Genomic DNA, 143,873 nt, shown 5'->3' on the forward strand with positions numbered 1-143,873 from the left:
ACCCCTTAAAATAAATTTCTGGTCTCGGGGAACCCCTGCTAAAAATTAAAAATCTACAACTCATGACACCTTAGTGTGACAGTCAGTGGGAAGAATGTTCCTTACTCTTGTCATCATTAGGAAGAATTACCCCCCTTACAGATAGGCTTGCATTTAACCTAAGGTGACCAGATTTTTAAAATGAATTGGCAAATGGCACAGGACTGCCTAATACACAGTGCCCTGGGCACAGGAATGCCTAATAAACAGATCGCTGGGCACAGGACTGCATAATACACAGAGCGCTGGGTACAGGACTGCATAATACACAGAGCGCTGGGTACAGGACTGCCTAATACACAGTGCCCTGGGCACAGGAATGCCTAATACACAGATCGCTGAGCACAGGACTGCATAATACACAGAGCGCTGGGTACAGGACTGCATAATACACAGAGCGCTGGGTACAGGACTGCATAATACACAGAGCGCTGGGTACAGGACTGCCTAATACATAGAGCACTGGGCACAGGACTGCCTAATACACAGAGCGCTAGGTACAGGACTGCATAATACAAAGAGCAATGGGTACAGGACTGCATAATACACAGAGCGCTGGGTACAGGACTGCATAATACACAGAGCGCTGGGTACAGGACTGCATAATACACAGAGCGCTGGGTACAGGACTGCCTAATACACAGAGCGCTGGGCACAGGACGGCATAATACACAGAGCGCTGGGCACAGGACTACATAATACACAGAGCGCTGGGTACAGGACTGCATAATACACAGAGCGCTGGGCACAGGACTACATAATACACAGAGCGCTGGGCACAGGACTACATAATACACAGAGCGCTGGGTACAGGACTGCATAATACACAGAGCGCTGGGCACAGGACTGCATAATACACAGAGCGCTGGGCACAGGACTGCATAATACACAGAGTGCTGGATACAGGACTGCCTAATACACAGAGCGCTGGGCACAGGACTGCATAATACACAGAGCGCTGGGCACAGTACTACATAATACATAGAGCGCTGGGTACAGGACTGCATAATACACAGAGCGCTGGGCACAGGACTGCATAATACACAGAGCGCTGGGTACAGGACTGCATATTACACAGAGCGCTGGGCACAGGACTACATAATACACAGAGCGCTGGGCACAGGACTGCATAATACACAGAGACGTCGGCATCTGAGCCTTCAGGCTGTTAATCAGCCAGAATGTGATGCCCTGTCTGTTATTCTGGCCCTGAATCTAGGGACAACAGCAGGGACATACTTGATCCAGGGACAGTGTCCTCAATCCAGGGACTGTCCCCTGAAACCGGGGATGTCTGGTCACCCTAATTTAACCCCTTGATCACCCCCAATATTAACCCCTTCCCTGCCACTGTCATTTATACAGTAACAGTGCATAATATTTAGCACTGATTACTGTATTGGTTGTCACTGGTTCCCAAAAAGTGTAAAAAATGTCAGTTAGGGGTCTGATCTGTCCGCCGCATTGTTGCAGTCCCACTAATAATCGCTGATCGCCACCATTACTAAAAAAAAACAAAAAACAAAAAAAAAAGTCTAAAAATCTATCCCGTAGATTGTAAACACTATATGTTTGCACAAACAAATTAAACTACGCATTTTGAGATTTTTTTTTACCTAAAATATGTAGCAGAATACAAATTGGCCTAAACTGATAAAATAAAATTGATTTTTAATGGGAATGTTTTATAGCAGAAAGTAAAAAATATTGTGTTTTTTTTTTTTTTTTTAAATTGTTTTTTTTTTGTTTATATTGCAAAATCTAAAAATCGCACAGGTGATCAAATACCACCAAAAGAAAGCTCGGTTTGTGGGGAAAAAGGACATCAATTGTATTTGGGTACAGCGTCGCACGGCCGCGCAATTGTCAGTTAAAGTAACGCAGTGCCGAATCACAAAAAATGGCCTGGTCATTAAGGGGGTAAAACCTCCTGGAGCTGAAGTGGTTAAAAGCTATAGATGACATTTGCTGACCCGTGGTGTGCTGGTGAATATATGAATTGATCTGTGATGAGCGCAGTCTCCTGTGCTCAGCTGGTAGTTGCTGCAGCACCCGCCGCTACTGATGAGTCCATTTTGTGTGGGATGGGAATATCGACAATACTTTCTGGTTTAGCAGCGCCCCCTGCTGACCTGTGCTGTGATTGGACACGGCATGAATTTGTCAGCAGGTTATGGCTGTACACCTGCTAATTGGATGTGGCCAATCACAGCACAGAGTTCTGTTTACAAACACACAGAACAAGGATCTGGCTGTTTCTTCTCCCTGAAATCAATAAGTTCAGGGAGAAAATGCAGCCAGATCTGTGAGTAAAAGCAGCACACATTACACTTCCTAACCTGTTGGCGCCGAGCGCACGCAAATATGCGGCTTTTCAGTGGCCTGGGGCTTGGCACTGAGCAGATGCATATTTGCTTGCAATAGTGCAACCAGAGCTGTGCTCCCGGCACAGTGACCGGCGGCTCATGGAAAGCTCCCGATCGCAAGAGTTTTCAGATCATGTGACCACTTTGACAGCCAATCACCGCGGTTACATGGTCATAAACCCTGCCCCACCTCCTGGCAATCCAAACCCCTTAAAAGGCCAGTTAACCCCTTGATGTTAACCCCTTCCCAGCCAGTGTCATTAGTACAATGTAGAGCAGTGGTCTTCAAACTGCGGCCCGGGGGCCTGATGTGGCCCTTTGCTTGCTTTTATCTGGCCCTTGGGGCACTATTCCTCCCACTGACACCAATGATGGGGCAGTATTCCTCCTAATTACACCAATGATGGAACACTATTCCTCCCACTGACACCAATGATGGGGCACTATTCCTCCCACTGACACCAATGATGGAACACTATTCCTCCCACTGACACCAATGATGGGGCACTATTCCTCCCACTGACACCAATGATGGGGCACTATTCCTCCCACTGACACCAATGATGGAGCACTATTCCTCCCAATGACACCAATGACGGGGCACTATTCCTCCCACTGACACCAATGATGGAACACTATTCCTCCCAATGACACCAACGATGGGGCACTATTCCTCCCACTGACACCAATGAAGGGACACTATTCCTCCAACTGACACCAATGATGGAACACTATTCCTCCCAATGACACCAACAATGGGGCACTATACCTCTCACTAGAACCAATGATTGGCACTATTCCTCTCACTGACACCAATGATGGAGCATTTTTCCTCCCATTGACACCAATGATGGGGCACTATTCCTCCCACTGACACCAATGATGGGGCACTATTCCTCCCACTGACACCAATGATGGAGCACTATTCCTCCCAATGACACCAATGACGGGGCACTATTCCTCCCACTGACACCAATGATGGAACACTATTCCTCCCAATGACACCAACGATGGGGCACTATTCCTCCCACTGACACCAATGAAGGGACACTATTCCTCCCACTGACACCAATGATGGGGCACTATTCCTCCCAATGACACCAATGATGGGGCACTATTCCTCCCACTGACACCAATGATGGGACACTATTCCTCCCACTGTCACCAATGATGGGGCGCTATTCCTCCCACTGACACCAATGATGGGGCACTATTCCTCCCACTGATACCAACGATGGGGCACTATTCCTCCCTTTGACACCAGCAATGGGGCACTATTCCTCCCACTGACTGAACTAATTAATGACTATATCTGGATCTTGGTTTAATCTGTCTTGTCTGAACTTAGCCCCTCCAAGAAGGGTCTGTAGCTTTCTGCCTCATTAAGTCTAGAGGGAGAAGTGGCATTCAGATGCCAAATCCAGCGCATCTCGTGCTGAAGAAGGGTCTTATTCCAATCTCCTCCCCTCATTGGAATATGTATTCTATCCATTACTGTAAACTGGACTCTAGGCATTTTGTATCTATATGTTTTGGCTATGTGCCTACCTAAAGGTAAGTATAGATTTCCAATTCGCATACTATACATACGCTTCCCAATTCATTTGCCCAGTTCCTGGCGCCTCTTTACTATCCTATATAGAAAGATCCACATTCACATTCTATTAGATAAATTACACCTTTGGTCTTACAGTTAGCAAAGTGTCTAGCTGAAAATTTCTCATTATTTGGAAGAGTAGTAAAATGTTTGTTTTTATTAATTACTGGGCATTGGGTACATTCCCCACATGGAAAAGTGCCCACCTGTTTACACGGATCTTGTCTGTGTTCCCCTTTATACTCACTTTGTACCAGAGACTCCTGAAAGTGGAGTTCCACCTGTTTTTGTGTTTATTATAAACACACACTCACCTGTCCCGCGGTCCAGCGATGCGGCCGGGGGAGCCTCAATTCTCTCCCTCTTCTCCCCGCGGCGCTGGCATCCCTAGTGTGGGCACCTGGCTGTGACAGCTTGCAGGTTCACAGTCGGGTGCGCGCTGCACATGTGCGAGCCGCGCTGCGTGTCCTGAGTGGACGGGCAATCTTCTGGGACCTGGGATGTGTCCCAGAAGAAGAAGAAAGGAGAACTTCCACTCCAGCCGCCTAGGTGGCTCAAGCGGAAGTGGGTACCTGTCAAATCTAGGTACCCACTCCCCCCCCCCCCCAAAAAAAAAATGACATGCCAGGGGGTCAGGAGGCTTTAAAGCAGAAGTTCCACTTTTGGGTGTGCAACGGAAACCGTGACCCACACTGTGTTTGTTGGCTTCCGTCAGTATACGGATTTCTCCAGTCTTGAACATAGATATCAGATATTACAGCCGCCCCCATACAAAACTAGACGGAACTTAGCTTGTAGGGAACTGGAACTTTTATTGAACAACTCACACCGAATATATACAGGATTGCCATCCCCCCTCCTGATCAGATTACCCTACCAGGTCAGGTGCCTGATTATATTATCATATGCAGATGAAATTGTGTACAGAAATATAATTAACCTGAACTAATTATCTAAAGAACAACCAACACAAACAGTATTCTACATTTCCACCAGTAACTATTAGCTGACAATAATTCAATCAACCTGAGCCAATTAACTAGCAGACTGCCGTCCTTAAGCTCCTGAAGTACACTGCACATTATCATAAGTGTAAACACAGAACCCACAGTAGATGACAGGTGAGTAAATCAGCATATTCAACAATATGTGGAAGGCAGGTGGTTGAAATGATGATATTAGCATCTGTTATGAGTCTTACTGTCTTGGGGAGACATGGACTTGAATCCAAAGTAACATTACTCCAAGGGCCCCACATATAGTGTCTGTCTTTCATTCCCAGTGACGGTGAGTACCATCACAGGGTGGAAATCCGCTTTAATTGATCCAGCCTTCCTAAAGGTCATGGCTGGAGTCTGTGTTATAACGTTTCTCAAGATTGGATCCTCCGTTAGTATTGACCAATGTTTTTGTAATATATTTCGAACTTCTAGGTATTCATTTGAAAATCTTGGAATAATTCTAGTAACCTCATCCTTTTTATCTTTCCCTTTCTTGGGTTTGAAAAGAAGATCCTATCTTTTAATTGACGTCACATGATTAAAGTTTTTTTCAAACAAAACTTTGTATAGCTCCTTAACAATATTCTCCTAGTCAGTTTTTCTGCTTCCATCTGGAAGTTTTCATCGGTAGTGCAGTTTCGCCTTATGCATAGGAACTGACTAAAATAATTTTTAGGGGCTGTGGATAGAAACTATCGGCATGTAACAATGTGTTGCCTGTTGTTACTTTTTAATATAGTGTGCTGGTAAGTCGCCCTCCATTCTCATTTTGATTACATATATCCAAGTAATTACCTTTATGAAAATCATAGGTCATGGTGAAAAAAAAATCTGATTTGTTTTGATTCGTTCTGGTTGGACATGCTTTGAGTAGATGTTCTGGTCCATCCCAGACAATTAGGATGTCATCTATGTATCTCTGCCACATACCTATGTGGTACATATACATGGAGCAGTGATCATCCAAAAGGAAGTCTTGCTCCCACACTCCCAGGTACAGATTGGAGAAGGATGGGGCACAACATTTTCCCGTCACTACACTCTGTACCTGGAAGTAGTGGGAGCCCTGAAAAAGAAAAACATTTTGATGCAGGATGAAGTTCAATCTGAGGGGAAGGCTCATTGATGGAGGTGGGGAGGGAAGGCTCATTGATAGAGGTGGGGAGGGAAGGCTCATTGATGGAGGTGGGGAGGGAAGGCTCATTGGTGGAGGTGGGGAGGGAAGGCTCATTGGTGGAGGTGGGGAGGGGAAGGCTCATTGATGGAGGTGGGGAGGGATGGCTCATTGATGGAGGTTGGGAGGGAAGGCTCATTGATGGAGGCGGGGGAGGGAAGGCTCATTGATGGAGGTGGGGGAGCGAAGGCTCATTGATGGAGGTGGGGTAGGGAAGGCTCATTGATGGAGGTGGGGAGGGAATGCTTGTTGATGGAGGTGGGAGAGAAGGCTCGTTGATAGAGGTGATAAGGGATGGCTCATTGATGGAGGTTGGGAGGGAAGGCTCATTGATGGAGGTGGGGAGGGAAGGCTCGTTGATGGAGGTGGGGGGGCTTAATGATGAAGGTGGAGAGGGAAGGCTCATTGATAGAGGTGATAAGGGATGGCTCGTTGATGGAGGTGGGGAGGGAAGGCTCATTGATGGTGGTGGGGAGAGAAGGCTCATTGATGGAGGTGGGAGAGAAGGCTCATTGATGAAGGTGGGAGGGAAGGCTCATTGATGGTGGTGGGGAGGGAAGGCTCATTGATGGAGGTGGGGAGGGAAGGCTCATTGATGAAGGTGGGAGGGAAGGCTCATTGATGGAGGTGGGGAGGGAATGATCATTGATGGAGGTGAGGAGGGAAGGCTCATTGATGGAGGTGGAGAGGGAAGGCTCATTGATGGAGGTGGGGATGGAATGATCATTGATGGAGGTGGGGAGGGAAGGCTCATTGATGGAGGTGGGGAGGGGAGACTCATTGGTGGAGGTGGGAGGGGGGAAGGCTCATTGATGGAGGTGGGGAGGAAAGGCTCATTGATGGAGGTGGGGAGGGAAGGCTCGTTGATGAAGGTGGGGGGGCTCAATGATGAAGGTGGAGAGGGAAGGCTCATTGATAGAGGTGATAAGGGATGGCTCGTTGATGGAGGTGGGGAGGGAAGGCTCGTTGATGGAGGTGGTGGGGCTCAATGATGAAGGTGGGGAGGGAAGGTTCATTGATGGAGGTGGGAGGGAAGGCTCATTTATGAAGGTGGGACGGGGGGAGGCTCATTGATGGAGGTGGGAGGAAAGGCTCATTTATGAAGGTGGGAGGGGGGAGGCTCATTGATGGAGGTGGGGAGGGAAGGCTCATTGATGGAGGTGGAGAGGGAAGGCTCATTGATGGAGGTGGGGTGGGAATGATCATTGATGGAGGTGGGAGAGAAGGCTCATTGATGGAGATGGGGAGGGAAGGCTCATTGATGGAGGTGTGGAGAGAAGGCTCATTGATGGAGGTGGGGAGGGAAGGCTCATTGATGGAGGTGGGGAGGGAAGGCTCATTGATGGAGGTGGGGAGGGAAGGCTCATTGATGAAGGTGGGAGGGAAGGCTCATTGATGGAGGTGGAAGAGAAGGCTCATTGATGGAGGTGGGGAGGGAAGGCTCGTTGATGGAGGTGGGGGGGCTTAATGATGAAGGTGGAGAGGGAAGGCTCATTGATAGAGGTGATAAGGGATGGCTCGTTGATGGAGGTGGGGAGAGAAGGCTCATTGATGGAGGTGAGGAGGGAAGGCTCATTGATAAAGGTGGGGAGGGAAGGCTCATTGATGGAGGTGAAGAGGGAAGGCTCATTGATGGAGGTGGGGAGGGAAGGCTCATTGATGGAGGTGGGAGAGAAGGCTCATTGATGGAGGTGGTGAGGGAAGGCTCATTGATGGAGGTGGGGAGGGAAGGCTCATTGATGGAGTTGGTGAGGGAAGGATCGTTGATAGAGGTGGGGAGGGAAGGCTCATTGATGGAGGTGGAGAGGGAAGGCTCATTGATGGAGGTGGTGAGGGAAGGCTCATTGATGGAGGTGGAGAGGGAAGGCTCATTGATGGAGGTGGTGAGGGAAGGCTCATTGATGGAGGTGGGGAGGGAAGGCTCATTGATGGAGGTGGTGAGGGAAGGCTCATTGATGGAGGTGGGGAGGGAAGGCTCATTGATGGAGGTGGAGAGGGAAGGATCGTTGATAGAGGTGGGGAGGGAAGGCTCATTGATGGATGTGGGGGGAAAGGCTCATTGATGGAGGTGGGGAGGGAAGGCTCATTGATGGAGGTGGAGAGGGAAGGCTCATTGATGGAGGTGGGGGGAAAGGCTCATTGATGGAGGTGGGGAGGGAAGGCTCATTGATGGAGGTGGGGAGGGAAGGCTCATTGATGGAGGTGGGGAGGGAAGGCTCATTGATGGAGGTGGGGAGGGAAGGCTCATTGATGGAGGTGGGAGGGAAGGCTTGTTGATGGAGGTGGGAGGGAAGGCTCGTTGATGGAGGAGGGCGGGGAAAGGCTCATTGATGGAGGTGGGGTGGGAAGGCTCATTGATGGAGGTGGGGAGGGAAAGCTCATTAATGGAGGTTGGGAGGTAAGGCTCATTGATGGAGGTGGGGAGGGAAGGCTCATTGATGGAGGTGGGGAGGGAAGGCTCATTGATGAAGGTGGGAGGGAAGGCTCATTGATGGAGGTGGAAGAGAAGGCTCATTGATGGAGGTGGGGAGGGAAGGCTCGTTGATGGAGGTGGGGGGGCTTAATGATGAAGGTGGAGAGGGAAGGCTCATTGATAGAGGTGATAAGGGATGGCTCGTTGATGGAGGTGGGGAGAGAAGGCTCATTGATGGAGGTGAGGAGGGAAGGCTCATTGATAAAGGTGGGGAGGGAAGGCTCATTGATGGAGGTGAAGAGGGAAGGCTCATTGATGGAGGTGGGGAGGGAAGGCTCATTGATGGAGGTGGGAGAGAAGGCTCATTGATGGAGGTGGTGAGGGAAGGCTCATTGATGGAGGTGGGGAGGGAAGGCTCATTGATGGAGTTGGTGAGGGAAGGATCGTTGATAGAGGTGGGGAGGGAAGGCTCATTGATGGAGGTGGAGAGGGAAGGCTCATTGATGGAGGTGGTGAGGGAAGGCTCATTGATGGAGGTGGAGAGGGAAGGCTCATTGATGGAGGTGGTGAGGGAAGGCTCATTGATGGAGGTGGGGAGGGAAGGCTCATTGATGGAGGTGGTGAGGGAAGGCTCATTGATGGAGGTGGGGAGGGAAGGCTCATTGATGGAGGTGGAGAGGGAAGGATCGTTGATAGAGGTGGGGAGGGAAGGCTCATTGATGGATGTGGGGGGAAAGGCTCATTGATGGAGGTGGGGAGGGAAGGCTCATTGATGGAGGTGGAGAGGGAAGGCTCATTGATGGAGGTGGGGGGAAAGGCTCATTGATGGAGGTGGGGAGGGAAGGCTCATTGATGGAGGTGGGGAGGGAAGGCTCATTGATGGAGGTGGGGAGGGAAGGCTCATTGATGGAGGTGGGGAGGGAAGGCTCATTGATGGAGGTGGGAGGGAAGGCTTGTTGATGGAGGTGGGAGGGAAGGCTCGTTGATGGAGGAGGGCGGGGAAAGGCTCATTGATGGAGGTGGGGTGGGAAGGCTCATTGATGGAGGTGGGGAGGGAAAGCTCATTAATGGAGGTTGGGAGGTAAGGCTCATTGATGGAGGTGGGTTGGGAAGGCTCATTGATGGAGGTGGGGAGGGAAGGCTCATTGATGGAGGTGGGGAGGGAAGGCTCATTGATGGAGGTGGGGAGGGAAGGCTCATTGATGGGGATGGGTGGGAAGGCTCATTGATGGAAGTGGGGAGGGAAGGCTCATTGATGGAGATGGGAGGGAAGGCTCATTGATGGAGATGGGAGGGAAGGCTCATTGATGGAGGTGGGGAGGGAAGGCTCATTGATGGGGATGGGTGGGAAGGCTCATTGATGGAAGTGGGGAGGGAAGGCTCATTGATGGAGGTGGGAGAGAAGGCTCATTGATGGAGGTGGTGAGGGAAGGCTCATTGATGGAGGTGGGGAGGGAAGGCTCATTGATGGAGGTGGGGAGGGAAGGCTCATTGATGGAGGTGGGGAGGGAAGGCTCATTGATGGAAGTGGGGAGGGAAGGCTCATTGATGGAAGTGGGGTGGGAAGGCTCATTGATGGAGATGGGAGGGAAGGCTCATTGATGGAAGTGGGGAGGGAAGGCTCATTGATGGAAGTGGGGAAGGAAGGCTCATTGATGGAGGTGGGGAGGGAAGGCTCATTGATGGAGGTGGGGAGGGAAGGCTCATTGATGGAGGTAGGGAGGGAAGGCTCATTGATGGAAGTGGGGTGGGAAGGCTCATTGATGTAGATGGGAGGGAAGGCTCATTGATGGAAGTGGGGAGGGAAGGCTCATTTATGGAAGTGGGGAGGGAAGGCTCATTGATGGAGGTGGGGAGGAAAGGCTCATTGATGGAGGTGGGGAGGGAAGGCTCATTGATGGAGGTGGTGAGGGAAGGCTCATTGATGGAAGTGGGGAGGGAAGGCTCATTGATGGAAGTGGGGAGGGAAGGCTCATTGATGGAGGTGGAGAGGGAAGGCTCATTGATGGAGGTGGAGAGGGAAGGCTCATTGATGGAGGTGGGAGGGAAGGCTCATTGATGGAGGTGAGGAGAGAAGGCTCATTGATGGAGGTGAGGAGGGAAGGCTCATTGATGGAGGTGGGGAGGGAAGGCTCATTGATGGAGGTGGGGAGGGAAGGCTCATTGATGGAGATGGGAGGGAAGGCTCATTGATGGAGGTGGAGAGGGAAGGATCATTGATGGAGGTGGGGAGGGAAGGCTCATTGATGGAGGTGAGGAGGGAAGGCTCATTGATGGAGGTGAGGAGGGAAGGATCATTGATGGAGGTGGGGAGGGAAGGCTTATTGATGGAGGTGGGGAGGGAAGGCTCATTGATGGAGGTGAGGATGGAAGGATCATTGATGGAGGTGGGGGGAGGCTCATTGATGGAGGTGGGGAGGGAAGGCTCATTGATGGAGGTGGGGAGGGAAGGCTCATTGATGGAGATGGGAGGGAAGGCTCATTGATGGAGGTGGAGAGGGAAGGATCATTGATGGAGGTGGGGAGGGAAGGCTCATTGATGGAGGTGAGGAGGGAAGGCTCATTGAATGAGGTGGAGAGGGAAGGATCATTGATGGAGGTGGGGGGAGGCTCATTGATGGAGGTGAGGAGGGAAGGCTCATTGATGGAGGTGAGGAGGGAAGGCTCATTGAATGAGGTGGAGAGGGAAGGATCATTGATGGAGGTGGGGGAGGCTCATTGATGGAGGTGGGGAGGGAAGGCTCATTGATGGAGGTGGGGAGGGAAGGCTCATTGATGGAGGTGGTGAGGGAAGGCTCATTGATGGAAGTGGGGAGGGAAGGCTCATTGATGGAAGTGGGGAGGGAAGGCTCATTGATGGAGGTGGAGAGGGAAGGCTCATTGATGGAGGTGGAGAGGGAAGGCTCATTGATGGAGGTGGGAGGGAAGGCTCATTGATGGAGGTGAGGAGAGAAGGCTCATTGATGGAGGTGGGGAGGGAAGGCTCATTGATGGAGGTGGGGAGGGAAGGCTCATTGATGGAGGTGGGGAGGGAAGGCTCATTGATGGAGGTGAGGAGGGAAGGCTCATTGATGGAGGTGGAGAGGGAAGGATCATTGATGGAGGTGGGGAGGGAAGGCTCATTGATGGAGGTGAGGAGGGAAGGCTCATTGATGGAGGTGGGGAGGGAAGGCTTATTGATGGAGGTGGGGAGGGAAGGCTCATTGATGGAGGTGAGGATGGAAGGATCATTGATGGAGGTGGGGGGAGGCTCATTGATGGAGGTGGGGAGAGAAGGCTCATTGATGGAGGTGGGGAGGGAAGGCTCATTGGTGAAGATGGGAGGGAAGGCTCATTGATGGAGGTGGAGAGGGAAGGATCATTGATGGAGGTGGGGAGGGAAGGCTCATTGATGGAGGTGAGGAGGGAAGGCTCATTGAATGAGGTGGAGAGGGAAGGATCATTGATGGAGGTGGGGGAGGCTCATTGATGGAGGTGGGGAGGGAAGGCTCATTGATGGAGGTGAGGAGGGAAGGCTCATTGATGGAGGTGGAGAGGGAAGGATCATTGATGGAGGTGGGGAGGGAAGGCTCATTGATGGAGGTGAGGAGGGAAGGCTCATTGATGGAGGTGGGGAGGGAAGGCTTATTGATGGAGGTGGGGAGGGAAGGCTCATTGATGGAGGTGAGGATGGAAGGATCATTGATGGAGGTGGGGGGAGGCTCATTGATGGAGGTGGGGAGAGAAGGCTCATTGATGGAGGTGGGGAGGGAAGGCTCATTGGTGAAGATGGGAGGGAAGGCTCATTGATGGAGGTGGAGAGGGAAGGATCATTGATGGAGGTGGGGAGGGAAGGCTCATTGATGGAGGTGAGGAGGGAAGGCTCATTGAATGAGGTGGAGAGGGAAGGATCATTGATGGAGGTGGGGGAGGCTCATTGATGGAGGTGGGGAGGGAAGGCTCATTGATGGAGGTGGGGAGGGAAGGCTCATTGATGGAGGTGGGGAGGGAAGGCTCATTGATGGAGGTGGTGAGGGAAGGCTCATTGATGGAGGTGGGGAGGGAAGGCTCATTGATGGAGTTGGTGAGGGAAGGATCGTTGATAGAGCTGGGGAGGGAAGGCTCATTGATGGAGGTGGAGAGGGAAGGCTCATTGATGGAGGTGGGGAGGGAAGGCTCATTGATGGAGGTGGGGAGGGAAGGCTCATTGATGGAGGTGGGAGGGAAGGCTCATTGATGGGGATGGGTGGGAAGGCTCATTGATGGAGGTTGGGAGGGAAGGCTCATTGATGGAGTTGGTGAGGGAAGGATCGTTGATAGAGCTGGGGAGGGAAGGCTCATTGATGGAGGTGGAGAGGGAAGGCTCATTGATGGAGGTGGGGAGGGAAGGCTCATTGATGGAGGTGGGGAGGGAAGGCTCATTGATGGAGGTGGGAGGGAAGGCTCATTGATGGGGATGGGTGGGAAGGCTCATTGATGGAGGTTGGGAGGGAAGGCTCATTGATGGAGGTGGGGGGGGGGGGAGACTCATTGATGGAGGTGGGGAGGAAGGCTCATTGACAAGCCCCTCTCTCTGACCAATTATAACAGCGGTTTGTGGAGCCCCGCCCTCTTACCAATCACAAAACTAGCCCTGCGGAGCCCGTTCCCCACCAATCACAGCGCCAGAGCTCGTGAGTCGGGTCTGTAGTTAGTGAACTCTGCAGTGTGATGTCCGGGGACCCGCCCAGAGGAGGGAACACGAAGAACACAGAACCAGGCGGCCCTGACACTGGAGCCGCTCCACTCTTCACCCGCCGCCATTTTTCTACACCCAGCCCGACACACAGAGCCACGCCCATCGCCTTCTAGGGGACGGAGGAGGCGGGACAACCCTGGGGGGTGTGATTGGAGGGGCGTGGTCCCGTTCCCAACTATTTCCTCTTCCGCTCACGCTTTCCTGTCATTGCATCAGAGAGCCGGGTGTGCGGGTGAGAGCTGAGCTCCGGTAGGGTAATACCGGGGGGAGGGGCGGGGCTTCATCACCGGGACACACCCAGAGTTTAAGACACTTTAATATACCCCCCAATGTGTCCCCTATAGACCCCACATGTGTCACCCAACATATGTCACCCCATACAAGGGATTATACCCCTCCCTCACATCTGTGCACCCCCAATTATACCCCAATATGTCCCTCCCACTATGTACCCCAATATGTCCCTACCCCCTCCCACTATTTACCCCCAGCGTGTCCCCTGTACACCCCATAGACCCCAGCGTGTCCCCTGTACACCCCATAGACCCCGACGTGTCCCCTGTACACCCCATAGACCCGACATGTCCCCTGTACACCCCATAGACCCCAATGTGTCCCCTGTACACCCCATAGACCCCGGCGTGTCCCCTGTACACCCCATAGACCCCGGCGTGTCCCCTGTACACCCCATAGACCCCAATGTGTCCCCTGTACACCCCATAGACCCTGACGTGTCCCCTGTACACCCCATAGACCCCGGCGTGTCCCCTGTACACCCCATAGACCCCAATGTGTCCCCTGTACACCCCATAGACCCCGACGTGTCCCCTCTACACCCCATAGACCCCAATGTGTCCCCTGTACACCCCATAGACCCCGGCGTGTCCCCTGTACACCCCATAGACCCCGACGTGTCCCCTCTACACCCCATAGACCCCAATGTGTCCCCTGTACACCCCATAGACCCCGGCGTGTCCCCTGTACACCCCATAGACCCCAATGTGTCCCCTGTACACCCCATAGACCCGACATGTCCCCTCTACACCCCATAGACCCCAATGTGTCCCCTGTACACCCCATAGACCCTGACGTGTCCCCTGTACACCCCATAGACCCCGACGTGTCCCCTGTACACCCCATAGACCCCGGCGTGTCCCCTGTACACCCCATAGACCCTGGCGTGTCCCCTGTACACCCCATAGACCCCGGCGTGTCCCCTGTACACCCCATAGACCCCGACGTGTCCCCTGTACACCCCATAGACCCCGACGTGTCCCCTGTACACCCCATAGACCCCGACGTGTCCCCTGTACACCCCATAGACCCAGACGTGTCCCCTGTACACCCCATAGACCCCGACGTGTCCCCTGTACACCCCATAGACCCCAGCGTGTCCCCTGTACACCCCATAGACCCCGACGTGTCCCCTGTACACCCGATAGACCCCAGCGTGTCCCCTGTACACCCCATAGACCCCGACGTGTCCCCTGTACACCCCATAGACCCCGACGTGTCCCCTGTACAACTTATAGACCCTGACGTGTCCCCTGTACACCCCATAGACCCCGACGTGTCCCCTGTACACCCCATAGACCCCGACGTGTCCCCTGTACACCCCGTAGACCCCGATGAGTCCCCTGTACACCTCGTAGACCCCAACGTGGCCCCTGTACACCCCATAGACCCCGGCGTGTCCCCTGTACACCCCATAGACTCCGGCGTGTCCCCTGTACACCCCATAGACCCCGGCGTGTCCCCTGTACACCCCATAGACCCCAGCGTGTCCCCTGTACACCCCATAGACCCCGGCGTGTCCCCTGTACACCCCATAGACCCGACATGTCCCCTGTACACCCCGTAGACCCCGACATGTCCCCTGTACACCCCAACTTGTCCCCTGTACACCCTATAGACCCCAACATGTCCCCTGTACACCCCATAGACCCCAACTTGTCCCCTATACACCCCAATGTTTCCCATTTACACCTCATAGACCCCACTGTGTTCCCTATAGACCACAGCGAGTCCTCTGTACACCCCATAGACCCCAACATATGCTATACACCTCGTAGAACCCGACTTGTCCCCTGTACACTCCATAAACCCCAGTATGTCTCACTCAACATATGTCACCCCATAAATGGGATTATACCCCTCCCTCACATCTGTGCACCCCAAAAAATTGCTCCCCCAATGTGAGGAATTATACCCCCATTTGTCCCTCCCCTATGTACCCCTATATGTTCCTCCCCCCATATGTCCCAACCCTCTCCTACTACGTGCACCCATATGTCCCAACCCCCTCCAAATATGTACCCCAATATGTCCCAACCCCTTCCCACTGTGTACCCCAATATGTCCCAACCCCCTCTCCTATGAACCCCTATATGTCCAAACCCCCTCCCCGTGTACCCTAATTTGTCTCAACATCCCCCCTATGTACCCTCATATTTCCCCTCCCACTATGTACCCTCATATGTCCCTACCCCCCTTCCCCTATGTACCCTCATATGTCCCTACCCCCCTTCCCCTATTTACCCTCATATGTCTCTCCCCCTATGCACCCTGATATGTCCTGACCCCCTCCCACTATGTACACCCATATGTCCTAACCCCTTCCCCTACATACCCCAATATATGCTACCCCACTATCAGATATTATGCCCACCACTCCTGTATATCCCCATATGCCCCCCCCCCCCACTCTCGTAGTAACACCATATTCCACAACCCCTCCTCCCCTTCCTAGTATGCGTTGTACCCCCATATTTGCCCCCCCCCCTCATTATATATCCCCCACTCCCGAATACCCCTATGTGATGTGTACCCTTAATACAAGGTGCACCCCCCCCCCCCCCCCATTGTGAGGTATTTAATACCATGTAAAAAAAAAACACCAAAAGAAGTGGTGGGAGGGGTATCTCTGTTGGTGCTGATACCCCGTATCGGGGAGGGGGCGCATGGGAAAATACAAACATGAGACAAAAATACCAAAAGTATACTGCACCCCTGCGGGGGGGGGGGGGGGGGGGGGTACCAAAATTAATTAATTAAATTGGACTGAAAATTACAACAATACCGAGCATGTCCCATAGCCCCCCCCCCCCCCCCACTGGGCGGCCCTAGGATCCCCCCTCTCCCACCAAGGAAGCCTCCCCACACAACCCCCCTCGCTGTGAATGTCCCACCCACACCCCACAACCCCCTGACTCCCCCTAAGATGTGATATAGGAGACCCCATCCCTTTATATAGTATGAGAAGTCCGCTGGATGTAAATATAGGGAATATAAAGTCTACGTCAGGCAGTTAGAGGATTGTAGAGGACCTGCGATTTATATTAATAGGTAATTCAGCAAGATGATGTAAAAACCGCACAGTGTCTCTACTGACCAGGGCCGGGACAAGGGGTGGGCATGAGGGGAGTCTGCCCTTGGGCGCAATGGTTTATTGCAGGGATGGGGGCTCCTTGAACCCTAAGGCAGTGGTCCTCAACTCCGATCCTCAGGGCCCACTAACAGGCCAGATTTTAGGTATTACCTTGGGGAGATGCAGACTAGAATACTGCAATCACTGAGCAGCAAATGATATCACCTGGGATGTATTTCAGTTATTTTGCAAACCTGGCCTGTTAGTGGGCCCTGAGGGCCAGGGTTGAGGACCACTGCCCTAAGGGAAGGGAGGGGGCGCAGTTTGGCATCTTTGCCCTGGATGACTTTGTCCCGGCACTGCTCCTGACTACTGACTCTACACCCGGGTCGCAGCCTGCTTGGAGAGCAATGATCTGCAGTGTGTTAGTCTCACCCCTCCTGCCAGCTTGTGTATCTTTTTCTTCTCTGTGATGTATACGGGAGTATGGCTGCATCAGATAGCACTCCGCCGGTGGAGCCGATGGTCAATAAGCTGCTAACAGGCTGGACCTGGCACACACCTACGAGGCGTGGGGTAACCAGGACAGATTGTTTGGTATCGCCCCGCCTTGCTGCTATAGACACCTTTGTTATAATCACCTTGGTATCTGATACAGACACATTCCTGTACATATCGCAGAGGAGATAGCGACACACGGGCCGGGAAAAGCGGTGAGAATGTTACATTGTTGCAAGCATGCAATCTGCCTGATTTAGACTTTATATTCCCTATATTTACATCTAGCAGACTTCTATATGGAGGGTTCAGGTCTCCTATATTACATCATAGGGCCCGTTATTGGGTTTTAGGGATTGGGGGCGTGTGACTGGTTTCGGGAGGAGTAGAGTGGGGCTTTTTTTTGGGGGGGGGGGATGCTAGGGCTGCTTAGTGGGGGGTCTATGGGACATGCACCGTATTGTTGTAATTTTCAGTCCAATTTAAAGCGGAGTTCCACCCTCAAAAGTGACTTTGGCCCATCCGCTTGCTCTGTGCCACCTGAAAAAGAAATGGATAATGCCGATTTTTTTTATTTTTTGTTTACTTACCTTGTTATTGAAGAAATTATACTTACCTTCCTTCCACTTCCTCCCTCTGCGCCCGCGCCGTCACTTCCTGCTTGCATTGACTCCTGGGAGCTGAACGTCATCGCTCCCAGAAGTCAATGCGCCTGCACTGGCCCCGCTCGTCAGTTGCGGTGCAGGCGCGGCATTCCCTGCTAAACCGCTTCTGGGCATGCAGGGATGACGCGCCTGCCCAGGAAGTGACAAGCGGGGCCGGTGCAGGGCATTCTGGGACCGAAGGGAACGCGCTGCCCCCCCCCCCCCCCCAAAGAGGTGCAGTATCCTTTTTGGTGTTTTGCTGTAGCAGGGGCGAAAATGTGCAGTAATAAACTGGTCAGTGAGTGGTGGTCTTGCTGTACCATGGGGGAGGTGATCGGTCTCAGGTGTGACTCCTGTGTTCCTCCTACAGGCTCCACAATGGCAAATATAAACCAAGTCTCACAGGTAGAGCCCTGTAGACGAGAAGACAATATCTAGAAGGTGTATTACAGCACATCCTACAATGCAGTGGATCGACGCGTTTCACCCATGCTTAGGGCTTCCTCAGGATCCAGATGTGTAGCAGGCTTTCTCAGAAAGTATATATACACCCTCAATTTGTATGAATTTTTATATAATATGTGGTGGTTTATATTATGAGTACGATACCAATAAAGTCATCTTATAGCCCACAGTAACCAACCCCCTTTGGGGTATTTGGTGGTCTAATTTTTCTCGAATACTTTGGGATGTAGGTATCATACATAACCTATACTATTTAGCACAATCCTCAAACTAATCACCCTCAATAAAGATACCAAATTATAATTCATCGCCTATAATGGTGTACTCAAAAATATGCGTAGCATATGTGCAGGAAGGAGGAGCTCACAGGCCCCCCCCAAACAAAAGTGAGTGCAAGTGAGTGCAATTCAACCATAGGTGCAAAAACCACAGGGTTCAAAAAACATATAGATACCAAATATCATTCATGGTTCAAAGCTAGATGTCCAATATAAAGAAAATATTCGTGTCATTGTAGGGCGGAATCGCACTGTTCAGCGTCCAGGCTGACAGTAAGCTGGCCAAAAGTGTGATTCCTCCCTACAATGACATGGATATTTTCTTTATATTGGACATCTAGTATTGAACCATAAATGATATTTGGTATCTATATGTTTTTTGAACCCTGTGGTTTTTGCACCTATGTTTGAATTGCACTCACTTTTGTTTGGGGGCCTGTGAGCTCCTTCCTGCATATATGCTCCGCATATTTTTGAGCACACCATTATAGGGGGGTCTGTGGCGTGGTCGATGAATTATAGTTTGGTATCTTTATAGAGGGTGTATATATATTTTTTGAGAAAGCCTGCTACACATCTGGATCCTGAGGAAGCCCTAAGTATGGGTGAAACGCGTCAATCCATTGCATTTATTATCTTGTCATTAATAAAATTTATATTTGTATAATTTTGTATTTTCTCTAACTGTTAGTCTTTGGACACACTAAAATCCCCATTCTCCTCGCCGACAGGGCTCTACCTGTGAGACTCGGTTTACTTTTGGCTTCTAATTTACAGGGGATTGTGCCGGTACTCTTTTTGGATAAATAATTACTCTCCACCCAATTTCCACAGGCTCCACAATGGATCATCAAGTTCCAGAGACGATAAATTTCCCGGCCGAGGAGGAGAAGATTCTGGAACTGTGGAAATCACTGGACTGTTTCCAGGAGTGCCTAAAGCAATCCAAGAATAAACCCAGGTGAGACCATGGCTGCTCCGTCCACACAATAATAAACCCAGGTGAGACCATGGCTGCTCCGCCTACACAATAATAAACCCAGGTGAGACCATGGCTGCTCCTCCCACACAATAATAAACCCAGGTGAGACCATGGCTGCTCCGCCTACACAATAATAAACCCAGGTGAGACCATGGCTGCTCCGCCCACACAATAATAAACCCAGGGGAGACCATGGCTGCTCCGCCTACACAATAATAAACCCAGGTGAGACTATGGCTGCTCCGCCCACACAATAATAAACCCAGGTGAGACCATGGTTGCTCCACTCACACAATAAACCCAGGTGAGACCATGGCTGCTCCACTCACACAATAATAAACCCAGGTGAGACCATGGCTGCTCCGCCCATACAATAATAAACCCAGGTGAGACCATGGCTGCTCCGCCCATACAATAATAAACCCAGGTGAGACCATGGCTGCTCCGCCCACACAATAATAAACCCAGATGAGACCATGGCTGCTCCATCCACACAATAATAAACCCAGGTGAGACCATGGCTGCTCCATCCACACAATAATAAACCCAGGTGAGACCATGGCTGCTCCGTCCACACAATAATAAACCCAGGTGAGACCATGGCTGCTCCGCCTACACAATAATAAACCCAGGTGAGACCATGGCTGCTCCTCCCACACAATAATAAACCCAGGTGAGACCATGGCTGCTCCGTCCACACAATAATAAACCCAGGTGAGACCATGGCTGCTCCGCCTACACAATAATAAACCCAGGTGAGACCATGGCTGCTCCCACACAATAATAAACCCAGGTGAGACCAAGGCTGCTCCGTCCACACAATAATAAACCCAGGTGAGACTATGGCTGCTCCATCCACACAATAATAAACCCAGGTGAGACCATGGCTGCTCCGCCTACACAATAATAAACCCAGGTGAGACCATGGCTGCTCCGCCCACACAATAATAAACCCAGGGGAGACCATGGCTGCTCCGCCTACACAATAATAAACCCAGGTGAGACTATGGCTGCTCCGCCCACACAATAATAAACCCAGGTGAGACCATGGTTGCTCCACTCACACAATAAACCCAGGTGAGACCATGGCTGCTCCACTCACACAATAATAAACCCAGGTGAGACCATGGCTGCTCCGCCCATACAATAATAAACCCAGGTGAGACCATGGCTGCTCCGCCCATACAATAATAAACCCAGGTGGGACCATGGCTGCTCCGCCCACACAATAATAAACCCAGATGAGACCATGGCTGCTCCATCCACACAATAATAAACCCAGGTGAGACCATGGCTGCTCCATCCACACAATAATAAACCCAGGTGAGACCATGGCTGCTCCGCCCATACAATAATAAACCCAGGTGAGACCATGGCTGCTCCGCCCACACAATAATAAACCCAGGTGAGACCATGGCTGCTCCATCCACACAATAATAAACCCAGGTGAGACCATGGCTGCTCCGCCCATACAATAATAAACCCAGGTGAGACCATGGCTGCTCCGCCCACACAATAATAAACCCAGATGAGACCATGGCTGCTCCATCCACACAATAATAAACCCAGGTGAGACCATGGCTGCTCCATCCACACAATAATAAACCCAGGTGAGACCATGGCTGCTCCGCCCATACAATAATAAACCCAGGTGAGACCATGGCTGCTCCGCCCACACAATAATAAACCCAGGTGAGACCATGGCTGCTCCGCCCACACAATAATAAACCCAGGTGAGACCATGGCTGCTCCTCCCACACAATAATAAACCCAGGTGAGACCATGGCTGCTCCACCCACACAATAATAAACTCAGGTGAGACCATGGCTGCTCCATCCACACAATAATAAACCCAGGTGAGACCATGGCTGCTCCGCCCACACAATAATAAACCCAGGTGAGACCATGGTTGCTCCGCCCACACAATAATAAACCCAGGTAAGACCATGGTTGCTCCGCCCACACAATAATAAACCCAGGTGGGACCATGGCTGCTCCACCCACACAATAATAAACCCAGGTGAGACCATGGCTGCTCCGCCCACACAATAATAAACCCAGGTGAGACCATGGCTGCTCCACCCACACAATAATAAACCCAGGTGAGACCATGGCTGCTCCATCCACACAATAATAAACCCAGGTGAGACCATGGCTGCTCCGCCCACACAATAATAAACCCAGGTGAGACCATGGCTGCTCCGCCCACACAATAATAAACCCAGGTGAGACCATGGTTGCTCCGCCCACACAATAATAAACCCAGGTGAGACCATGGCTGCTCCGCCCACACAATAATAAACCCAGGGGAGACCATGTAGTAATGGGCATACTGGGTGCCATGGCACTGGGCACAATGTATAATGCCCTGTGGTTGCTGGATCTGTATGATGTTACTGCACTCCAGCGTATGATGAAGGGCGTACATTAATACTGTGATGTTAGCATGGGGTATGACGTTGCTGTGTTGTCCCCATAGCCCGGTCACAGTGACACTTGCCAGGACAGGAGGGCATGTGGTGGTCACAACCCTTATTGGCTGAGACCTTGTCTGCGGATCTGTTCTCCTCCTATTTGTAGTACTCAGGTCTGTAGAGTCGGGGAGATGTAAATTTTCATTCTCTCACTTACAGATACACCTTCTACGATGGCCCGCCGTTTGCTACCGGACTTCCACACTACGGCCATATTCTGGCCGGCACTATAAAGGACATTGTCACAAGGTTTGCCCACCAGAGTGGATTCTATGTGGAGAGACGCTTCGGCTGGGACTGTCACGGCCTGCCAGTGGTAAGTTGTCCTCCTAGAATGAACATTGTAGTTCTAGTCTCTGCCCACTACTACTACTTGTGTAACATTGTAGCACCGGTCTCTGTCTCCTCTTCACTGTGTAACATTGTAGCTCCAGCCTCTGACACCTCCTCCTTGTGTAACGTAGTTCCAACCTCTGAAGCCTCCTCCTTGTGTAACATTGTAGCTCCAGCCTCTGCTTCCTCCTCCTTATGTAACATTGTAGCTCCAACCTCTGCCTCCTTCTCCTTGTGTAACATTGTAGCTCCAGCCTCTGCCTCCTCCTTCTTGTGTAACATTGTAGTTCCAGCCTCTGGGAGGGAAGAAAAGAGGAAGCCTGAGAATTATGGTGTACAGCTCAGACGAATGAAACAGCAGACTGTAACATTGTAGTTCCAGCCTCTTTGTGTAACAATATAGCACCAGTTTCCTTCTCCTCCTTGTATAACATTGAACCTCCAGTTTCCTCCCCATTGTGTAACATTGTAGCACCAGTTTCTTTCTCCTCATGTATTATTGCAGCTGCAGGGTCCTCTTCCTCCTCCTCCTTGTGTAACATTGTAGCTCCAGTTTCCTCCTCCTTGTTGTGTAACATTGTAGCTCCAGTTTCCTCCTCCTGTAACATTGTAGCTCCAGTTTCCTTCTCCTCCTTGTGTAACATTGTAGCTCCAGTTTCCTCCTCCTCCTGTAAGATTGTAGCACCAGTTTCCTCCTCCTCCTCCTGTAAGATTGTAGCACCAGTTTCCTCCTCCTCCTCCTGTAAGATTGTAGCACCAGTTTCCTCCTCCTCCTCCTGTAACATTGTAGCTCCAGTTTCCTTCTCCTCCTTGTGTAACATTGTAGCTCCAGTTTCCTCCTCCTCCTGTAAGATTGTAGCACCAGTTTCCTCCTCCTCCTCCTGTAAGATTGTAGCACCAGTTTCCTCCTCCTCCTCCTGTAACATTGTAGCTCCAGTTTCCTCCTCCTCCTTGTGTAACGTTGTAGCACCAGTTTCTTTCTCCACCTCCCGTAACATTGTAGCTCCAGGTTCCTCTTCCTCCTCCTTGTGTAACATTGCAGCACCAGTTTCCTCCTCCTCCTCCTGTAACATTGTAGCTCCAGTTTCCTCCTTCTTGTTGTGTAACATTGTAGCTCCAGTTTACTTCTCCTCCTCCTATAACATTGTAGCTCCAGTTTCCTCCTCCTGTAACATTGTAGCTCCAGTTTCCTTCTCCTCCTTGTGTAACATTGTAGCTCCAGTTTCCTCCTCCTCCTGTAAGATTGTAGCACCAGTTTCCTCCTCCTCCTCCTGTAACATTGTAGCTCCAGTTTCCTCCTCCTCCTTGTGTAACGTTGTAGCACCAGTTTCTTTCTCCACCTCCCGTAACATTGTAGCTCCAGGTTCCTCTTCCTCCTCCTTGTGTAACATTGCAGCACCAGTTTCCTCCTCCTCCTCCTCCTTCTGTAACATTGTAGCATCAGCCTCCCCCTCCTCATTGTGTAACATTGTAGCATCAGCCGCCTCCTCCTCCTCATTGTGTAACATTGTAGCATCAGCCGCCTCCCCCTCCTCATTGTGTAACATTGTAGCATCAGCCGCCTCCCCCTCCTCATTGTGTAACATTGTAGCATTAGTTGATTTTTTTTGTTTTATTACATCGTGGTCTTAGGGTGTTAACAATCTGTTTAGCACAGCGACCTCTAAACATTTCTGTAGCAGTCCTGATACATTGATGATTGTAGCTGTGACTTCTCTCTCCTCCATCAGGAATATGAGATAGACAAGACTCTGGGGATCAAAGGACCTGAAGATGTCGCTAAGATGGGCATCGCCGAGTACAACAAGCAGTGCCGCGGGATTGTGATGAGATACTCTCAGGACTGGGAGGTAAGGGGGTGTGGTCACTGGGGACACCAATAAGAAGTCAGAGTGATCTTTTATTCATTGACCTCTTCCCCCCCCCCCCCCCCTCACACAGGTCAGCGTCACCCGGCTGGGCCGATGGATTGACTTTAAGAATGACTACAAGACCTTGTACCCCTGGTTCATGGAGACTGTATGGTAAGGTCTGGCCTCTCTGAATGAATGAATCTGAATTCTTCCTCCTCCAGAGAACATTGATAGGCCTGTTCAATAAGGCGGTGCTAAGTGAGCGTCCAATCGGAAACCAGATTGTAATTTGTAATTGTTCTTGCTTTGGAGAGCCGGCATGTAGTTTGTTATAGGTATGGCTGCCAATACTGGGGTCTCTTCTAATCTCTTCATCCTTCTTATCAATACTTAGTATAGAAGTGTCTCCAATACTGGGCTCTCTTCTCCTTCATCCTCCGTACCAACGATTAGTAAAAGAGTGTCTCCAATATTGGGGTCTCTTCTCCTTCATCCTCCTTATCAATACTTAGGAAAAGAATGTCTACAATACTGGGCTCTCTTCTCCTTCATCCTCCGTACCAACGATTAGTAAAAGAGTGTCTACAATACTGAGGTCTCTTTTCCTTCATCCTCCTTATCAATACTTAGTAAAAGAGCGTCTCCAATATTGGGGTCTCTTCTCCTTCATCCTCTGTACCAACGATTAGCAAAAGAGTGTCTCCAATACTGGGATCTCTTCTCCTTCATCCTCCGTACCAACGATTAGTAAAAGAGTGTCTCCAATACTGGGCTCTCTTCTCCTTCATCCTCCTTATCAACACTTAGGAAAAGAGTGTCTCCAATACTGGGCTCTCTTCTCCTTCATCCTCCGTACCAACGATTAGTAAAAGAGTGTCTACAATACTGAGGTCTCTTCTCCTTCATCCTCCTTATCAATACTTAGTAAAAGAGTGTCTCCAATACTGGGGTCTCTTCTCCTTCATCCTCTGTACCAACGATTAGCAAAAGAGTGTCTCCAATACTGGGGTCTCTTCTCCTTCATCCTCCTTATCAACACTTAGGAAAAGAGTCTCTCCAATAATGGGCTCTCTTCTCCTTCATCCTCCTTATCAATACTTAGGAAAAGAGTGTCTTCAATACTGGGCTCTCTTCTCCTTCATCCTCCATACCAACGATTAGTAAAAGAGTGTCTCCAATACTGAGGTCTCTTCTCCTTCATCCTCCTTATCAACACTTAGGAAAAGAGTCTCTCCAATAATGGGCTCTCTTCTCCTTCATCCTCCTTATCAATACTTAGGAAAAGAGTGTCTTCAATACTGGGCTCTCTTCTCCTTCATCCTCCTTATCAACGATTAGTAAAAGAGTGTCTCCAATACTGGGATCTCTTCCCCTTCATCCTCCTTATCAACGATTAGTAAAAGAGTGTCTCCAATACTGGGCTCTCTTCTCCTTCATCCTCCTTATCAATAGAAGTGTCTCCAATACTGGGCTCTCTTCTCCTTCATCCTCCTTATCAACGATTAGTAAAAGAGTGTCTCCAATACTGGGATCTCTTCTCCTTCACCCTCCTTATCAACACTTAGTAAAAGAGTGTCTCCAATACTGGGATCTCTTCTCCTTCACCCTCCTTATCAATAGAAGTGTCTCCAATACTGGGATCTCTTCTCCCTCACCCTCCTTATCAATAGAAGTGTCTCCAATACTGGGCTCTCTTCTCCTTCATCCTCCTTATCAACAATTAGTAAAAGAGTGTCCCCAATACTGGGATCTCTTCTCCTTCATCCTCCGTACCAACGATTAGTAAAAGAATGTCTACAATACTGAGGTCTCTTCTCCTTCATCCTCCTTATCAATACTTAGTAAAAGAGTGTCTCCAATATTGGGGTCTCTTCTCCTTCATCCTCCTTATCAATACTTAGGAAAAGAGTGTCTCCAATACTGGGCTCTCTTCTCCTTCATCCTCCTTATCAACGATTAGTAAAAGAGTGTCTCCAATACTGGGCTCTCTTCTCCTTCACCCTCCTTATCAACACTTAGTAAAAGAGTGTCTCCAATACTGGGCTCTCTTCTCCTTCATCCTCCTTATCAACGATTAGTAAAAGAGTGTCTCCAATACTGGGATCTCTTCTCCTTCATCCTCCTTATCAACGATTAGTAAAAGAGTGTCTCCAATACTGGGATCTCTTCTCCTTCACCCTCCTTATCAATAGAAGTGTCTCCAATACTGGGATCTCTTCTCCTTCACCCTCCTTATCAATAGAAGTGTCTCCAATACTGGGCTCTCTTCTCCTTCACCCTCCTTATCAATAGAAGTGTCTCCAATACTGGGATCTCTTCTCCTTCACCCTCCTTATCAATAGAAGTGTCTCCAATACTGGGCTCTCTTCTCCTTCATCCTCCTTATCAACACTTAGGAAAAGAGTATCTCCAATAATGGGCTCTCTTCTCCTTCATCCTCCTTATCAATAGAAGTGTCTCCAATACTGGACTCTCTTCTCCTTCATCCTCCTTATCGATTAGTAAAAGAGTGTCTCCAATACTGGGGTCTCTTCTCCTTATCAGCACTTAGTTTAGCCTTCCAGAGATGAAGGTAACGTGCTTGTCTTTATTTTGGATCTCAGGCCTGCACAGCTGCATGTTTCTTTGTTCTGAATATTTCCCCCTCACTTCTGTCCCATAGTCAGTAGTCACTGCTGCAGGAACTGTAGTGAATTCTCATTAATGGGGACACTCATACACCTTTAGTAGAATGGGGAAGGCCCAGAACTTCTGTCAGGTTTTTATTGTTGCCTGCATCTTCTATTGGGAGGTTTGTCCTTGCTTCTTGTCCCACAGCAGTAGTCACAGGGAGAGGAAGTGAGGTGAAATCTGCTCAATGGGGACTGAACAGATGAAACCTGCAAAAACACTATTGTCAAAAGTATTGGGACGCCTGCCTTTACACCCACATGAACTTTAATGGCATCCCAGTCTTAGTCCGTAGGGTTCAATATTGAGTTGGCCCATCCTTTACAGCTTCAACTCTTCTGGGAAGGCTGTCCACAAGGTTTAGGAGTGTCTATGGGAATGTTTCACCATTCTTCCAGAAGAGCATTTGTGAGGTCAGGCATTGATGTTGGATGAGAAGGCCTGGCTCGCAGTCTGCGCTCTAATTCATCTCAAAGGCATTCTATCAGGTTGAGGTCAGGACTCTGTGCAGGCCAGTCAGGTTCTTCCACCCCAAACTTGTTCATCCGTGTCTTTATGGACTTTGCTTTGTGCATTGGTCCAAATCATTTGGTGGAGGAGGAATTATGGAGTGGGGGTGTTTTTAAGGGGTTGGGCTTGGCCCTCTAGTTCCAGTGAAGGGAACTCTTAAGGCGTCAGGAGTGCCAAACTAAAACAGATCAGGAGTCCTCCCTTTACAATAAACTGCACAAATGAGGAATATAGGAGCTATTCATACATACTGTGTGTAGCCAATTTACCTACCAACATGTCTTTGGAGTGTTGGAGGAAACCCACACAGGCACAGAGAGAACATGCAAACTCCATGCAGGTAGTGCTATGGTTGGGATTTGAACCGACAACCCTAGCGCTGGCAGACGGAAGTGCTAACTACTCAGCCACTGTGCTGCTCACAGGCCTCTCTGCTGGTGACGGTAACAGAAGGTCACCTGCATGCAGCAGTGACTCCACCTCGGTGTCATGTAGAGTTAGTCCGGGTGATGAGGCGGATTCTATAGCTGCAGCCAGTTCATTGATGTATTTGTTAGAGAGAGAGTTGGGCTTAGACTGCAGCCCTGTCTATCTCCATGGGCTTTTCCTAGTCACCTTTACACAGAACAGCTCTTCTCAGTATATGAGATCTTGTTTGCCTCCTATTCCACTCCTGTAGTTTGAGGAACAAATCTGGCTGATTTACTGAATTTAATTCCACAAAGCAGCCCAATTTTTTCCTCTGGTTTGTATTGTGGACATGGTTCTTAAAGAGGCTGTGCAGGGTGTGGATGTCTTCTGTCTCTCGCCTCTCTTTGTTGCCACCCTTCCCACTTTTTTGCCTCGCTCGCCCTTGCTAGATTGTTCTTGCCCTCACTCTTTCTCTTGCCCTCGCTAGATTGTGCTCTCACTCACACTCTCTCTCTCCCTGGTCCTTACTTTCCCCCACCTCTCTCCGTCGCCACTGCCCTTGCGCTCTCTCTTGGCCCTTGCGCTCTCTCTTGGCCCTTGCGCTCTCTCTTGGCCCTTGCGCTCTCTCTTGGCCCTTGCGCACTCTCTTGGCCCTTGCGCACTCTCTTGGCCCTTGCGCACTCTCTTGGCCCTTGCGCACTCTCTCTTGGCCCTTGCGCACTCTCTCTTGGCCCTTGCGCACTCTCTCTTGGCCCTTGCGCACTCTCTCTTGGCCCTTGCGCACTCTCTCTTGGCCCTTGCGCTCTCTCTTGCCCTTGCGCGCTCTCTCTCTCCTCGCCCCCCCCCCCCCAATCTTCACTTGCTCCCTCTTTCTCGCTATCTCTTTCTTTCTCTCCCTCTCTCTCTCCTTTTCTCGCACTTTTTCTTTCTGTCTCCCCCCCCCCCCCCCTCTCGCTTTCTCTCTCGCTCGCCTTCTCTCTCTCGCTTTCTCTCCCTCTTTCCCGCTTTCTCTTTCCCGCTTTCTCTTTCACACTTTCTTTCTCTCTCTTGCACTTTCTCTTTCTCTCTCTCTTGCGCTTTCTCTTTCCCTTGCTTGTGCTTTCTCTTTCTCTCGCTTGTGCTTTCTCTTTTTCTCTCTTACGCTTTCTCTTTCTCTCTCTTGCGCTTTCTCTTTCTCTCTCTTGCACTTTCTCTTTCTCTCTCTTGCGCTTTCTCTTTCTCTCTCTCGCGCTTTCTCTCTTGCAATTTCTCTCTCTTGCGCTTTCAATTTCTCTCTCTTGCGCTTTCAATTTCTCTCTCTTGCGCTTTCTCTTTCTCTCTCTCTTGCGCTTTCTCTTTCTCTCTCTTGCGCTTTCTCTTTCTCTCTCTTGCGCTTTCTCTTTCTCTCTCTTGCGCTTTCTCTTTCTCTCTCTTGCGCTTTCTCTTTCTCTCTCTTGCGCTTTCTCTTTCTCTCTCTTGCGCTTTCTCTTTCTCTCTCTTGCGCTTTCTCTTTCTCTCTCTTGCGCTTTCTCTTTCTCTCTCTTGCGCTTTCTCTTTCTCTCTCTTGCGCTTTCTCTTTCTCTCTCTTGCGCTTTCTCTTTCTCTCTCTTGCTCTTTCTCTCTTGCGCTTTCTCTTTCTCTCTCTTGCGCTTTCTCTTTCTCTCTCTTGCACTTTCTCTTTCTCACTCTTGCGCTTTCTCTCTCGCGCTTTCTCTCTTGCAATTTCTCTCTCTCGCGCTTTCAATTTCTCTCTCTTGCGCTTTCTCTTTCTCTCTCTTGCGCTTTCTCTTTCTCTCTTGCGCTTTCTCTTTCTCTCTTGCGCTTTCTCTTTCTCTCTCTTGCGCTTTCTCTTTCTCTCTCTTGCGCTTTCTCTTTCTCTCTCTTGCGCTTTCTCTTTCTCTCTCTTGCGCTTTCTCTTTTTCTCTTGCGCTTTCTCTTTCTCTCTTGCTCTTTCTCTTTCTCTCTTGCGCTTTCTCTTTCTCTCTCTTGCGCTTTCTCTTTCTCTCTCTTGCGCTTTCTCTTTCTCTCTCTTGCGCTTTCTCTTTCTCTCTCTTGCGCTTTCTCTTTCTCTCTCTTGCGCTTTCTCTTTCTCTCTCTTGCGCTTTCTCTTTCTCTCTCTTGCGCTTTCGCTTTCTCTCGCTTTCGCTTTCTCTTTCACGCTTTCTCTTTCTCTCTTGCGCTTTCTCATTCTCTCTCTCTCCTTCGCTTTTTTCCCACTCCAGTTTTGGGAATTTAGGAAATATGTTGTGCGGTTTGGGTAATCTTCCCAGCAGACATACTGCTAGGGCTAGACAGTACTTAGCTGATGCCTGACTCAGACACCTTTGCTCTGTGGGTATGGGGTGGAAGTGGGGGGGGGGGGGGATGCATGGTTATATTGGTTTTGTTTTATCAGAACTGTGTATAAACTCTAAATAAAATGTTGATTAAAGGAATTTTAGGAACTTGTTTCCACCGACAATGAAACTTTCACCATAAAATTTTGTACAAACTGCATCCAACCTGCAAGTTTTGTGTGGATTCCTCTGCTGAGCTCCATTATTCTCCTATTATTATCAGGTGGGTCTTCAAGCAGCTGTATGATAAAGGATTGGTGTACCGCGGGGTTAAAGTAATGCCATTCTCCACCGCCTGTAACACACCGCTATCCAACTTTGAATCCCACCAGAACTACAAGGTACGTTTCCTTATGTTGGCGCTGTGTGCAATGGGCTGCGCAGTGTTCAGATAACTGAAGAATCCTCTTTGTGTTTATAACTCAGGATGTTCAGGATCCCTCTGTCATTGTCACCTTTCCCTTACTGGATGAGCCCACCGTGTCACTGGTAGCATGGACGACCACACCTTGGACTCTGCCCAGCAACTTGGCACTGTGCGTCAATCCAGAACTGATCTACATTAAGCTGAGAGGTGAGTGGGGCATGAACTGTTCTGTCTGGGTTCATGGAAGTCTCCTTCATCCTGGAGAAGAGATGAACTCTTCTATTACTGTTTGCAGATAAATCCACTGGAAATGTCTATATACTGATGGAAGCCAGACTGTCTGCACTGTTCAAGGCTGAAGATGAGTATGAAGTCCTGGAAAGGTATGGAAAGGTCCCCCCCAGTCTGCTCCATGTCATTTACAAAATTCATGTATATAAAGGTGGAGTCAGGGACTAGGATTTACCGTTACACTGCTATACAAGGCGGAGTCAGGGACTATGATTTACCTGCACACTGCTATACAAGGCGGAGTCAGGGACAAGGATTTACCTTTACACCACTATATAAGGCGGAGTCGGGGACAAGGATTTACCTTTACACCACTATACAAGATGAAGTCAGAGACTAGGATTTACCTTTACACCACTATACAAGGCGGAGTCAGGGACTAGGATTTACCTGCACACTGCTATACAAGGCGGAGTCAGGGACTAGGATTTACCTTTACACTGCAATACAAGGCGGAGTCAGGGACTGGGATTTACCTTAACACCACTATACAAGGCGGAGTCAGGGACTCAGATTTACCTGCACACTGCTATACAAGGCAGAGTCAGGGACTGGGATTTACCTGCAGAGTACTATACAAGATGGAGTCAAGGACTATGATTTACCTGCACACTGCTATACAAGACAAAGTCAGGGACTAGTATTTACCTGCACACTGCTATACAAGGCGGAGTCAGGGACTAGTATTTACCTGCACACTGCTATACAAGGCGGAGTCAGGGACTAGTATTTACCTGCACACTGCTATACAAGGCGGAGTCAGGGACTAGTATTTACCTGCACACTGCTATACAAGACAAAGTCAGGGACTAGTATTTACCTGCACACTGCTATACAAGGCGGAGTCAGGGACTAGTATTTACCTGCACACTGCTATACAAGGCGGAGTCAGGGACTAGTATTTACCTGCACACTGCTATACAAGGCGGAGTCAGGGACTAGTATTTACCTGAACACTGCTATACAAGGCGGAGTCAGGGACTAGTATTTACCTGCACACTGCTATACAAGGCGGAGTCAGGGACTAGGATTTACCATTACACTGCTATACAAGGCAGAGTCAGGGACTAGGATTTACTTTAACACTGCTATACAAGGCGGAGTCAGGGACTAGGATTTACTTTAACACTGCTATACAAGGCGGAGTCAGGGACTAGGATTTACTTTAACACTGCTATACAAGGCGGAGTCAGGGAGTAGGATTTACCTGTACACTGTTATACAAGGCGGAGTCAGGGAGTAGGATTTACCTGTACACTGTTATACTAGGTTGAGCAAGGGACTAGGGTAGGGCTTACATGTACACCTCTTTACAGGGTTGAGCAAGGGAGTAAGGTTTACCTGTACATCACTATACAAGGTGGAGTCATGTATGAGGATTTAGCTGTGATGGATATTGTGTGTTAATGAATCTCTCTTCCTTTTAGGTTTCCCGGCATCAATCTGAAAGGAAAGAAATATAAACCCCTGTTTGACTATTTTTCCAAGGTATGAATAGTTATTGGAAGAGAATGATTGGTGGGATTGTGATGGTACTGACTGCATAGCCAGATCCTGCTGTATGTGAGAATATTCATGTGTGACTGTAACGTAATTAATAAATATATATATATATAATATACAGTATCTCACAAAAGTGAGTACACCCCTCACATTTTTGTAAATATTTTATTATATCTTTTCATGTGACAGCACTAAGGAAATTACATTTGCTACAATGTAAAGTAGTGAGTGTACAGCTTGTATAACAGTGTAAATTTGCTGTCCCCTCAAAATAACCAACACACAGCCATTAATGTCTAAACCGCTGGCAACAAAAGTGAGTACACCCCTAAGTGAAATGTCCAAATTGGACCCAATTAGCCATTTTCCCTCCCAGTGTCATGTGACTCTTTACTGTTACAAGGTGTCAATGGGGAGCAGGTGTGTTAAATTCGGTGTTATCGCTCTCACTCTCTCATGCTGGTCACTGGAAGTTCAATACACTTTACACTTTATGGCAAAGAACTCTCTGAGGATCTGAAAAAAGAATTGTTGCTCTTCATAAAGATGGCCTAGGCTATAAGAAGGTTGCCAAGACCCCAAAACTGAGCTGCAGCACGGTAGCCAAGACCATACAGCAGTTTAACAGGACAGGGTCCACTCAGAACAGGCCTCGCCATGGTCGACCAAAGCAGTTGGGTGCACGTGCTCAGCGAAATACCTAGAGGTTGTCTTTGGGAAATAGATGTATGAGTGCTGCCAGCATTGCTGCAGAGGTTTAAGGGGTGGGGGGTCAGCCTGTCAGTGCTCAGACCATAAGCCACACACTGCATCAAATTGGTCTGTATGGCTGTCGTCCCAGAAGGAAGCCTCTTCTTATGACGATGCACAAGAAAGCCCGCAAACAGTTTGCAGAAGACAAGCAGACTAAGGACATTGATTACTGGAACCATGTCCTGTGGTCTGATGAGACCAAGATAAACTTATTTGGTTCAGATGGTGTTAAGCGTGTGTGGCGGCAACCAGGTGAGGAGTACAAAGACAAGTGTGTCTTGCCTACAGTCAAGCATGGTGGTGGGAGTGTCATGGTCTGGGGCTGCCGGCACTGGGGAACTACAGTTTATTAAGGGAACCATGAATGCCAACATGTACTGTGACATACTGAAGCAGAGCATGATCCCCTTCCCTTTGGAGACTGGGCCGCAGGGCAATATTCCAACATAAAGACCCCAAACACATCTCCAAGATGACCACTGCCTTGCTATAGAAGCTCAGGGTAAAGGTGATGGACTGGCCAAGCATGTCTCCAGACCTAAACCCTATTGAGCATCTGTGGGACATCCTGAAATGGAAGGTGGAGGAGTGCAAGGTCTCTAACATCCACCAGCTCCGTAATGTCGTCATGGAGGAGTGGAAGAGGACTCCATTGGCAACCTGTGAAGCTCTGGTGAACTCCATGCCCAAGAGGGTTAAGGCAGTGCTGGAAAATAATGGTGGCCACACAAAATATTGACACTTTAGGCCAAATTTGGACATTTTCACTTAGGGGTGTACTCACTTTTGTTGCCAGCGGTTTAGACATTAATGGCTGTGTGTTGAGTTATTTTGAGGGGACAGCAAATTTACACTGTTATACAAGCTGTACACTCACTACTTTACATTGTAGCAAAGTGTCATTTCTTCAGTGTTGTCACATGAAAAGATATAATAAAATATTTACAAAAATGTGAGATGTGTACTCACTTTTGTGAGACACTGTGTGTGTGTGTGTGTATATATATATATATATATATATGTATATATATTTATATATTAAAATATGCACTTGTTTTAGTTAGATATGGATGAATTAATGCTTGGACTTGTATGTGATATGTATTCCTTGTGTATGCTATGAGGTCTTGTAATGAATCTGATGATGTGATTGGTGTTTTCAGGCAGCGGACAGGGGGGCATTCACTGTTCTCTTTGACAATTATGTAAAATCAGAAGACGGCACTGGGGTGGTACATCAAGCTCCATACTTTGGCGCAGTGAGTATGAACTGAAATATCTGTTTTTCTTGTGTTGCAAGAATTTGAGTATTCAGCCTTCAGTTGTTATAACTGTATGGACTTACATACTAGTGTTATTATTGCCCCCTATATGTAGTGACATTTACTTTGTCAGACCTGATTGATTTTGAAGCTGACGTTTGCTGGCTGACAGCTGTCTGACTTCACGCTGCATGCTCTCTTCTGGCTCCTGAGTGTGCATACAGTAAAAAAAAAAAAATGTGAGCCTTTGAGTTCTTTGAATTTCATTTAGTGGGCTTGATTTTTTGATACTGGTGTAAAGACAGCATGACTTGTAGCTTGGGGTCAGGGCAGGCTGCCCTGCCCTTTAGGTTCAGACAAAGTAAATAAAATGCTAAATAGAGTAAAACCTTTTGTAAGGCCACACAACAGTAACAGTTGGACTGAACATGAAAACCCTTCTAGAAGCTCGATCATAACTGGTTGTTCAGAGCTTATGCCCTTATGCCATGTGCTAATATGTTAATAGGAAGTTTTAGAGTTGGGTCTGGTTGAGCAGTAAGAAGAAAAAGATGGGGGCTATTGTCTGCAGAAAGCGGGTAGAAGGTCCTGCAGGCAGAAGGTGTTAGGGTCAGCAGAGACCAAGCAGAAGGTGTTAGGGTCAGCAGAGACCAGGTGGAAGGTGTAAGGGTCAGCAGAGACCATGTGGATGGTGTTAGGGTCAGCAGAGACTAGGTGGAAGGTGTTAGGGTTAGCGTAGATAAGGCGGAAGGGTCTAGGGTTTGCAGAGAGCAGGCGGAAGGGTCTAGGGTTGGCAGAGAGCAGGCAGAAAGGTCTAGGGTCAGCAGAGAAGAAGCAGAAGGGTCTAGGGTCTACAGAGAGAAGGCAGATGGGTCTAGGGTTTGCAGAGAGCAGGCGGAAGGGTCTAGGGTTTGCAGAGAGCAGACGGAAGAGTCTAGGGTTTGCAGAGAGCAGGCAGAAGGGTCAAGGGTTTACAGAGAGCAGGCGGAGTGGTCTAGGGTTTGCAGAGAGCAGGCGGAGTGGTCTAGGGTTTGCAGAGAGCAGGCGGAGTGGTCTAGGGTTTGCAGAGAGCAGGCGGAAGGGTCTAGGGTTTGCAGAGAGCAGGCAGAAGGGTCTAGGGTCTGCAGAGAACAGGCAAAAGGCGTTAGGATTAGCGGAGAGCAGGTGGAAGGGTCTAGGGTTTGCAGAGAACAGGCAAAAGGTGTTGGGGTCTGCAGAGAACAGGCGGTAGGTGTTAGGGTCTGCAGAGACCAGGCTTAAGGTGTTAGGTTTACATGAGACCAGACAGAAGATGTTAGAGTCAGCAGAGAGCAGGGGAAAGGGTCTAGGGTTTGCAGAGAGAAGGCGGAAGGTGTTAGGGTCTGCAGAGAACAGGTGAAAGGTGTTAGGGTCTGCAGAGAACAGGCAAAAGGTGTTAGGGTTAGCAGAGAGCAGGTGGATGGGTGTACAGAGAGCAGGCAGAAGGGTCTAGGTTTAGAGAGAGCAGGCGGAGGGGTCTAGGGTCTGCAGAGAGAGCGGGCGGAATGGTCTAGGGTTTGCAGAGAGCAGGCGTAAGGTGCTAGGGTCTGCAGAGAGAAGGCGGAAGGTGTTAGGGTCTGCAGAGAACAGGTGAAAAGTGTTAGGGTCTGCAGAGAACAGGCAAAAGGTGTTAGGGTTAGCGGAGAGCAGGTGGAAGGGTGTACAGAGAGCAGGCAGAAGGGTCTAGGGTTTAAAGAGAGCAGGCGGAAGGGTCTAGGGTCTGCAGAGAGAGCGGGCGGAAGGGTCTAGGGTTTGCAGAGAGCAGGCGGAAGGTGCTAGGGTCTGCAGAGAGAACAGGCGGAAGGGTCTAGGGTTTGCAGAGAGCAGGCAGAAGAGTCTAGGGTCTACAGAAACCAGGCGGAAGTTGTTAGGGTCAGCAGAGAGCAGGCAGAAGTGTCTAGGGTTTCCAGAGAGCAGGCGGAAGGGTCTAGGGTTTACAGAGAGCCGATGGAAGGGTCTAGGGTTTGCAGAGAGCCGGCGGAAGGGTCTAGGGTTTACAGAGCGCAGGCGGAAGGGTCTAGGGTTTGCAGAGAGCAGGCGGAAGGGTCTAGGGTTTGCAGAGAGCAGGCGGAAGGGTCTAGGGTTTGCATAGAGAGCAGGCGGAAGGGTCTAGGGTTTGCAGAGAGCAGGTGGAAGGGTCTAGGGTTTGCAGAGAGCAGGCGGAAGGGTCTAGGGTCAACAGAGAAAAGGCGGAAGGGTCTAGGGTCCGCAGAGAAAAGGCGAAAGGTGTTAGGGTCTGCAGAGAACAGGCGGAAGGTGCTAGGATATGCAGATAGAGTGGGCGGAAGGGTCTAGGGTTTCCAGAGAGCAGGCAGAAGGGTCTATGGTTTGCAGAGAGCAGGCGGAAGGTGCTAGGGTCTGCAGAGAGACCAGGCGGAAGGGTCTAGGGTCTGCAGAAACCAGGCGGAAGTTGTTAGGGTCAGCAGAGAGCAGGCGGAAGTGTCTAGGGTGTCCAGAGAGCAGGCGGAAGGGTCTAGGGTTTACAGAGAGCCGATGGAAGGGTCTAGGGTTTGCAGAGATCAGGCGGAAGGGTCTAGGGTTTACAGAGAGCAGGCGGAAGGGTCTAGGGTTTGCAGAGAGCAGGCAGAAGGGTCTAGGGTTTGCAGAGAGCAGGTGCAAGGGTCTAGGGTTTACAGAGAGCATGCGGAAGGGTCTAGGGTTTGCAGAGAGCAGGCGGAAGGGTCTAGGGTTTGCAGAGAGCAGGCGGAAGGGTCTAGGGTTTGCAGAGAGCAGGCGGAAGGGTCTAGGGTTTGCATAGAGAGCAGGCGGAAGGGTCTAGGGTTTGCAGAGAGCAGGTGGAAGGGTCTAGGGTTTGCAGAGAGCAGGCGGAAGGGTCTAGGGTCAACAGAGAAAAGGCGGAAGGGTCTAGGGTTCGCAGAGAAAAGGCGAAAGGTGTTAGGGTCTGCAGAGAACAGGCGGAAGGTGCTAGGATATGCAGATAGAGTGGGCGGAAGGGTCTAGGGTTTCCAGAGAGCAGGCAGAAGGGTCTATGGTTTGCAGAGAGCAGGCGGAAGGTGCTAGGGTCTGCAGAGAGACCAGGCGGAAGGGTCTAGGGTCTGCAGAAACCAGGCGGAAGTTGTTAGGGTCAGCAGGGAGCAGGCGGAAGTGTCTAGGGTGTCCAGAGAGCAGGCGGAAGGGTCTAGGGTTTACAGAGAGCCGATGGAAGGGTCTAGGGTTTGCAGAGATCAGGCGGAAGGGTCTAGGGTTTACAGAGAGCAGGCGGAAGGGTCTAGGGTTTGCAGAGAGCAGGCAGAAGGGTCTAGGGTTTGCAGAGAGCAGGTGCAAGGGTCTAGGGTTTGCAGAGAGCATGCGGAAGGGTCTAGGGTTTGCAGAGAGCAGGCGGAAGGGTCTAGGGTTTGCAGAGAGCAGGCGGAAGGGTCTAGGGTTTACAGAGAGCAGGCGGAAGGGTCTAGGGTTTGCAGAGAGCAGGCAGAAGGGTCTAGGGTTTGCAGAGAGCAGGTGCAAGGGTCTAGGGTTTACAGAGAGCATGCGGAAGGGTCTAGGGTTTGCAGAGAGCAGGCGGAAGGGTCTAGGGTTTGCAGAGAGCAGGCGGAAGGGTCTAGGGTCAACAGAGAAAAGGCGGAAGGGTCTAGGGTCCGCAGAGAAAAGGCGGAAGGTGCTAGGGTCTGCAGAGAGAGCAGGCGGAAGGGTCTAGGGTTTCCAGAGAGCAGGCGGAAGGTTCTAGGGTTTACAGAGAGCAGGCAGAAGGGTCTAGGGTTTGCAGAGAGCAGGCAGAAGGGTCTAGAGTTTGCAGAGAGCAGGCAGAAGGGTCTAGGGTCAGCAGAGAAAAGGCGGAAGGTGCTAGGGTCTGCAGAGAGAGCGGGCGGAAGGGTCTAGGGTCTGCAGAGAGAGCGGGCGGAAGGGTCTAGGGTTTCCAGAGAGCAGGCGGAAGGTTCTAGGGTCTGCAGAGAGCAGGCAGGAGGGTCTAGGGTTTACAGAGAGCAGGCAGAAGGGTCTAGGGTTTGCAGAGAGCAGGCAGAAGGGTCTAGGGTTTGCAGAGAGCAGGCGGAAGGTGCTAGGGTCTGCAGAGCGAGCGGACGGAAGGGTCTAGGGTCTACAGAGAGCAGGCGGAAGGTTCTAGGGTCTTCAGAGAGCAGGCGGAAGGTGCTAGGGTCTGCAGAGAGAACGGGCGGAAGGGTCTAGGGTTTGCAGAGAGCAGGCAGAAGAGTCTAGGGTCTACAGAAACCAGGCGGAAGTTGTTAGGGTCAGCAGAGAGCAGGCAGAAGTGTCTAGGGTTTCCAGAGAGCAGGCGGAAGGGTCTAGGGTTTACAGAGAGCCGATGGAAGGGTCTAGGGTTTGCAGAGAGCCGGCGGAAGGGTCTAGGGTTTACAGAGCGCAGGCGGAAGGGTCTAGGGTTTGCAGAGAGCAGGCGGAAGGGTCTAGGGTTTGCAGAGAGCAGGCGGAAGGGTCTAGGGTTTGCATAGAGAGCAGGCGGAAGGGTCTAGGGTTTGCAGAGAGCAGGTGGAAGGGTCTAGGGTTTGCAGAGAGCAGGCGGAAGGGTCTAGGGTCAACAGAGAAAAGGCGGAAGGGTCTAGGGTCCGCAGAGAAAAGGCGAAAGGTGTTAGGGTCTGCAGAGAACAGGCGGAAGGTGCTAGGATATGCAGATAGAGTGGGCGGAAGGGTCTAGGGTTTCCAGAGAGCAGGCAGAAGGGTCTATGGTTTGCAGAGAGCAGGCGGAAGGTGCTAGGGTCTGCAGAGAGACCAGGCGGAAGGGTCTAGGGTCTGCAGAAACCAGGCGGAAGTTGTTAGGGTCAGCAGAGAGCAGGCGGAAGTGTCTAGGGTGTCCAGAGAGCAGGCGGAAGGGTCTAGGGTTTACAGAGAGCCGATGGAAGGGTCTAGGGTTTGCAGAGATCAGGCGGAAGGGTCTAGGGTTTACAGAGAGCAGGCGGAAGGGTCTAGGGTTTGCAGAGAGCAGGCAGAAGGGTCTAGGGTTTGCAGAGAGCAGGTGCAAGGGTCTAGGGTTTACAGAGAGCATGCGGAAGGGTCTAGGGTTTGCAGAGAGCAGGCGGAAGGGTCTAGGGTTTGCAGAGAGCAGGCGGAAGGGTCTAGGGTTTGCAGAGAGCAGGCGGAAGGGTCTAGGGTTTGCATAGAGAGCAGGCGGAAGGGTCTAGGGTTTGCAGAGAGCAGGTGGAAGGGTCTAGGGTTTGCAGAGAGCAGGCGGAAGGGTCTAGGGTCAACAGAGAAAAGGCGGAAGGGTCTAGGGTTCGCAGAGAAAAGGCGAAAGGTGTTAGGGTCTGCAGAGAACAGGCGGAAGGTGCTAGGATATGCAGATAGAGTGGGCGGAAGGGTCTAGGGTTTCCAGAGAGCAGGCAGAAGGGTCTATGGTTTGCAGAGAGCAGGCGGAAGGTGCTAGGGTCTGCAGAGAGACCAGGCGGAAGGGTCTAGGGTCTGCAGAAACCAGGCGGAAGTTGTTAGGGTCAGCAGGGAGCAGGCGGAAGTGTCTAGGGTGTCCAGAGAGCAGGCGGAAGGGTCTAGGGTTTACAGAGAGCCGATGGAAGGGTCTAGGGTTTGCAGAGATCAGGCGGAAGGGTCTAGGGTTTACAGAGAGCAGGCGGAAGGGTCTAGGGTTTGCAGAGAGCAGGCAGAAGGGTCTAGGGTTTGCAGAGAGCAGGTGCAAGGGTCTAGGGTTTGCAGAGAGCATGCGGAAGGGTCTAGGGTTTGCAGAGAGCAGGCGGAAGGGTCTAGGGTTTGCAGAGAGCAGGCGGAAGGGTCTAGGGTTTACAGAGAGCAGGCGGAAGGGTCTAGGGTTTGCAGAGAGCAGGCAGAAGGGTCTAGGGTTTGCAGAGAGCAGGTGCAAGGGTCTAGGGTTTACAGAGAGCATGCGGAAGGGTCTAGGGTTTGCAGAGAGCAGGCGGAAGGGTCTAGGGTTTGCAGAGAGCAGGCGGAAGGGTCTAGGGTCAACAGAGAAAAGGCGGAAGGGTCTAGGGTCCGCAGAGAAAAGGCGGAAGGTGCTAGGGTCTGCAGAGAGAGCAGGCGGAAGGGTCTAGGGTTTCCAGAGAGCAGGCGGAAGGTTCTAGGGTTTACAGAGAGCAGGCAGAAGGGTCTAGGGTTTGCAGAGAGCAGGCAGAAGGGTCTAGAGTTTGCAGAGAGCAGGCAGAAGGGTCTAGGGTCAGCAGAGAAAAGGCGGAAGGTGCTAGGGTCTGCAGAGAGAGCGGGCGGAAGGGTCTAGGGTCTGCAGAGAGAGCGGGCGGAAGGGTCTAGGGTTTCCAGAGAGCAGGCGGAAGGTTCTAGGGTCTGCAGAGAGCAGGCAGGAGGGTCTAGGGTTTACAGAGAGCAGGCAGAAGGGTCTAGGGTTTGCAGAGAGCAGGCAGAAGGGTCTAGGGTTTGCAGAGAGCAGGCGGAAGGTGCTAGGGTCTGCAGAGCGAGCGGACGGAAGGGTCTAGGGTCTACAGAGAGCAGGCGGAAGGTTCTAGGGTCTTCAGAGAGCAGGCGGAAGGTGCTAGGGTCTGCAGAGAGAACGGGCGGAAGGGTCTAGGGTTTGCAGAGAGCAGGCAGAAGAGTCTAGGGTCTACAGAAACCAGGCGGAAGTTGTTAGGGTCAGCAGAGAGCAGGCAGAAGTGTCTAGGGTTTCCAGAGAGCAGGCGGAAGGGTCTAGGGTTTACAGAGAGCCGATGGAAGGGTCTAGGGTTTGCAGAGAGCCGGCGGAAGGGTCTAGGGTTTACAGAGCGCAGGCGGAAGGGTCTAGGGTTTGCAGAGAGCAGGCGGAAGGGTCTAGGGTTTGCAGAGAGCAGGCGGAAGGGTCTAGGGTTTGCATAGAGAGCAGGCGGAAGGGTCTAGGGTTTGCAGAGAGCAGGTGGAAGGGTCTAGGGTTTGCAGAGAGCAGGCGGAAGGGTCTAGGGTCAACAGAGAAAAGGCGGAAGGGTCTAGGGTCCGCAGAGAAAAGGCGAAAGGTGTTAGGGTCTGCAGAGAACAGGCGGAAGGTGCTAGGATATGCAGATAGAGTGGGCGGAAGGGTCTAGGGTTTCCAGAGAGCAGGCAGAAGGGTCTATGGTTTGCAGAGAGCAGGCGGAAGGTGCTAGGGTCTGCAGAGAGACCAGGCGGAAGGGTCTAGGGTCTGCAGAAACCAGGCGGAAGTTGTTAGGGTCAGCAGAGAGCAGGCGGAAGTGTCTAGGGTGTCCAGAGAGCAGGCGGAAGGGTCTAGGGTTTACAGAGAGCCGATGGAAGGGTCTAGGGTTTGCAGAGATCAGGCGGAAGGGTCTAGGGTTTACAGAGAGCAGGCGGAAGGGTCTAGGGTTTGCAGAGAGCAGGCAGAAGGGTCTAGGGTTTGCAGAGAGCAGGTGCAAGGGTCTAGGGTTTACAGAGAGCATGCGGAAGGGTCTAGGGTTTGCAGAGAGCAGGCGGAAGGGTCTAGGGTTTGCAGAGAGCAGGCGGAAGGGTCTAGGGTTTGCAGAGAGCAGGCGGAAGGGTCTAGGGTTTGCATAGAGAGCAGGCGGAAGGGTCTAGGGTTTGCAGAGAGCAGGTGGAAGGGTCTAGGGTTTGCAGAGAGCAGGCGGAAGGGTCTAGGGTCAACAGAGAAAAGGCGGAAGGGTCTAGGGTTCGCAGAGAAAAGGCGAAAGGTGTTAGGGTCTGCAGAGAACAGGCGGAAGGTGCTAGGATATGCAGATAGAGTGGGCGGAAGGGTCTAGGGTTTCCAGAGAGCAGGCAGAAGGGTCTATGGTTTGCAGAGAGCAGGCGGAAGGTGCTAGGGTCTGCAGAGAGACCAGGCGGAAGGGTCTAGGGTCTGCAGAAACCAGGCGGAAGTTGTTAGGGTCAGCAGGGAGCAGGCGGAAGTGTCTAGGGTGTCCAGAGAGCAGGCGGAAGGGTCTAGGGTTTACAGAGAGCCGATGGAAGGGTCTAGGGTTTGCAGAGATCAGGCGGAAGGGTCTAGGGTTTACAGAGAGCAGGCGGAAGGGTCTAGGGTTTGCAGAGAGCAGGCAGAAGGGTCTAGGGTTTGCAGAGAGCAGGTGCAAGGGTCTAGGGTTTGCAGAGAGCATGCGGAAGGGTCTAGGGTTTGCAGAGAGCAGGCGGAAGGGTCTAGGGTTTGCAGAGAGCAGGCGGAAGGGTCTAGGGTTTACAGAGAGCAGGCGGAAGGGTCTAGGGTTTGCAGAGAGCAGGCAGAAGGGTCTAGGGTTTGCAGAGAGCAGGTGCAAGGGTCTAGGGTTTACAGAGAGCATGCGGAAGGGTCTAGGGTTTGCAGAGAGCAGGCGGAAGGGTCTAGGGTTTGCAGAGAGCAGGCGGAAGGGTCTAGGGTCAACAGAGAAAAGGCGGAAGGGTCTAGGGTCCGCAGAGAAAAGGCGGAAGGTGCTAGGGTCTGCAGAGAGAGCAGGCGGAAGGGTCTAGGGTTTCCAGAGAGCAGGCGGAAGGTTCTAGGGTTTACAGAGAGCAGGCAGAAGGGTCTAGGGTTTGCAGAGAGCAGGCAGAAGGGTCTAGAGTTTGCAGAGAGCAGGCAGAAGGGTCTAGGGTCAGCAGAGAAAAGGCGGAAGGTGCTAGGGTCTGCAGAGAGAGCGGGCGGAAGGGTCTAGGGTCTGCAGAGAGAGCGGGCGGAAGGGTCTAGGGTTTCCAGAGAGCAGGCGGAAGGTTCTAGGGTCTGCAGAGAGCAGGCAGGAGGGTCTAGGGTTTACAGAGAGCAGGCAGAAGGGTCTAGGGTTTGCAGAGAGCAGGCAGAAGGGTCTAGGGTTTGCAGAGAGCAGGCGGAAGGTGCTAGGGTCTGCAGAGCGAGCGGACGGAAGGGTCTAGGGTCTACAGAGAGCAGGCGGAAGGTTCTAGGGTCTTCAGAGAGCAGGCGGAAGGTGTTAGGGTCTGCAGAGAACAGGTGGAAGGTATTAGGTTTAGAAGAGATCAGGCGGAAGGTGTTAGGGGTCAGCAGAGAGCAGGCTGAAGAGTCTAGGGTTTACAGAGAGCAGGCGGAAGGGTCTAGCACAGTGATGGCAAACCTTGGCACCCCAGATGTTTTGGAACTACATTTCTCATGATGCTCAACTACACTGTAGAGTTCAGGAGCATCATTGGAAATATAGTTCCAAAACATCTGGGGTGCCAAGGTTTCGCCATCCCTGGTCTAGGGTCTGCAGAGAGCAGGGGGGAGGGTCTAGGGTCAGCAGAGAACAGGCGGAAGGTGCTAGGGTCTGCAGAGAGAGCGGGCGGAAGGGTCTAGGGTTTCCAGAGAGCAGGCGGAAGGTTCTAGGGTTTGCAGAGAGCAGGCGGAAGGTTCTAGGGTCTGCAGAGAGCAGGCGGAAGGTTCTAGGGTCTGCAGAGAGCAGGCGGAAGGTTCTAGGGTCTGCAGAGAGCAGGCGGAAAGGTCTAGGGTCTGCAGAGAGCAGGCGGAAGGGTCTAGGGTCTGCAGAGAGCAGGCGGAAGGGTCTAGGGTCAGCAGAGAAAAGGCGGAAGGTGCTAGGGTCTGCAGAGAGAGCGGGCGGAAGGGTCTAGGGTTTCTAGAGAGCAGGCGGAAGGTTCTAGGGTCTGCAGAGAGCAGGCGGGAGGGTCTAGGGTTTACAGAGAGCAGGCAGAAGGGTCTAGGGTTTGCAGAGAACAGGCGAAAGGTGCTAGGGTCTGCAGAGAGAGCGGGGGGAAGGGTCTAGGGTTTCCAGAGAGCAGGCGGAAGGTTCTAGGGTTTGCAGAGAGCAGGCGGAGGGGTCTAGGGTTTACAGAGAGCAGGCAGAAGGGTCTAGGGTTTGCAGAGAACAGGCGAAAGGTGCTAGGGTCTGCAGAGAGAGCGGGGGGAAGGGTCTAGGGTTTCCAGAGAGCAGGCGGAAGGTTCTAGGGTTTGCAGAGAGCAGGCGGAGGGGTCTAGGGTTTACAGAGAGCAGGCAGAAGGGTCTAGGGTCTGCAGAGAGCAGGCAGAAGGGTCTAGGGTTTGCAGAGAGCAGGCGGAGGGGTCTAGGGTATGCAGAGAGCAGGCGGAAGGTTCTAGGGTCTGCAGAGAGCAGGCAGAAGGGTCTAGGGTTTGCAGAGAGCAGGCAGAAGGGTCTAGGGTTTGCAGAGAACAGGCGGAAGGTGCTAGGGTCTGCAGAGAGAGCGGGGGGAAGGGTCTAGGGTATGCAGAGAGCAGGCAGAAGGTTCTAGGGTCTGCAGAGAGCAGGCGGAAGGGTCTAGGGTTTGCAGAGAGGAGGCGGAAGGGTCTAGGGTCAGCAGAGAAAAGGCGAAAGGTGTTGTGGTCAGAAGAGACCAGATGGAAGGTGTTAGGGTCAGCAGAAAGCAGCCGGAAGGGTCTAAGGTCTTCAGAGAACAGGCGGAAGGTGCTAAGATCTGCAACGAGAAGGTGGAAGGTGCTAGTGCCTGCAGAGAACAGGCAAAAGGTGTTAGGGTCTGCAGAGAACAGGCGGAAGGTGCTAGGGTATGCAGAGGGAAAGCGGTTGGTGTTAGGGTCTGCAGAGAACAGAAGGACGGTGTTAGGGTCTACAGAGAGCAGGCGGAAGGTGTTAGGGTTTGCAGAGAGCAGGCGGAAGGTGCTAGGATATGCAGAGGGAAAGCGGTTGGTGTTAGGGTCTGCAGAGAACAGAAGGACGGTGTTAGGGTCTACAGAGAGCAGGCGGAAGGTGTTAGGGTTTGCAGAGAGCAGGCGGAAGGTGCTAGGATATGCAGAGGGAAAGCGGTTGGTGTTAGGGTCTGCAGAGAACAGAAGGACGGTGTTAGGGTCTGCAGAGAGCAGGCGGAAGGTGTTAGGGTTTGCAGAGAGCAGGCGGAAGGTGTTGGGGTTTGCAGAGAGCACGCAGGAAGGTATTGAGGTCTACAGAGAGCAGGCGGATGGTGCTTTGGGGTGTCTACAGAAAGTAGACAGAGGATGTTGGGGCCCCGCCGACATCATGCAGAGGTTGATAAAGCCCCCCGAAAAAGGACAAGGGAGTCGTTCTCAAGTGCAGGTGGAGCTGTTTTGGTGTAGTTCTGCTTTTGATCCTCTAGATGGCATTTATGAGCTGTAAATGATCAGCGCTGCTGCCAATTCAGGATTTTTCATACACCTTGAGAGTTTAACATTTTGCAGAATCAGAAGAGGGGGGAGGGGGGGCTACATCCCAGACTGCACTATTTGCCCTAGAGGAGTGTCAGCATTATAGGGACTATTGTGATCTATCCAAAGACTATATGCTCCATACTGGAGGGGTGTGTACATTGTAGAGATGAGGGCGGGGTATATGATGCACATTGAAGGGGTGTGTACACTGTAGGGATAGTATAGGGATAGATGACCCATACTGGTGGGGTATTTATCATTTGATGTGTTTATATCTATAGCAGATATTTGTCTGCAGATCATAGCTGGCCATTTATGTGTAGCAGTGGTCGGCAGTGAGATGTTTTTGCTGTATACTTTTTCTTTTCTAATATGTTTAGTGTGATCTCCCCACAGGATGATTATCGGGTTTGCATGGACTTCAACATTATCCAAAAGGACTCGGTGCCAGTGTGTCCTGTTAATTCTTCCGGCTGCTTCACCCCGGAGGTCACTGACTTTGCTGGGCAATATGTCAAGGTTGTATTTCTATTATTATTATTTTTAGTATTATTATTACTATTATTATTATTATACCTTCACTGCTGGATCTAGAACGGTCAGAGCCACGGGGTATTGGGGTGAGCAGAACCAAAGCAGATGCCAACCCTTAAAATGAGAGAAGGGAATGAGTGGGATACTCCTCTGGCTCAACTATACACATAGAATGGGACAACTGAGAAACTACTCACAAACGTGGTATAATATAATAGTGAACCGGAAGTGACGAATCCAAGGTGCCCCCCCGGAAAGACGTATCTCCGGTGCGGCACCTTGGATTCGTCACTTCCGGTTCACTTCCTGGTTGGCCGTGGAACGCACGCCAACAGTGGCGTTCCCGGTACCATCTGCAGCTTGTCTCGTGATTTTATTATACCACGTTTGTGAGTAGTTTCTTTTTGGCTAATATAATTAAATCTTGTAAAACGGGCTTCACTATTCCTGGTCTTTTTTGGTATTTATCTTTTTTGGAGCTATTCAGGACCACCATATGATAAGGATCTTCTCCATCTAGCCCAGGGTTCCTCAAACTATGGCCCTCCAGTTGTTCAGGAACTACAATTCCCATCATGCTTAGTCATGTCTGTGAATGTCAGAGTTTTACAATGCCTCATGGGATGTGTAGTTCTGCAACAGCTGGAGGGCCGTAGTTTGCGGATCCCTGATCTAGCCCCTTTTTATACTGAGGGGAAGATCTGATGCACAAAACATCCACCTATATACAGGCCTTCTTGACCCTTGTTAGGGTCCATTCGTTCTGGTGAGTAGGGTTCCTGGAGGGGTCACAAGTCACCTGGAGCACGAATAATTTATGTCTGCACTGGAGCACCTCTTTTTTGCACTTTATTGATTATTTATTTGGACACTGTAGTGCAATATGCTTTGCTGATTGAACTTTATCATTTTATTGGACACCAATTTTTATATTGTATATTATAATAATTTTTTAGAGGGGATATTTGCACTTTATTTCTACTATATAGTTGATTTATCATGTTTTTAGGCAAGCGCTGTGTTATTCTGGTTTTATACAAAAAATATTATAATAATAATAATGATATAAAGTGACTAGAGCAGAATGACCAGGTGCACATCAAGCAATAGTCTATTTAGTGATAAATTGGTTTCCAAAGGTGTAAAGATCTTGAGGTGATCCAAGGTGACTTGTGCAGGTGAGGAAACTTAGGTGCTCCCCTCTCAGTAAAGACCACACTCACCAGATGTATAATCCCCCACAGGGGTGATAAGCGTAGTAATGCTCAATGGGATATTCCCATCGAATCAAGGACATCAGTAATGGTATATATAGGAATCCAAATATATCTTCCCCATAGGAGAGGTAGGCGAAATAATGCTCACGGGGATATATCTCACTCAATCAAAAAGGCATCAGTGGATAGTATATATGTATGGAGATCCAGACTGCTGACCAGAGAGGTGAGGAGGATTCTGGGATTCTGCTGCATTTAGCATTGCATGAGCATTATGAGGACAATGGAAGGTGAGACCTGTGCAGCTGTTTTGGTGACTGGCGATGTTTTGTAATTCCAGGATGCTGATAAGAACATTATTAAGCTTCTGAAGGAGCGTGGACGTTTGGTGCATTGCAGCACATATAAACACAACTACCCCTTCTGCTGGAGGTGAGGACCCTGTGTGTGTAGATATCAAGCTCTTCCCAGCTATGTCTGATGACCTGTACTCTTACTCCTCCGTTCTTTCCCCAGGTCAGACACACCCCTCATCTATAAAGCTGTTCCTAGCTGGTTTGTACGAGTGGAGCACATGGTGGACAAACTCCTGCACAATAACAGCCAATGTTACTGGTAAGAGTATCCGGATTGCTTGTGATTTATAACCACTTCTATACCGCTGGACGTCATATGACATCCTGGAAGTGGAGATACCTGGATGATGGGTGCAGCTGCAGGCTTTTTTTTTTCCTGCTGGTGATTCCCTGTAATGTAAATACCATTATAGCAGCTGTTCATTTACAGGCGGCGGAAGGGGACGTTCCCCCCTCCCGCCGCCCTCTGGTGCTTAGGATCAGCAAGCCGGAGAATGGATCTGCTGGCAGAGGCCATTTACCATAGAGCTGACCGAGGACCAAATGGTTTCCGGCCATCTCTATGACCTTCAGAGGCCGGGCACGACGGTATGACGTCACTTCCTGCGCCGGCAAATGTAAAGACTGCAGTTTTTTTGCTGGTAAGCTGAGATTGTTTTTTTTTTTTTTTGATCTATAAAGCCGTTCCTAGCTGGTGTGTACGAGCAGGGCAGCCATCGGAAATTTTGGGGCCCCTTACACAGCTTTAGGCCTGGCCCCCCGGGCCTGACCACCAAGTTACATCCTCCTCCTCTGTCTGGGCCTGTGAATGTATATAATTGAATGCTAGGATGCCAGGGGGTCCTAGCAACCAATAATTTTGACAGTGGTGGCCAGCAGGAGGCTAGGAGTCAAGAGCCAGTGCAGTGGGTGGCACCAGCGAGAGTTGGGACTAGTTGCCAGTGTAGGGAAGTATAGGAAAAAAGGGGAGGTGTCAACTTGGAGCCCAGGCATCCCTCAGGACTGGGTCCCTCGAGACGCCTGGGCCCACTACATATGTATGGGTTGTACCCCCCTAATGGCGGCCCTGTGTATAAGTGGAGCACATGGTGGACAAACTCCTGCACAATAACAGCCAATGTTACTGGTAAGAGTATCCGGATTGGAGATACCTGGATGATGGGTGCGGGTGCAGCTGCAGGCATCCTTCAGATATCTTTTTTTTTTTCCTGCTGGTGATTCCCTATAATGTAAATACCATCGTAGCAGCTGTTCATTTACAGGCGGCGGAAGGGGACGTTCCCCCCTCCCGCCGCCCTCTGGTGCTTAGGATCAGCAAGCCGGAGAATGAATCGGCTGGCAGAGGTCATTTACCATAGAGCTGAGCAAGGACCAGATGGTCTCCGGCCATCTCTGACCTTCGGAGGCCTGGCACGACGTTATGACGTCACTTCTGACGCCAGCAAATGTAAAAACTACCGTTTTTTTTTGCTGGTAAGCTGAGATTGTTTGTTTTTTTTTTTTATTTATAAAGCCATTCCTAGCTGGTTTGTACGAGTGGAGCACATGGTGGACAAACTCCTGCACAATAACAGCCAATGTTTCTGGTAAGAGTTTCCGGATTGCTTGTGATGTATAACCACTTCCATACCGCTGGACGTCATATGACATCCTGGAAGTGGAGATACCTGGATGATGGGTGCGGGTGCAGCTGCAGGCATCCTTCAGATATCTTTTTTTTTCCTGCTGGTGATTCCCTGTAATGTAAATACCATCATAGCAGCTGTTCATTTACAGGCGGCGGAAGGGGACGTTCCCCCCTCCCGCCGCCCTCTGGTGCTTACGATCAGCAAGCCGGAGAATGAATTGGCCGACAGAGGCCATTTACCATAGAGCTGACCAAGAACCAGATGGTCTCTGGCCATCTCTATGACCTTCGGAGGTTGGGTGCGACGTTATGAAGTCACTTCTGGCACCCGCAAATGTAAAAACTGCAGTTTTTTTGCTGGTAAGCTGAGATTTTTTGATTTATAAAGCCATTCCTAGCTGGTTTGTACGAGTGGAGCACATGGTGGACAAACTCCTGCACAATAACAGCCAATGTTACTGGTAAGAGTATCCGGTTTGCTTGTGATGTATAACCACTTCCATATACCGCTGGACATCATATGACATCCTGGACTTGAAGTGGAGATATCTGGATGATGGGTGCAGCTGCAGGCATCATTCAGATATCTTTTTTTTTTTTCCTGCTGGTGATTCCCTGTAATGTAAATACCATCATAGCAGCTGTTCATTTACAGGCTTTATGCTGCCCCCTACAGGCGGAAAAAAGTTTTGACTTCCTGCTATAGGTCTTCAGTTTTTTTCTGCCTAGTCAGCAGTAAGGACGTAGTTCCTTGCTGGGATCTCTGGTTCCAGCATTCTTTCCTTTTTAAACTGAATTTTTTCTTCTTTTATTTTTTTCTGTTCCTAAGAGAACTACAATCAATTTGGTTCCTGTGAGAACTACAATCAACTGCCGGACTAGGCGATGGACTGGATATCCTAGATCCTTACGATCTTCCCAGTCTTGCCAGCGAGCGCCCCCCTACCCCAGCTCCGTGCTCGGTTGGCCGCAACATAGCCCCACTGGACGTTGGCTGGCGAGTTAAAGGCCTGGCGAGGATGCATAGCCCTGGTCACGACCTGAGTCGCAGTGTGTCTCTCCCATTCCATGATGTCCCCCCTCCCTTCTGGTGTTTTTTTCGGGGTGGACGTGGGCCCCTCCCTGGGTTGGTCAGACCCACAAGTGCCCTTCCTTCCCTCATATCGCTCCCCCTCACTATAGGGGTCCCTCTGCTAACCACCCCCCACTCACCCATGCCTAGCTACCCCCCCTCCCCCCGGGCGGCCATGCCTGTTTTTTCTGTTTGGGGGTATCGAGTGGGTGCTGGGGGAGTGCGGCTGCAAAAAACGCGGTTTTGGTGGGGGGGGATGGTCCTGGTGGGGGTCCCTAGCAGGGTCCCCCGTTACTGTCCAAGTGTACCTGGGGGTCCCTGGAGCCACGTGGGTGCCGCACGTAGCGCCATTTTGCCATGGGTGACTGCATGTATAATCGGCGGCCATGTTTGTGTAGTCCGGGGGGCCATTTTCTTGTAGTTTTACATTGCTATAAAACGGCGGCCATGTTTTTGAAGCCTATGGAGCGGTGCATCGGCAGTGGGACATTAGTGGCCGTTCCTGTACTTTCACCTTTCTCTTCAATTTCCGCAAGGCGTGCAGCTTGGCTCTCTGGCTCTGCGTCTGAGGAGGGGGTGGTGAGTCCCTGTGGGTGCTATACGGCTCCCTCTTTCTGCTACAGGTTATTGGTGTGCTGGGACTTGTGGTGCCACTGGTGCAGCGGTGGGGGGAATTTTGAACAGCAATTTTTACACTTTTTGTTGGTGGTCCCCAAGTTAGCCATGGAGTCCCTGGAGCACGTGTCACCACCTGACCCCCTCTCAGAGCCTGCGGGGCCCGTGGGGTCCCAGTCCGCCTTGTCTGCTATGACGGCTGTCCTGCAGTCACTGGTGTCCAAAGTAGATATGGCCCTCCAAAATAGGACGAGCAAAAGCATCCCCCACCTTCACCTGCGTCCTCTGTCTCCTCAGATTCTGAGGTTGATTTGGCCGCCGCAGACGCGAGTCGCCCTACTGGGTCTGCGTCCACCCACCCTGAGTGCTCTGATAGTGAGGATGATTCCTCTTCCACTATAGCCGCACATAAAAAAGCACTAGAGGATGCGCTGATTGTATCAATGTGGGAAACATTGAAATTGGAGGACGCAGCTACTTCTGCGTTGGCTGCGCCGGTGCATTTTGGTACTCGCAGAGCCTCCAAAGCGGCAAAGGTGTTTCCCTTTCCCGCCTATTTCGACAACATTATCGCGAGTCAGTGCGGTTCCCCCAAATGCACTGTCAGGGTCCTTAAACGTTTAGCTAGAAGGTTACTATTTTGAAGAGTACCTGGTAAAGAAACTGACAGTACCACCTGTGGTGGACTCGCAGGTTTCCAGGTTGAATAAAGCCACCCTTCTTCCGGTGGAGGACTCTCCATCCTTTAAAGACCCTTTTGACAAGAGAACTGAATCTCTGGCCCTTTTTACTATGGCCAGTTCTATTCTGTGGCCGGTTTTTTACAATAACCTTGGTGTCCCAGACCTTAACGGAATGGGCTATGCTCCTGCGCCAGGATTTGGAAGGGGGACCGTCCCCTCCTGACCTGGCGGAGCTGGCGTACCAGTTGGTCCAGGGGTTGCAGCATATCTGCGATACCTCTCTGGATGCGGCCCCCTTAGCCTGTAGGGTGTCCGCGACAGCAGTGAGTCTTCACCGCATGATATGGCTGAAATACTGGTCTGCGGACCAGGCTTCCAAGAAAGTATTGACTGATCTGCCTTTTGTAGTAGACCGCTTGTGCGGAGCTTCCATGGAAGAGATCATTAAGGGTCTTACTGGAGGTAAGAGTACTCTGCTTCCACAGACTACCAGGAGGAAAGAGTCTCGTTGCAAACGTGGCCTTTTCTTCTTGGCCCATAAGCGGTCCTTTCGCCCCTCGCGATCTAAGGACCAGGGATCAAAATCCGCCAGTAACCCCGCAGGGGGTTCCAAGAGGCCCTGGCCTGGTAAGTTGAGAACTGGTTCCTCCGAGACTGCAGACAAGCCCGCTTTCTGCCTGAAGGGTAGCCCTCACCCGTATCTGGGGTGGGGGGGTCTTCACTTCTTTTCGGACCTCCTTGTATCCAGACAAATGGGTCCATGAGATGATTCGGTCCGGTTACAAGATCGAGTTCCTGTCCTTGCCTCCAACAAGGTTCTTCCCTTCCAACCTGCGTTTAGTCCCTGATCGCCTAAGAGGTCTTCTTGGGGCGGTACAGGATCTGCTTTCACAAGGGGTCATTGTACAGTTTCCGGAATCAGAACGTTTTCAGGGGTTTTATTCAAACCTTTTTACTGTTCCAAGGAAGGAAGGCAAGGTCCATCCAATTCTGGGCCTAAAGGCCTTGAACCGCTTTGTGCAGGTTCAGAAATTTAGAATGGAATCTATTCGCAAGATAGTGGCATTCCTTCATCAGGGAGATTTCCTGGCCTCTATCAATATCAATGACACTTACTTTCATATCCCTATATATGTCAGGCATCAGCGTTTCCTTCGCTTTTCCGTGGCAATGAGCACTATCAATTTGTGGCGTTACCCTTTGGTCTTCAGCTCCTCGGGTGATCACAAATGTTTTGGCCCTGGTCTTAGCATTGCTAAGGCAGAAGGGTATTGCGGTACTGGGGTACTTGGATGACCTCCTTCTGTGAGCAGAGTCTCCGAATGCCTTAAAAGATGGTCTGGAAATTTCTGTGCAAACTCTGCAAGAGTTCAGATGAAAACTGACTTTCCAAAAGTCTGTTCTTGTCCCGTCCACCAAGCTGGACTACCTGGGCCTGACCCTGGACACGGCCTCAGTCCGGGTGTTTCTTCCGGAGGTGCAACTCCAGAAGTTGCAAGATGCGATATGACTCCTGTTGTCGAGGCGGCGGTCATCTCTCAGGACATGTATACAAGTGCTGGGCTTGATGGCTCCACCTTCGAGGCGGTTCCATTTGCTCAGTTCCATACTAGATCTCTGCAAAAGGAGATTCTTGCCAAATGGAACAAGAACCCACAGATTGTCTCTAGACAATCTGATCCTTTTGAGCCGGGGTACGAGGGGATCCCTGATCTGGTGGCTCCGCTCTCTGGCGCTTCAACAGGGAAAATCTTTTCTCCCCTTGTTCTGGACGGTGGTCACCACGGATGCCAGCCTGTCCGGGTGGGGAGGTGCCTTTTGGATTCTGAAGGAGTCCAGCCTGCCGATCAATATCCTGGAAATTCAGCCAATCAGGCTTCGCCTGACCCAATGGATGGTTTGTCTGCAGGGGCGCCCAGTAAGGATTCAATCGGACAATGCCATATGTCAATCATCAAGGGGTCATCAAAAGTGTCCTAGCGGCCCAGGAAGTAGCCCAGCATTCTAAGGTGGGCAGTACGGTTCCTTCTAGCTATCTCTGCTGTGCATATTCCGGGAGGTAGAAAAATGTCAGGCGGACTACCTCAGCCAAAAACGACAAACAAACACAAGGGCGCACCGGCGTAGTGCATTATACTTTAAAAGATTTATTTAAAATGAAAGGTATAAAATACTCACAAATGAGTTTTTGATAAAAGCATATCAAACAAGGTACATGATCCTCAGCATCGAGATCAAGAGAGTACCGTCCCCCGAAGCTGTACAGGCTAACGCATTTCGAGGCTTAGCCTCTTCCTCAGAGACTACCTCAGCCGGCAGACGTTGGATCAGGGAGAATGGTCTCTCCACCAGGAGGTGTTTCATTGACTGTGTCTCTGGTGGGGGACTCCCTTTTTGGGGCCAGTATCGTTTGATGTACGCATTTACCCCAATAACTCTTTTGCCAAGACTCCTGCGAAGAATCGAGGCAGAAGGGATTCCGGTCATCCTAGTGGCACTGGACTGGCCTCGCGGGTCCTGGTATGCAGACCTAGTGCGGCTGGTCGCCGATGTCCCTTGGAGACTTCCTCTCAGAGAAAGCCAGGTGCTGAAGGATAGAGGGTTGTCTGAATCGGTGATTACTATGCTGTTAAAAGCTAGAAAATCTACTTCTAAGAAGATTTATCTGTGAGTCTCGGGTGGGGGGGGGGGGGGGGGGGGATGGTGGTTCCTTTTCAGTGTCTTTGGAGTTTCTCCAAAGAGGTGTACATCAGCATTTTGCCTTGGGTACCATTACAGGCCAGATTTCAGGCCCTAACGATTTTTTTTCAGCGCACGTTGGCCACAAATTCCTTGGTTCACACCTTTGTTCAAGGGGTCCGCCGCCTGATTTTCCCGGTTCTCCGTTACCTCTGTGGGATCTCAGTTTGGTGCTGTTGGTTTTCAAGCCTTTTGAAAATATTTGTGAGGTTTCTCTGATTACTCTTTCAAAGAAGGTAGCATTGTTGGTGGCTATTACTTCTGTGCGCAGGGTGTCGGAGTTGGCTGCGTTGTCTTGTGGTTCACTCTATGTAGGGGTTCAAAGAGACAGTGGTGCTTCGTCCCTGCCAATAGTTCCTTCCTAAAGTGGTCTCTGGCTTCCATTTAAATGAAGACATTGTGTTGCCTTCCTTGTGTCCTAAGCCTAAGCATCCTAAAGAGATTGCCTTACATTCATTGGATGTGGTTCGAGCAATCAGGGTGTACCTGGCGGTGACTGAGTCGTTCCGAAAATCGGATTTTCTTTTTGTCCTTACGGAAGACCCCGTAAGGGGCTGGCCCCAACTGCTGCGACCATTTCTAGATGGATCAGACAGACGGTGGTGCAGGCCTATTCTATTAAGGGTCAGGTTCCTCCTTTCCCTGTTAAAGTGCATTCTGAGGGCACTTAGTTGTCTCTTGGGCCTTCCGTGATCAGGCGTCTGTAGTGCAGGTTTGCAAGGTGGCCACCTGGTCATCCGTGCACACTTTCACAAATTTTTATAAGGTGGATGTGTTGGCATCTGTGGATGCTTCTTTTGGCTGCAGGGTTTTGCAGGCTGCTTTTGGAGAGGATTAGTCCTCTTTGAGGGTGTTTTTTTTGTCAGGTGAGTCCCAGTTGTTCTTGGTTGAGCTCCTGTTTTACCTGGTTGGCTATATATAGCCTTTGGGAAGTGTGTTTTCTTGCTCCCTCATGTTGCAACCCCTCATATTGACACTGCTTTGGGACGTCCCAAGGGTCAAGAAGATCTGGAGCTGTGTGCGTCAATGAACAAAAGAGAAAACAGAGTTTTTGTCTTACCGTAAAATCCTTTTCCCTGATGTTCATTGTTGGACACAGCACCCACCCCTCTATTGAGTTGGGTTTTATGTTCTTTTGACACTGTTTGTTCAAAACTGAAGATCTATAGCAGGAAGTGAGAGTATACCCCCTGGGACTGCCCTGTAGACGTAGTCATTTTTTTCCCCCTAGCATCCTACTCCTGTAGGGGGCAGCATAAACCCAAGGGTCAAGAAGATCTGTAGCTGTATCCGTCAATGAACAACAGAGAAAATGATTTTACAGTAAGACAAAAATCCAGTTTTCCCATTCTCCTTCATGCCGTTTTACGTTTCCCGGTGTATTCCTCTCTCCCGAGGTGTCATGGTGGAACATGGGTCTCTTCCCGTGTCACTTGTCATGTAAAAAAAACAAAAAAAAACCTGCTAAAGAAAATTGTCCTTGTTGCTCATAACAACCAGCGTCTTTCTTTTAAATTTCAGGCCTGTGTAAAAATAATGTTGCTTGTAGGCGGATGGGTTTAGTTGGGGGCCTCTGTAAGAATGAATGACAGTGTGATGCCCTGGGCCACACTAGCAGTAAGTTTTAGAAGCCTCACATGCTCTGTTCTAGATTCTCTCCATCTATTTATAAGTCTCCTAATTCTCCAGATCTCTCTCTTTTTTTTTTTTTTAATCAGCGTTATCACTTTGTTGGAAGTTGTCAGTTCCTGTCTCATGTGTCTCCTGGATTGGGCACAGTGTCCTGGAGCAAGTTTAGGGAATTGAATTAATGAATCTCATTAGCGCTGTGTGTCGGGCCTCCCTGGAGGACGTTCTTCCGGCACCCAGAAAAGAGGCCAAAGCTTTTCATCTCCGCTTACCTGGAGGGAATGGGAAAGCATTGTATTAATAGAGGTGGAGGAGCCTTTAGCTGTACTAATAACCCACTTTTCTCTTTCTGTACACCCTCTGCACCCTCCGTCCCTCACCGCAGTCCTTTCCTAATTAATCCTGGAACTAGTTCAGCCGTGAATTAGGAGGTAACTTCTGAATTTGCTGATGTTACTGACCTCTTTGTACTGCAGCAGCTCTGATGGCGGTGTGTGAGGAGGTCACATTGTGTGTCTGTAGAACAGCGGGTGACGTGGTGTGTAGGTCACAGAAGGTTACGCCTGTGTGTGATATGGTGTTGCGTGGTCCACTGCCAGCTGACAGAGGACTTGGTCAGATGTCTTTTCAGTCTTCATTTTGATTGGTCTAGCTTTAGAGCCATAGAATTCCTTCAGGGGTTCTTGTCGGATCCCCTGGTTTGATTAGTAGTAGGGAATAACCAAAGTACCCTCCTGCATTATATCCCTCGCCAACATCATAGAGACAGTTTTTTTCCCCTAGAGACCACCAATGACCGTTTTCTGCCAAGCTAGAAGCCACAGATTTCCTTTAAGGGTACTTGTCCAATCTGCTGGTTTGATCTGTGGTAGGGAGTATCCTATGTACCCCCAGCACTGCATTATACAGTGCCTTGCGAAAGTATTCGGCCCCCTTGAACTTTTCGACCTTTTGCCACATTTCAGGCTTCAAACATAAAGATATAAAACTGTAATTATTTGTGAAGAATCAACAAGTGGGACACAATCATGATGTGGAACGAAATTTATTGGATATTTCAAACTTTTTTAACAAATAAAAAACTGAAAAATTGGGTGTGCAAAATTATTCAGCCCCCTTAAGTTAATACTTTGTAGCGCCACCTTTTGCTGCGATTACAGCTGTAAGTCACTTGGGGTATGTCTCTATCAGTTTTGCACATCGAGAGACTGAAATTTTTGCCCATTCCTCCTTGCAAAACAGCTCGAGCTCATTGAGGTTGGATGGAGAGTGTTTGTGAACACCAGTTTTCAGTTCTTTTCACAGATTCTCGATTGGATTCAGGTCTGGACTTTGACTTGGCCATTCCAACACCTGGATATGTTTATTTGTGAACCATTCCATTGTAGATTTTGCTTTCTGTTTTGGATCATTGTCTTGTTGGAAGACAAATCTCCGTCCCAGTCTCAGGTCTTTTGCAGACTCCATCAGGTTTTCTTCCAGAATGGTCCTGTATTTGGCTCCATCCATCTTCCCATCAGTTTTAACCGTCTTCCCTGTCCCTGCTGAAGAAAAGCAGGCCCAAACCATGATGCTGCCACCACCATGTTTGACAGTGGGGGATGGTGTGTTCAGGGTGATGAGCTGTGTTGCTTTTACGCCAAACATAACGTTTTGCATTGTTGCCAAAAAGTTAGATTTTGGTTTCATCTGACCAGAGCACCTTCTTCCACATGTTTGGTGTCTCCCAGGTGGCTTGTGGCAAACTTTAAACGACACTTTTTATGGATATCTTTAAGAAATGGCTTTCTTCTTGCCACTCTTCCATAAAGGCCAGATTTGTGCAGTATACGACCGATTGTTGTCCTATGGACAGAGTCTCCCACCTCAGCTGTAGATCTCTGCAGTTCATCCAGAGTGATCATGGGCCTCTTGGCTGCATCTCTGATCAGTCTTCTCCTTGTATGAGCTGAAAGTTTAGAGGGACGGCCAGGTCTTCGTAGATTTGCAGTGGTCTGATACTCCTTCCATTTCAACATTATCGATTGCACAGTGCTCCTTGGGATGTTTAAAGCTTGGGAAATCTTTTTGTATCCAAATCCGGCTTTAAACTTCTCCACAACAGTATCTCGGACCTGCCTGGTGTGTTCCTTGTTCTTCATGATGCTCTCTGTGCTTTAAACGGACCTCTGAGACTATCACAGTGCAGGTGCATTTATACAGAGACTTGATTACACACAGGTGGATTCTATTTATCATCATTAGTCATTTAGGTCAACATTGGATCATTCAGAGATCCTCACTGAACTTCTGGAGAGAGTGTTTGCTGCACTGAAAGTAAAGGGGCTGAATAATTTTGCACGTCCAATTTTTCAGTTTTTTATTTGTTAACAAAGCTTGAAATATCCAAAAAATTTCGTTCCACTTCATGATTGTGTCCCACTTGTTGATTCTTCACAAAAATTTACAGTTTTATATCTTTGTTTGAAGCCTGAAATGTGGCAAAAGGTCGCAAAGTTCAAGGGGGCTGAATACTTTCACAAGGCACTGTATCCCTTGCCAACATCAAAGAGACAGTTTATTTTCCCTAGAGACCATCAGGGACAGATTTCTGCCAAGCTAGTAAATTTGCCTCCTTTTGATTGGCCCAACTTCAGAACCGTAATTTTTCTTCAAGGGTTCTTGTCTAATCTTCTGCTTTATTCTGTAGTAGGGAGTGGCCTGAATACCCCCCAGCATTGCACTATATTCCTCACCAACACCATAGGGACAGTTTATTTCCCCTAGAGCCCATCAATAACAGTTGTTCGCCAAACTAGTAGACACGCTTCATTTTGATTGGCCCAACTTCAGATCCATAGGTTTCCTTCAAGGGTTCTTTTCTAATCTGATGCTTTGATCTGTGGTAGGGCATGACTTTAATACCTCCCAGCACTGCATTCTATGTCTTGTCAACATCATAGGGCCATTTTTGTTTCCTCTAGAGACCATTGGTGACAGTTTTTTGCCAAGCTAGTAGATTTGCTTCATTTTGAATGGCCCAACTTCAGAGCCATTGATTTCCTTGAGGGGTTCTTGTCCAATCCACTGCTTTGTTCTGTGGCAGGGAGTAACCTACAGTAAACACCCCCCAGCACTGCATTATATCCCCTGCCAACATCATAGGGAGAGTTTATTTCCCCTTGAGACCACCAATGACACTTTTTCACCAAATTAGTACACTCACTTCATTTGGATTGGCCCAATTTCATAGCCATAGATTTCCTTCAAGGGTTCTTGTCCAGTCTGCTGCTTTGATCCGTGGTAGGGAGTGACCTAAATACCCCCTCAGCACGCAATTTTATCCTTCACCAACATCATGGGGACAGTTTAGTTTCCCCTAGAGACCACCAATGACTGTTTCTGCCAAGCTAGTAGAATTGCTTAATTTTTATTGGCCCAACATCTGATCCAAAGATTTTCAAGGCTTCTTGTTCAATCCGCTGCTTTGATCTGTAGTAGGGCATGACCTAAATACCCCCCAGCACCGCATCCTATGTCTCGCCAAAATCATAGGGACGTTTTTGTTTTCCTCTAGACACCATGAGTGACAGTTTTTCACCAAACTAGTAGATTTTCTTCCTCCCAGCTGATTCTCTTAGGCTCCTATTTCACAAATATTCCATGTAGAATTTTCCCGGTCAGACAGGCCCTTGCACCAGATTACTGTGCAAGATCTGAAGGAGATCTTTCTTTCTGTTTCCAGCTTTACCGTACACCACCGGGATTTGGAGCCATGTTCTAGAAGGAACTCTATAGCAATATATTGTTTATCCTTACGGGACTCCTAAACTAAAAATTCTCCACCTTTCCCTCAAGACTGCTTTTCCATGAGAGCTCCTGAGATTGTGTTGGTTAAATGTTGTCATTGGAGATTACAATGTTGTCAGCGATCCTCCTATCAGCACTATCTCCCTTCCCTCTTAATGTTTCTTCATTCCTGGAGCAGAGTTGCCACATGAACACAGCAGAAAACTCACAACAGACGATTGTAAAAGTTAAGGTCTATGCTGTTTTTTGTCTGGCAGGGTCCCGGAGTTTGTACGGGAGAAGCGATTTGGGAATTGGCTGAAGGATGCCCGGGACTGGGCCATATCTAGAAACCGCTACTGGGGTACCCCCATACCATTGTGGGTCAGTGAGGACTTTGAAGAGGTGTGTATTGGTGCAGGCTCTTGTATGATGCCGCTCAATGAAGTGAACCTGTGCTGTCACTGTGCTGATAAAACCAAATATAGCTGTACAGAGAAACAAATTAGGATTACTGTTAAAACCTTATAGTCTTTATAACCCCCCCCCCCCCCATATCTCCTTCTCTCTCTTTCCTCTTAAAGTCTTCCTCTATAACTCCCCCGTCACCTTCTTTCTTCTTCCTTTTAATAGTCTTCCTCCATAAAACCTCATCACCTTATCTCTCCTTCCTCTCAAAATCTTCTATACCCCCTCTGTCATCTGTTCTTCTCTTCCTCTCATAGTCATCCTCTATAATCCCTCTGTTATCTTCTCTCTTCTTCCTATTATAGTCTTCCTCTATAACCCCTCAGTCATCTTCTTCCTCTCATAGTCTTCCTCTAAAACCCCCTCAGTCATCTTTTCTTTTTCTTCCTCTCATAGTCTTCTTCTCCCGTCTTCCTCTATAACCCCACTGTCATCTTCTCTCTTATTCCTCTCATAGTCTTCCTCTATAACCCTTTTGTCGTCATCTCTCATCTTCCTCTCATAGTCTTCCTCTACAAGCCCTTTGTCATCTCTCTTCATCCTCTCATGGTCTTCCTCTATAACCTCTCTGTCACCTTTTCTTTTCGTCCTCTCATAGTCTTCCTCTATAACCCCTCTGTCATCTTCTCTCTTCTTCCTCTCATAGTCTTCCTCTAACACCTCTCTGTCATCTTCTCTCTTCTTCCTGTCATAGTCTTCCTCTAAAACCCACTCCGTCATCTTTTCTTTTCTTCCTTTCATAGTCTTCTTCTCATAGTCACCTTCTCTCTTCTTCCTCCTAAAACCCTCTGTCACCTTCTCTCTTCTTCCTCGCATTGTCTTCCTCTAAAACCCACCGTAACGGAATCCGATGACCCACACTGTACTTGTGGTCTTCCGTCAGTATACAGCTTCCTCGCAGTCATGAACATAGATATCAAATCCCAGCCGCCATCATTCAAAGCTAGCCTGACACTTAGTTTGTATACTGGAAACAACTAACTCCTTTATTGAACAAGAAACAGACTTTTATACACTTGAGAAGTAGGTCAGTCACTACATGATTATTTACCCAAAACATCACACAATGGTTAGATAACGAGGTACAGCTAACTCATGGCTAATCCCAATTAACATGCTAATTAACTCAGTACACTTAAGCCAGCCTGGAAGACCAGACTGTCGACACCAAAGCTAAAACAAGATACATTACACATATCGTAGTGTAAATACTGAGAACCCACCGTAAACAATAGGTGAGCAAATCAGCATAATTTACAATGCGTGAAAGACAGGTGTTTGAGCTGATGACATGCATCTGGTTCAAGTCTGACCAACTGAAGCAGTCCAAACCATCAATTTATCTGTCACATAGTTTTTTCAGTCTCAGTGACGGTGCGTACCATCACACCCCCTCAGTCATCTTTTCTTTTCTTCCTCATAGTCTTCTTCTCATAGTCACCTTCTCTCTTCTTCCTCCTATAACCTCTCTGCCATCTTCTCTCTTTTTCCTCTCATAGTCTTCCTCTATATCCCCTCCGACATCTTCTTATGTCTTCCTCTCATAGTCTTCCTCTATAACCCTTCTGTCATCTTCTTTCTTCTTCCTCTTATAGTCTTACTCTATAACACCTTTGTTGCAATCTCTCTTCTTTCTCTTATAGTCTTCCTCTGTAACCCCTCTGTCATCTTTTTCCTCTTAAAGGCTTCCTCTAAAACCCCCCTGTCATTTTCTCTTTTCTTCCTCTCATAGTCTTCTTCTCATAGTCTTCCTCTCTAACCCCTCTGTCATCTTCTCTCTTCTTCCTTGCATAGTCTTCCTCTAAAACCCCCTCTGTCGTCTTTTCTCTTCTCCCACTTATAGTCTTCCTCTATAATCCTTCTGACATATTCTCTCTTCTTCCTCTTATCCCTCTGTCACCTTCTCTCTTCTTCCTCTTATCCCTCTGTCACCTTCTCTCTTCTTCATCTTATGATCCCTCTGTAATCTTCTCTCTTCTTCCTCTCAAAGTCTTCCTCTTTAACCCCTCTGTCACCTTCTCTCTTCTTCCTCTCAAAGTCTTCCTCTATAACCCCTCCGTCATCTTATCCCGTCTTCCTCTCATAGTTCTCTTTAACCCCTCAGTCACCTTCTCTCTTCTTCCTCTTATCCCTCTGTCACCTTATCTCTTCTTCCTCTTATCCCTCTGTCACCTTCTCTCTCCTTCCTCTTATCCCTCTGTCACCTTCTCTCTTCTTCCTCTTATCCCTCTGTCACCTTCTCTCTTCTTCCTCTTATCCCTCTGTCACCTTCTCTCTTCTTCCTCTTATCCCTCTGTCACCTTCTCTCTTCTTCCTCTTATCCCTCTGTCACCTTCTCTCTTCTTCCTCTTATCCCTCTGTCACCTTCTCACTTCTTCCTCTTATCCCTCTGTCACCTTCTCTGTTCTTCCTCTTATCCCTCTGTCATCTTCTCTCTTCTTCCTCTTATCCCTCTGTCACCTTCTCTCTTCTTCCTCTTATGATCCCTCTGTAATCTTCTCTCTTCTTCCTCTTATCCCTCTGTCACCTTCTCTCTTCTTCCTCTTATCCCTCTGTCACCTTCTCTCTTCTTCCTCTTATGATCCCTCTGTCATCTTCTCTCTTCTTCCTCTATAACCCCTCTGTCACCTTCTCTCTTCTTCCTCTCAAAGTCTTCCTCTATAACCCCTCTGTCATCTTATCCCGTCTTCATCTCATAGTCCTCTTTAACCCCTCTGTCACCTTCTCTCTTCTTCCTCTCATAGTCCTCTTTAACCCCTCTGTCACCTTCTCTCTTCTTCCTCTAATAGTCTTCCTCTATAATCCCTCTGTCACCTTCTCTCTTCTTCCTCTTATCCCTCTGTCACCTTCTCTCTTCTTCCTCTTATCCCTCTGTCACCTTCTCTCTTCTTCCTCTTATCCCTCTGTCACCTTCTCTCTTCTTCCTCTTATGATCCCTCTGTCACCTTCTCTCTTCTTCCTCTTATCCCTCTGTCACCTTCTCTCTTCTTCCTCTCAAAGTCTTCCTCTTTAACCCCTCTGTCATCTTCTCTCTTCTTCCTGTCCTTGTCTTCTTCTATAACGCACCATCACCTTTTATCTACTTCCTCTTATAGGTATTCTGTGTTGTCCATCTCGTATGTTTTCCATGTTGTTCTCTTTAGTCCCCCCTTTATGTTTCTGGTTTCATCTGCTTGTTTTTTTATTCCATCCTCCTCCTGTCTTCTTTTGACCTTCTCCTGAGACTCCCTTTTGTTTCCTCTTTTAATCAAACTTAATGGTTTCCTGTGTTATCCTTCTCCATCGCATAGCTACGTAGTTAGTCGGGGTTAAAAAAAGAAAAAAAAGCGTCCATCTAGTTCAATTAATAGAATAAATGATAAAAACATTTTTTTTTTTAAAAGGGAAGCTGATAAAATTAGAATATCATCAAAAAGTTAATTTATTTCAGTAATTCAATTCAAAAAATGAATATCATATATTTTTCATAGATGCGTTACACACAGAATGATTATATTTCAAGCATTTCTTTCTTTTCATTTTGATGAATATGGCTTACAGCTAGTGAAAATCCAAAATTCAGTATCTCAGAAAATTAGAATATTATATAAGACCAAAAAAAAAAAAAGGGGTCGGGGGGGGGGGGGTTTAATGCAGAAATGTTTTCTTACTGAAAAGTATCTCCATGTACAGTATAGTATGCATTCAATACTTGGTCGGGGCTCCTTTTTCATGAATTGCTGCATCAGTGCTGTGTGGAATGGAGGCGATCAGCCTGTGGCACTACAGAGATGCTATGGAAGCCCAGGTTGCTTTGATAGCGGCCTTCAGCTTGTCTGCATTGTTGGGTCAGTATGGTTTAAAAATTGATGAGGGTTTTTTGCAAATTTCCCCTCTAAGGCTTAATGTAAACAAGAATGTCTCGTTGCTGGATTTTGAGAACTGTAATTCGGAGAATGCTCAGGACATGGATGACGTCATATTTGGTGAAATCCTTTTCCTTATTGTTGTCCTGTGTTTTGTAGGTTGTATGTGTGGGCTCACTGGCAGAGCTGGAAGAGCTGACTGGTGTGAAAGTGACAGACTTACATCGGGAGAGGTGAGTTCTGTAACCTGCTGATGTGCCTTCACTTGTATGTAACAGATGCCTGCATACTGTCCAAATTAAAAAGCAGAAACCGCCTCAGCAGCCATCAATGGGCGCCATAGCTCAGAGAGCCCCTTCCCATGTTTGGGCGCCATTGCTCAGAGAGCCCCTTCCCATGTTTGGGCGCCATAGCTCAGAGAGCCCCTTCCCATGTTTGGCTGCTGTAGCACAGAGAGCCCCTTCCCGGGTGTGGGTGCCATAGCTCAGAGAGCCCCTTCCTGGGTGTGGGCGCCGTAGCTTAGAGAGCCCCTTCCTGGGTGTTGGCACCATAGCTCAGAGAGCCCCATCCCGGGTGTGGGTGCCATAGGTCAGAGAGCCCCTTCCCGGGAGTGGGTGCCATAGCTCAGAGAGCCCCTTCCCGGGTGTGGGTGCCATAGCTCAGAGTGCCCCTTCCCATGTTTGGGCGCCACAGCTCAGAGAGCCCATTCCCATGTTTGGGCGCCATAGCTCAGAGAGCCCCTTCCCATGTTTGGGCGCCATAGTTTAGAGAGCCCCTTCCCATGTTTGGGCGCTGTAGCTCAGAGAGCCCCTTCCTGGGTGTGGGTGCCATAGCTCAGAGAGCCCCTTCCCGGGTGTGGGTGCCATAGCTCAGAGAGCCCCTTCCCGGGTGTAGGCGCCATAGCTCAGAGAGCCCCTTCCCGGGTGTGCTCAAAGTGAAAAAATGTCATCAGCACACCAAGGATTCTTTAAAAGGGTCCAAAGCTTTATTCCGAGGTCACATGATAAATATATAGCAATGTTTCAGAGCCACACAGGGCCCTTCCTGGTTGTGGGCGCCATAGCTCAGAGAGCCCCTTCCTAGGTGTGGGCGCTCCAGCTCAGGGAGCCCCTTCTCAGATGTGGGCGCTTCAACTTCGAGACCTCCTTCCCAGGCATGGACATTATTCTATACTCTAATTGTTGAAGATCTTTATTCTAGGTGAGCTTCAGAATGAAACAAAGTAGGTTGTGGAAAGATACAGTAAAATAGGGTGAGGTACCGTAGGAGCCCGTCTATATGATTAGCAGGCTTTCTTCATATACAGATGTTATGCTGCGGGTTCACCTTGTGTACACAGGATTATGTGTACAAAAAAAGTCAGTCTAGTTGCACAGATTGTTTTTTCCTTTGGCGTTTCTAGAAAATGGTGTATATGAAAGGTATGGCTGTACGGAGGACTATAACCCTATGCAAATAAAGAGAAGCCTCTGGATAATTCGATCTTTACATATGAAGCAAGCTGCTAACCATATAGACAATCTCTCCCACCACATCCTATTTTACCATATCTTACCACAATCTACTCTGTTCCATTATGGGCCATCCTAAAATGCCTAACTATATACCCCTTACTACTCCATACTCTGCACCCCACCCCTTCCTCCATACCTTGCTTCTTACTGCACTCCACCCTACCCGACCATTATATACTGTCCCTCACTTATTACCGCCACCCTACCCTGTATTATGTACTGCACTCTACCCCCCTCATGCACTACCTTGCTTACCACACATCACCCTACTCTGTAATATGTACTACACTCTACCTCCCTCACTCCACACTACTCTGTATTACAGTATCTCCCAAAAGTCAGTATACCCCTCACATTTTTGTAAATATTTTATTCTATCTTTTCATGTGACAACACTGAAGAAATGACACTTTGCTACAGTGTAAAGTAGTGAGTGTACAGCTTGTATAACAGTGTAAATTTGCTGTCCCCTCAAAATAACTCAACACACAGCCATTAATGTCTAAACCACTGGCAACAAAAGTGAGTACACTCCTAAGTGAAAATGTCCAAATAGGGCCCAATTAGCCATTTTCCCTCCCTGTGTCATGTGACTCTTTAGGCCCCATGCACACGGGGCGTTAGAAAAAACGTACGTCAAAGTTAGTTCTGACGCCGGAAAAAGCAGCTGTAAAAACGTGCTTTCAGTAGCTTTTTCCATTGGCGTTATTGCACGTTTTGCCACGTTGCTTTTAGCAGCGTTTTTTTTTCTTCCATTCAAAATCAATGGTTCCCTATGGGAGCCTATTGATTTGAATGGAGGTCGCACCGCAACACCGCAAGTCGGATCCGACTTGCGCTGTGAGAATCTTGAGGGGGAACTCCACGCCAAAATGGGAAAAAAACGGCGTGGGGGTCCCCCCCAGGGTTCCAAACCAGGCCCTTCGGGTCTGTTATGGAATTTGAGGGTAGCCCCATGCCGAAAAGACGGCGTGGGGTCCCCCCCAAAATCCATACCAGACCCTTATCCGAGCATGCAGCCCGGCAGGCCAGGAAAGGGGAGGGGACGAGCGAGCGGCCCCACCCCCCCTGGACCACACCAGGCCACATGCCCTCAACATGGGGGGGGTGTTGGTGCTTTGGGGCAGGGGGAGCTCTGCACCCCCCACCTCAAAGCACCTTGCCCCCATGTTGATGAGGACAAGGGCCTCATCCCCACAACCCTGGCCGGTGGTTGTGGGGGTCTGCGGGCAGGGGGCTCATCGGAATCTGGAAGCCCCCTTTAACAAGGGGGCCCCCCAGATCCCGGACCCCCTCCCTATGTGAATGGGTATGGGGTACACTGTACCCCTACCCATTCACCCCATAAAAGGCAGTGTATGGAAATAACGACAAGAGACGTTTTGGAAAGTTTATTAAAAATCTTCATCCGACTCTTCTTGTCTTCTCCTCTCCGGGGTCTTCTCCGGGGTCTTCTGCTCTTTTGCTGTCCCCCTCTTCTTGTGTTCTTCTCTCCGGGGTCTTCTGCTGTCCCCTCTTCTGCTGTCCTCTCTTCTTTTCTTCTCCTCTCCGGTCTTCTGCTCTTTTGCTGTCGGCTGTCTTCTTCCTCCGGTCCTCCTCCTCCGACGTCTCCGCTGATTATGCCTATCTCCGGTCTCTTCAGCTTATTATATAGCCATTAGGGGCGTGGCCCCGATGACGTCATCGGGAGGCCCCGCCCCCTCATGTCACATATGACGTCATCTGTGACATGAGGGGGCGGGGCCTCCCGATGACGTCATCGGGGCCACGCCCCTAATGGCTATATAATAAGCTGAAGAGACCGGAGATAGGCATAATCAGCGGAGACGTCGGAGGAGGAGGACCGGAGGAAGAAGACAGCCGACAGCCGACAGCAAAAGAGCAGAAGACCGGAGAGGAGAAGAAAAGAAGAGAGGACAGCAGAAGAGGGGACAGCAGAAGACCCCGGAGAGAAGAACACAAGAAGAGGGGGACAGCAAAAGAGCAGAAGACCCCGGAGAGGAGAAGACAAGAAGGGCGGACAGCAAAAGAGCAGAAGACCCCGGAGAAGACCCCGGAGAAGACCCCGGAGAGGAGAAGACAAGAAGAGTCGGATGAAGATTTTTAATAAACTTTCCAAAACGTCTCTTGTCGTTATTTCCATACACTGCCTTTTATGGGGTGAATGGGTAGGGGTACAGTGTACCCCATACCCATTCACATAGGGAGGGGGTCCGGGATCTGGGGGGCCCCCTTGTTAAAGGGGGCTTCCAGATTCCGATGAGCCCCCTGCCCGCAGACCCCCACAACCACCGGCCAGGGTTGTGGGGATGAGGCCCTTGTCCTCATCAACATGGGGGCAAGGTGCTTTGAGGTGGGGGGTGCAGAGCTCCCCCTGCCCCAAAGCACCAACACCCCCCCATGTTGAGGGCATGTGGCCTGGTGTGGTCCAGGGGGGGTGGGGCCGCTCGCTCGTCCCCTCCCCTTTCCTGGCCTGCCGGGCTGCATGCTCGGATAAGGGTCTGGTATGGATTTTGGGGAGGACCCCACGCCGTTTTTTCGGCATGGGGCTACCCTCAAATTCCATAACAGACCCGAAGGGCCTGGTTTGGAACCTTGGGGGGGGACCCCACGCCGTTTTTTTCACATTTTGGCGTGGAGTTCCCCCTCAAGATTCCCACAGCGCAAGTCACCCCGCAAGTCGGATCCGACTTGCGGTGTTGCGGTGCGACCTCCATTCAAATCAATAGGCTCCCATAGGGAACCATTGATTTTGAATGGAAGAAAAAAAAACGTATAACGTGGCTTAACGAACGTTAAGCAACGTTATAGCAAAGTTATTCAGCTTTTAGCAGCGTCAGGCGTTTTTAACGCTGTAACGCTGGTCCTCAGAACGCGCAGGTGGTGGGTTCTTGTTGCAGCCCAAAAACGCCTAAGCCACTTACAGCTCAAAAACGTCTGAGTGTGCATGAGGCCATAGAATAACATGGAGGGGCGTTTTTAGGCTGCAAAAAGAAAACGCCTGACGCTGCTTACAGCAGCGTTAAAAACGTCCCGTGTGCATGGGGCCTTAGTGTTACAAGGTCTCAGGTGTGAATGGGGAGCAGGTGTGTTAAATTTGGTGTTATCGCTCTCACTCTCTCATACTGGTCACTGGAAGTTCAACATGGCACCTTCTTAAGATGATGCACAAAAAAGCACACAAACAGTTTGCTGAGGACAAGCAGACTATGGACATGGATTACTGGAACCATGTCCTGTGGTCTGATGAGACCAAGATAAACGTATTTGGTTCAGATGATGTCAAACGTGTGGTGGCAACCAGGTGAGGAGTACAAAGACAAGTGTGTCTTACCTACAGTCAAGCATGGTGGTGGGAGTGTCATGGTCTGGGGCTGCATGAGTGCTGCCGGCACAGGGGAGCTACAGTTCATTGAGGGAACCAGGAATGCCAACATGTACTGTGACATACTGAAGCAGAGCATGATCCCCTCCCTTCAGGGACTGGGCCGCAGGGCAGTATTCCAACATAATGACCCCAAACACACCTCCAAGAGGACCACTGCCTTCCTAAAGAAGCTGAGGGTAAAGGTGATGGACTGGCCAAGCATGTCTCCAGACCTAAACCCTATTGAGCATCTGTGGGGCATCCTCAAATGGAAGGTGGAGGAGCGCAAGGTCTCTAACATCCACCAGCTCTGTGATGTCGTCATGGAGGAGTGGAAGAGGACTCCAGTGGCAACCTGTGAAGCTATGGTGAACTCCATGCCCAAGAGGGTTAAGGCAGTGCTAGAAAATAATGGAGGCCACACAAAATATTGACACTTTTGGCCCAATTTGGACATTGTCACTTAGCGGTGTACTCACTTTTGTTGCCAGCAGTTTAGACATTAATGGCTGTGTGTTGAGTTATTTTGAGGGGACAGCAAATGTATACTGTTATACAAGCTGTACACTCACTACTTTACATTGCAGCAAAGTGTCATTTCTTCAGTGTTGTAACATGAAAAGATAGAATAAAATATTTACAAAAATGTGAGGGGTGTACTCACTTTTGTGAGATACTGTGTATACTACACTCTACCCCCTCATACACTATCTTGCTTACCACACTCCACCCTACTCTTTATAATATACTGTACACCCCACATACACTACCTTACTTACTACACGTCACCCAACTGTGTATTATATACTGCACTCTACCCCCCTCATACAGTACCTTGCATACTACACGTCACCCTACTCTGTATTATATACTGCACTCTACCCCCCCCCTCGTACCTTACTTCCTACACATTACCCTACTCTGTATTATATACTGCACTCTACACCCCTTATACAATACCTTGCGTACTACATGCCACCCTACTCTGTATTCTATACTGCACTCTACACCCCTTATACAGTACCTTGCATACTACACGTCACCCTACTCTGTATTATATACTGCACTCTACACCCCTTATACAGTACCTTGCATACTACACGTCACCCTACTCTGTATTATATACTGCACTCTACCCCCCCCCCCCATACAGTACTTCACTTACCACACTTCTCCATACTCCACCATACTCAGCATTATATATCATACCCTACTTATCACACTGCTCCATATTCTGCATTATAAATGCTGCATAAACCCTTTGCACACTGCTATATCCTTTCAAGCAAGGTTTGCAATGTAAAACAGGGATATTTAGTTCACACATATTGCAATTCATATTTAAGCTGGTCATCTGCGTCAAAATAATCCCTCTTTAGCCGGTCCTACGCTGCTTTGCCACTGCAAATGCTACTGTGGACACAATGCCAGCCTGGGGCAAAAAGACACAAAATGGGGAAGAGCTACACGGTTTAGGTCTGGTCACTGACCTGCAATGCAGTGGAAACTTGAAAATGTATAGCAGTGTGCAAATGGTTCATCCAGTGTTTTTAGTGTTAATATGTGGTCACACCCCTTTAGAATCTGGTAGATTATATGCATGGACAAGCTATTGGGATCTGAGCACAGCTATATATTGTTTACTGAACTCTACCCTTCCTACAGTACTTTGCATATCATACTCTGCTTATTCTTCCTCACTCTACCACCCTCATATTCTTCTTCAGGGACCATTGGAAGGCCAAGAATATGTCTCACCTCCAATTTCTCTGCCTCATCCACACAGGTGTATGTGTGTGAGGGCCATGTTTGGCTGTATGGGGATGCACAGGGGTTTAGTTCATCCCCATGCAGTCAGTCCCATTCATGTCAGATGGGATGCAGCGACTCCACAGGCACAGCCGTGCGGGTTCCTGAACTCAGACAGCATGCGCTTAGGGCCATGTACCTGCACGGCTGCTAAATTAGGAGCAGGGGATGTGTCCATGCAGCTTCTGCGTCCCAAATTACATTAATGGGACTGCCTGCATGGGGATTCATAGCTCACATGTGCATCCCCATGTGGGCAAACACAGCCCTCGCGCTGGTGTACGCTGTAGTACAACCATATAAAACAAGGCCTTAGATGATTCCCCATAATATTTCTAATCTTGTATATGTTGTCTTATGTGTAGTGTCGATCAGCTGACCATTCCATCTCGCTGTGGGAAAGGCACTCTGCGACGGGTGACCGAGGTATTTGATTGCTGGTTTGAGAGCGGCAGCATGCCCTACGCTCAGGTGCATTATCCGTTTGAGAACAGAAGAGAGTTTGAAGATTGTTTCCCCGCTGACTTCATAGCAGAGGGAATTGACCAGACACGTGGGTGGTAAGTGTGCGGCCTTTGTATTCAACTTTTACTGAGGCTGGCTGCTATAGAACCAAGTCTGACTCGTTGCCCCTTTCTCAATCCTCAGGTTCTACACACTCCTCGTACTCTCTACTGCACTGTTTGGTCAACCACCATTCAAGAATGTCATAGTAAACGGTCTGGTCCTGGCCAGGTAGGTGCTTTGTGTGTCATAGTAAACAGTTTAGTCCTAACCTGGTAGATGCTCTGTGTGTCATAGTAATAGACCTGGTGCTGGCCTGGTAGGTGTTCCGTGTGTGTCAAAGTTTACAGCCGAGGTGCTTAACCTTTGGCTCGCAGGCCACATGTGGCCCTTGGAGCCCTTTGATGTAGGCCTCGGCCTCAAACCAGGAAAGCACACTTCTATAAGTGTTCCACTTTGTCATAGTAAACGATCCAGTCCTGGCCATGTAGGTGCCCTTTGTATCATAGTAAACTGTCTAGTTCTGGCCAGGTAGGTGCCCTGTGTGTCATAGTAAACTGCTTAGTCCTGGCCAGGTAGGTGTCCTGTGTGTCATAGTAAACTGCCTAGTCCTGAACAGGTAGGTGCCCTGTGTGTCATAGTAAATTGCCTAGTTCTGACCAGGTATGTGCCCTGTGTGTCATAGTAAACTGCCTAGTTCTGGCCAGGTAGGTGCCCTGTGTCATAGTAAACTGCCTAGTCCTGGACAAGTAGGTGCCCTGTGTGTCATAGTAAATTGCCTAGTCCCGGCCAGGTAGGTGTTCTGTGTGTGTCATAGTTTACAGCCAAGGTGCTCAACCTGTGGCTCGCAAGCCACATGTGGCCCTTGGAGCCCTCTGATGTAGCCCTCAGCCTCAAACCAGGAAAGCACACTTCTATAAGTGTTCCACTTTGTCATAGTAAACTGCCTAGTCCTGGCCAGGTAGGTGCCCTGTGTTTCATAGCAAATGCTCTAGTCCTGTTCAGGTGGGTGCTCTGTGTGTCATAGAAAACTGCCTAGTTCTGGCCAGGTAGGTACCCTGTGTTTCATAGCAAATGCTTTAGTCCTGGCCAGGTAGGCGCCCTGTGTGTCATAGAAAACTGCCTAGTTCTGGCCAGGTAGGTGCCCTGTGTGTCATAGCAAATGGTCTAGTCCTAGCCAGGTAGGTGCTCAGTGTGTCATAGTAAAGTGCCTAGTCCTGGCCAGGTAGGTGGTCTGTGTGTCATAGTAATAGCCCCTGGTCCTGGCCAGGTAGGTGCTCTGTGGGTCATATTAATAGGCCCTAGTCCTGGCCAGGTAGGTGCTCTGTGGGTCAGAGTAATAGGCCTAGTCCTGGCTAGGAAGGTGTTCTGTGTATGCATAGTAAACTGCCTAGTCCTAACCAGGTAGGTTGTCAGGAACCATAAAACAAGCAGAGACAGTAAATGCAGTTAAAATCACACCTTTAATGTAATAGCAAAAATAATACCAGTTCAGGAACAAGGTTAAAAACAGAAGCCAGGGTTTAGAAGCCAGAGCGGGTAATCCGATGAGCCAGGATCAAGGAACCTGAAGTCAGCGTTGTCAGGAGCGGGAATAAAAAGAGAAGTCAGCCAGGCCAAGTCATACACTGGTGCACAGGAAGGAAAGGTTGACCACGCGAGGGCACGGAGGGAATGAGCAAAGCTGTTTAATTAGCCAAATAGGACTTGCTGTAGGCTGGACTAATGAGGCATGTAATGGTAACCAGGCGTTACTGTGGAAATGATGAATGACTGGTAATTACCCATAGCTGAGAAGCCTCTGTGAACTGATCCAATCCTTTTCTAAACCACTGAAACCCGGCTTCTCCTCTCCCTCCTGCCGGCTGCAGGGTGAAAATGTTCATTATGCTATTTAAAATAGAAAATTCTGAACCATTTCATTTCATCATGGCCCACAAACGTTTACCAGATTACTTAAGTGGCCCTCACTCCTCAAAAGCTTAAGCACCCCTGGTTTACAGCATAGTGCTGGCCAGGTAGGTGTTCCCTGTGTGTGTCATAGTATATGGCATAGCACTAGTCAGGTACTATGCTAGCATTGCCTTGCATTCTTCTGCTGGCAGAGCAGTAACCTATTCACATATTCTCTTCTGTTTCTTCCTATAACAGTGATGGGCAGAAAATGAGCAAAAGAAAGAAGAATTACCCTGACCCCAATGATGTCATCAACCGCTACGGAGCCGACGCACTTAGGTGAGAATAGCACATCTTTTGTGACACCCTATGTTCTGAGCTGTGCAGAATCAGAGGGTACAGGGTATGTTCTGAGCTGTGCAGGATCAGTGGGTACAGGGTATGTTCTGAGCTGTGCAGGATCAGAGGGTACAGGGTATGTTCTGAGCTGTGCAGAATCAGAGGGTACAGGGTATGTTCTGAGCTGTGCAGGATCAGTGGGTACAGAGTATGTTCTGAGCTGTACGGGATTGGGAAGTGCGGTATATATTTAGAGCTGTACGGGATCAGGGAGTGCGGTGTATATTTAGAGCTGTATGGGATCGGGGAGTGCGGTGTATAATCAGAGCTGTATGGGATCGGGGAGTGCGGTGTATATTCAGAGCTGTAAGGGATCGGGGAGTGCGGTGTATATTCAGAGCTGTACGGGATCGGGGAGTGCGGTGTATATTCAGAGCTGTACGGGATCGGAGAGTGCGGTGTATATTCAGAGCTGTATGGGATCGGGGAGTGCGGTGTATATTCAGAGTTGTATGGGATCGGGGAGTGCGGTGTATATTCAGAGCTGTATGGGATCGGGGAGTACGGTGTATATTCAGAGCTGTACGGGATCGGGGAGCGTGGTGTATATTCAGAGCTGTACGGGATCGGGGAGTGCGGTGTATATTCAGAGCTGTATAGGATCAGGGAGTGCGGTGTATATTCAGAGCTGTACGGGATCGGGAGTGCGGTGTATATTCAGAGCTGTACGGGATCGGGGAGTGCGGTGTATATTCAGAGCTGTACGGGATCAGGGAGTGCGGTGTATATTCAGACCTGTACAGGATTGGGGAGTGCGGTATATATTTAGAGCTGTACGGGATTAGGGAGTGCGTTGTATATTCAGAGCTGTACGGGATCAGGGAGTGCGGTGTATATTCAGAGCTGTACGGGATCGGGGAGTGCGGTGTATATTCAGAGCTGTACGGGATCGGGGAGTGCGGTGTATATTCAGAGCTGTACGGGATCGGGGAGTGCGGTGTATATTCAGAGCTGTACGGGATCGGGGAGTGCGGTGTATATTGTGAGCTGTACGGGATCTGGGAGTGCGGTGTATATTCAGAGCTGTACGGGATCGGGGAGTGCGGTGTATAATCAGAGCTGTACGGGATCGGAGAGTGCGGTGTATATTCAGAGCTGTACGGGATCAGGGAGTGCGGTGTATATTCAGAGCTGCACGGGATCGGGGAATGCGGTGTATATACAGAGCTGTACGGGATCGGGGAGTGCGGTGTATATTCAGAGCTGTATGGGATCGGGGAGTGCGGTGTATATTCAGAGCTGTACGGGATCGGGGAGTGCGGTGTATATTCAGAGCTGTACGGGATCGGGGAGTGCGGTGTATATTCAGAGCTGTACGGGATCGGGGAGCGAGGTGTATATTCAGAGCTGTACGGGATCGGGGAGCGTGGTGTATATTCAGAGCTGTACGGGATCGGGGAGTGCGGTGTATATTGTGAGCTGTACGGGATCGGGGAGTGCGGTGTATATTCAGAGCTGTACGGGATCGGGGAGCGAGGTGTATATTCAGAGCTGTACGGGATCAGGGAGTGCGGTGTATATTCAGAGCTGTACAGGATCGGGGAGTGCGGTGTATATTCAGAGCTGTACGGGATCGGGGAGTACGGTGTATATTCAGAGCTGTACGGGATCAGGGAGTGTGGTGTATAATCAGAGCTGTACAGGATCGGGGAGTGCGGTGTATATTCAGAGCTGTACGGGATCGGGGAGTGCGGTGTCGATTCAGAGCTGTACGGGATCAGGGAGTGCGGTGTATATTCAGAGCTGTACGGGATCGGGGAGTACGGTGTATATTTAGAGCTGTACGGGATCGGGGAGTGCGGTGTATACTCAGATCGGAGTGTACAGTGTATATATTAAACTCCTTTGGTCTCTCAGCAGCCTTCTGTGTATTGCTGTATTTGCAGTCTCACCCCTCTCGCCCTCTATGTGTGTCCTCTGCGGTTGGTGGATTGGGGGGAGCGTGTTCTGTCTCAGCATTTCTTCTCTTCTCTGATTCTGCCAGATTGTTTCCCGTCTCCTTGTAGACTCAGAATGTGTTTATACAGCAGTGTAAACTGTCAATGCTGCAGCCGGGTTTTCCTCTCCATTAAAGGTCACTCTGTATTTCTGTCTGGCTTTGTGCCTGGGGACAACCTGGGACACCATGATGTCATTACTAGGGGATTACTCAGCCTGGCAGGACAGGAGGAAGACACATCTCAGAAGGATAACAAGGCTGGGGGCTCCTAATGTTGCTAAAGGGATGAATGGGGGGGGGGGGGGGGGGACATGAGTTGGTTGACATGAGATGCAATGAAAGCTGCTACAGGCATACCCCACTTTTAAGTACACAATGGGACCAGAGTGTGTATTTAAAACGAAAATGTACTTAAAGTGAAGAAATACCTTTTTTCACTTCTCAATGCATGTAAATACACTAGCTCTAAAGGATATCTTGGTCTGCTTGACATGGCACTGCTCCTAAAACATTAAGGGACAAGCACACCAAACTTGGGGAGCATGTTAAGGGGACCCAGGACTATGACATGGTAGATTATCTAGGCAAGCTGGCCGGCCACAAAATAGGATATGTTGTCCTGGGTCCCCTCTCGGTGCTGCCTAAGTTTGGTATCCCTGCCACTTATGGTTTGGGAGCAGTGCCATGTCAAGCTGAGTAAGATTTCCCATAGACACCAATGTTAGGGAGCAGTGCCATGTCAAGCTGACCAAGATTTCCCCTAGATGCCAATGTTAGATGGGGAGCAGTGCCTTTACAAGCTTACCAAGATTTCCCCTAGATGCCAATGTTAGACAGGGAGCAGTGCCATTTCAAACTGACCAAGATTTCCTCTAGACGTCAATGTTAGACAGGGAGCAGTGCCATTTCAAACTGACCAAGATTTCCTCTAGAAGTCAATGTTAGACAGGGACCAGTGCCATGCCAAGCTGACCAAGATTTCCTCTAGATGCCAATGTTAGACAGGGACCAGTGCCATGTCAAACTGACCAAGATTTCCTCTAGACGTCAATGTTAGACAGGGACCAGTGCCATGCCAAGCTGACCAAGATTTCCCATAGACAGCAATGTTAGACAGGGACCAGTGCCATGCTAAGCTGACCAAGATTTCCAATAGACGCTAATGTTGGACAGGGAGCAGTGCCATGCCAAGCTGCCCAAGATTTCCCATAGATGCCAATGTTAGACGGGGAGCAGTGCCATGTCAAGCTGACCAAGATTTCTGGGACCCAACGTGTGGGGTGTTTATTGGGGTATACCAGTACACAGAGGTGGGTACTATAACAGGGGTGTATAGGCAGACAGGAACAAGGGATGCAGCAAGGAGGAGAGAGAGTCCAGCGGTGATAATCCAGGAAAGTCCCACAGACCAAGTCACAAGGGGAACCATAAAAGCACAGCAAAGACAATATACCAGGGTCGTGAGCAGCAACACAAGGGTTCAAAGACCCGCGCTGTAGGCATTCCACCTTCCCAGGTATCTGGTGAGAGTGGCTTGGCAGAGGTGGGTCCAGGTTGGATGATCAACAGAGCAGGAGCATGAAGCGTCGTTCTGCAGGGACAATGCAGGGTCCTCTATAAAAGTGGAGATCTGGGGCCGCCGAGCTCGGTACTTTTTGAATGGCTTCAAACAGCAGCAGTGAGGACTGAGGACAGCAGAGGGGCACAGTGAGGAGACCGCTGGGCCCCACCATAGTCTCGGGTCCACACAGCAAGTAACAAGCAGTTAGCAGTAGAGCTGCACGATTCTGGCCAAAATGAGAATCACGATTTTTTTAGCTTGGAATAAAGATCACGATTCTCTCACGATTCTCTGTGTAACAAAAAAAAATTGGGATAACTTTACTGTTACGTTTTTTTTTTTATTCATTAAAGTGTATTAATTGCGTTTGAAAGACTGCTGCGCAAATACAGTGTGACATAAAATATTACAACAATCGCCATTTTATTCTGTAGGGTCTCTGCTAAAAAAAATATATAAAATGTTTGGGGGTTCTAAGTACTTTTCTAGCAAAAAAAAACGGATTTTAACTTGCAAGCAACAAATGTCAGAAAAAGGTCCAGTCTTTAAGAGGTTAAACTTCCTTTCTCCCTGGCAGAGGGAAGGAAAAGATACAATGTAATCATTTTTGTTTATAGTTACTGGGAGACTTTGCTGATTGGGAGGCTTTTTTTTTTTTTTCCACAGCTGTTCTCTCTGCTATGCAGCTATGCAAAGAATCGAGCATATTTCAGGGTTAGATCATCAGGAGGGGTGAATCGAGATCGCGATTTTCATACGATTAATCGTGCAGCTCTAGTTAGCAGGTCTGTTTCTTTCTCTCTCTCACCCTGTTCACATATGTGTGAACCCGGACATGACCCAAGCAACCCGATGCTTGGCGTTGGATTGCCCTGGCAAAATGCTTAGCCGCGGCCACAGTGCCCTAATGAGTGTGCTTTGCCTGCTGGAGCTCCAGGGAGCCTGGTGGGAGAAAGTGTGCAGCTGGCATGTGGTGGATCTACATACCAGTTGCTACATGTGTTTGGACAGTCCAGAACCTCACATACAGGTGGCAAGGTGTTGGTGGGAGCTGCATGCAAGGCACAGAGGGAAGGAATCGTCTTCTGGCTGCATGTCTTCTGCACATGTGTGGTGTAAGTGAGGATCACTTTTACAGAAGATCATCCACAGCTGTGTGACTGCAGATCGGGAACCCGTAAGCTCTTGTGATGCTGACAAATGATGGGTAGTAGCATTAGACACCTGTTTATAATGTGTGGTGTGGGATGATGGGAAACTTGTGGGAAGCAGAGGGGGACAGGGTGCCCATGGCCATTCCAGTCAAGATTTCGGACCTCAATTTTTGCGTATTTGTTCTTTGTCAAAAAGAGGTGAATGTTGGGGTTGGGGATGTTTTTGTGATCTGTAATCTTGTTCTTTTTGTGACTTCTCCAGGTTATATCTGATAAATTCTCCAGTAGTCAGAGCAGAGAACCTGCGTTTCAAGGAGGAAGGGGTCCGCGATGTGTTGAAGGATGTCTTCTTGCCCTGGTATAACGCCTTCCGCTTCCTGATGCAGAATATTTACCGCCTACACAAGGTACCAAAGAACCCATAACCATGAAAAATCTGAAGCATATGCTGGCGTTAGTTGTAAATTGTGATGTATTTGTTGGAATGCTGGGTGATTTAATGGCTGTAGTTGGATTACTTGCTGCTGTCCTGGCTATAGATTTTGTATTGCTGGCTGCTGTTATGGTTGTAGATTTCGGATTTCTGACTGCTGTGATGGTTGTAGATTTCGGATTTCTGACTGCTGTGATGGTTGTCATTTTCAGGTTTCCGACTGCTCTGATGGTTTCTAGTTTTCAGATTTCCGGCTGCTACCATGGTTGTAGTTGTAGTATCACCGGCTGCTGTGATGGTTATAGTTGTTGGATTACCGGCTGCTGTGATGGTTATAGTTGTAGTATCAGCGGCTGCTGTGATGGTTATAGTTGTTGGATTACCGGCTGCTGTGATGGTTATAGCTGTTGGATTTCCGGCTGCTGTGATGGTTATAGTTGTTGGATTTCCGGCTGCTGTGATGGTTATAGTTGTTGGATTTCCGGGTGCTGTGATGGTTATAGTTGTTGGATTTCCGGCTGCTGTGATGGTTATAGTTGTTGGATTTCTGGCTGCTGTGATGGTTATAGTTGTCTGATTTCCGGCTGCTGTGATGGTTATAGTTGTTGGATTGCTGGCTGCAGTGATGGTTATAGTTGTTGGATTTCCGGCTGCTGTGATGGTTATAGTTGTCGAATTTCTGGGTGCTGTGATGGTTATAGTTGTCAGATTTCCAGCTGCTGTGATGGGTATAGTTGTTGGATTGCCGGCTGCAGTGATGGTTACAGTTGTTGGATTTCCGGCTGCTGTGATGGTTATAGTTGTTGGATTTCCGGCTGCTGTGATGGTTATAGTTGTCTGATTTCCGGCTGCTGTGATGGTTATAGTTGTTGGATTGCCGGCTGCAGTGATGGTTATAGTTGTTGGATTTCCGGCTGCTGTGATGGTTATAGTTGTCGAATTTCTGGGTGCTGTGATGGTTATAGTTGTCAGATTTCCAGCTGCTGTGATGGGTATAGTCATCCGATTTCCAGCTGCTGTGATGGTTATAGTTGTTGGATTTCCGGCTGCTGTGATGGTTTTAGTTGTTGGATTTCCGGCTGCTGTGATGGTTTTAGTTGTTGGATTTCCGGCTGCTGTGATGGTTTTAGTTGTTGGATTTCCGGCTGCTGTGATGGTTATAGTTGTCGGATTTCCGGCTGCTGTGATGGTTTTAGTTGTCAGATTGCCGGCTGCTGTGATGGTTATAGTTGTCCGATTTCTGGCTGCTATGATGGTTGTAGTTTTTGGATTGCCGGCTGCTGTGTTGGTGTCATGGCCGTAGCTGTCTATCTGCCTAGTGAAGTGATGGTTGTTGTTATCGGATTGCTGGATGTGTGATTGTTGTGGTTGTCGGATTGCCGAGTGCTGTCATGGCCATGGTTGTTGGATTGCAGTGTGACGTGATGGTTGTAGATTTTGATTACCGGGTTCTGCCTTTGCTGTAGTTTTTTGGATTGCTTGATAATGTAATGATTGTACTTGTTAGATTTCCAGCAGATGTTGTAGTTGTAATATTGCCAACTAATGTGATAGTTGTTGTTGTCGAATTAATGAATTTTTGCATGGTCATAGCTGTTGGATTGCTGTCATGGCTGTAGTTTTTGGATTTCTAGCTACTCAAATGATTGGATTGGTTTTTAGATTGCCAGCTGCTGTCATGGCTGGATTGGTTTTTGGATTTCCGGCTGCTGTCATGGCTGTCGTTTTTGGACCTCCTGCTGCTGTCATGGCCATAGTTGTCAGATTTCCGGCTGATGTCATGTCTAAAGTTGTTGGATTACTAGCTGCTGTCTTGGCCGTAGTTGTTGGATTACCGGCTGCTGTCCTGGCTGTAGTTGTTGGATTACCGGCTGCTGTCCTGGCTGTATTTGTTGGATTTCCGGCTGGCTGTCATGGCCATTGTTGTTGGATTACAAGCTGCTGTCTTGGCCGTAGTTATTGGATTACCAGCTGCTGTCATGGTTGTAGTTATTGGATTTCCGGCTGCTGTCATGGCTATAGTTGTTGGATTGCTGGCTGCTGTCCTGGCCGTAGTTGTTGGATTTCCAGCTGGCTGTCATGGCCATTGTTGTTGGATTACAAGCTGCTGTCTTGGCCGTAGTTATTGGATTACCAGCTGCTGTCATGGTTGTAGTTATTGGATTACCGGCTGCTGTCATGGCTGTAGTTATTGGATTACCGGCTGCTGTCATGGCTATAGTTATTCGATTACCGACTGCTGTCATGGCTGTCATTTTTGGACTGCTTGCTGCTGTCATGGTCCTAGTTGTCAGATTTCCGGCTGATGTCATGGCTATAGTTGTTGGAATTCCGGATGATGTCATGACCATTGCTGTCTGGTGTTTGCCTGAATAGTGCTGTGATGGTTTTGGTATTCTGCTCACAGTGGTTTCCTCTCTTTTCCCAGGAGGAGGGTGTCCACTTCTTGTACAATGTGAACTCGGCCAGGACAAGTACAAACATCATGGATAAATGGATTGTATCGTTCTCACAGTCTCTCGTGCAGTTCTTTAAGACAGAGATGTCAGGTAGACAATCATTATGACAGTTGGCCATTTCCTGGGTTGTGCTTTCAGTTTTTCATATCTTACAAATTTTTCCACAGCTTACCGGCTCTACACTGTGGTGCCCCGATTGGTGAAGTTTGTTGACATGTTGACAAACTGGTATGTTCGCATGAACCGTAGGCGCTTGAAGGTAAGCACATTTTGAGTAGAATAATTTGATCGGCCTTTGATTTTCTGTGCTGAACCTTGTCTCTGGTCCCCAGGGTGAAAACGGCACAGATGACTGTCTCATGGCCTTGGAGACTCTGTTCAGTGTTCTTCTGTCCATGTGTAGACTGATGGTGAGTATCAGGACCCGGATCTGAACACAGGACCTCTGTTGACCCTGGCAGTGGCTTTTCTTACTCTACCACCTGAGATGCTGGACAGCTAACTGCCTGATCCCTTGCACAACCTTAGGTTCTATATTGTTTCTGGTGAACCTGGAACCTTTTGCTTCTCCCATGAACTTCATATTCAAGCCATGTCTCTGCACTTCCTGGTTTCCAGATTATTGTGCTCTTCTCCAGCCTATATCTTGCTCCTTGTGCTATTGCTGCTGTCCTCTTCACTATATTTGTTACTGACCTTTGGCTTGTTCCTGAAAGAGGTAGTAAACTGCTGGAAAAAAAAAACTGCAAGAAAATGGCACATTATGAAATACTTACCTTAGAACGAAGCCCCTGCAGCGGCGCCTGTTCACCGCTGAGGGAGCTGACACGTTCCCCTGGCGTTTCTACCGGGTTCGCTGGCTCTGGCGCTGTGAGTGGCCAGAGCCGTGATGACGTCACTCCCGCGCAATGCGCCCCAGAGCCCTCTGTTCCGGCAAGGAGCTCTGAAGTTCTGGCACAATACGCCTAACCTTCAGAGCAAATGCACTGCTGATGTCAGCGGCTGCATGCAGGGTGAATATCTTGCTATGCTTTTGCTTAATCCCAACCTGCATCCACTTGTTACTGACCTTTGACTTGTTTAGAGACTATGTTTCCTACCTACTGTGTCTGTTATTGAATCCCGGCTTGCTCACTTCCTGGTGGGAGGGGGTGCCACAGGTCCTCCTATAAGGGGCCCAGGCCATCAGGGGGGGTTACCTGGAATTCTGAATGACTGTCCTTGTGGGGACATAGACTCCCTAACCCAGACAGCTGCTTCTCCTGTTTCAGTGTGGCTGTAGATAGGTGCAAGTAATTGCTGGTCCCAGGCCTATCTGGAGGCCCAACACAAAACAAAAGGGCGCAAATGCCTAGTGCATTATCTGCAGCATTTTATTAAAGGGTAAATGATACAAAATATACTTACAAACCCAATAGAAGTGAAAGCGTTTTATTAAATGCAGAAGCCAGCCCGTGAACCCCATAGGTCTGAATGGATGATATTACCAGCTGATGCATTTCGGGGGAACAAACCCCCTTCCTCAGAGCAAAACTTGTGCATCCCCCTCCTCCACCTCCTTATAACAAGATGACCAAGGGATTCGTCCCGCCCATACAAATTATGCTCAGAAACCCAATAGAATTAAAAGTGTATCAAAGAAACCAGAAGACAGCCCTCAAACCCTATAGGTCCAAAAGAATGATGTTACCAGCTGATGTGTTTCGGGGGATAAACCCCCTTTCTCAGTGCAAAACTGTTATGTCTCTCTCCTCCAACTCCTTGTAACAAGGTGACTTAGGATTTGTCCCGCCCATACAAATATGCTCAAAACCCAATAAAATTGGAAAGGTATAATAAAAAAATTTGTACCGTGTATGGGCCTGCCTTACTATCTCCATACGTAGTCTCATGTTACTGTCCGGAGGCTCCCCACCGAGCTTAAGACTTCATCTCTATCTGCTATTTCCAGTCAGAGCTTCTCCTTTCCCTCCTGCCTATATGCTGCGCTCTTCCAGGATAAATTTTTTAGGTACTCTCTTGCATGCTAAACATGGCTGCCTCTCTGTTTCATTTTCCCAGGCCCCATTCACCCCATTCATCACTGAGCTGATGTATCAGAAGCTGCGACTGCTTATCGATCCAACATCTGTCCAGGAGAAGGACACCCAGAGCATTCACTACCTCATGCTGCCACCTGTCAGGTAACTACATAGAGGGGAGTTATTCCTCGCTGCTTCCATCCTCCAGGTGTCCTGACTTTCTCCTCTAATTGACTATCTGTCTTGTGCTTGAAGCCCCCCCTTTTGTATCCAGTACTTCTTGCCTTGTGATTCCCCCTTTTCGTATCCAGTACCTTCTTTCTTGTGCCTCCCCCTTTTTTGTATCCAGTACTTCCTGTCTTGTGCTGCCCCCTTTTTGTATCCAGTACTTATTGCCTTGTGATTCATCTTTTTTGCATCCAGTACCTTCTGTCTTGTGCCTCCCCCTTTTTGTATCTTGCGCCTCCCACTTTTTTGTATCCGGTACTTTCTGTCTTGTCCTTTTTTCGTATTCAGTACTTCCTATCTTGTGCTTCCCCCCTTTTTGTACCCAGTACTTTCTGTCTTGCGCTTCCTCCTTTTTGTATCCGATACTTCCTGTCGGTGATTCCCCCTTTTTGTATCCAGTACTTTCTGTCTTGTCCTTCCCTTTTTTTGTATCCAGTGCTTCCCCCATTTAGTATCCACTACTTCCTGTCTTGCGCTTTCCCCTTTTTGTTTCCAGTACTTCCTGTCTTGTCCTTCCCCTTTTTGTATCCAGTGCTTCCTGCCTTGTGCTTCCCCCTTTTAGTATCCACTACTTCCTGTCTTGCGCTTTCCCCTTTTTGTTTCCAGTACTTCCTGTCATGCGCTTTCCCCTTTTTGTTTCCAGTACTTCCTGTCTTGTGCTTTCTCCTTTTTGTATCCAGTACTTCCTGTCTCGCGATTCCCCCTTTTTGTATCCAGTAATTCCTGTCTCGCGATTCCCCCTTTTTGTATCCAGTACCTTCTGTCTTGAGCCTCCCCCTTTTTGTATGAAGTACTTCCTGTTTTGCGATTCCCTCTTTTTGTGTCCTGTACTTCCTGTCTTGTCCTTCCCTTTTTTTTATCCAGTACTTCCTGTCTTGTGTCTCCCCCTTTTTGTATCCAGTACTTCCTGTCTTGCGCTTCCCCCTTTTTGTATCCAGTACTCTTGTCTTGTCCTTCCCTTTTTTTTTTTTTGTATCCAGTACTTCCTGTCTTGCGTCTCCCCCTTTTGGTATCCAGTACTTCCTGTCTTGAGCATCCCCCTTTTTGTATCCAGTACTTTCTGTTTCGCGATTCCCCCTTTTTGTATCCAGTACTTCCTGTTTCGTGATTCCCTCTTTTTGTATGCAGTACTTCCTGTTTTGTGCCTCCCCCTTTTTGTATCCAGTACTTTCTGTTTCGCGATTCCCCCTTTTTGTATCCAGTACTTCCTGTTTCGTGATTCCCTCTTTTTGTATCCAGTACTTCCTGTCTTGCGCCTCCCCTTTTTTGTATCCAGTGCTTTCTATGTTGTCCTTCCCCATTTTTGTATCCAGTACTTCCTGTCTTGTGCTTCCTTCTTTTAGTATCCAGTACTTGCTGTATTGTGCTTCCTCCTTTTAGTATTCTGTACTTCCTGACTTGTACCTTGCGATTCCCCCTTTTTCTTTACAGTACTTTCTATCTTGTGCCTCCACCTTTTTGTATTAAGTAATTCCTGTCTTGTGCTTCCCCCTTTTAGTATCCAGTTCTCTCTGTGGATACAGTTATATGGTATAATATAAACCCTGTTCTGGGAACCCGGGCTGACATTCCTCCTCCTTGCCCTCCAGTCATTATTTTCATTGTTTTCTCCAGGGAGCATTTAATTGACCAGAGGATTGAGGCCGCTGTATCCCAGATGCAGTCCGTCATCGAGCTGGGTCGTGTCATACGGGACCGGAAGACGCTGCCTGTGAAGGTTGGTTTCCAACCAGAAGTAGCAGTCGCACTGTTTCTATTTTATTTTTCTATGGCTGAATCTGCTATGTTGTCTCCCGCAGTATCCACTGAAGGAAGTGATTGTCATCCACCAGGACCAGGAGGCCCTCTCTGATATCCAGTCCCTGGAGAAGTATATTGTGGAGGTGAGAACAGTGATACAGGCCTAAACATGGCTGTAAACCTTTTTACCAGTGTGACAGTACTAACCGTCACTATGAGTGAAAGACAGATAATTAATGGTTTGGATTGCTTCAAAATCTTTATATAGAAATATGAAGATTTAATACCACCTTACACAGTGTATTCCATGCGTGGCTGTGAGAGAGACACAAAGACTGACATTCGCAGACTTCCCTATTGTTTGTGCATGGGAAGGGAATGTGTATTGTGTAAAAGTTGACCTGTCTGTTCCATTGTTAAATGTTAATGCCCTCAGATTGTTCTGTCCAGATGGCTAGATAATTAGTTTAGTTCCTGTATACACTTTCATCTGTATATGCTACTGTAATCAGCCAGAGGGGAGGGATTGTGAACATTGTATGAGAGTGTAAAACTCTGTTCCTATTGGATTGTGAATGTTACTACCAGTCTTTAACAAGGGCCGCCTGGGCGGTAACCTCGTGGGTGAAAACTGTATATAGGTCTGTTTTCTTGTTCAATAAAGTGGTTCTAGGGTTACTTCACCCTCAATCTAGAGTCCTGTCTCTTATTGGGGGAATATGCTACAAGGGATTGCTATGGTCTTCCATACTCCCTTAGATAATAACTAAGCTCTTGTAAGAGCTTGTTCTGCTGCACTCTCTGGGGAAAGAGAGGTTCACCCACAGGAACCTGGAGCCTTGTCGTAGGTCCAGGGTGGGTAGGAGACGGCGAAACCCTAACCAAGCTGCGGCGGTTCGTGGGTTATGGTGTCTGGTGGAGTGCATGGAGCCCTCGGGAGGCACTAGGAGCATCTGTCAACGGAGGTACCTGGTCGGGGTGCTGGTTGATCCGTTACAATCAGGTTACCAGTTTACAGTTACAGAGGAGGTCGAGGGCTAGAATTGTTGCTCACGCTCTAACGGCGATAGCTCACATGTCTGGATTGAATGCCGTTTACATATGTGGCCGCGGCGTATGCATGCGTTCACTTCTACGTGCGAGCACGTGGGGACGGGGGCACTTAAAAATTTTTTTTTATTATTGTTTGTTTTATTTTTACACTTTCCCTTTAATTTTTTGTTTTAACATGACTCAGGAACCGCTCGATCATTACCCCAGCGAGCGGGAGGGGACGCCTCCCCCCTCCCGTCACCTTCCCCGGCTCTGCCGGGGTCTCCCGTCCCACTGGGACACCCGAGCAACCAGCTGGCACGTCCGCCAGCTGGTTGGAGTCCCGATCAAAGCCGGATGCGGCTTCGATCGGATCTCCGATGACGTAACCCGGAGGCGGAGACCATGGCGTCACGTCCGGGTTACTCGGCTGCTAAAGGCGCCGAATTTAAATAGTAACAGTATTCAAAAATGCAGTTTTCGGCATTTTGAATACAAGGAAGTGCAGTGGAGGGGTTTGGGGTCTTTTAGACCCCCGATCCCTACATAAAGAGTACCTGTCACTGCATATTGCTGTCACAAGGGATGTTTACATTGCTTGTGACAGCAATAAAAGTGATCATATTTTTGTGCTAAAATTTTAAAAATAAATAGGAAAAAATAAATATTTTTTAGCCGCCCCCGTCGCCGTTAGCTCGTGCACGAAAGAAAACGTATACGGAAGTCGCGCCAGCAGATGAAATCGCTGTACAAACCACACATGTAATAATAATTTTAAAAAAGATCTACTCTTAACTCTAAACTGGTAACTGTTAAAAATTTTCAAAGCGTCGCCTATGACCGTAGTTTGTCGCCATTCCGCGGGTGTGCCCAATTTTAAACCGTAACATGTTGGGTATCTATTTGCTCAAAGTGACATCATCTTTCACAATATAAAAAAAAAAAAATGGGCTAACTTTACTGTTTCATTTTTTTTAAATGCAGTGAAATGTAATTTATTTTGAATGTTTCCAAAAAAAATGGCGTTTGAAAGACTGGTGCGCAAATATCGCGTGACAAAAAATATTGCAATGACCGCCATTTTATTCTCCAGAGTCTTTGCTAAAAAATAATATATATATATATATATATATATATATATATATATATATATATATATATATATATATATATATATATATAAAGGTTTGGGGGTTCTAAGTAGTTTTCTAGCAAAAAATACTGATTTTAACTTGTGAACAACGTGTCAATAATGGGTTCGGTCCTTAAGTGGTTAATTGGCGTTTTTCCACTGCATGGAACCGAACGGTTTGGCTCGCATTTGCGCTTTTCCACTGCATGGTACCGCATGGTACGGTGTTAGAACGGTTCGGTACGGTACGGCGGCGCTTTTCCACTACATGGAACCGAACGGTATGGCTCGCTTAAACAGTACCACCTCGGGTGTGGTTCCAAGAGGGCCGTACCGGTACCATATCCCACAATCCTTTGCATGCAGCCTTGACTGTTTGTCACTACTAGCCACTGATTTGTCAGAGAATCGTTGTTATCCCACCCACTTACTACTTTAGTGGAAAAGCAAACCGTACCGAACCGTTCCAACACCGTACCATGCAGTACCATGAAAACCAAACCGAGCCAAGCAGGGCCGAGTGGAGCCGAGCCGGTACTTGCAGTGGAAAAGTGCCAAATGATGTGGGTTTAATGACACCTTATTGTTGTTTGTGTGGCACAGGAACTGAATGTCAGGAAAGTCACCGTATCCACTGACAAGACCAAGTATGGAATTCGCCTCAGAGCGGAGCCGGATCACATGGTACTTGGAAAACGTCTAAAAGGAGCATTTAAGACGGTTATGGCTGCAATTAAAGAGTTGAAGAGCGACCAGCTAGAACAGTTCCAGAAAACAGGTTGGTGAGCAGTCAATATATCATAATACACTGTCCTGATCCAGAGGCCTCACCTGCAGATTACGAAGTATGTCTACTCACTGTTGTTCTTCTAATCTTCCAGGCTCTATCGTAGTGGAGGGCCACGAGTTACATGAAGAAGATGTGCGCCTTCTCTATTCCTTCGATCAAAGTGCTGGTGGCGACACTCAATTTGAGGCGCATTCAGACGCCCAGGTAACAAGAGCTGATTGGTATTCAAAGTACATGCTGCTGCTCTAGGTGGGTCTGCTAAGCCATCCCATCCACCTTTAGGCCCCTTTCACACTGGCGGACCCATCGGTTCCCACCTGTCAGTTTTTCAGGCGGACCAGATTGGACCATCCATTGCTCTCTATAGAGTGGCAGATGTCAATGGACATGTGTCCTTTGACACCTGCTGACATCAGATCCGATCCTGTCCGCTAAAAAAAGACGGATGGGGATCCATTCCGGCAAATCGGATCAGATGACAGTCAGATGGAAACAAACAGGTGGTCGGTTTCCACCCGACAGAGGAGAGCGGGCTGTGTCCGTGTCTGCTCTGCATAAGCGGAGCGGACATGGACCTGTCATACACCTGCGGAGAGATCCCCTGCTGAGGGGGCAGATCTGCTAGCGGACTCCGCCAGTGTTAAAGGGGCCTTAGACACATCGGGTGCCAACTCCTCTTTTGCAGCCTTATGCAGAAGTAACAAATAGGATCCAACGAGCTGCACTTCCGATTTAATCACCCGCGTTATTATCCGTATAAAAAAGCCAAAAAAACAGCAAAAAAGGGACACTATGGGAGCAGGAAAAAGGGACGACGCGTTTCCCTGTGCTCATTCCCCTCATTTTCCTGCTCTCACACTGTTCTTTTATTGCAGTGTTTGTGGCCTTTTTTACTGGAAGTGCAAGCTCGTTAGATCCTATTTATTACTTCTGCAGCTGATTGGTAATGTCGTTGTTTGCAGTTCCCAAAAAACATCAGAAATACCAGTTTCTCTCTCGTCCATTGACAGACGCAGCTCTCATACTTCTTATCCATTGGGTTATGCTGTCCCCTGCAGGAGTAGTTCTAGGTAGGAAAAAAAGCAATTCTTCGCGCCCACGGGGCTGTCCCCATAGGCATAACCCCACATCCTCTCCTCCAGCAAACCAGTTTGTTTCGGCCTAGAGAAGGAGCCTGGGTGAGCTCCTTTTTTTCTTGGTTGAGCTCCATGTTACCCAGTTGGCTAAGTTTAGCCTTTGGAGTTTACGTTACTATCTGGTTGCGTTCTTCCCACCCCTCATGCCTACCCTGCTTTGGGACGTCCCAATGGACAAGGAGTATGAGAGTTGCATCTGTCAATGGACGATAGAGAAAACTGGATTTTTGTAAGAACTTATTGTAAAATCCTTTTCTCTGAAGTCCATTGACAGACGCAGCACCTGCCCCTCTGATATGGGGATGGTTTTTGTATCTTCTTCACTGCTTACAACTGGATCAGAGGGTGTGGGGTTATGCCTATGGGGACAGCCCCGTGGGTGTGGAGAATTGTTTTTTTCCTGCCTAGAACTTCTCCTGCAGGGGGCAGCATAACCCAATAGACAAGAAGTATGAAAGCTGTATCTGTCAATGGACTTCAGAGAAAAGGTTTTTATGGTAAGTTCTTTCAAAAATCCAGTTTTCCTTTTCCTCAATCAACAACATCCATCAAAAGCGGAAATTATTTAGGAGATGGAGAACTGTCATTCCTGACATTTCCAGTTATAAGATCTAGTAATCATCATGTTTATAGGTCAGAGAAGGCCATACAGCAAGCTGCCCCCTACGGGGTGAGATTACGGTTGGCGCCTCTTTGGTATTGTGGTAGCTATTTATCGTGTAGCTACATCCTTGCCCATCATGTGCTTGAATGTGGGTTTCTGTATGCATAATAATTATAAATATTAATGATTCAGCCAGCTGGTAATTATATAAGGTGTGTGTTCCATTGCCACCAATATAGGTAAAATGTACCTGAATGACATAGGACATTGTTATCGTTCTATCGTAGCAATCAGATTGTAGCACATAGTTTTTCCTCCTTTTTCAGTCTGCTGCAATATATGAAAAGGTTCATATTGTTCCACTGGCTCATACTAGAGCTCCTCCTAATACTGGTTGATCTCTACAGGTCCTAGTTCTGTTAGATGTTACTCCTGACCAGTCGATGGTGGATGAAGGTGTAGCGCGTGAAGTCATCAATCGCATCCAGAAGTTGCGGAAGAAGGTTGGTGACCTTTCCACGTTACTAGTTATATTAAAATGAGAATTTTGAATACCAGCTTGGAACGAGTCCTTTATAGCCATTGAACCTTGCTCCATTCTCTGATAAAGGTCTTCTATTTATATCGCACATGTCCCACGTGGAGACGCTTTCCATCTCTAGACACAGTTTCTGTATAACAAATGTAATTTCTGCTGTGGATAATTGCATCTATTGTAGTTGTACTATCAGATAATTACTGAAACAACTTCAGCACATATTATAAAATAGAAGATGATCAGGGTCACTTGGAATAGTTTAAAGCTCCTGAAGATGCTCTGCAGGCACTTGGAATCCTCGTTCAGCCTCTCTACTTAAATAAATGACCATCTGAAACTTTCTGCTGTACATCTCCTTCCTGTTGAAAAAAAGATTACAAGTAGTATTTAATACCCTCCACACCAGCTCTTACCGGCTCACCTGTGTGATGTTCTCCTACGAGTTTGACCTTAGGGTCATCAACAGTAGGGTTTTTCCATGAGTTCTGCCACAGGGTCCACAAGCATTGAGTTTTCTTTGAGTTCTTCCACAAGGTCAACAAGTAGTTTGGTTCCTCAACGAGTTCTGCCTCAAGGTCACCAGCAGTGAAGTTATCCCTTGAGTTTTGCCACATCATCACCAGCTGTGAGAAGGTTCTCTAATGGGTTCTGCCACAGGGTCCACCAGCAGTAAAATCCTCCCTCGAGTTGTGCCCCAAGGGTCAACAAGCAGCTGGGTTCTCCCACAAGTTTGGCCTCAGGGTCACTAGAAATGAGGTTCTCCCATGATTTCGGCCACTGTGTCACCAGAAGTGAGGTTCTCCCATGAGTTCGGCCACAATGTCACCAGAAGTGAAGTTCTCCCATTAGTTCGGCCACAGTGTCACCAGAAGTGAAGTTCTCCCATGAGTTCGGCCACAATGTCACCAGAAGTGAGGTTCTCCCATGAGTTCTGCCACAAGGTCACCAGAAGTGAGGTTGTCCTAATGAGTTTTGCCACAAGGTCACCAGCAGCGAGGTTCTCCCACGAGTTCCCAGTAGTGAGGTTTTCCCAACAGTTCTGCCTCAAGGTCACCAGCAGTGAAGTTATCCCTTGAGTTTTGCTACATGGTCACAAGCTGTGAGAAGGTTCTCTCATGGGTTCTGCCACAGGGTCCACCAGCAGTAAGATTCTCCCTCGAGTTGTGCCCCAAAGGTCAACAAGCAGCTGGGTTCTCCCACAAGTTTGGCCTCAGGGTCACTAGAAGTGAGGTTCTCCCATGAGTTCGGCCACAATGTCACCAGAAGTGAAGTTCTCCCATGAGTTCGGCCACAGTGTCACCAGAAGTGAGGTTCTCCCATGAGTTCTGCCACAAGGTCACCAGAAGTGAGGTTGTCCTAATGAGTTTTGCCACAAGGTCACCAGCAGCGAGGTTCTCCCACGAGTTCCCAGTAGTGAGGTTTTCCCAACAGTTCTGCCACAAGGTCACCAGCAGTGAAGTTATCCCTTGAGTTTTGCCACATCATCACCAGCTGTGAGAAGGTTCTCTCATGGGTTCTGCCACAGGGTCCACCAGCAGTAAGATTCTCCCTCGAGTTGTGCCCCAAAGGTCAACAAGCAGCTGGGTTCTCCCACAAGTTTGGCCTCAGGGTCACTAGAAGTGAGGTTCTCCCATGAGTTCGGCCACAATGTCACCAGAAGTGAAGTTCTCCCATGAGTTCGGCCACAAGGTCACCAGCAGTGAGGTTGTCCTAATGAATTTTGCCACAAGGTCACCAGCAGCGAGGTTCTCCCACGAGTTCCCAGTAGTGAGGTTTTCCCAACAGTTCTGCCACAAGGTCACCAGTGAGGTTCTCCCACAAATTCTACCACAACATCTCCAGAAGTGATGTTCTCCGATAAGTTCTGCCACAGGGTTTCTAGCAGCAAGGTTCTACCACAAGTTGTGCCACAGGATCACTAGCAGTAATGTTCTCCCAGCAGTGAGGTCCCACCAAGAGTTCTGCCAGAAGGTCCATCATCCATTCTAACACGACAAAGACCGAGATCTTTAGTGTTTTACCTGTTATATAGCTAGTCATTCAGTCCTGCCTCTGGATTTTCATCGATTAGAAAGCCTGTCAGGAAAAGTGGTATCAGAATATAGGGATTCATTAACTAAATCCATATCTTTGGATGAAATTCGGTCCTAAACACTCCTGGTGCTTTTTTCCTTCTGCAATTCATATACAAATCTGACTGTGTTATTGACTCTTGTACTCAGGGAAATTTGGTTCCTACTGATGAGATCACCATCTACTATCAAGCCAGTCCACAAGGCCAATATCTCCAGTCTGTCATTGAGCAACACACAGACTTCATCTTGGCCACTGTCAAGTCCCCGCTGTTACCGTACCCAGTACCATCTTCAGCTAGCGTTATCATAAAGGAGAAGACGCAGGTAAGTGCGACCTTCTTGATTTTCCTGGTCTGATACCAGTTGTTGAGTGCAGTATCGGCAGGCTTTTGGTTTATTCAAGCCATTGTGTGTATAGACCAGCCTTTCTCAACCTTTTCAACACAGAGGAACCTTTAAAAATAACTTTCTGGTCTCAGGGAACCCTTGCTAAAAATTACCATATCTACATCTTGTGATACATTAGTGTGATGGTCAGTGGGAGGAATGCTCCTTACACTTGTGGTCATTGGGAAGAATTACCCCCTTACGGATAGCTAAAAAGATCAATGGTGTCAGTGGGAACCTATCTGAGGGTCAGAAATTTCTCAAGGAACCCTTACCAACCTCTGGAGGAACCCTGGTTGAGAAACCCTGGTATAGACTATTGCATTCACTCAATAAAGGTGAAACAAGAGACTGAACGGATTTATTTCCCTCCACAGCTGAAAGGCTCAGATCTGGAGATAACGCTGGTTAGAGGATCAGCAGAAGCCGCTGACGGCCCTTCCTGCGCTTATGTCAAACTTCACATAACCCTTAATGGTACAGAGCAAAGTAAGTCTGGATTTTATTACCTCTGCTTATCTCAGCATGCCTTGTTTCACTGGAAGGTCACAGTGACAACACTAATATGGAGGACCTCAGATTCTTCTTACAGAGTCTTTTGAACCTTTAGACTTTCCCCAGTCTCTACATTAAACCCTACGGAACTGCTAGCTGCTGCATTGAACACTGGGTGTGCTTTTGGCTCAGATCCCATAACACCGGCTGCCCTGTGGGTTATAGTACACAAACATCTGATCTGGGATTACTACGGAAGGTAGTGCTATGAAAGGTGAAGGCCTGAGTTTAGACATGGATAGACGATGGATGGGTTTAAATCTTTTTATTGTTGTCTATGTTCCCTTTGGTAAACTATTACCTTGCTTTCTGTCTTGGTGCCCACACCAGCAGTGAGAAGTTTCCAGAATCAGGACACCGATAGAAGCCAGGGCACTTTTTGCCACTAGATTATACTAAATTACGTGTGCTTTGTATTTTAAGCTGGAATCCAGGAATTCAGCAACTTTATAAAAAGTGAGGGCACTAAATGGCAGGATTTCCTCATGTCCTTACCTAAGGATGACAATACCGACGCATTCCATGATACCTTTACCTATTCAGACGTTCTCTGAGTCTACGGTAGTATCAGGTTCAGGACCATCCCTTCCCTTCCCTCCCCCCGGATCCATCTCTCCTTCAACCTTTTTGATTGGTGTAGGGAACACTTGTTACAGATCCATCCATATAGGATTGTGTTTTTTTACTGTCCTACCCTATGACCATCCCTTCCCCCCTCCCACCTTTTTCTGTTCTACTGCATATTGTACTATGGTTTCGCTTGCTGTTTGTTTTTTCCCTGTTTAATAATAAAATAAAAATTTGTTTAGAAAAAAAAGTGAGGACGCACTATGAGTTGGGTCCAAGGAGCTGCGTGACATCTCCTGGGCTTATCTCTATTACTTATATCTGACATTGCTCTGCCAAGAATTACGCTCTAGAGACTCAGGGCTGGGAGAGAAGAGAAAGGCACACACAGCAGGTATCCCCATCCCTATTGTTAGTGCCCCATCATTGGTTTCAGTGTGAGAAGTAGTGCTCCATCATTGGTGTCAGTGGGAGAAATAGTGCCCCATCATTGGTTTCAGTGGGAGGAATAGTGCCCCATCATTGGTTTCAGTGGGAGGAATAGTGCCCCATCATTGGTGTCAGTGGGAGGAATAGTGCCCCATCATTGGTGTCAGTAGGAGGAATAGTGCCCCATCATTGGTGTCAGTGGGAGAAGTAGTGCCCCATCATTGGTTTCAGTGGGAGAAGTAGTGCCCCATCATTGGTTTCAGTGGGAGAAGTAGTGCCTCATCATTGGTGTCAGTGGGAGGAATAGTGCCCCATCATTGGTGTCAGTGGGAGGAATAGTGACCCATCATTGATGTCAGTGGGAGGAATAGTGCACCATCATTGATGTCAGTGGGAGGAATAGTGCCCCATCATTGATGTCAGTGGGAGGAATAGTGCCCCATCATTGATGTCAGTGGGAGGAATAGTGCCCCATCATTGGTGTCAGTGGGAGGAATAGTGCCCCATCATTGGTGTCAGTGGGAGAAGTAGTGCCCCATCATTGGTTTCAGTGGGAGAAGTAGTGCCCCATCATTGGTTTCAGTGGGAGAAGTAGTGCCTCATCATTGGTGTCAGTGGGAGGAATAGTGCCCCATCATTGGTGTCAGTGGGAGGAATAGTGACCCATCATTGATGTCAGTTAGAGGAATAGTGCACCATCATTGATGTCAGTGGGAGGAATAGTGCCCCATCATTGATGTCAGTGGGAGGAATAGTGCCCCATCATTGGTGTCAGTGGGAGGAATAGTGCCCCATCATTGGTGTCAGTGGGAGAAGTAGTGCCCCATTATTGGTGTCAGTGGGAGGAATAGTGCCCCATCATTGGTGTCAGTGGGATAAATAGTGCCCCATCATTGTCAGTGGGAGGAATAGTGCCCCATCATTGTCAGTGGGAGGAATATAGTAGTGCCCCAAGTGTAAGAAATAGACAAGCAAAGGGCCACAATTTGGAGACCACCAATGTACAAGATTCATCTGTAATCTAATTATAGAAGGTCCATGGATGGGAGTATTTTTGTCAATAGAAATAAGGCTTTGTCTGTGTTCAAACCCAAATAGCTTACACATACAGTATATTACCAAAAGTATTGGGACACCTGCCTGTTTACACGCACATGAACTTTAATGGCATCCCAGTCTTGGTCTATAGGGTTCAATATTGAGTTGGTCCACCCTTTGCAGCTATAACAGCTTCAACTCTTCTGGGAAGGCTGTCCATAAGGTTTAGGAGTGTGTCTATGGGAATGTTTCACCATTCTTCCAGAAGCAGATTGGTTTGATGAGAAGGCCTGGCTTGCAGTCTCCACTCTAATTCATCGCAAAGGATTTTTATCGGGTTGAGGTCAGGACTCTGTGCAGGCCAGTCAAGTTCCTCCACCCCAAACCTGCTCATCCATGCCTTTATGGACCTTGCTCCACTGAAAATTGTAAATCAACCCTCTACACCCTTAAATCTTTCTAGCGAGCTGCATAAGAAGCGGGACCCTTGGCTCACATACATTGCACTCTGTAACTCTCCTCTATTTCCCCCATATTGGCACCATATCAACTGAAGCATGCTATAAGAAAGTACGTATTTTTAATTTTGGGGAATGGCGTAGGGACTGGCGATAAGGGATTACTTTGGCGCCGTTGGCCGGCTTCAGCGTGTGTTGCAACGTATGAGGGCCCCTGTTTTGATGCAAAATTTGCTAGAAATATTTAACCCCTTCACGCCGATGGAATGCAAATATGCGGCCTCAGCTTGAAGGGGTTGTACCGGGGTGATGCCTGCAGCTAGAGGCGTCACCCCAGTACCGTTTTTAGAGCCAACAGTCGGCTTTCTTGTAATAACAACCAATGCAGCTGAGCAACCGCTCGGTTGTCATTACAAGGAGCAGGAGGGGACGTCCCCCCCCCCCCCCTCCTGTCGCCTTCCGTGACTCGCCTGGGTCTCCCATCCCACCGGGAGACCCGAGCAACCAGCCGGCACATCCACCGGCTGGCCGAAGACCCGAACAAAGCCGGATTCGGCTCTGATCGGGTCTCCGATGTAAAAACCCGGAAGAGATGTCATGACACCACTTCTGGGTACTGGAGCCTTAAAGGCGCCAGATTTAGAAAAAAAAATGGCAGCATTCAAAACAGCCAAACTTGGGGTTTTGAATGCTTTTAAGTGCAGAGGAGGGGTTTGGGGTCTTTTTAGACCCCAGATCCCTCCACAAGAGTACCTGTCACTGCCTATTACTCCCTTTGTTACTGTAAAACATTTTTTTGTAAAGGGATAGTGTAAAAATAAAAAAAAGAATAAAATAATTTAGAGAAAAAAAAAAATTGAAAGTGCCCCGCCCCTCTGTGCTTGCATGCAGAAGGGAACGCACATGCAAGTTGCGCCCGCATTTGTAAACGGTGTTCAAATCACACATGTGAGGTATCGCCCCGATCGTCAGAGCGAGAGCAATAATTCTAGCAGAAGACTTTCTCTGTAACTCTAAACTGGTAACCGTTAAAAATGTTTAAAGCGTCGCATATGGAGATTTTCAAGTACCGAAGTTTGTCGCCATTCCACGAGCTTGCACAATTTTAACCGGTTTCAGACCGCCCACCGCATATATACTGCGGCAGGCTGGACCTCCTGCGAGAACCGACGTGGGGCTATGTCGGTCGCGCGCCAGCAGCTAGGGGGCGAGCATGCGCCACCGGTGTGCACTCCCACCCCCTCTTGGCAGTGGGGACTCCGATGCACGGGGCTGGCGGCTCCGATTGCCGCTAGGCACCCACGATCGTTCTCCGCTGAGAGAGAAGGACGGTCGGCTGTTGTAAACACAGCCGACCGTTCTTCTCCCTGGAATGATCACAGAGCCCCTGTGATCCTTCTATATAGAATCACAGGTCTCTATGGTCATTCCATAAGCCCCGTCCCCATACACAGTTAGAATCACTCCCCTAGGCTCACATTTAACCCCTTGATTACCCACAATGTTTACCCCTTCCCTGCCAGTGTTATTAGTACAGTAACAGTGCATATTTTTAGCACTGATTACTGTAGTAATAAAAGAAAAGAAAGAGGCGCCTCTAAGTGCAGACTAAAACAACCAAATTTATTCCATAAAATATGCACTCACATCCGTGGATTGCGACGCGTTTCCGAGCGTGCGTGCTGCCGTAGGGCGGGCAGCCGGGCTCCTTCATCAAAGCTCCAGACAAGGGTCCCTTGTCTGGAGCTTTGATGAAGGAGCGCGGCTGCCCGCCCTACGGCAGCACGCACGCCCGGAAACGCGTCGCAATCCAGTGACGTCATCCACATATTCCTGCTGTCCCTGCCGACCAAGCCTCGCTTTCAACACACGGACGCTTCCGCTCCACTTTCGCCGCTCACTGCAGGCTGCGGCGAAGAGGAGACCGGCTCTCCAGTCGGCAGCACGGAATGGATGACTTTTGAAACTGGATCCATCTTGGAGTTCCCCAGGAGGATTTACTACATACGCTTTCTGCATACGCACAATGTGAGTGCATATTTTATGGAATAAATTTGGTTGTTTTAGTCTGCACTTAGAGGCGCCTCTTTCTTTTCTTTTTTTGCATACAGTTTGGAGAACCTTTGGCTCACTGGTTCTGGACGGCTGCCCTAATTGTTGGATTTTTTTAGTGTCCCCCCCCCCCCCTCCCCCCCCATCCTTAATTATTATACCCATTTACCCACACCCATTGGACATTATATGGACTCATATGGACTTATGTTGTAATATGTGGCTAAGCGCCTGTCTTATGTTTTTATAATGTAGTAATGTCACTGGTCCCCCCAAAAGTGTCAAAAATGTCGGTCAGGAGTCCGATCTGTCCGCCGCAATGTCGCAGTCCCGCAGATCGCCGCCATTACTAGTAAAAAAAAACAATAAAAAAGACATAATTCTTTCCCGTAGTTAGTAGACGTAATAACTTTTGCGCAAACCAATCAAAATACACTTATTGCAATTTTTTTTTTTTTTTTTTTTACCAAAAAATATGTAGCAGAAAACAAATTGGCCTAAAATGTTATAATTAGTTTTTTTTATTTTTTATCTAGCAGAATGTGAAAAATATTTTTTTCATTTTAGAATTGTCGCTCTTTTTTGTTTATACCGCAAAAAATAAAAATCACATAAGTGATAGGTGAAAATCTTCCAGTCCAGAAGTAGTTAAAGCAATGCATGTTGGGTATCTATTTACTCAGCGTAACATCATCTTTCACATATTTAAAAAAAAAATTGGACTGACTTTACTATTTAGTTTTTTTTTTTGTATTTCTTCCCAAAAAAATTGCATTTGAAATACCGTGTGACATAAAATATTGCAACGATCGCCATTTTATTCTCTAAGGTCTCTCTGCTCAAAAAAGATATATATCTATGTTTGGGGGGTTCGAAGTTATTTTCTAGTTAAAAATACTGATTTTTATGTTGTAAGCAACACATGTCAGAAAAAGGTTTAGGCTCCAAAGGGTTAAGGGTGTAGAGCAGCGTGCAGAGAGTTGATTTAGCATTTTTGAGTATTTTCGGCAGTCACACATAGAGATCACTGCCTGAAATAACTCGCTGTCCACCCACCAGTATCACGTGTGCCCCATATGTGACGCCACATTTCACTTTGTTTAAAATAAAAAAAGCTCGAAATGTCGAAGAGAAAGGTGCCTTTTTTTTTTTGTACGGAAAATGAGTTTAGGGCTGGTTCAAACTGGGAACACGCTGTGCCTGTGTGATCACGTGCAGTTTTGTGTGCGCTACGATTTCAGCCCATCCATTTTAAATGAGAAGAAATCGCACCGCACCATAAGTAGTGCATTGGAAGTGGATTGCATAGTACTTCCCTACCACAAAATCTGGTGCAGGCAAACACTGTGTTTGTGACCTGCGTCTGGGGTGCCCTTAACGTAACCACTTGACCTCCGGAAGATTTACCCCCCCCCCCCCTTCATGACCAGGCCATTTTTTTGCGATACGGCACTGCGTTGCTTTAACTGACAATTGCGCGGTCATGCAACGATGTACCCAAATACAATTGAAGTCCTTTTTTTCCCCACAAACAGAGCTTTCTTTTGGTGGTATTTGATCACCGGTGCAATTTTTATTTTTTGCGCTATAAACAAAAAAAAAAAAAGAGCGACAATTCTGAATAATAAAAAAAAAAAAAAACAATATTTTTCACTTTCTGCTATATGACATTCCCCAAAACAAAAAAAAAGTGACAATTCTGAGTAAAACAAAAAATATTTTTTTACATTCTGTTATATAACATTCCCAGAAAAAAAAAAAATTAAAAATCCAAATTTTTCATTCTTTTAGGCCAATTTGTATTCTGCTACATATTTTTGGTAAAAAAAAATCGGCGTATTTTGATTGGTTTGCACAAAAGTTATCACGTCTACAAACTAGGGGAAAGATTTATGTCATTTTTATTTATTCTATTTTTTTACTAGTAATGGCGGCGATCTGCGATTTTTAGCGGGGCTGCGACATTGCGGCGGACAGATCGGACCCCCAACTGACATTTTTGACACTTTTGGGGGGACCAGTGACATTACTACAGTAATCAGTACTAGAAATATTTACTGTCACTGTAATAATGACACTGGCAGGGAAGGGGTTAACGTCAGGGGTGATCAAAGGGTTAAGTGTGAGCCTAGTGGTGTTTTCCAACTGTATGGGGGATAGGCTTGTGTAATGACCATAGAAACCTGTGATTTTATATAAAATATATATATTCAGAACAATGGTCTGCTGTGTTTACAATGGATGACTGTCCTCTCTCAGTGGGGAGCGATCGCAGGTGCCTGGCGGCAATCGCGGCCCCTGGCCCCCTGGATTGGAGTCCCCGCTGCCTAGTGGGGGCGTAAGCGCGCCAACCCCCCAGCAAGCGCGTGGTGTTGGGGGGGGGGGGGGGAGCATGCGTGTGTGGCGCTCGTTTTTTTGTTTGTAGTGCAAAAAATAAAAACCAATGGCAGTTGGACTGGTGTCTTGTTCCTCATTCTGGTAAGAAGGTCATGTGACTTGTTATATAGAGTATTATAGGCTGGTGATTTTTTTTTTTTTTTTCAGGTGGATTTCTACTACTGGAGAACCCCAAGGGGGAGCTCATTGGCAGCCTGGCGGAATTAAAGAGCGCGGTGTGCGGAATATTCCAGCTGAAGAGCACCCGGCTCTCTGTATACAGCGGGGGCGCAGGTAACATCTGTAATGTGAATGCTGTGAGCTGCACTGTGCAGTCTTTATGCCATTGTCACAGGCAATCCTAACAACTGCTTCTCTATAGAACTGCAGAGCGGCTGCAATCTCCTTAGCCTGAGCGGGAAGACGCTTCATGTTACTTCAGGGGCCCCTCCAGCTAGCAGTGGGAATCCACTTCAATGTCGCTATGTCAATCTGCGGCTGCTGAACAGCGATGCACAAGGTGAGTGGGGGCAGTGAGAGACGCGCGAGGTGAGTGGGGGCAGTGAGAGACGCGCGAGGTGAGTGGGGGCAGTGAGAGACGCGCGAGGTGAGTGGGGGCAGTGAGAGACGCGCGAGGTGAGTGGGGGCAGTGAGAGACGCGCGAGGTGAGTGGGGGCAGTGAGAGACGCGCGAGGTGAGTGGGGGCAGTGAGAGACGCGCGAGGTGAGTGGGGGCAGTGAGAGACGCGCGAGGTGAGTGGGGGCAGTGAGAGACGCGCGAGGTGAGTGGGGGCAGTGAGAGACGCGCGAGGTGAGTGGGGGCAGTGAGAGACGCGCGAGGTGAGTGGGGGCAGTGAGAGACGCGCGAGGTGAGTGGGGGCAGTGAGAGACGCGCGAGGTGAGTGGGGGCAGTGAGAGACGCGCGAGGTGAGTGGGGGCAGTGAGAGACGCGCGAGGTGAGTGGGGGCAGTGAGAGACGCGCGAGGTGAGTGGGGGCAGTGAGAGACGCGCGAGGTGAGTGGGGGCAGTGAGAGACGCGCGAGGTGAGTGGGGGCAGTGAGAGACGCGCGAGGTGAGTGGGGGCAGTGAGAGACGCGCGAGGTGAGTGGGGGCAGTGAGAGACGCGCGAGGTGAGTGGGGGCAGTGAGAGACGCGCGAGGTGAGTGGGGGCAGTGAGAGACGCGCGAGGTGAGTGGGGGCAGTGAGAGACGCGCGAGGTGAGTGGGGGCAGTGAGAGACGCGCGAGGTGAGTGGGGGCAGTGAGAGACGCGCGAGGTGAGTGGGGGCAGTGAGAGACGCGCGAGGTGAGTGGGGGCAGTGAGAGACGCGCGAGGTGAGTGGGGGCAGTGAGAGACGCGCGAGGTGAGTGGGGGCAGTGAGAGACGCGCGAGGTGAGTGGGGGCAGTGAGAGACGCGCGAGGTGAGTGGGGGCAGTGAGAGACGCGCGAGGTGAGTGGGGGCAGTGAGAGACGCGCGAGGTGAGTGGGGGCAGTGAGAGACGCGCGAGGTGAGTGGGGGCAGTGAGAGACGCGCGAGGTGAGTGGGGGCAGTGAGAGACGCGCGAGGTGAGTGGGGGCAGTGAGAGACGCGCGAGGTGAGTGGGGGCAGTGAGAGACGCGCGAGGTGAGTGGGGGCAGTGAGAGACGCGCGAGGTGAGTGGGGGCAGTGAGAGACGCGCGAGGTGAGTGGGGGCAGTGAGAGACGCGCGAGGTGAGTGGGGGCAGTGAGAGACGCGCGAGGTGAGTGGGGGCAGTGAGAGACGCGCGAGGTGAGTGGGGGCAGTGAGAGACGCGCGAGGTGAGTGGGGGCAGTGAGAGACGCGCGAGGTGAGTGGGGGCAGTGAGAGACGCGCGAGGTGAGTGGGGGCAGTGAGAGACGCGCGAGGTGAGTGGGGGCAGTGAGAGACGCGCGAGGTGAGTGGGGGCAGTGAGAGACGCGCGAGGTGAGTGGGGGCAGTGAGAGACGCGCGAGGTGAGTGGGGGCAGTGAGAGACGCGCGAGGTGAGTGGGGGCAGTGAGAGACGCGCGAGGTGAGTGGGGGCAGTGAGAGACGCGCGAGGTGAGTGGGGGCAGTGAGAGACGCGCGAGGTGAGTGGGGGCAGTGAGAGACGCGCGAGGTGAGTGGGGGCAGTGAGAGACGCGCGAGGTGAGTGGGGGCAGTGAGAGACGCGCGAGGTGAGTGGGGGCAGTGAGAGACGCGCGAGGTGAGTGGGGGCAGTGAGAGACGCGCGAGGTGAGTGGGGGCAGTGAGAGACGCGCGAGGTGAGTGGGGGCAGTGAGAGACGCGCGAGGTGAGTGGGGGCAGTGAGAGACGCGCGAGGTGAGTGGGGGCAGTGAGAGACGCGCGAGGTGAGTGGGGGCAGTGAGAGACGCGCGAGGTGAGTGGGGGCAGTGAGAGACGCGCGAGGTGAGTGGGGGCAGTGAGAGACGCGCGAGGTGAGTGGGGGCAGTGAGAGACGCGCGAGGTGAGTGGGGGCAGTGAGAGACGCGCGAGGTGAGTGGGGGCAGTGAGAGACGCGCGAGGTGAGTGGGGGCAGTGAGAGACGCGCGAGGTGAGTGGGGGCAGTGAGAGACGCGCGAGGTGAGTGGGGGCAGTGAGAGACGCGCGAGGTGAGTGGGGGCAGTGAAAGGTGCGCGAGGTGAGTGGGGGCAGTGAAAGGTGCGCAAGGTGGAGCCGGATGGTGAGGAGTGTGACTCTTTTCTCCTTTGCAGGTGCGCTGCTGCTGGAAAATCCGCTCGGTCAGAATGATTTGAAATATCAGAGCCTATTCCATGAGGTGGCCAAGGTGTTTGGGCTGAGGAGCCGACGCTTCCGGCTATTTCTTAATGCCGCCATGACCGAAGGTGAGAAAATTTCTGATTTCTGGGTTTCTGCACCCAATGCCGATATTTTTGTTTCGGGGAGACTCTGGATACATCTGTGCACTAGGTGTGGGGGATGGGGGTTCAGCTACCTCCAACAATCCTACACCTTGTGTGATGCCGGAACCTGGGATGAGTCACTACAATGTCATTTGGTTCATTGGTGCTCCTGCAGGTTAGGGTGGTGCAGTGGCTTCATGACCATTTGCTATTCTATAGGTCAGGGGTCTCCAAACTTCCTACACAAAGGGCCAGTTTACTGTCCTGCAGACTTTATGGGGGCCGGACTGTGGCCGGGGGGGGGGATACAAAATGTCCAGACGTCAGCGGGAAAAAGCAATGCTCCATCTTTGGTGTCAACGGGGGGGGGGGGGGGAGGGGATAGTGCCCCATCTTTGGTGTTTTTGGGAGGAATAGTGCCCCATCATTAGTATCAGTGGGAGGAATAGTGCCCCATCATTGGTGTCAGTGGGAGGAATAGTGCCCTATATTTGGTGTAGGGCTGCAACTAACGATTATTTTAATAATCGATTAGTTGCCGATTATTTTTTCGATTAATCGATTAATCGGATAAAATAATAAAAAAACTCAATATGCCTTTTTTTTCATTTATTTAAAATAATAATGAGCGAACAGAGTGTAAGTGCCGGTTCACACTTGTGCGATGCTGGAAGGCTGCGTATTCGCAGCCTGTTCCCGCATCGCATCTGCACAAGAGGCAGTCTACACTGCCATATGCGATACGCAGGGGGTGTCAATTAAATGTTAACGACATCCCCAGTTTGATCGCATATCGCAGTGCGATCTGACAGTTCGCACAGGATCGGATCGCACAAGTGTGAACCATTGTGCGATCCGATCCTGATGCGGCTGAAAAAAAGGGTCCTGTGCGACTTTTGTGTGGGTGTAGTGCGAACCAGCGCACCTGCAGTAGTGTGAACCAGCACTTAGTGCCGGTTCACACTTGTGCGGTTTGCGAGATCGCATGTAATTCGGAGCGCACTGCTCCTTCATTACATGCGATCTGATGTGCGGATGCGAGTTCAGCCATACACTTTGTATGGCTGAATTCGCAGCGCATCCGCACCAAACTCGCACATGAGGCATTTTTTGAGCCGCCTCAGGATCGGATCGCACTGCACAGTGGTTCACAGTTGTATGATCCGATTCTGTGAAAACTGTCAGATCGCACTGCGATATGCAATCAAACTGGGGATGTCGTTAACATTTAATTGACACCCCCTGCGTATTGCATATGGCAGTGTGAACTGCCTCTTGTGTGGATGCGATGCGGGAACAGGCTGCATATTCGCAGCGTTCCCGCATCGCACAAATGTGAACCGAGCCTTATACCAAAACTTTTTTTTTTTTTCTCAATTAAGCTCCTATATACTGTAAATAATATAATAAATGCTTATCTAGATAAAAGAGTTAATATTCCTTATAAGGTGCAATATTATAATAGAAAAATAAGTGAATAAAAACATCCATGTCAGCCATAGATATGAAATAGGCAGCATAGAAAGACCCCCTATATGTGCTCTATGGAGGTTTTTAATCACTTATTTTTCTATTAGAATATTGCACTTTATAAAGAATAATAACTTTTATCTGGAGAAGCTTTTATTATATTTTTTGGCGGGACAGTGCATGGACAGTCACAGGACACTGTAGCTCTAATCTCGGCACTCACGTTCTGCTGGCTGCTTCTGTCCTCTTTTCTGCCTTGATATGACTCACTGACTCCCTCACTGACATCAGCAAGAGGGCGGGGAGGAAAGGCAGAGAGGAAAGGAGGAGAGAGGAGGGGGGAAGTCACGGAAGTGCAGAGCTGTGTGTGAGAGAGAGACACAGTGAATGCAGCCGTCGGCTTCACAGAGCAGACAGCTCGCTGATAGGCGGGGAAACTTCACAAAGCAGCACAACTAATCGACGGAGCAACTAATCGATAATTACAATCGTTGACAACGATTGTAATTATCGATTATTATCGATTTAGTCGATTAGTTGTTTCAGCCCTAATTTGGTGTCATTGGGAGGAATAATGCCCCATCATTGGTGTCAATGGGAGGAATAGTGCCCCATCATTGGTGTCAATGGTAGGAATAGTGTCCCATCTTTGGTTTCATTGGGAGGAATAGTGCCCCATCATTGGTGTCATTGGGAGGAATAGTGCCCCATCATTGGTGTCATTGGGAGGAATAGTGCCCCATCATTGGTGTCATTGGGAGGAATAGTGCCCCATCATTGGTGTCATTGGGAGGAATAGTGCCCCATCATTGGTGTCATTGGGAGAAATTGTGCCCCATCTTTTGCATCAATGGGAGGGATAGTGCCCCATTTTTGGCGTCAATGGGAGGGATAGTGCCCCATTTTTGGTGTCAATGGGAGGGATAGTTCCCCATTTTTGGTGTCAATGGGAGGGATAGTGCCCCATTTTTGGTGTCAATGGGAGGATTAGTGCCCCATCTTTGGCGTCAATGGGAGGGATAGTGCCCCATCCTTGGCATCAATGGAAGGGATAGTGCCCCATCCTTGGCGTCAATGGGAGGGATAGTGCCCCATCTTTGGTGTCAATGGGAGGAATTGTGCCCCATCTTTGGTGTCAATGGGAGGAACAGTGCTCCATCATTGGCGACCATTCAAGGTATAGTGCCCCTTAATTGATGTCAGTGGGGGGAATTATGCCCCATTGTTGGTGTCAATGGATAAAATCGTGCCCTGGAGGCTGAATAAAAGCAAGGAAAGGGAAGCAACTGGCCCCTAGGCCGCTGCTTGGAGACCACTGCTATAGGGTGTTTGAGAATTTTACTGTCATGTATTGGGATCTGAGATCACCCTAAAGAGGGCTGGAACTATGGCAGGGAATTGCACATCGAAGCATCCAAGAGGTACAAGAAGCAGTTAGGAAACAGCCCATCAGACTCCACTTGTGTTTTTCTTTGCGTTATTTAAAGTGTTACTAAACCCACAACAGTAAAATCATTCTGTATATGCAGTAAAGAATGCTTGTTATACTCACTGTGGAACCTAAGGGGTTAATCCTCCGCATTGTGTGAAAAGGCTGTTTGCTTCTGTCTTCTCTGATCTTCCCCCGTCTTCCACAGTCCCCAATCCATCTGCTGATAGAATAGAGCCTTTGGGGCACTCTGCACATGTTTAGTTTGGTATGTATTGCTAGAGAGTTTTTTTTTTTTCTTGGGAGGTTTCATGTGATCAGGACAGGGCCAATCAGCACTATCCAGACAGAGAGTCAGGGATCCTGCAGCCTCATAGGATAGTCAGAGGAGAATGAAAACTCCTCCAACAAGCTTTAACCAGACACTGACAGAAGTCACAAGACCGCTATACACTGCTGCTGAGAAAAAGTATTTAACAGTTTATATTTACTAAAATAGTTGCATTTCCATGTTCTGTGTACTGTGGGAGACCAGATATAGTGACTGCAGGCTCCTTGGTTTAGTAACACTTTAAGGTTATTTACGTTAGAAGGAAGGAAGCAAGCAATTAAACCGCTGTAGTTTAATAATGTTCTACTAAACAGAAAATGCTGCACATACAACTGAAGGAAAAACAATTCAAGACAAATGCAAAATATTACAAAATATGCCTACTACATGCACAAGTTATCTATCCTTTCTAGCAAATATGCATGTACAATGTATGTGATAGGCATACACTACACAGTTAATAACTTGGTTCCTCCTGATGATGGAGTCGTCTTCTTCCAGAACACCTCTTTTTCCTCAGTCCTGCAAGGCTTCTCTGTCTCTAACACAAAGAACCGCTACTGCTTGTTTGTCTTGAGCACATGGTTGTTCTGTTCCTTTACCCTCCCCATACTTCCTGCTTACATCATTTCCTGTCCTGAGCTCATGAACCAGTCCAACAGGTTCGTTAGCATATGAATAGGGGAATCTTGGCTGCTAAACAATACATGGTCCTAAAATGTTATTCCATACTTATGTTATAAAAATCACTAAAATAGCCACAGCAACACAGGCTGTAACTAAAGAATCAGTTTGAGCTTTTAATTCTGGTAATCAAAGTAGAATTCCGGGATATACCTAAAGTAGAACTACGGGCAAAAGTTTATTTTCATTTTGGATAGCGCAGGGGAGGGTTATAAACCCTGTCAGATTTTTATTTTTTTTCCCTATCTGTGTCCTATTAAGGATATTTTCCTACACTTCCTGTCCCATAGCCAAACAGGAAGTGAGAAGAAATCCTTGCAAATTAAGGGAACTCCTTGGGGACCCCCAGGTCACCAGAACTAGTGTCCCCATTGGAAGATTTCCCCTCTATTACTTTTCAAGGGACAACCCAAAATGTGGGATTTTACTTTCAATGATAATGGTAAACAGGACAGAGAGAGGGTGAATCTCCGTAACAGGGGGCACAGAGAGCAATAAAGATTGACGGGTTCTAATCTCTCCCTATTCCATCCAAAACTAAAAAAAAAAAGTTTTGCCTTTAGTTATATTTTAACTAATCTTAAAAATCATCATTTTCTGTCCTGAGCTCATGAACCAGTCCAACAGGTTCGTTAGCATATGAATAAGGGAATCTTGCCTTCTAAACCATAAATGGTCTTAAAAAGTTATTCCATACTTATGCCATAAAAATCATTAAAATAGCCACAGCAACACAACCTGTAACTAAAGAATCAGTTTGAACCTTTAATACTGGCACAGAGAGCAATAAAAACTGCCAGGGGTTCTAATCCCTTCCCACTCCATCCAAAACTAAAAACAAAAGTTTTGCCTTTAGTTATACTTTAACTTATCTTAAAAATGCTCCCTCCGCCTCTCCTAACACCTGTGCTATTAAACCTCTGCAGGAAAGATCTGTATACCTACCTATTTTCTGGCCACTCTGGCCTGATCACCTGTAGCGGTGTTCTGTCGAATAGTGCAGATCGTCCGATAATGCCTCCGACGATCTGCAGTAACAGAACATCGGCCAGGCTGCAGCACTGAGGTACAATGAAAAATCCCCCACGCCTGCTCGGTGAGGAGGAGGTGATCGCTGCTGCTCCCAGCCTTGCTGGAGTTGTGTGCCAGGCTTCTTCTCTCCTCCTCCACCTTTCCTTGCGAACCTTCCACTACTGCCGACACTGCCTCCTCCTCCTCCTCCTCCTCCTCCTCACTCTCCCTCACGGCAACAAGCCACACACACTATACAGTACACTGCGTGGAGCCTGGAGAGCGGAGGCAGATCAGATTCTGCCTCTGTGCTTTGCTGATCGTCAGATGATGCCTCTGACGATCTGCGCATGCGCAGTGTTGACATCACGCCAGCTAATCGGGAGATCAGCTCGAGTGACATTATGTACTGCCCATGTGCAGATCTTTGGAGTTATTATCTGACGGTCTGCAATATTCGCCAGAACATCGACTCCCCTGTATCAGTCAGCAGCAGCTGCAGGGGAGAGGAGGGACCAACAATGACTGGGACGTCACCATTCCCACGCATTGCCAGCCATTGTTGCACACTCCACTGGCTGACACAGGGGATCATGTGACCAGACCGGAGCGGCCTAAAAATAAATATACAAATCTTTCTTACACAGGTTAGTCAGCATAGGTTTTAGGAGGGGGGGAGGGGAAATTTATATCCTATAATTTTCTGCGAATAAACAAACTACAGTAGCTCTTTGCTAAGATTTAAAGAGAAATTAAAGTGAAGTGCTTTTACTGCGGAGAGACTTCTTGCTTACATTGGTCAATCTATTTATGGAGACAGAATTAAAGCATTCTCCGGATGTCTGGCTGGCGCATGGCGGAATCCTGCGTGTTGTATGTAGGACAAGTCCCACTGGTGTGTGTGCGCACGCTCTGAGGGAAGAGCCCACTACAACTCTTCCAATTTTCCCTTCTTATATATCGTACTGCATTGTGGGATACCAAATCTGGGCCAATGCAGTTTAAAGCGGAACTCTAACTTTGTAGATAAAAGTATGAATGCTTTAGAAAATTACTCAAGACGTCTCCTATGTAGTTCATTTTCCTCCATGTGTTTTCCAGCCTCTATCCACAATAGTCAATACATGCCCAATACCTGGCTGTTGTGTCCAGAGCTGCGACGTTTTAACTCTCCTCTGTAAGATTTGAGACTAAAGAGATGATGTCCACATGGTACAAACGTTGCTGCTGGGCAGTATTAACCACTTGCTGCCCCGCCACAGTACATATATTGCGGCAGGGCGAAAGCTGAGTGCACACTGGTGCGCTCGTGACTTGTGGACACAGCGGATCACAGCGCTCAGTTCCCGCCCACTATGACCAGCCGGGGTATCCTAGCGATCACATGATTACAGTTTATAGTGGCTTACATTCATAACTATTTTTCTTACTATTGTGATGCAGTGATTGGCCCACAGCTATCACAAGGTACCTGGGCCAATCACAGCACCCTGAAATAATCCATGAAGGGCGCCTCATCCATATAGTGAGTTCACTTAACTGCTGCCCCTTTAACCACTTAAGCCCCGCAGGATTTGGCTGCTCAAAGACCAGGCCCTATTTTGCGATTCGGCACTGCATGACTTTAACAGACAATTGCGCGGTCGTGCGACGCTGTACCCATATAAAATTTACGTTCTTTTCTTCCCACAAACAGAGCTTTCTTTTGGTGGTATTTGATCACCTGTGCGATTTTTATTTTTTGCGCTATAAACAAAAAGAGCGACAATTTTGAAAAAATAACAATATTTTTCAAATTTATTTATATGAAATTCTCAAAAAAAAAATGTAAAAATCAAGATTTTTTAACATTTTAGGCCAGTTTGTTTTCTGCTACATATTTTTGGTAAAAAAAATCGCAATAAGCCTATTTTGATTGGTTTGCGCAAACGTTATTGCGTTTACTAACTACGGGAAAGATTTATGTCTTTTTTATGTCAGGAGTTAACCAGCAGGTGATTGGTTGCTACGATTTAGGGCGGTCCTAGCAGCCAATCATCTTGCTAATAAAAAAAGTTAACACCGGCTGCTCATACCCACCGATCAGAACTGAACAGCCTCCCGCTCCTTGCTCTGCCTACAATAACAGCGGCTGAGGCTATGGGAAAAAGCCGGCTCCTGCTCCCCGCTCAGAACAGCCTCTTGCTCCCCTCTGTGTGCCCATGTAAGTAAAAGAGTAAAGAGGCAGAGGAGATGGCAGTGATGTAAAGAGGGGGAAGGGGGTGCAATGGACCAGAGGACACTGCTGTGACGGCAATGATTTGAAGGGAGGGCATTGGACCCCACTCCACTGGGGGTTGAGCTGGGATGGAGGACACCACTGTGGAGGCAGTAATGTGAGGGGGGAGCAGAGGACCAACTAGGCGGGTAGGGGATGTGTAGAGGGGCAGGGGACACCCTGGGGGGGGGCTGTGACGTGAAGTGGGGCAGAGGACACCATGGGGGGGGGGGGCTGTGATGTGAAGTGGGGCAGAGGACACCCTGGGGGGTGCTGTGATGTGAAGACAGGGAAAAGGACACTGCTGTGAAGGGAAAATGTGATATGCAGATGGAACCGAGAATCTGCTGTAAGAATGGGATTGGGATTTACGAGGAGGGGACGGTGAACTGAAGGATCTGATCTGTGTCCTCACACAAATGTGATTCGGACCTCGGTTGGAAGAAAATTTTACTGATTGGACCCCTGTGAATTTTCATTCATTACCCCGGGTGTAGTAGATTTGTACATATTCAGGTTAAGGTCACAAATTTACTCAGGTAAATCTAGAATATTGTGTATAAATATTATGCAGTTTGTGCTTCCACCATCCAGTGGCGCTGAGCTCTGTCTACGTATGAATCATGGTATCACTCTCTACCCAATATGTACAGAACTAAATGATTTATCACAGCAGTAACTCCGCCTTTATTGGACTGCTCAGTAGGAGGTTTATTGGACAATGTGCTTTGCTTTGTTTAGATAACCCCTAATGCTCTGGGAATCCTTTATCGTGTACTAAATGTTTGGATAAAACAAAGCTCGCTGGGAATTAGTGATGGATCTGCCATGTCTTTGCTCCACCCTGAAGCCTCATGGCTGAGACATGAAAGATTCTGTTGAGTTACTGGATTGAAGATGTGCTGTATAATGCTGGGGGGGGGGGGGGTTACTACATTCTTGACATTCTTGCACATGTACCTGACTGTTAGAGGCCTGTTGCACCTCATAAACAGGGAAGCTCAGATTTTAGGTCTTTCATCCAGTCCTGTGAAGGGGAATGCCATGCTTCATACTGGATTGTTAGCAGTGCACAGGTCCTTTCACATTTCAGTAATCCAGGCTCTGCATATTCTTAACAGAAAGGGTTGTAGTTTTTCAGAAATAATACTGGGGGTGCAGGGGGGGTTGGGGGGTCAGAAACATTTTCATGAATGTTCTAGTCTATAATAGTTGGAACACCAGGAGTGGAGTGTAGAGGTAAAAGCTGCTAAGGACTTTTCTGTAGAAGTTTAAAATCACAAATATTTTCATAAGTGCAATTTGTAGAAACTAATGGGAAAAAAAAACATCTAAAAAAACGGAAAATCGCAGGAAATCTCAGATTGAGGGATATCAATGAGAACAAACCCCACAAGGTAAGCAAGGGCAAGCCCTCACCCATAGTGTTAGTGCATTTAAAAGGGAAGTCAGCAGGGGTGGGCCAGGAAGTCAGCAGGGGCGGGCCAGGAAGTGAGCGGGGATGGGCCATTCCATAGGGCTGTGCACTGATCCCTCACCCATACAGTGATTTGTGTATTTAGAGGGATAAAGTCAGCAGAGGTGGAATGTTCCATAGGCTGGGCACAGATTCCCTCCCCTATAAAGTGTCTTGTATGTGTATAGGGGAAATTTAGCAGGGGTGGGTCTTAAAGTCAGCAGGGGTGGAATGTTTCATAAACTAGACACAAGCCGCTCCTCCATTTGAGTGATCAGTATTTTTATAAAGGGAAGTCAGCAGGGGCAGGCCAGGAAGTCGGCACAGGTGGGCCATTCCATAGGCTGGACACAGATACCTCCCCTATAGAGTGATTTGTGTGTTTATAAGGGAAATTCAGCAAGGGTGGGCCAGGAAGTCAGCAGGGGTGGAATGTTTTATAAGCTGGACACAGGCCACTCCCCCATTATAGGGATTAATGTATTTAAAAAGGGAAGTCAGCAGGGGCAGACCAGGAAGTCAGCGGGGGTGGGCAATTCCAGAGGCTGTACATGGATCCCTCCCCTATAGAGTGATTTGTGTATTTATAAGTGAAATTCAGCAGGGATGGACCAGAAAGTCAGCATTGGTGCAATGTTCCATAAGCTGGACACAGGCCACTTCCCCTTAGAGGGATTAGTGTATTTTTAGGGGAAGTCAGCACAGATGGGATGCTTCATTGGATGTTCACAGACCCCCCTACCCATGGAGTGATCAGTGTATTTATAAGGGATTGACAGCAGGGGCAGGGCATTTCAAAGGCTGTACACAGACCACCCCCCATTAGTTATTAGTGTATTTATAAAGGGAAGTCCGCATTAGCAGACCAGGAAGTCAGCGGGGGTGGGCCATTCCATAGTCTGTACACAGATCACTCCCCTATAGAGTGATTTGAGTATTTATAAAATAAATTTAGCAGGGGTGGACTGTTCCATAAGCTTGACACAGGCCACTCCCCCATCAGTGATTGGTATATTTATTAAGGGAAGTCAGTGGGGGTGGGCCATTCCGTAGGCTTACACAGATCCCTCCCCTATAGAGTGATTTGAGTATTAGGGAAATTTGGCCGGGGGGGGGGGGGGTCAGGAAGTCAGCTGGGGAGGAATGTTTCATAAGCTGGACACAGGCCTCTTCCCCCTTAGAGTGATTTGTGTAGAGGAAGTCAGCACAGGTGGCATTTTTCATTGGCTGTTCACATACCCCCTACCCAAAGTATGATCAGTGTATTTATATGGGGAAGTCAGCAGAGGCAGGTCATTTCATTTCATAGGCTGTACACATACCGCTCACCCATAGTGATTAGTGTATTTATAAGGGTAAGTCAGCAGGGGTGGGCCATTCTATAGGCTGTATACATCACCCCACACCCATAGTGATTAGTGTATTTATAAGGGGAAGTCAGCAGGGGTGGGCCATTCTATAGGCTGTACACATCACGCCACACCCATAGTGATTCAAGTATTTATAAGGGGAAGTCAGCAGGGGTGGGCCATTCTATAAGCTGTACACATCACCCCACACCCATAGTGATTAGTGTATTTAAAAAGGGGAAGTTAGCAGGGGTCGGATGCTCCATAGGCTATACACAAACCACTCCCCTGTAGGGTGATTAATGTATTCATATGGTGAAGGCAGCAGGGGAGGGCCATTCATAGACTGCCCCAGGACCCCTCACCCATAGTGTATTTATAAGAGTAGGTGAGCAGCTTAATTTATAGAGTGATTAGTGTATGCATTAGAAGAAATCGGCAAGAGCGGCCTTTTTCATAGGCTGAACACCGCTTACTCATGGAGTGATTTGTGTATTCAGAAGGGGGGAAATCAGCAGGGGTGGGCCATTTTTATTGGTTGTACACAGACCCCTCACCCATAGTTAATAGTGTTATTTAAGAAAAAAGTCAGCAGGGATGGGATGATCCATAGGCTATACATGGAAAACTCCCCTATAGGGTGTTTCGTATATTTATAAGGAAAAGACAGCAGGGTTGGCCAGGAAGTCAGCAGGGGTGGGCCAATTCTTAGGCTGTACACACATCCCTCACCCATAGAGTTATTAGTGTATTTATAAAGGGAAGTAAGCAGGGGTAAGTCATTCTATAGGCTGTGCCCAGACCCCTCGCCCGTAGTTCATAGTGAACTTATAAGGGCAAGTCGGCAGGGTTGGGCTGCTCCATAGGCTGTACACTGGACCCCTCACCTATAGTGATTAGCGTATTTAAAAGTGCAAGTCAGCAGGGGTGGAACGTTCATAGGCTGTATGCAGACCACTCCCCTGTAGGGAGATTTGTGTATTCAAAAGAGGAAATCAGCGGGGGACCGTTCATAGACTGTACACATGACCCCTCACCCATATTAGTGTACTTATAATGGTAAGTTAGCAGGTTTGGGCTGTTCTATATTGGCTGTGCACAGACCGCTCACCCATAAAGTAATTCGTATTTTTACAAGAAGAAAGTTACTAACCCCCTACTCTGATCTCCATGCAGAGGTGCTCCCCAGTACAGCTGTAGAAACCCTGAATATGAAGACTCTTTATGTCCATGTCCTTCCAACAACGGCTGAATGTTAGTGGATATCCTGCCTGCTGCAGAATCTGACCTGACCAGGACCTGTATGGGCAGAACTGGACCTCAGACATCGGACACCCACCGCACGTCCTTCGTGTCCCACCATCCATCTGTCACCACTCTGTTTTCCAGTAGTTGTATTTATTTACCAAAGTGGCTGCCAAAGTATTAATCAGCTGCGCTGTGGGTTGTATTTTGGTTGCTTATATATTAAAGGGATTCATTTTGGAATTAAACCTTTCTGACTTTTTATTTTCTCCTACTCCCTACAGCTGAAATGGCCGCGGTTGGGTAGAGGCAGTCCGTGTATTCTGTGCGTTGTCACGCGGCAGTGCAGACCGCAGACTGACCTGGAAACAAAAGCCGAATTATCTGCAGTGACACAGTTGAGGGATTGGAATGTGTGTTGGTCACATGATGATCACCGAGCGATAAACTTTCCTGAAATCTTCTGGGTTCTTGTAATGCAGAAAGGTGTCGTGTGGAGGCCTCCCGGGTATCCTTCCCTTCATCTGCATTTTACAGAGACTCCCATTAGTCTTTTCCTTGTGATTGTTACAAGAGGAAATTCATTATTGCATTGCTGCAGAAAGGCCTCCTGATGAATTCTTATTGATCAGTCCCGTCTCTGCACTCTGCATGGAATTAGTTAAAAGCCATATTTCATTAGCAGAGTGGAACATAGACAGAGGGCAGAACACTGCACGCAGATCTAATAGACTTTTCATCATTCACGCTGACAACACCGTTCTGGCCATTTTTATTAGAAAGTGCTCTAATATTTCATCCATCAGCAGTCAGGATCCGGAGGAGCCCCCTCCACCCAGGCCTCAGGAGTCATAAACTGACTGGATCTGGTGAGCATTGTCTAGCAGGTGTCTCTTATATATGGTGAGGTGCGTTTGGAGAACACGGTTTATAGATCCATCTATGGGAATGAGAGGTGCCATGACTACACTTTCCTTACTCTAGAGCAGGGGTGGGGAACCTTTTTTCTGCCAAGGGCCATTTGGATTTTTGTAACATCATTCGGGGGCCGTACAAAATGTATGCATAAATGTAATAGGCATTGCTTTGCGGCAAAAAACACTGTAAAAAAAAGTGTGAAAAGGGCCTTTAGTAATCAAGGTATAGTGTGCCCCCTTTCAATGCAGAATGACCACAGCGTGCTCCCTTTCAATGCAGACTGACCACAGCGTGCCCCCTTTCAATGCAGACTGACCACAGCGTGCCCCCTTTCAATGCAGACTGACCACAGCGTGCCCAATTTTAATGCAGACTGACCACAGCGTGCCCCCTTTCAATGCGGAGAGACCACAGCGTGCCCCCTTTCAATGCAGAGTGACCACAGCATGCCCCCTTTCAGTGCAGACTGACCACAGCGTGCCTCCTTTTAATGCAGAGTGGCCACAGCGTGCCTCCTTTCAATGCAGAGTGACCACAGCGTGCCCCCTTTCAATGCAGACTGACCACAGCCTGCCCCCTTTCAATGCAGACTGACCACAGCGTGCCCACTTTCAATGCAGACTGACCACAGCGTGCCCCCTTTCAATGCAGAGTGACCACAGCGTGCCCCCTTTCAATGCAGAGTGACCACAGCCTGCCCCCTTTCAATGCAGACTGACCACAGCCTGCCCCCTTTCAATGCAGACTGACCACAGCGTGCCCACTTTCAATGCAGACTGACCACAGCGTGCCCCGTTTCAATGCAGAGTGACCACTGCATGCCCCCTTTCAATGCAGAGTGACCACAGCGTGCCCCCTTTCAATGCAGACTGACCACAGTGTGCCCCCTTTCAATGCAGAGTGACCACAGCGTGCCCCCTTTCAATGCAGAGTGACCACAGCGTGCCCCCTTTCAATGCAGAGTGACCACAGCCTGCCCCCTTTCAATGCAGACTGACCACAGCGTGCCCACTTTCAATGCAGACTGACCACAGCGTGCCCACTTTCAATGCAGACTGACCACAGCGTGCCCCGTTTCAATGCAGAGTGACCACTGCATGCCCCCTTTCAATGCAGAGTGACCACAGCGTGCCCCCTTTCAATGCAGACTGACCACAGTGTGCCCCATTTCAATGCAGAGTGACCACAGCGTGCCCCCTTTCAATGCAGAGTGACCACAGCATGCCCACTTTCAATGCAGACTGACCACAGCGTGCCCCGTTTCAATGCAGAGTGACCACTGCATGCCCCCTTTCAATGCAGAGTGACCACAGCGTGCCCCCTTTCAATGCAGAGTGACCACAGCGTGCCCCCTTTCAATGCAGACTGACCACAGCGTGCCCCCATCAATGCAGAGTGACCACAGCGTGGGTGGGGAACCTTTTTTCTGCCAAGGGCCATTTGGATTTTTGTAGCATCATTCGGGGGCCGTACAAAATGTATGCATAAATGTAATAGGCATTGCTTTGCGGCAAAAAACGCTGTAAAAAAAAGTGTGAAAAGGGCCTTCAGTAATCAAGGTATAGTGTGCCCCCTTTCAATGCAGAATGACCACAGCGTGCTCCCTTTCAATGCAGACTGACCACAGCGTGCCCCCTTTCAATGCAGACTGACCACAGCGTGCCCCCTTTCAATGCAGACTGACCACAGCGTGTCCCCTTTCAATGCAGACTGACCACAGCGTGCCCAATTTTAATGCAGACTGACCACAGCGTGCCCCCTTTCAATGCGGAGAGACCACAGCGTGCCCCCTTTCAATGCAGAGTGACCACAGCGTGCCCCCTTTCAGTGCAGACTGACCACAGCGTGCCCCCTTTTAATGCAGAGTGGCCACAGCGTGCCCCCTTTCAATGCAGAGTGACCACAGCGTGCCCCCTTTCAATGCAGAGTGACCACAGCCTGCTCCCTTTCAATGGAGACTGACCACAGCGTGCCCACTTTCAATGCAGACTGACCACAGCGTGCCCCGTTTCAATGCAGAGTGACCACTGCATGCCCCCTTTCAATGCAGAGTGACCACAGCGTGCCCCCTTTCAATGCAGACTGACCACAGTGTGCCCCATTTCAATGCAGAGTGACCACAGCGTGCCCTCTTTCAATGCAGAGTGACCACAGCATGCCCACTTTCAATGCAGACTGACCACAGCGTGCCCCGTTTCAATGCAGAGTGACCACTGCATGCCCCCTTTCAATGCAGAGTGACCACAGCGTGCCCCCTTTCAATACAGAGTGACCACAGCGTGCCCCCTTTCAATGCAGACTGACCACAGCGTGCCCCCATCAATGCAGAGTGACCACAGCGTGCCCCCTTCAATGCAGACTGACCACAGCGTGCCCCCTTTCAATGCAGACTGACCACAGCGTGCCCCCTTTCAATGCAGACTGACCACAGCGTGCCCAATTTTAATGCAGACTGACCACAGCGTGCCCCCTTTCAATGCGGAGAGACCACAGCGTGCCCCCTTTCAATGCAGAGTGACCACAGCGTGCCCCCTTTCAATGCAGACTGACCACAGCGTGCCCCCTTTCAATGCAGACTGACCACAGCGTGCCCCCTTTCAATGCAGACTGACCACAGCGTGCCCAATTTTAATGCAGACAGATTTAACACAGCGTGCCCAATTTTAATGCAGACTGATTGACCACAGCGTGCCCAATTTTAATGCAGACTGATTGACCACAATGCAGAGTGAACAGCGTGCCAAGCCCCAGTGCACTTGACTTACCTGTTGTAGCGGTGGCTTCCTCTCTTCAGTCCCCGCGTCTCTTCGAGTCCTCCCGCGTCCTTCTCGGGAAATGGCATTGGCCAAGGAGGAGGAGGATCCGTGAGACAGTAGCGAATTTTCATTCGTCACACAAATGGGCGGGCTCGAGGCGCACTGCTCTGCGCCCCGGGTCCACCCTTTTCGGAGATTCACAGTGTCAGAACGGAGCCATCGGCTCCTTCTGACACAGCGGCACGGGGGGGAGGGGGCAGATCGCAATGATTGTGCAGGCCGGAGATAACGATCGTGCTGGCCGCACGCAGCCCGCAGGCCGGAGGTTCCCCACCCGTGCTCTATAGGCTTCCTAGAGACATCTCCATTCCTCTTGTTCTAGGTGGGGGGGGGAAGGTTTATAGATCCACCTATGGGAATGAGAGGTGCCATGACTACACTTTCCTTTCTCTGGAGGCTTCCTAGAGGCATCTCCATTCCTCTTGTTCTAGGTGGGGGGGGAACCCGGTTTACAGATCCACCTATGGGAATAAGAGGTGCCATTACTACACTATCCTTTCTCTGGAGGCTTGCTAGAGACATCTCCATCCCCATTGGTACTGCATGGCAGAGGAGTGGTCACTGCAAGGGTAGAGTTTATTCAATTTCTGGAGTTTTTCTTTGAAGGGCTAGATACACAATTAAAATCCATAAAGGATAGCAGTTATACCTTGCAAAGGATCTCCCTTGGTTACGCAATGTAGCGGCCTTCCTGTAGAAGGTCTATGTGCTGCTCAGCTGTGACAAAGCATGCGGTGGGGGGTGAGTTTTTACCTTCAAAAAGATTTTCCAAAAAGCCCCCCCTATGCCATTCCAAATCTTATGAATAGCACATACCAGATCTCTTCCTAAAAATGCTGCAACTTCTCCCATTACATATTCGGATGTAGGTGGGTCCCCCTAAAAATATTCTGGCCCCTCGATCCCCCTCTGTCCTGCCATTTGCAGGATCCAATGGACACTACAATTGCGCTCTCTACCCTAGCTGGGGCTCATCTGCTGCAGCTAAAGAGAGAGCGCAATGCGCATGCACGCAGTTTGAACAGTCTAAAGTGGCCATTAGGGGCGCACAATTGTAGTGTCCAGTCCATCCTGCAAATGTCAGGACGGGCTGGACACTACAATTGTGCGTCCCTAATGGCCACTTCGGCCCATTCAAACTGTGCGAATGCGCATTGCGCTCTCTAGCTGAGTTCAGCTACTGCGACTAGAGAAAGACAGAGCACAACTGTGTCCAGTGCGTCCTGCAAAGGGGAAGGAGAGAGGGGGATCGAGGGGCCAGCAGATTTTGCAGAGGTCCTCCCCCCTCCTCCTACAGTTGCATGTGTAATGGGAGAAGGTGCAGCATTTGTAAAAGGAGAAAATACAGAATGACAAATCTGGCTGAAGGTGAAATTATACTTTAAAGTGGAAAATTAAATCCCCCCCCCCACCACATGCTTTCCTAGCGAGTAGGTCATGCAATCAGAACATCCACAGTCAGTCTAGACAGCCGCATTGCTGAACCAAAAGAGATGTACAGAAGAAATGTGTAAATCACAAAAAATCCTTTGGCGGGTATAACCGTAATCCTATATAGATTTCAGCTGTGTATTTAGCTTATCAACGTTGAACTTCAGGAATCAAATGATCTCTACCCTTGCAGTGACTGAAACTAACAACCCCCCCCCCCTTCAATCTGCACTGCAAGGGTTAAATGCTCCTTTAGACCATGGGGGACATTTACTAGCGGAGTGTGGAAAATATGGTGCAGCTGTGCATAGAAACCAATCAGTTTTCAGGTTTTATCACCCGTTCACACTGGTGCGCTTTGTCATGTGATTTGACAGTTGCACCTCATTGTCAGCAATGGAACTGTTCAAATATCTGCAACTCATGCAGCAGAGACTTCGAAAAAGGTTCCTGCACTGCTTTTTTGCCTATTTCATTGCGACTTGCATAGACTGCACTGCAAGGGACATTTTGCCTAATTCCTGGAGTACAGCTTTAATAATTGCTCTAATAAGTGCCCAGTCTTGTCTCACCCTCAGGGCTGCTGATAAGACAGTACAACCAGTTCTGTTGCACTGGGCCCAGGTGCCATCAGCTAAACAAGGGGCCCAGGCCCCATCAACTAAATATGGGCTCAGGCCCCATCAACTAAACCTTAGCCCAGGCCCCATCAGCTAAACATGGGCCCAGACCCCATCAGCTAAACATGGGCCTAGGCCCCATCAGCTAAACAGGGGGCCCAGGCCCCATCAGCTAAACATGGGCCCAGGCCCCATCAACTAAACAGGGGGCCCAGACCCCATCAGCTAAACAGGGGGCCCAGACCCCATCAGCTAAACAGGGGGCCCAGGCCCCATCAACTAAACATGTGCCAGGCCTCATCAACTAAACATGGGCCCAGGCCCCATTAACTTAACAGGGGGCCCAGGCCCCATCAACTAAACATGTGCTGCCCAGGCCCCATCAATTAAACATGGGGGCCCAGGTCTATCAGCTAAACTGGGGCCCAAGCCCCATCAACTAAACATGGGGCCCAGGCCCCATCAGCTAAACAGGGGGTCCAGGCCCCATCAACTAAACATGGGCCCAGGCCCCATCAACTAAACATGTGCTGCCCAGGCCCCATCAATTAAACATGGGGGCCCAGGTCTATCAGCTAAACTGGGGCCCAGGCCCCATCAATTAAACATGGGGGCCAAGGTCTATCAGCTAAACTGGGGCCCAGGCTCCATCAACTAAACATGGGGCCCAGGCCCCATCATCTAAACAGTCCTGGGTCCATGTTTAGCTGATGGGACCTGGGCAGAAATGAACAGTAAAGCTGCCCTGGGCCCCCCTGTTTAGCTGATGGGACCTGGCCCCATCAACTAAACATGGGGCCCAAGCCCCATCTACTACACAGGCCTGGACCCATGTTTAGCTGATAGGGCCTGGGCAGAAATGAACAATAAAGCTGCCCTGGACCCCCCACTTTAGCTGATGGGGCCCTGGGCCCCCCTGTTTAGCTGATGAACAATTGGGCAGAAATGAACAATAAAGTTGCCCTGGGCCCCCCTGTTTAGCTGATGGGGCCTGGCCCCATCAGCTAAACATGGGGCCCAGGCCTTATCAGCTAAACAGGCCTGGGCCCATGTTAACTTATAGGGCCTGGGCAGAAATGAACAATAAAGCTGCCCTGGGCCCCCCTGTTTAGCTGATGGGACCTGGGCCCATCAACTAAACATGGGCCCAGGCCCCATCAGCTAAACAGGGGGGCCCAGGGCAGCTTAATTGTTCATTTCTGCCTAAATGAATAAATGGATTTTACTAGACCACACCCCCACTTCTACTTGCTTACCAAGGCTTAAATTACATTTCCCTGGACCCCATCAGGTCAAAAGAGGGGCCAAGGAGGTGGGAGCAGAGGAGGGACTTTTTTCATTTTTTAGGGCATAGGTGGATAAAGTCAGTGCCGCTGTTCCACTGCAATCCGCAGGGGGGGTGGCATGTAGGCAGGGTTGGGGGGGGGCCCGTGTTCCACTGCAATCCGGGGGTGTCACGTAGGCAGGGTTGTGGGGGGGGCCATCAGGAAGACTGTATGGGGCCCCATATTTTCTAACAGCGGCCCTGCTCTGTTCCCACCCATGGAGGGTCCCCTCCCCACTGTACTTTATTTTATTCTGTAAATCCCCGGTTTGGGTATAACGGTGCGGTTCACCTCCATGGCGCTGCGCTATTACCCAGCACATTGTGCAGCTGAACACGTCCCATTTATGGAAGTGGCTCCTCACTCAGCTGGATCATCAGCCTGAATTCACCCCCCACCCAACCCCCCCACCCCAACCCCCCCTCCTAGATCTGGCTGAATGCCAGTGGATTGCCAGATTAATTTCACCAAGAAATCAATCGGCTTTCCATCCCTCTCGCTGCAGCCAGCCAAGGTCACAGCGGAGGCCGGTGCTGCCGTGTCAGAAGCAGCAAGGTCAGAGAATGGGTAGAGAGGAGCTCCTGACTGCTCACATTCCTGCAATGCACTCCATGTGATGAAAGACACAGAAAACTGCTCATTCCATAAACCTCCAGCACAATTCTGACATTTATACAGCTGCCGCGCCTCCCATGATGAGGCTCTATTGCATTGTGTGTCGTGTGTGTGGGATATATAGAAATGGATATCATGCAGGCTGAGGGGCCCGGCATCTCCTGTTCCTGCAAACATTTCCCATTCACTAATGACATTCCCAGTATGTATGATCCTCTCCAGTCCCCGCCGCCATCAATACTCCTCCCCGGGCGTAGCGGGATAATTCTTTAATTGTAAAGCTGTTCTTCCAGCAGATCTCTGATCTCAGCCCCATCCATAGACAGTCCACACTGCAGAAAGATCCTTCATTGTCAGTCGGTGCCGCACAAAGCCATCTGCAGAGCGGCTCCTTTATTTCTCTTGTTCTCTGCCTTGAAAAAGTATTCACACCCCTGGGAATTTTCCACATTGTGTCATGTCACAACCACAAATTGTAAATGTATTTTATTGGGATTTTATGTGATAGAGCAGTGATGGCAAACCTTGGCACCTCGGAGGTTTGGGAACTACATGTCCCATCAGAGGCGTAACTAGAACCTTCAGGGCCATGATGCAAGAAACCATGAAGGGCCCCCCAGACCCCTGGCCGGGGCCCTTACCTTCAAGCCCAGGGCTCTTCCCACTAATCCTGGGGCTCTTTACACTCGTTGCATGGCCTTTTATTACGGTCCCGCAGCAGGATTCTTTCACAAGTTCTGCAGTGGGCCCACTTCCTGCAATCTTGGGGCCTCCCCACAGTGGTGCAATGCCAGGGTCCGGTCGCAAGTGTGACCTTTGCGATCCTGGAAGTTCACCCACTGGTTTGCTACCGGGCCCCCTGGAGCATGGGGCCCGGTAGCGATTGCAACCCCTGCAACCCCTGTAGTTACGCCCCTGTGTCCCATGATGCTCATGCACTCTGCAAAGCCCATGAACATCATGGGAAATGTAGTTCCCAAACATCTGGGGTGCCAAGGTTCCCCATCACTGTGATAGAGTGCCACTTCTATAGTATGTGTCCATCAGCGTGCCCCTTACAGTGCCTTGAAAAAGTATTCACACCCCTTGAAATTTTACACATTTTTGTCATGTAACAACCAAAAACATAAATGTATTTTATTGAGATTTTATGCGATAGACCGACACAAAGTGGCCCATAAATGTGAAGTGGAAGGAAAATGATAAATGGTTTTCAAATTTTTTTTACAAATAAATATGTGAAAAGTGTGGCTGCATTTGTATTCACCCCCCTTTTCTCTGATACCCCTAAAGCCTCGTACACACGCAACGATTATCGGCCGACCGATCGTCCGTCTTTTGTCCAGTGTTGTTGTGTTGGTTGGAATGTGCCTATTCTGCACATAAATTTTCTCCGCCAACAAAAACCAACTTCAGAAGTGATGTCATGTGCTGGTTTACTTTCCGTGTGTTTTTTCTTCTCTGAGCATGCCCAGTCTTGCTCATCAGATTTTTGTCTGCCAAAATCTGTACTGACTGATGGAAAATCGGCCTTTCTGTTGACGGCCAACAAAAATTTTATAGCCTGCACACCAGATTTTGTTCGGCCGAAAAATTGGAGTCGGTTGTCGGAAGCATCATACTAACAAGCCGACAATCGGCCGATTGGACGTTGGCCGAAAATTCACGGCCAACAATCGTTGCGTGTGTACAAGGCTTAACTAAAATCTATTCAAATCTAAATCAATTGCCTTCAGAAGTCACCTAATTAGTAAATAGAGTCCACCTGTGTGTAATTTAATCTCTGTATAAATACAGTTGTTCTGTGAAGCCCTCAGAGGTTTGTTGGAGAACCTTAGTGAACAAACCGCATCATGAAGGCCAAGGAACACACCAGACAGGTCAAAGATAAAGTTGTGGAGAAGTTTAAAGCAGGGTTAGGGTATAAAAAATATCCCAAGATTTGATTCCACCTGTGTCTAATTCAATCTCAGTATAAAATACAGCTGTTCTGTGAAGCCCTCAGAGATGTGTTAAGCTGAATACACACTATGCAAATTTCCTTAGATTTACCAAAACTATATAATATGAGGTCAAACCTAAACACTTTCAGTTTGTATGCAATCAGACAAGCCCTTATACTACATAGTTGAAGGTAAAGGCCCGTACACACGTACCGATCGTCGGCATACAAACGTCGGTGGACGAAAGATCTGCCGATTGTACGCTTGTTAGTATGGTGCCTCCGACAGATGTCTGCGCACATTCTGCGGACAAGAGTCTTTCTTGCAAGCATTTAAATTTTTGTATGCCGACACCAGAACGGACGATTGTTCGCCAGTCAGTACAGAATTCTGCCGACAGACCGCAGATTTGCAAGACTGGGCATGCTCAGAAAAGAAAACACACAGGGAAAGTTAACCATCACATGACATCACTTCTGCAGACTGAAAAGCTGAGGGTCTATTGTTTCTGGTGAGTGGGGACACAGGAGGGGAGTGATACACCCCGCGCCGCCTGATTGGACTGAAGCACCCCAGCACTTTTTTTCACTTCCAAGCACCTTTTCACACTTATGGACATTTTTGGAGCACTATTGCACTTTGTGTATTTTTTGTGGATTATCGCACTTTATATTCTAGCACTTTATCGTGGTTATGCAATTTTTGCACATGGACACTTTATTATATTATTTATTACTGTTTTAGGTGAAAGCGCTGTTTTGTTGTTGGTAGAAACAAAAAAATACTGACAATTAGCGCCGGTTCACATACGAGCGACGCAACTTGCAGGGGCGACCTCCGGGGTCGCGGTGCGAGCAGCGCGCCGCGACCTCGGAGCGGCCGCCACGGACTTCATAACATTGAAGTCTATGGCGGTCGCCTCCTGGTCGCCCCAAAGAAGCTCCGGACCCTTTTTCTAGGTCGGAGCGACTTGTGTCGCTCCTATTAGAACGGGTCCGTAGCTTTCCTATGGGAGGCGACCTGCGGCGACCTGTGAGGCGACCAGGTCGCCTCACAGGTCGCCCTAGTGTGAACCGGGGCTCAAAAAAAAAACAAACAAACAATATTTTTTACTTTCTGCGATAAAACATATCCAATAAAAAAATGAAAAAATAAAATGTCTTTATAAATTTAGGCAAATATCTATTCTGCTACATAAATTTGTTTTAAAAAAAATCCCAATAAGCGTATATTGATTGGTTTACACAAAAGTTATAGCGTCTACAAACTATGGGATATTTAATTTTTTTTTTTCTATTAGCCACTTAAGCCCCGGAGGATTTGGCTGCTCAAAGACCAGGCCCTATTTTGCGATTCGGCACTGCGTGACTTTAACGGACAATTGTACGGTCGTGCGACGCTGTACCCAAACAAAATTGGCATCCTTTTTCCCCCACAAACAGAGCTTTCTTTTGGTGGTATATGATCACCTGTGCGATTTTTATTTTTTGCGCAATAAACAAAATAATAGCGACAATTTTGAACAAAATAACAATATTTTTCACATTTTTTTATATGAAAAAAAAATGTAAAAATCAAAATTTTTTAACATTTTTGGCCAATTTGTTTTCTGCTACCTATGTTTGGTAAAAAAAATCGCAATAAGCGTATTTTGATTGGTTTGCGCAAAAGTTATTGCATTTACTAACTACGGGAAAGATTTAAGTCATTTTTATTGTTTTTTTTTTACTAGTAATGGTGGCGATCTGCGATTTTTTTTTTCGGGATTGCGGCGGACAGATCGGACCCCTGACTGACATTTTTGACACTTTTGGGAGTACCAGTGACTTTACTACAGTAATCAGTGCTATAAATATGCACTGTTACTGTCAAAATGACACTGGCAGGGAAGGGGTTAACTTTATTGGCGATCAAGGGGTTAAATGTGTCCCTAGGGGCGTGATTCTGTGGGGGGGCGTGGCTTGTGATGTAACCACAGAGACATACGATCCTACATAGCAGGATCGTATGATCTCCATTCTTACATCAGGGAGAATGACAGGCGGCTTTGTTTACATCAGCCGCCTGCCTTTCTCCCTCTCCTGCGGGAGATCGCGAGTGGCCGGCGGACATCGGAGCCGCCGGTCACTCGCGCGGGGATGCCTGTGAACGAGCGGGAGCGTGCCTCCGGCGGCGCGCGCTCGCCCCCTACAGGCGGCTGAGCGAGTGACGTACCCCTACGTCACTTTGCCTAGCAGCGGCTGCCTGCTGCAGTATATCTGCGGTGGGCGGTTGTTATGTGATTAATGGCTGCGATCAGTGACTTATAGCGGGACTGTGATATTGTAGTGGAAAAAATCGAACACTGACACTTTTTGGGGACCAGTGACACTAATACAGTGATCAGTGCTAAAAAAATAAACACTGTCACTGTACTAATGACAATGGCTGGGAAAGGGTTAACATCAGGGGCGAACAAAGGGTCAACTGTGTGCCTACCCAGTGTTTTCTAACAGTGTGGGGGAGGTGCTTTTACTAGGGGAAGGCATGGACCCATGTTCCTGCTTTGCGGGAACACAGGATCCATGCCTTCCCTTCTGACAGATCGCCATTCTGCCGGGGTATCAAAGGGGGGGGGGGGGGCGTGCACTCGCACTCGATACCCAGAAGTGCAGGATCACGTATATATACATTGAGTTAGATGGTCAGAAGTGACTCATGCAGATAGCAGAGGAAAGAGAGATCAGAGAGGAGCCATGCTAGGTGCTTTGGATTGAGGCAAGCACACACTATAAAAGGATATGCTTTGTTCATTTTTAATTTCATAGATTTACAACCACATTAAAGTGCTTTTAAAGGCAGAAGGTCTTTTTACCTTCCGCATTCAACTTCCCACCAACCTTAATACTTACAGGAGCCCGATCGCGATCAAGTAAAGTGCACGAGAGCTGCTGCTCTCCTGGGTATCTGTCTCCTCATTGGCTGAGACACAGGGGCTCCCGCTGCTGCCAATCACAGCCACGGGGGAAGTAGGGAGAGGGGGCGGGACTGAGACGCCCTCTGTGTGTGTGTGTACTGCTTGCTATGGGGGCATTCATGACAGGAGGAGCCCAGAATGCCAGCAGGGGATCTGAGAAGAGGAGGATCGGGGCTTCTCTGTGCAAAACCATTTCTCAGAGCAGGTAAGTATAACGTGTTTCTTATTAAAAAAAAAAAAAAAAATTGTAGGCTTAAAGTATAAGTAAAAGCAAAACTAGAGTTCAGAGGGATTAGAACCCCTGTCGGTTTTTATTGCTGTCTGTGCCCCCATTAGGGAGATTCCCCCTCTCTATTTGTCCTGTGTACCATTATCACTGAAAGTGAACGAAAAACACAAGTTTTGGGTTGTCCACAGAAAAATAATAGAGGGGAAATCTTCCAATGGAGACAATAGTTCTGGTGACCTGGGGGGTCCCCAAGGAATTCCCTTCATTTTTAGGGATTTCCTCTCACTTTGTGTTTGGTGATGGGACAGGAAGTGAAGGGAAATCTCCCCAATGGGGCACACATGGTGAAAAAAAATCTGACAGGGGTTATAACTCTCCCTTACTCTATCCCAGGGGTATCTAAACTTTCTAATAAAAGGGCCAGTTTACTGTCCTTAAGACTGTAGGAGGGCCAGTCTGTACTCAGTGGGAGTAGAACAATGCCCAATCTTTAGTATTAGGGGATAGTTGACATCAATGGGAAGAACAGAAGGAATTAAGCCCCATGTTTGGTGTCAGTGGGAGGAATAGTGTCCCATCATTGGTATCAGTGGCAGGAATAGTGCCTCATCATTGGTGTCAGTGGGAGGAATAGTGACCCATTGTTTGTGTCAGTGGAAGGAATAGCGCCCCATCATTGGTGTCAGCGGGAGGAATAGTGCCCCATCATTGGTGTCAGTGGGAGGAAAAGTGCCCCATCGTTGGTGTCAGTGACAGGAATAGTGCCCTATCATTGGTGTCAGTGGCAGGAATAGTGCCCCATCATTGGTGTCAGTGGGAGGAATAGTGCCCCATCATTGGTGTCAGTGGGAGGAATAGTGTCCTATCATTGGTGTCAGTGGCAGGAATAGTGCCCCATCATTGGTGTCAGTAGGAGGAATAGTGCCCCATCATTGATGTCAGTAGGAGGAATAGTGCCCCATCATTGGTGTCAGTGGGAGGAATAGTGCCCCATCGTTGGTGTCAGTGGGAGGAATAGTGCCCTATCATTGGTGTCAGTGACAGGAATTAAGCCCTATCTTTGGTGTCAGTGGAATACATAGTGCCCCATCATTGGTGTCAGTGGCAGGAATAGTGCCACATCATTGGTATCAGTGGGAGGAATAGTGCCCCATCATTTGTGAAAGTGGCAGGAATAGTGCCCTATCATTGGTGTCAGTGAGAGGAATAGTGCCCCATCATTGGTGTCAGTGGGAGGAATAGTGCCACATCATTGGTATCAGTGGGAGGAATAGTGCCCCATCATTTGTGAAAGTGGCAGGAATAGTGCCCTATCATTGGTGTCAGTGAGAGGAATAGTGCCCCATCATTGGTGTCAGTGAGAGGAATAGTGCCCCATCATTGGTGTCAGTGGGAGGAATAGTGCTCCATCATTGGTGTCAGTGGGAGGAATAGTGCCCCATCATTGGTGTCAGTGGGAGGAATAGTGCCCCATCATTGGTGTCAGTGGGAGGAATAGTGCCCCATCATTGGTGTCAGTGGGAGGAATAGTGCCCCATCATTGGTATCAGTGACAGGAGTTAAGCCCTATCTTTGGTGTCAGTGGAATGAATAGTGCCCCATTGTTAATGTCAGTAGGCCGGATAAAGGCAAGCAAAGGGCCGCAGTTTGGAGACCACTGATCTAACCAAAATGAAAAAAAAAAAAGTTTTGCCTACTTTAATATCACTTTAACTGTGAGCGGCCAAGATCTTTCAAAGTTTTGGCCAAATAGAAAATATAAACATTGTATATGTATTAAACATATTTCGTTTAATCGATTCTGCATTGACTGAAAACAGACCGGCTCTTATCACTAGAAAATCTTGCTGTTGTATTAGCCGTGATACAAGCAGACACAATTACATGAGATCCACTATGGAAGCTTTGTTCCGAATTTACGACAATGACTTGTAGCAACCAGGGCTGTCTTTAAAGCAGGGCAAAAAGGGCAGCTGCCCTGGGCCCAGTCATTGTTGTGGGGCCCAAAGCAGCTGCCCCTTAAAACCACGCTGCCCGAATATAGTTATTTAGTGGATTTGGCTACCACTCAGGAGATGAGGGCGGAGTATAATGTTGGGGCGCTGGTGATTGGTTGGGTGTTATGTCTGTAGCCTGTGCGGTGATTGGCCAAGGTAAACCTTGGCTGGGAAAGTGTCTGTCAGTCCCTGGCACAGACCCCTCCCCCTCACCATCTCCGAAAAGCCGCAGACCATCGGCCCGCTGAAGAACTTCTTCACCGGAAGGTTGGGCAGGGGGTGCCTGGTGTTCACCTGACATCCTCTGGACACTATCAAGGTGAGCCTGCTGGGGAGGCAATGCAGGGTTCTGTGGAGGGAGGGGAGGGGGTCCTGTGTAAAGATGGGGGTAGTATGGGGGAGGGGGTCCTGTGTAATAATGGGGGTAGTATGGGGGAGGGGTCCTGTGTAATAATGGGGGTAGTATGGGGGAGGGGTCCTGTGTAAAGATGGGGGTAGTATGGGGGAGGGGGTCCTGTGTAATGATGGGGGTAGTATGGGGGAGGGGGTCCTGTGTAATGATAGGGGTAGTATGGGGGAGGGGGTCCTGTGTAATGATGGGGGTAGTATGGGGGAGGGGGTCCTGTGTAATGATGGGGGTAGTATGGGGGAGGGGGTCCTGTGTAATGATGGGGGTAGTATGGGGGAGGGGGTCCTGTGTAATGATAGGGGTAGTATGGGGGAGGGGGTCCTGTGTAATGATAGGGGTAGTATGGGGGAGGGGGGTCCTGTGTAATGATGGGGGTAGTATGGGGGAGGGGTCCTGTGTAATCATGCGGGTAGTATGGGGGAGAGGTCCTCTGTAATGATGGGGTAGTATGGGGGAGAGGTCCTGAGTAATGATGGGGGGTAGTATGGGTGAGGGGGGTCCTGTGTAATGATGGGGGTAGTATGGGGGAGAGGTCCTGTGTAATGATGGGGGTAGTATGGGGGGAGGGGTCCTGTGTAATCATGCGGGTAGTATGGGGGAGGGAGGGGGGTCCTGTGTAATTATGAGGGTAGTAGGGGGGAGAGGTCCTGTATAATGATGGGGGTAGTATGGGGGGAGGGGTCCTGTATAATGATGGGGGTAGTATGGGGGGAGGGGTCCTGTGTAATCATGCGGGTAGTATGGAGGAGGGGGTCCTGTGTAATCATGGTGGTAGTATGGGTGGAGGGGTCCTGTGCAATGATGGGGGTAGTATGGGGGGAGGGGTCCTATTTAATGAGGGGGGTAGTATGTAGGGAGGGGGTCCTGTGTAATCATTCGGGTAGTATGGGGGAGGGGGTCCTGTGTAATCATGGGGGTAGTATGGAGGGAGGGGTCCTGTGTAATCATGGTGGTAGTATGGGGGTAGGGGTCCCGTGTAATAATGGGGGTAGTATGGGGGTAGGGGTCGCGTGTAATAATGGTGGTAGTATGGGGGAGGGGTCCTGTGTAATGATGTGAGTAGCATTGGGGGAAGGGTCCTGTGTAATGATGGGGGTAGTATGGGGGAGGGGGTCCTGTGTAGTCATGGGGGTAGTATGGGGGGAGGGGTCCCGTGTTATGATGGGGGGTAGTATGGGGGGGTCCTGTGTAATGATGGGGGTAGTATGTGGGTGGGGTCCTGTGTAATCATGGGGGTAGTATGGGGGGAGGGGTCCCGTGTTATGATGGGGGTAGTATGGGGGGAGGGGTCCCGTGTTATGATGGGGGTAGTATGGGGGAGGGGTCCCGTGTTATGATGGAGAGTTGCATGGGGGAGGGGGTCCTGTGTAAAGATGGGGGTAGTATCGTTTTTTTTTTTGGGATGCTGGGGTGAAGAGTAAATTGCATGGGGGGGGGGGGGGGCCCAAGAAAAAGGTTTACCCAGGGTCCAATCAATATGAAAGACGGCCCTGGTAGCAACCAATCAGAAACCTTCACTCATGGATCCAAGTGCTCTGGGCGATGAAAGGTAAAATGTTAGCGGTTGTTATAGTGATTGCACACGCCGGGTCTCTGCGGAGGCCGCTATGTGTGCACCAGAGCGTTCCGGAATCCATTACTGTAATGAACACGCTCACAACTCCACCACGTTGAAAAATTCATTACTTGAAGAGTAAATAATAAATGAAAGCACCAAAACAACGTAACTCATAAAGCTATTACATTTATTGTTTTCACACTTACACTGTTATATGGTTGAGATAATTAAGCATTGCTTAACATTCACCAAGATAAACAATTTCTGTATTAAAGCCAACCCTCATTCCCAATGGCCAAGGCAAGGTCTCCTAATGGCTCTGGAGAAGGGCAGGTGGTGACAGCTATGGGGACACCTAGTCAAAACCTGCCACCACTTGCAGGGCCTGTGCAAGATACAAGTGCCAGCTCTGAGGCTTATGGGGCCATGCAAAGTCATATCTACCCTTCCTCAATCTACAGTGCCTTGCGAAAGTATTCGGCCCCCTTGAACTTTGCGACCTTTTGCCACATTTCAGGCTTCAAACATAAAGATATAAAACTGTAATTTTTTTGTGAAGAATCAACAACAAGTGGGACACAATCATGAAGTGGAACGAAATTTATTGGATATTTCAAACTTTTTTAACAAATAAAAAACTGAAAAATTGGGCGTGCAAAATTATTCAGCCCCCTTAAGTTAATACTTTGTAGCGCCACCTTTTGCAGCGATTACAGCTGTGAGCCGCTTGGGGTATGTCTCTATCAGTTTTGCACATCGAGAGACTGAAATTTTTGCCCATTCCTCCTTGCAAAACAGCTCAAGCAGTGAGGTTGGATGGAGAGTGTTTGTGAACAGCAGTTTTCAGTTCTTTCCACAGATTCTCGATTGGATTCAGGTCTGGACTTTTACTTGGCCATTCTAACACCTGGATATGTTTATTTGTGAACCATTCCATTGTAGATTTTGCTTTATGTTTTGGATCATTGTCTTGTTGGAAGACAAATCTCCGTCCCAGTCTCAGGTCTTTTGCAGACTCCATCAGGTTTTCTTCCAGAATGGTCCTGTATTTGGCTCCATCCATCTTCCCATCAATTTTAACCATCTTCCCTGTCCCTGCTGAAGAAAAGCAGGCCCAAACCATGATGCTGCCACCACCACGTTTGACAGTGGGGATGGTGTGTTCAGGGTGATGAGCTGTGTTGCTTTTACGCCAAACATAACGTTTTGCATTGTTGCCAAAAAGTTCGATTTTGGTTTCATCTGACCAGAGCACCTTCTTCCACATGTTTGGTGTCTCCCAGGTGGCTTGTGGCAAACTTTAAACGACACTTTTTATGGATATCTTTAAGAAATGGCTTTCTTCTTGCCACTCTTCCATAAAGGCCAGATTTGTGCAGTATACGACTGATTGCTGTCCTATGGACAGAGTCTCCCACCTCAGCTGTAGATCTCTGCAGTTCATCCAGAGTGATCATGGGCCTCTTGGCTGCATCTCTGATCAGTCTTCTCCTTGTATGAGCTGAAAGTTTAGAGGGACGACCAGGTCTTCGTAGATTTGCAGTGGTCTGATACTCCTTCCATTTCAATATTTTCACTTGCACAGTGCTCCTTGGGATGTTTAAAGCTTGGGAAATCTTTTTGTATCCAAATCCGGCTTTAAACTTCCCAACAACAGTATCTCTGACCTGCCTGGTGTGTTCCTTGTTCTTCATGATGCTCTCTGCACTTCAAACGGACCTCTGAGACTATCACAGTGCAGGTGCATTTATACGGAGACTTGATTACACACAGGTGGATTCTATTTATCATCATTAGTCATTTAGGTCAACATTGGATCATTCAGAGATCCTCACTGAACTTCTGGAGAGAGTTTGCTGCACTGAAAGTAAAGGGGCTGAATAATTTTGCACGCCCAATTTTTCAGTTTTTTATTTGCTATCAAAGTTTGAAATATCCAATAAATTTCGTTCCACTTCATGATTGTGTCCCACTTTGTTGTTGATTCTTCACAAAAAATACAGATTTATATCTTTATGTTTGAAGCCTGAAATGTGGCAAAAGGTCGCAAAGTTCAAGGGGGCCGAATAATTTCGCAAGGCACTGTATATCTGCCCCCCCCCCCCCCCCCAGAGTTGTATAAAGTACTCGAAACCCATACTTGAGTAAAAGTTCAAGTGCTCGATCAAAAAGTGACTTGAGTAGAAGTACTAAAGTATTCAACATTTTTTGTACTTAAGTATTGCAAGTAGTTTTTTAAAAAATTTTGCTACTCAAGTACTGAAAGTAAAAGTACAAGTACTGTGTTATGTAGTTATTAAAGAAAGAAGTCAAAAGTTTGAACATCATATTGTTTTTTATTATTTCAAATGCAGCTTTTATTTATACATACAGTAGCATTTATTTTCGTATGCGCTGATAATACACATGTTTCGGCCTTCATGATACCTGCCATCTACTGTGTTCTGGCAGTGGTAATTTTTAGAATAGTAACGAGTAACTATGCAGCACAAAAAAAAATATCAGAGTAGAAGTATTGAAATCATCGAAAAATGTAGTGAAGTAAAAGTAGAAGTAGGAGAAAAAAATTCTACTCTAGGAAAGTACAGATACCGCCTTTCGGTACTTAAGTACAGTAGTGAAGTAGTTCTACTTAGTTACTATACATCTCTGCTCCCCCCCCCCCCCAAAGAATTCCCCTCTGCCCTTCCTTTACCTCCATTCCATGGAGCAGGTTTGCCCCCTGGTATCTCCAAGGGTTTCCACCTTGCTCTGACCGGACACTTTGCCTGCAGTCCTGGCTGCCTTGCTCAGGTCATTAGATGGAGACTAATGTGTTTCCTTCCCCTGAACACCGAGTTCCGATGTTTAGAAAAGTTGATGAAGTTCTACCATGTAACTTTAACGCGCGGTCACCTGAGACGGAGGGGGGGGGGGGGAGGATTGATTGTCAGGATAGACTTTGAGGCTCATTTCCATTATTGTAGAATAATTAAAAATTCAAAGGGTTAAAAGATAGCTTTTAAATATTTTAGTGTTGTCTGCCCCTGTCAACTTATTCTTTCTTTCCAAGAACGGCAAAGCCGAAAAAAAAAAACTCTACGGGCGAGCTATATCCGTCTCCGACAAAATAATAATTACGGCGGTGGAGACTTTGCCCACCCCCTCTGCCCGGGGAAGCTTCCATCCAGCCGCGTTCTACATAAAGCGTTTATTCCCAGTAAATCGGCCTCCCTCTTCTACACGTTAATAAAGATCACAAACAGTTTAGCTGCTGATTATCAGCTTCTGTGGAAAGAAATGACTGGAGATTTGCAGTTCTTCGCTGCGTATCATCGGCGTAACCTGTGCTAATCTCCAGGGCAGAAGCATCTGCTGCTATTGCTTCGTCCTAGGCAGCCAAAACTCCGGCTGTAAGTGGATTCCAACATTCTTGGAATAAACAGAGATCTATGCTCAGACAAAAAAAGAAAAGGAAAAATAAATAAACAAATAAAAATACATAAATGCTGTATACCAGGGGTGTCAAACTCAACTTCATCGAGGGCCGCATCAGCATTACGATTGACCTCAAAGGGCCGGTTGTATCTGTAATACTAGAAGTCCAGAGTATCCCAACCCTCTTACATCAGATATCAAGAGTCCCCCTTCCCCTCCACCCTCCCTTACATCAAAGTGCACCCCCTTACCTTGTGTTGCTGCTGGGAAGAAGCTGGGGGCAGAGCTAAGAAGCAGAAAGTGCAGGGTCTGGAGGAGGCCCAAAGGAGGGTTGGAGCTCTACTGCAGCTCTCGAAGAGGTGTGAGGGCCACATGAAATGGCCTGGAGGGCCAAATTTGGCCCGCGGGCCTTGTGTTTGATACACGTGCTGTATACAATGGGGAAATAATTATTCGATCCCCAGCAGATTTTGTAAATTTGCCCTCTTACAAAGGAATGAAGGGTCTAATTTTTATCATAGGTGTATTTTACATGATAGAGACAGAATATCAACCAAAAATCTAGAAAAAACACATGATACAAATGTTATACATTGAGTTGCAGTTCGGAGAGTAACAGTGGCGCCTGGTGCTCCATAAGTTGGGGGGGGGGGGGGCGGCGGGCGGACCCCCCCCCCCCCCCCAATCACTCCAGCGGCAGACCTGGACCCCCACTAATTACTTCAGCGGCAGACCCAGACCCCCCTCCAATCACTCCAGCTGCAGACGGACCCCCCCAGAACCCCCCCATCACGCAAGTGGCAGACCCGGTCCCCCTTCAATCTCTCCAGTGGCAGACGGACCCCCTCCCGGAACCCCCCCAATCACTCCAGCGGCAGACCCGGACACCCCTCCAATCACTCCAGCTGCAGACGGACCCCCCCAGAACCCCCCCATCACGCAAGTGGCAGACCCGGACCCCCTTCAATCTCTCCAGCGGCAGACGGACCCCCCCCCCGGAACCCCCCAATCACTCCAGCGGCAGACCCGGACCCCCCTCCAATCACTCCAGCGGCAGACCCGGACCCTCCTCCAATCACTCCACCGGGAGATTTTGTAAATTTGCCCTCTTACAAAGAAATGAAGGGTCTATAATTTTTATCATAGGTGTATTTTACATGATAGAGACAGAATATCAACAGAAAATCTAGAAAAAACACATGATACAAATGTTATACATTGAGTTGCAGTTCAGAGAGTAACAGTGGCGCCTGGTGCTCCATCAGTCGGGGGGGGGGGGGGCGGCGGGCGGACCCCCCCAATCACTCCAGCGGCAGACCTGGATCCCACCCAATCACTCCAGCGGCAGACCCGGACCCCCCTCCAATCACTCCAGCTGCAGACGGACCCCCCCCGGAACCCCCCCATCATACAAGTGGCAGACCCGGACCCCCCTCCAATCTCTCCAGCGGCAGACGGACCCCCCCGGAATCCCCCCCAATTACTCTAGCGGCAGACCCGGACCCCCCTCCAAGCACTCCAGCTGCAGACGGACCCCCCCAGAACCCGCCCATCACGCAAGTGGCAGACCCGGACCCCCTTCAATCTCTCAGGCGGCAGACGGACCCCCCCCCCCCCGGAACCCCCCCAATCACTCCAGAAGCAGACCCGGACCCCCCTCCAATCACTCCAGCGGCAGACCGACCAAATCCCCCCCCCGGAACCCCCCCCAATCACTCCAGAAGCAGACCCGGACCCCCCTCCAATCACTCCAGCGGCAGACGGACCACCCCCCCCAGAACCTTCCCCAATCACTCCAGCGGCAGACTTACCTTGCTTCCGTGGCGGCTTCCCCCTCAGTCCTCATGTTCCCTCTCGGGACCGGCTCCTCCCTCCTTGGCCAATAGGATGCCTTCTCCTTTTGGCCAATGGGAAAAACAGGTCTCAGGACCCGCTTCCTGATTTGCCTGAGAGGAGAATCAGTGTGGCAATGGCGAATATTCATTCACTATTGTCACACAACTGGGTGGGCTCAGGGCACAGTGGTCTGCGCCCCGAGCCCACCCTTTTTTGAAGCGTATTAGAGCCTCTAACATAACATACAGTATATCACAATAAAAAGTTATTTCATAAATTGAACAAAAAAAAAAATCCCCCATTGGAATCCATGCGTCCGGTGCCCCGCATGTAGGTTAGGGGGCCGGACGCATGGATAAGGGGGTGGCGCCCCTGCACCCCTAAAGGACGGGCCGTCACTGGTGAGTAAAATAAGTATTTGATCCCCAAGCAAAACATGACTTAGTAGTTGGTGGAGAAACCCTTGTTGGAAAGCACAGAGGTCAGACGTTTCTTGTAGTTGGTGACCAGGTTTGCACAAAACTCAGGAGAGATTTTGGTCCACTCTTCTTTACGGATCTTCTCTAAGTCTTTAAGGTTTGTTGGCTGTCGCTTGGCAAGTCGAAGTTTCAGCTCCCTCTAAAACTTTCTATAGGATTAAGGTCTGGAGACTGACTAGGCCACTCCATGACCGTAATGTGCTACTTTTTGAGCCACTCCTTTGTGGCCTTGGCGGTATGGTTTGGGACATTGTCATGCTGGAAGACTCATCCATGACCCATCTTCTGTGTTCTGGCCAAGGGAAGAGGGTTCTCATCCAAGATTTTACAATACATGGCCCCGTCCATTGGCCCCTCAATGAGACAAAGTCAGCCTGTACCTTGGCAGAGAAACAGCCCCGAAGCATAATGTTTCCACCTCCGAGCTTGACTGTAGGGATGGTGTTCTTAGGGTCTTAGTCAGCATTTTTCTTCCTCCAAACATGGCGAGTCCCCCTCCTCAAGAAAGCACATGTACGGGCCCCTCTGACGTTTGCCAATGAACATCTAAATGTTTTCAAGAAGGATTGAGAGAAAGTGCTGTGGTCAGATGAGACCACAATTGAGCTCTTGGGCATTAACTCAACTCGCCATGTTTGGAGGAAGAAAAATGCTGACTTTGACCCTAAGAACGTCATCCCTACAGTCAAGCACAGAGTTTTGTCCATTTAAGGAGTGCCCTATAGCAGATTAACTGGTACAGACCGGCCCTCCTGTGAAGAATCACGTATATAGGCATGATCATAATTCTGCACTTCCGCCTAGGGGGTAGCTTTTACACCAGAAACTGATCTGCGGGTCCCAGGCACTTGATTTCCGCCAACACCCGCCAATCGTCTGGCAGAGACACAGAATGGAGCTCTGCCTATCTAAACAAGGCAGAGCTCCTTTAGGGCAGGGGGGAATTAATGGATTTTGAATCCCTGCATAGCAGGGAATAAAAACCATCACTTACCTGAGTAAAAGCACCACACATCAGTAAAACACTGGCTAGGCACACAGTCAACTCTTTGATCGCCCCTGATATGAACCCCTTCCCAGCCAGTGTCATTAGTACAGTGACAGTGCATATTATTAGCACTAATCACTGTATTAGTGTCACTGGTTCCCACAAAGTGTCAAAAGTGTCAATTAGTGTCTGACTGCCTGCCACAATATCGCAGTCCTGCTATAAGTTGCTCATCACCACCATTACTAGTATAAAAAAAAAAAAAATTCCAGTATACAGTATATACCACAGCTTGTAGACGCTATAACTTTTGCACAAACATATCAATTTACGCTTATTGGACTTTTTTTTTTTTACCAAAAATATGTAGCAGCATATTGGCCTAAATTTTTTAAGAAATTCGATTTTTTTCATTTTTTTATTGGATATATTTTATAGCAGAAAGTAAAAAAAAATTTTTTTTTTTGTTTTTTTTAATTATCTGCCATTTTTGTTTATAGCGCAAAAAATAAAAACCCAGTGGTGATAAATTATCTGTCATTTTCGTTCATATCGCAAAAAATAAAAAAAAACCCAGTGGTGATCAAATACCATTAAAAGAAAGCTCTCTGTGTGAAAAAAAAAATGATATAAATATAGTTTGAGTAAATTACGGCATGTTTATATCTGTATTGGAATCATTCAGCCTCACTGGTCCCACTTCCACAGTCTGAGGGGATTCCATTGATGTCCAGTTCAGGTCATTTCCATTGTGCCGTCCACTGGGCTGCAAAGTTGAAAGACGTAGATTTGGTTTATTCTGCTTAATTTAATTTAAGATAATAAAAAAACAACATGATCTAAAATAAGGATTAACTGACCACAACAACTTCCCCACATATCCCGCACAAAACACGGACGCACACTGCGAAAAGTGCGGGAATGCATGTGGCATACACTGTATGTGTCACATGGTATGAGGAGCGTTACTTCTCTGTTAGAGATCCAGGGAAAGTCAGATGGACTGAATGATTACCCAAGACAATGAAATTCGTCATAGAATTTATCGTAGAACCAGAACTGCCTTTGGAATTGCCATTGAAACTGCCAATGGAAAGCAGGAAGAAAGGGTGTGCGTTCATCGGGACTAAAACATTCAATGGGCCATACAACAGAATGAGATATCTGTGTATAGTAACAGCAACAGAAAAAAAATAATACAACTTCATTAGCACAGAGAAATCTCAAGGGGCGCTCCAGCTGCAGACGGATCCCCCCAGAACCCCCCCATCACGCAAGTGGCAGACCCGGACCCCCTTCAATCTCTCAGGCGGCAGACGGACCCCCCCCCCCCCCCCGGAATCCCCCCAATCACTCCAGAAGCAGACCCGGACCCCCCTCCAATCACTCCAGCGGCAGACGGACCACCCCCCCAGAACCCCCCCCCCCCAATCACTCCAGAAGCAGACCCGGACCCCCCTCCAATCACTCCAGTGGCAGACGGACCACCCCCCCCCCAGAACCCCCCCCCCAATCACTCCAGCGGCAGACTTACCTTGCTTCCGTGGCGGCTTCCCCCTCAGTCCTCATGTTCCCTCTCGGGCCCGGCTCCTCCCTCCTTGGCCAATAGGATGCCTTCTCCTTTTGGCCAATGGGAAAAACAGGTCTCAGGACCCGCTTCCTGATTTGCCTGAGAGGAGAATCAGTGTGGCAATGGCGAATATTCATTCACTATTGTCACACAACTGGGTGGGCTCAGGGCGCAGTGGTCTGCGCCCCGAGCCCACCCTTTTTTGAAGCGTATTAGAGCCTCTAACATAACATACAGTATATCACAATAAAAAGTTATTTCATAAATTGAACAAAAAAAAAAAATCCCCCATTGGAATCCATGCGTCCGGTGCCCCGCATGTAGGTTAGGGGGCCGGACGCATGGATAAGGGGGTGGCGCCCCTGCGCCCCTAAAGGACGGGCCGCCACTGGTGAGTAAAATAATTATTTGATCCCCAAGCAAAACATGACTTAGTAGTTGGTGGAGAAACCCTTTTTGGAAAGCACAGAGGTCAGACGTTTCTTGTAGTTGGTAACCAGGCTTGCTCACATTTTAGGAGAGATTTTGGTCCACACTTCTTTACAGATCTTCTCTTTACAGATCTTCTCTAAATCCATAAGGTTTGTTGGCTGTCGCTTGGCAAGTCGAAGTTTCAGCTCCCTCCAAAACTTTCTATAGGATTAAGGTCTGGAGACTGAATAGGCCACTCCATGACTGTAATGTGCTACTTTTTGAGCCACTCCTTTGAGGGGATTCCACTGATGTCCAGTTCAGGTCATTTCCATTGTGCCGTCCACTGGCCTGCAAAGTTGAAAGACGTAGATTTGGTTTATTCTGCTTAATTTAATTTAAGATAATAAAAAAACAACATGATCTAAAATAAGGATTAACTGACCACAACAACTTCCCCACATATCCCGCACAAAACACGGACGCACACTGCGAAAAGTGCGGGAATGCATGTGGCATACACTGTATGTGTCACATGGTATGAGGAGCGTTACTTCTCTGTTAGAGATCCAGGGAAAGTCAGATGGACTGAATGATTACCCAAGACAATGAAATTCGTCATAGAATTTATCGTAGAACCAGAACTGCCTTTGGAATTGCCATTGAAACTGCCAATGGAAAGCAGGAAGAAAGGGTGTGCGTTCATCGGGACTAAAACATTCAATGGGCCATACAACAGAATGAGATATCTGTGTATAGTAGCCGCAACAGAAAAAAAATAATACAACTTCATTAGCACAGAGAAATCTCAAGGGGCGCTCACAGTGACCCTAATTAGCTGAGGACACGAACCAGCCCTAGGCATTAGACAACAGAGGACATTTACCAGCTCACCACATTAGACAGCTGAAAACACTAACCAGCCCAGGAAACTAGCCAGCTGAGGACACTAACCATCCAAAGACACTAACTGGCCCAGGACACTAGCCAGCTGAGGATACTAACCAGCCCAGGAAACTAGCCAGCTGAGGACACTAACTAGCCAAGGACACTAACTGGTCCAGGACACTAGCCAGCTAAGGATACTAACCAGCCCAGGGCATAAGAAAGCCAAGGACATTTACCAGCCCAGGAAACTAGCCAACTGAGGACACTAACCATCCGAAGACACTAACCGGCCCAGGACACTAGCCAGCTGAGGATACTTACCAGCCCTGGGCATTAGAAAGCTGAGGACATTTACCAGCCCAGGAAACTAGCCAGCTGAGGACACTAACTAGCCAAGGACACTAACCAGCCGAGGACACTTGCCAGCTCAGGACACTAATCAGGCCAGGGCCTTAGCCAGCTGGAGACATTAACCAAATGAGGACTCTAACCAGCCCAGGACATTAGCCACCTGAGGACACTAACCAGCCCAGAACACTAATCAGCCTAGGACACTAGCCAGCTGAGGACACTAATCAGGCCAGGACCTTAGCCAGCCCGAGACATTAGCCAACTGAGGACTCCAATTATCCCAGGAAACTAGCCAGCTGAGGACACTAACCAGCCCAGGACATTAGCCAGCTGAGGAGACTAACCAGCCCAAAACACGAATCATAATCAGCCTAGGACACTAGCTAACTGAGGACACTAACTAGCCCAGGACATTAGCCAGTTGAGGACACTAATCAGCCCAGAACACTAACCAACCCAGGACACTAGCCAGCTGAGGACACGAACCAGCCCATGACATTAGCCAACTGAGGACACTAGCCAGTTGAGAAACTAAGAAGCCCAGTAAATTAGCCAGCTGAGGACTCTAACCAGTCCAGGACACTAGTCAGTTGAGGATACTAAAAAGCCCAGAACAATAACCAGCCCTGGACACTATCCAGCTGATGACACTATCCAGCCCAGGACACTAGTCAACTGAGGACACCAACCAGCCCAGGGCATTAGACAGCTGAGGACATTTACCAGACTTTAGGTTTCTCAATGCGTTTCATGGAATCCCTCCACTTCCTCAGGAGCACACGCAATCTAAATATCGAAAAAAGTATATAAGCCACAATATAGTTGGATAGTCAAAAGAAAACAAATTAAAACAACACCCTTCGTAAAATTTACTCATAAAACAGCTTGGGATATTAACACGTGGTGCTAGGGACTAGGGCTGTCTTGAAACATCTCCACCGGGAGCTGTGGGAGTGATGGGCACTCCTGAATGTAAAGGGGACTCTGATAGGCACTATCATGTAAGGTGTAAGGTGTCATGTAGTGGATGTAAGATGGACTCTAAAGGGCTCTGCTGGGTGTGAGGGGGGCATACTAATGGGCTCTACTGGGTGTAAGGGGGGATACTAATTGGGCTCCCCTGGGTGTAAGGGGGAATACTAATGGGCTCTCTTGGGTGTAAGGGGGGATACTAATGGGCTCTCTTGGTTGTAAGGGGGGGATACTAATGGGCCCTCTTGGGTTTAAGGGGGGAATACTAATGGGCTCTCTTGGGTGTAAGGGGGGATACTAATGGGCTCTCTTGGGTGTAAGGGGGGACACTAATGGGCACACCTGGGTGTAAGGGGGGAATACTAATGGGCTCTCTTGGGTGTAAGGGGGGAATACTAATGGGCCCTCTTGGGTGTAAGGGGGGAATACTAATGGGCTCTCTTGGGTGTAAGAGGGGGATACTAATGGGCTCTCTTGGGTGTAAGGGGGGAATACTAATGGGCTCTCCTGGGTGTAAGGGGGGGATACTAATGGGCTCTCCTGGGTGTGAGGGGGGAATACTAATGGGCTCTCTTGGGTGTAAGAGGGGGATACTAATGGGCTCTCTTGGGTGTAAGGGGTGATACTAATGGGCTCTCTTGGGTGTAAGGGGGGATACTAATGGGCTCTCTTGGGTGTAAGGGGGGATACTAATGGGCTCTCTTGGGTGTAAGGGGGGACACTAATGGGCACACCTGGGTGTAAGGGGGGAATACTAATGGGCTCTCTTGGGTGTAAGGGGGGAATACTAATGGGCCCTCTTGGGTGTAAGGGGGGAATACTAATGGGCTCTCTTGGGTGTAAGAGGGGGATACTAATGGGCTCTCTTGGGTGTAAGGGGGGAATACTAATGGGCTCTCCTGGGTGTAAGGGGGGGGGGATACTAATGGGCTCTCCTGGGTGTGAGGGGGGAATACTAATGGGCTCTCTTGGGTGTAAGAGGGGGATACTAATGGGCTCTCTTGGGTGTAAGAGGGGGATACTAATGGGCTCTCCTGGGTGTGAGGGGGGAATACTAATGGGCTCTCTTGGGTGTAAGAGGGGGATACTAATGGGCTCTCTTGGGTGTAAGGGGGGATACTAATGGGCTCTCTTGGGTGTAAGGGGGGATACTAATGGGCTCTCTTGGGTGTAAGGGGGGATACTAATGGGCTCTCTTGGGTGTAAAGGGGGATATTAATGGGCTCTCTTGGGTGTAAGGGGGGAATACTAATGGGCTCTCTTGGGTGTAAGGGGGGACACTGATGGGCACACCTGGGTGTAAGGGGGGACACTGATGGGCACACCTTTTTTTTTTTTTTCAGCCTGAGAAATGATATGATGTGGCCCTCATACTGCAAAGTTTGGAGACCTCTGCTCTAAAGAGATGGAAGTGATAATCAGGACAAGTTGTCGCCTGACTCTAATTGCCGCCGATGATTTAATCTGCGCGGTGCAGTGTGTCAGGGCTGAAGTCTGCACAATAACGGGAAGGGATTATATCCACTAACATGATTAAAGATGAGGAAGAAGCATTTAATGAGGTAAATGTTAATAGACGGCCGTCCTACAGCCAGCTGCTGATTATTCCGACAAGCTCCGACATCACCGTCCCGCACCACCGAATTCGTCTCTCTATCACGTTAACACGCTGCTAATCAGGGCTGCTAATCCCGATCGGCTTGATGGGCTTTTATAATAGAAGTGATATTATTTCTGTGGATAATACGGTGTTTATCTGTTACAGAAACTCCGGAGATTTGACACATTAAGGACCGGGAATGTCACGAAGCCGCAATCTTAAATCACAATGGAGACTCTGCATCCTTCACTACCAACATAAATCCAAAACACTGAAGGGGAGGGGGAGGGAGTTATTCCTCATTTTATGATATGGTGCTGAACCAAACCACCGATCGGAAATGTCGGTGTGCCCCAGCTACCCCTGACCCTTGGGGGGGGGGGGGGGGGTAAAACAGGCCTTCCCATTCGAATGGCCCCAGATCATTGACGCTCAACAGCGTAGAGCAGAAATTTGACTTACATAACATATGAGC

The 143,873-nt window shown here is 48.8% G+C and overlaps 1 protein-coding gene across 2 annotated transcripts; it reads left to right on the forward strand.

The window, feature by feature from the left end:
• The first annotated feature begins 13,384 nt into the window (after nucleotides 1-13,384).
• IARS1 (isoleucyl-tRNA synthetase 1) lies at nucleotides 13,385-114,317 on the forward strand. Of its 2 annotated transcripts, none has more exons than XM_082265751.1 (34): nucleotides 13,385-13,539; nucleotides 19,394-19,520; nucleotides 22,175-22,331; nucleotides 24,079-24,198; nucleotides 24,290-24,372; nucleotides 30,331-30,448; nucleotides 30,534-30,681; nucleotides 30,770-30,857; nucleotides 32,193-32,253; nucleotides 34,185-34,280; nucleotides 45,628-45,750; nucleotides 47,323-47,414; nucleotides 47,499-47,597; nucleotides 59,750-59,876; nucleotides 63,944-64,017; nucleotides 70,840-71,034; nucleotides 71,123-71,209; nucleotides 73,130-73,213; nucleotides 78,190-78,334; nucleotides 80,789-80,909; nucleotides 80,987-81,078; nucleotides 81,152-81,229; nucleotides 82,881-83,002; nucleotides 84,683-84,785; nucleotides 84,868-84,951; nucleotides 87,576-87,750; nucleotides 87,854-87,966; nucleotides 89,910-90,005; nucleotides 92,263-92,439; nucleotides 92,880-92,991; nucleotides 100,146-100,271; nucleotides 100,360-100,497; nucleotides 102,688-102,819; nucleotides 114,001-114,317. In XM_082265751.1, the coding sequence occupies exons 2-34, from the start codon at nucleotides 19,402-19,404 to the stop codon at nucleotides 114,081-114,083; spliced, it is 3,768 nt and encodes a 1,255-aa protein (XP_082121877.1). In that variant the 5' UTR covers nucleotides 13,385-13,539; nucleotides 19,394-19,401; the 3' UTR covers nucleotides 114,084-114,317. The 2 variants fall into 2 exon arrangements, with proteins under 2 accessions (XP_082121877.1, XP_082121878.1); XM_082265752.1 differs by having other exon boundaries at nucleotides 13,495-13,556.
• Nucleotides 114,318-143,873: the final 29,556 nt, after the last annotated feature.

The sequence above is a fragment of the Pelophylax lessonae genome (genome assembly GCF_965119305.1).
Source record: "Pelophylax lessonae genome assembly, chromosome: 8".
Classification (NCBI taxonomy): domain Eukaryota; kingdom Metazoa; phylum Chordata; class Amphibia; order Anura; family Ranidae; genus Pelophylax; species Pelophylax lessonae.

What these genes read in the sequence shown, in the direction of transcription:
- IARS1 (XM_082265751.1), top strand. Translation starts at nt 19,402, where the DNA reads ATGGATCATCAAGTTCCAGAGACGATAAATTTCCCGGCCGAGGAGGAG. An exon ending in ACAGACTTACATCGGGAGAG is followed by an intron (nt 64,018 to 70,839) that starts GTGAGTTCTGTA and finishes TCTTATGTGTAG; the next exon opens with TGTCGATCAGCTGACCATTC. An exon ending in GGAAGACGCTGCCTGTGAAG is followed by an intron (nt 84,786 to 84,867) that starts GTTGGTTTCCAA and finishes TGTCTCCCGCAG; the next exon opens with TATCCACTGAAGGAAGTGAT.